Source organism: Sorghum bicolor, chromosome 8 (genome assembly GCF_000003195.3).
Source record: "Sorghum bicolor cultivar BTx623 chromosome 8, Sorghum_bicolor_NCBIv3, whole genome shotgun sequence".
Taxonomy (NCBI): domain Eukaryota; kingdom Viridiplantae; phylum Streptophyta; class Magnoliopsida; order Poales; family Poaceae; genus Sorghum; species Sorghum bicolor.
This window is the reverse complement of record NC_012877.2, coordinates 58,696,240-58,827,426: the sequence shown is the minus strand read 5'-3', so window position 1 is coordinate 58,827,426 and position 131,187 is coordinate 58,696,240. Positions and strand designations below refer to the sequence as shown.

General features: G+C 42.3%; 12 protein-coding genes, 1 long non-coding RNA gene and 2 pseudogenes across 16 annotated transcripts; 5 read left to right on the top strand and 10 right to left on the bottom strand.

Moving 5' to 3' along the window:
- LOC110429922 (kinase D-interacting substrate of 220 kDa-like) lies at positions 1,960–6,318 on the bottom strand. Its single transcript, XM_021446686.1, has 11 exons — positions 6,249–6,318; positions 5,994–6,140; positions 5,748–5,879; positions 5,490–5,632; positions 5,168–5,254; positions 4,605–4,733; positions 3,322–3,495; positions 3,119–3,202; positions 2,374–2,544; positions 2,189–2,268; positions 1,960–2,011 (listed from the first exon to the last, which is right to left on the bottom strand). Exons 1-11 carry the CDS (start codon positions 6,316–6,318, stop codon positions 1,960–1,962), a joined length of 1,269 nt encoding a protein of 422 aa, XP_021302361.1.
- On the bottom strand, positions 16,707–20,591 carry LOC8070100 (serine/threonine-protein phosphatase 6 regulatory ankyrin repeat subunit A). The gene is made up of 10 exons (XM_021466124.1): positions 20,447–20,591; positions 20,216–20,350; positions 19,689–19,828; positions 19,389–19,475; positions 19,128–19,256; positions 18,452–18,604; positions 18,246–18,347; positions 17,124–17,294; positions 16,969–17,048; positions 16,707–16,764 (listed from the first exon to the last, which is right to left on the bottom strand). The coding sequence occupies exons 1-10, from the start codon at positions 20,589–20,591 to the stop codon at positions 16,707–16,709; spliced, it is 1,200 nt and encodes a 399-aa protein (XP_021321799.1).
- LOC8076643 (ankyrin-1) lies at positions 37,632–63,829 on the bottom strand. 2 transcript variants are annotated; one of them, XM_021445592.1, is made up of 10 exons: positions 63,600–63,829; positions 63,298–63,432; positions 62,454–62,596; positions 61,729–61,815; positions 40,524–40,652; positions 39,683–39,835; positions 39,433–39,531; positions 38,266–38,436; positions 38,098–38,177; positions 37,632–37,931 (listed from the first exon to the last, which is right to left on the bottom strand). In XM_021445592.1, exons 1-10 carry the CDS (start codon positions 63,742–63,744, stop codon positions 37,892–37,894), a joined length of 1,182 nt encoding a protein of 393 aa, XP_021301267.1. In that variant the 5' UTR covers positions 63,745–63,829; the 3' UTR covers positions 37,632–37,891. The 2 variants fall into 2 exon arrangements, with proteins under 2 accessions (XP_021301267.1, XP_002442467.1); XM_002442422.2 differs by lacking the exons at positions 37,632–37,931; positions 38,098–38,177; positions 38,266–38,436; ... (1 more) ...; positions 39,683–39,835; positions 40,524–40,652 and adding exons at positions 59,733–60,146; positions 60,239–60,318; positions 60,396–60,566; ... (1 more) ...; positions 60,922–61,056; positions 61,497–61,622.
- LOC8069760 (26S proteasome non-ATPase regulatory subunit 10) lies at positions 44,376–52,912 on the bottom strand. The gene is made up of 9 exons (XM_021445593.1): positions 52,631–52,912; positions 52,332–52,517; positions 48,204–48,338; positions 47,281–47,423; positions 46,880–46,990; positions 45,916–46,068; positions 45,282–45,404; positions 45,117–45,193; positions 44,376–44,753 (listed from the first exon to the last, which is right to left on the bottom strand). Exons 1-9 carry the CDS (start codon positions 52,800–52,802, stop codon positions 44,681–44,683), a joined length of 1,173 nt encoding a protein of 390 aa, XP_021301268.1. The 5' UTR covers positions 52,803–52,912; the 3' UTR covers positions 44,376–44,680.
- LOC110437630 lies at positions 66,178–66,606 on the bottom strand (annotated as a pseudogene).
- LOC8076642 lies at positions 70,211–78,411 on the top strand (annotated as a pseudogene).
- LOC8069759 (ankyrin-1) lies at positions 79,823–84,067 on the top strand. The gene is made up of 10 exons (XM_002443443.2): positions 79,823–80,039; positions 80,151–80,240; positions 80,980–81,122; positions 81,767–81,853; positions 81,960–82,085; positions 82,803–82,937; positions 83,105–83,197; positions 83,293–83,463; positions 83,540–83,628; positions 83,721–84,067. The coding sequence occupies exons 1-10, from the start codon at positions 79,889–79,891 to the stop codon at positions 83,734–83,736; spliced, it is 1,101 nt and encodes a 366-aa protein (XP_002443488.1). The 5' UTR covers positions 79,823–79,888; the 3' UTR covers positions 83,737–84,067.
- Positions 87,991–88,838, bottom strand: LOC8069758 (pectinesterase inhibitor 28). The gene has a single exon (XM_002442421.2). The coding sequence runs from the start codon at positions 88,708–88,710 to the stop codon at positions 88,135–88,137; it is 576 nt and encodes a 191-aa protein (XP_002442466.1). The 5' UTR covers positions 88,711–88,838; the 3' UTR covers positions 87,991–88,134.
- On the bottom strand, positions 89,444–90,731 carry LOC8069757. The gene has a single exon (XM_021445906.1). The coding sequence runs from the start codon at positions 90,312–90,314 to the stop codon at positions 89,739–89,741; it is 576 nt and encodes a 191-aa protein (XP_021301581.1). The 5' UTR covers positions 90,315–90,731; the 3' UTR covers positions 89,444–89,738.
- On the bottom strand, positions 90,851–92,065 carry LOC8076639. The gene has a single exon (XM_002442419.2). It carries the CDS (start codon positions 91,610–91,612, stop codon positions 91,022–91,024), a length of 591 nt encoding a protein of 196 aa, XP_002442464.1. The 5' UTR covers positions 91,613–92,065; the 3' UTR covers positions 90,851–91,021.
- Positions 93,029–97,995, top strand: LOC8076638. Its single transcript, XM_002443442.2, has 2 exons — positions 93,029–93,154; positions 97,325–97,995. The coding sequence occupies exons 1-2, from the start codon at positions 93,029–93,031 to the stop codon at positions 97,910–97,912; spliced, it is 714 nt and encodes a 237-aa protein (XP_002443487.2). The 3' UTR covers positions 97,913–97,995.
- LOC8069756 lies at positions 100,432–100,974 on the top strand. Its single transcript, XM_002443441.1, has one exon. It carries the CDS (start codon positions 100,432–100,434, stop codon positions 100,972–100,974), a length of 543 nt encoding a protein of 180 aa, XP_002443486.1.
- LOC8069755 (cytochrome P450 76M5) lies at positions 106,797–108,494 on the top strand. The gene has a single exon (XM_021446492.1). The coding sequence runs from the start codon at positions 106,822–106,824 to the stop codon at positions 108,391–108,393; it is 1,572 nt and encodes a 523-aa protein (XP_021302167.1). The 5' UTR covers positions 106,797–106,821; the 3' UTR covers positions 108,394–108,494.
- LOC8069754 lies at positions 115,435–117,394 on the bottom strand. 3 transcript variants are annotated; one of them, XR_002446971.1, is made up of 5 exons: positions 117,044–117,394; positions 116,346–116,402; positions 116,172–116,255; positions 115,986–116,074; positions 115,435–115,671 (listed from the first exon to the last, which is right to left on the bottom strand). It is a non-coding gene; the product is annotated as an uncharacterized LOC8069754 (long non-coding RNA). The 3 variants fall into 3 exon arrangements; XR_002446973.1 differs by having other exon boundaries at positions 117,166–117,394; XR_002446972.1 differs by having other exon boundaries at positions 116,021–116,074; positions 117,044–117,389.
- LOC8069753 (indole-3-pyruvate monooxygenase YUCCA2) lies at positions 124,344–127,403 on the bottom strand. The gene is made up of 4 exons (XM_002442416.2): positions 126,439–127,403; positions 125,117–125,365; positions 124,904–125,026; positions 124,344–124,808 (listed from the first exon to the last, which is right to left on the bottom strand). The coding sequence occupies exons 1-4, from the start codon at positions 127,252–127,254 to the stop codon at positions 124,641–124,643; spliced, it is 1,356 nt and encodes a 451-aa protein (XP_002442461.2). The 5' UTR covers positions 127,255–127,403; the 3' UTR covers positions 124,344–124,640.

Sequence of the window (131,187 nt, the reverse complement as noted above, 5' to 3'; positions counted from 1 at the left end):
TATACTATAGTATTAAAAAATTCATTTTACAAACTAAACAAGACATTGGGCCAACCGGAACTTGTTGGCTTCCGTGGAGGCGCAAACGGAAGGTTGTGCATTCGTTACACGGTTTTGGCTTTTGAATAACGGCTAAGCTATTTAGAGTTTTTTTAGAAAGTTATAAAAAGCTACAAACTCAATTCTAAATTTAAGACAAATCAATTTTCTCAAGCTTAATCAAGTTTATAAAAATAGTGTCAGAAAGTTATAAAAAGCTACGACCTCAATTCTAAATTTAAGACAAATCAATTTTCTTAAGCTTGATCAAGTTAATAAAAATAGTGTCAACTTTTATATCTCTAAATAGATTTACAATAAAAATATACTAATGATACCAATTTCGTAGAAAAATATTAGTGTTTTTTTAGCTTTGGCCGTAGAGATGTCGTCTGGCAACTACCTTAGAGCAACTCCAACAGATATGCTATCCATATTAGCTAGGCTATTTTTACATTTTAAACCAAAAATTAAAGTCCAACAGATGTGCTATCTGGTTTGCTAAAATAGCAAGTTTGCTATTCCTAAACTTTCGTTTGTCATATATAACATGTCGTTCTCACTAGCTATCCTATACAAAAGTTGTTGTGGAACTCTATGCTTTGAGTGAGTTTTTTTATTTTAGACAATGGCTAAATCTTGTAGTTTAGAATATAATTTTACCTCGTCTCTTGTAAATACTCTTAGACACCACAGAGCATCCTCCTCGGATCTCACTTGATTCGGAGCGTAGGGAGCTCCTGGTGACGTGGTGCCATTGGGAAATAAGATGAGCTCTTACCAAATTTAAGTTTTTTAAGGTTTAGCTAAAACTTAAATCCTGGCTCAGTTTTTTAAGTTTACGTATGTGTGGCTTCTCTCTTCACATATTAAGTGCATTGTCATGTCCCTAGGCTGGAAATCTCAGTTTTGATGGACAAATAGAAATAGTACATAAATTTTAAGTATATATTTTGTTAGAGCATCTCCAACAGTTTGCTAAAAATTATTTGCCATATTTTGAGTTTTGGCAACTTGGTAAAAGATTTGGCAAGTGAAAAAAATGACTATCTCCAATAATTTGTCATTTAGACTTGCCAAATTAAAAAAAAAAGAAGGCTCACACCCCAACTACCAAAGCCCATCTATCTGTGGCCCGTGCCTGACGCCTGGACGTCGGCTCCATGTGTGCGTGATCAGCAGCAGATTTTATTTAGCTTTCGAACACTTTGGACACTCTTTGAATCAAGAAAACTTGACCACAGTGAAGGTAGGATGGCCCCTGGCATTCTGCGGCTTAGGATAGAAGGTAATATTCGGGTGTTGAGAAAACCCCCGAATATGTGCTTCACTTTTACACAACAGCAATGTTGTCCATGTGAAAATCTGAGCCATATTAAAAAAAATCAAGCCAGTCCCGGATTCATGTAAAATTTCTGCGTTTCAACAAAAAATAATAAAAAAGAAGCTTAGTGATTGAATTCACTCCCGGATTCTTCACAAGAGGCTCGCACAGATTTCTGAAGAAACAAAATCAAGAGATCGATCACACCCATGGGTGTCCACTTCTAGATTAACGTGCATCTGAATATTCACCCACTGCTCAACCGCACTTGGTAAGTCCCAGAAAATAACGCCACTGCAAGCTGGACAGCAGCTTGGGGTGGCAAATTCTGAAATGATGAAAGAATGAGATGAAACCAGCAACAACTAAGAGCAAGCACTAGTACAAAGCAGTACAATTAAAAGCTAAAATTCATCACATATCGAGCTTAAATGAATCCTCAAGCCTGCAACACAATAGCATGCCACAAAACATTTGAATGTTCATTGCAAAAGAAAAACAGTGAAGCATAGCTCCTCAACTAGTCTTAACAGCAGTACGTTGTCACTACATATATAGGATTTTAATCTGAGATATCAGACGGACGATGCAGCTGCTCAAGGGTTCTGTTCTTCAGAGCAAGCAGCACTCAAAGCCTCAGTGGCCTCCCTGCAGGTTGAAAGAATCCAAATAAAGACCTAAGAATATCGTTTCGAGAAAACAAAGTTGTATGGAAAGAGTTGGAATTTATACTATACATTCATACTCCAACGAATAATATTATCAGTTTTAGGGAGATAACTAAAAAGTAGCATTAGATAGAAACAATCAAAACAAGAGCATTGCCTTAACGCTGTCTTTATCTCATCATTTGCAGGATCAAGCATCAGTGCATCCAGGAAAGCATTAACTGCCCCTTTGTAGTCCTGAGCATAGAGATATAATAAGTGTGACTGTGTGAGATACAAATGGAGAGAGTAGATTAAATTGTGAGGCTCAATATGACGCAATGCGTACACTGCCTAGCATACCTTCAGCAAGCTGAGAGCTGCACCCTCACGGTACCATGCCTTCGGCCACCGAGGGCGCATGGCTTTGCATTGTTGAGCATCTAACAGAGCAAGCTTTCCATCTCCCAGCCGCAACCAGCACAAGCTTCTGTTGGAAAACAAGGTAGCATCAAGTGGATCTTCGAGCAATGCCTGCATTAGTAATCAGAAATGTGTGGGGCCTTAGTTTCTCAGGATTTGCAGACACAGGATAAGTCAACATAAGGCCCCGTTTGGTTTGCCGTGTTAAAGTTTACCGTCCGTCACATCGAATGTTTGGGCACATACATGCAGTACTAAATATAGACTATTTACGAAACTAAAAACACAGCTAGAGAGTAATTTGAGAGACGAATCTTTTAAGCCTAAAATTAGTCTATGATTGGATAATGATTATCAAATAAAACAAAACTGCTACAATACCTGTTAAACTTTACCACCCAAACCAAACACCACCTAAGATGCTAACGTGAGCAAAGCACAAAGAATTAAGCTTGTCATCTCAATTTACCCAATCCAAGTTCACTCAAATATAAACTGACAGTCAATGATATTTATGAAATGGAGAGTAATTGTACTGCAACTTATGAAAGGGATACAGAGATGCGAACATATATAAGCCATGGGCTAGCCAATCTTATCAAAGATATATCCAGAAAATAATCTATCATGCAACATTTTTATTGTTTCAAACAAGTATATATTTCAGATTGGGTTGAGTACTCACCATATCATAGCAGAGGGTTGCTGCGAGGTAGTCCCCTTTCGCAAATGCTTCATTTCCTCGTGGTTTTGCACCAGCTATGATATGCTCTTTATCCTAAATATAATATCCAAATTCAAAAATATGAAAACAAAATGTTAATGCCCTGCAATACATGTTACGCTGAAAAAAAAAATCAATAAACACCAATTAAATAAATACCAGACTTTTTTTGTGACAGAAAATACCATAGACTTGAAGGACGTAGATGTCATAGTATCAATTATCCCATCAATACTCCAATTGGGCAGAGATGTAATTGGTTTTGTGTGAGGAAAAAGAATTTGAACAAGGTCACGTAGTCTCTTATTTGCTGCATACATGATTGCAATTTTCCCATTCTGCGTTGTAAAGACAAAAAAAGGAGGTAACTCCACTATGAAACATTAAATTTTTTACTATTACTAATCAAAGTCATTAATTCTCATGTGATGTGCTAGAAAACCGATAAATCTTAGAAATTCAGCAAAAACAAAAAAAGATAAATATATTTTACGAACAAGCCTGTATCCTAGTGGTCATAGGAGCCTTGGTAGCACCTCAGGTCTAGGTTTGACTACCCTTAGGAGCAAATTTAAATAGGCCTGGGTTAAAAAAACACCCCTCATCGGTTGTGACATGCAAGGGACAAAACTATGAATATGGATTGAAAGGCATACACAATAATTGGTAATAGAAGTTTATCACAACCAGATTGAGATTACAGAGTATATATATGGCTATTTTGTTAGAAAATGAAAGAGATAAAAATATAAGCAATTTTGATTAGATGTGGGCCCTAACTTTATCCACAAACTTCCAATTTTGATTAGATGTGTGCCAAAAGATTCTATCACGTGTAGCCGTGTAGGTGAGCACAGTTGATGGACCAGTAGTATAAAGTATTCAAGAAGTTTTTCTTTGATCAAAGTTCAAACAGAAACGAATGCATGAAAGTGAGACATCTCTAAATATATTGTATATGCATGAAAGTGAGGCAAGTACATACATATGGTAGTAGTATACCTAGTTGGATTTGTAAGAAAGATAGAAAAAACACTCCCTCTTGTTTGTAGTTAGAGACCAAGTGCTGCAAATCATACTAGGTACTTACCTAAACTAACACTTCAATAGTAGAACATCAAATATCTACTCTGTACACGATTCTCGATAATATGCAAAATCTAAACAATCTATGAACATCTTACTTCTTACCAGATGACTGCAGTTTGAATGAGCGATTACTGAAACAAATCCCCAAAAGCACTATGTGTAATCACGATACTCTAAGTCGATTGACACATCAACAATCTATATAGTGCACTCTTGATCTCAAGCTAGAAACCTTGGTTTTATATTGTTACCTAGCTACCAGTTATATAACTATACAGGAGGGTGCAGTGCAAGCAATCAAACCTTACACAGCAATATAAAAAGAAAAGGGCAAAAGCAGAGTTAAGCCCACAGTTACCGCATCAGAAATGTTAGGGTCAGCTCCAGCCTCTAGCAAGAACCTGACAATGTCAGCAAAGCCACCTTGAACTGCAATTATTAAAGCAGTTGTTCCATAGTGATTTTTTAGATTCACATCAGCACCAGCCTGTAGAATCACAATGCAGCATTGAGTTAACTCTAGAGCGGTTTCCAACGTGTAACCAAGTTTAGGCATAGTTAGGCCTTGTTTAGTTTCCAAAAAGTAGCCAAAAATTTTCAAGATTTCTCGTCACATCGAATCTTACGGTAACTGCATGAAGCATTAAATATAAACAAAAAAAAAACTAATTACACAGTTTGCCTGTAATTTACGAGACGAATCTTTTAAACCTAGTTAGTTCATGATTGGACATTTTTTATCAAATACAAACGAAAGTGCTACAGTATCCGAAAACAAAAAAATTTGGCAACTGAACAAGGCCTTAATTATAAGCATCGCCCTCCAACCAACAAGTTTTCATTGAGAAATCAAGTAAATACAAGCAGAGGAACCGAACATAAGAGAGACAGAAAAAAGTATAAATGAATTGGTAATTGTACCTCAACTAATAGCCTCATGCATTTCAAGGAGCCTCCAATGCATGCCATTATGAGTGGTGAAAACCTATTATGAGCAACTATATTGGGCTGCAAAGGGACAGGAAACAAGATCACAGTTACAGACTTACGGTACTAGTCAGAACGCATTCCAGGTCATGAAAACTTTAATTAAAAATAAGAGCTGTCCACTGTCCACGAAGTATTCATCTGAACATCATAAAGTGCAAAGATGAAATCCTTGGATGGTTATATATGAACCTATCCAATTCCAATTTTATCGTGGCCACTGCAACAAGGCCACAGTAAAGGAAGTATAACTTACATCAGCGCCATGCTCTAGCAGGACATTCACAGCCTGATCATGGCCTTTCCCTACAGCGAACAGCAGTGGCGATAAACGACGGCAGTGGAGGGCATCCACATCAACACCCTTGGACAACAGCAGCCTTAGAGCTTCGCAGTGCCCTGAAGGAAAACGTAAGGCACGTACACTAAGTCACTAACACTGCTACTCATAACTCAAACACAGTAAAGTATCCATGAGAGAGAGAGAGAGAGAGAGAGAGAGAGAGAGACGCACCCTGCTCAGCCGCAAAGTGCAGCGGCGTGGTGTCCCTAGCGTCGGGCATTTCTGGGTCGCCGCCGTGGTCGAGAAGGTACCTTAGGACGCCCACCTCTCCCGTGGCCGCGGCGTATTTTACCGGCGTCACGCCTAGAAGATAGAAGGAAAATAGGCAATCTCTCTCATCAGTGACAGCGCACAACACTTTCCCACCGACAAGTCGACGAGCAGGATTAATTCTTCAGCAAGGCGGCCGGCGCTCACCATCTGTGTTGGTGCAGTTGACATCGATGCCCAATTCCTCCACCAAGAAGCTACAGACCTCGAGGTGGCCCTTCATCGCGGCGAAGTGCAACGCGTTCCGCCCCACGTTGTCCTTGGCTTCCCGCAGGTCCGTCTGACTCGCCATTTCTAACAGAAGAGGGAGGTTTACTTAATTATTGACCACAAGCTAGGGTTGCGTGTGGTGTTGTTAGCACAGAGATAATATAATGGTGGCGGCGGGCAGTAATAGCTTACGCTTGAGGACGCCGAGGTTGCCGTCTAGGGCCGCGTTGATGATGGCAAGGACGGAGAGACTAAGGGCCATGGCGCCGGCGTTGCAGTTTGCAGCAAAGGGCCTTCAGGCTTCCGCAAGGCTCGTGAAGTGAAGGGGTCGAGTGCCCGACGCACAGTGCACACAGTGTTCTGGAGAGGAGAGGGATAAGACGAATCGACGGTGTGTGTGATTAATTTATGGTGATGGAGAGACTCGAGGAGGAGACGAGGAGTCCATCCCATTTGGTGGAAGAAAGAGTAAAGGAACATTCAAAGCCTAGTCACACACACAACTTGGTTACGACTTTCACACCAGATAATGGAGAATGGAAACCAGGTTTTACTTTGATTGATAAGTACCGGCGGACGGCGGTACACTAAGGGCAGTCCCAATAGATAGTTTCTTGAAGCATTTTCTAAGAGAAAAAAAAAGCAATTAATATGCTGTAGAAACTATCCTTCTCAATGCATAGTTTCTATAATAATTTCTATACAAGAGATAACTTAAATGCAACATAAAAAAGACATGGATCAACTCTAACAAGCAACCATATAGTCTGATTGCTTTCTGCAGATCAGATTAAACATCTCGGAGCAAAAAAAACAACACAGGAAACTAGTATTTGCTCAAGTCTTCTTCACGTAACAATGCTTGTCTACACGTATGTGCACTCTAGAAAGAAGCAAATCAATATTGTCCTTTTTGCAGTAGGCATGCATGCATACAACTGATAAAAAACGATCATGCTACGCAAGTTCTGCTAGTTTATCCGATGGAGTTGGACGAGAACATGAGCATAGCCTCCTGTAGTCACACATATTACGGCCGTATGGCCAAACCGAAGTCTGTTGAGCAAGAACGACACAAACATGGTCAGTTCAGCATCGGCGACTCGGCGAGCACCGAGCAGCCAACCTAGCTCGAGCCTCGAGGACACCCTTCATCATTACCTCGTCCAGCACTCCAGCGCCTTCTGCCACGGCCAGGCGAGACCAGCGGCCACGGGAAGATACAGGGGAGGAGGCGCCAAAGCACGACCAGACGAGGAATCACGGGAGCTCGCATGGGGTGGCAACATGGGTGCATGCTTGCACTTCGGTGCGGCGGTGGTGGAGCACTCGATCTGGAAAGAATGAGATAGAAACGACTCGAGTCTCCCCAACGCCGAACGACCGGTTTCTTCATTCGCGAGTAGACTCGATTTTTTGAGGAAGAAACGATGTCTTCGTTTTCTAATCTCTCTCCTCATTAATTCTATTGCCATGTCAGCAAATTGCTTAGTTGGCAGAATAATTAAAGCACATAGAAACTACCATTAATACTCCATTGGGAGTGCCCTAAGAGCACTCACAATGCAGACTCTATCATAGAGTCTAAAGTTATTTATTACCTCGAACAGTGTGGACTTAGAGTCTAAATAAGACTTGGAGTCTTATTTTTTCTACCTCTTTCTTCAATAAATATGCTGCCACATCAGCAAAATACCATAAATAATATGTAGTTAATTGTCTTGGACTCTGTGATAGAGTCTTGCATTGTGAGTACCCTAAGAGACGGTGTTATTTACGTATTAATTTTTTATTTTTTGATTTTTGATTCATAAAAATCGTTTTCTGTATTTTTGTACTATGTCCAACAACTTTTCTATATCTAAGTCATTCTTTTTAGAGGGTCATTCTTGTTTTCTATATTTTGCTAGTGAGAAATTTAGAATAGAAGATAACTTTGAATAGCACCAAAAAAGCTATTGGAGAATATTTTTCCACTAGATCTCTATTACACTACTATATAAAATATTTTCCATGACCTCTCTAAAATAACCTCGGAGGCGGGCAGCTTTTTAAGGGCATTAATCGAGGTGGTCATAAACAATTGCCTCGCATAATTAATTTACTGAGAGTCATCTTGAGACAACTACCTTCAAAAATAGTTTACTTTTGGAGGTGATCGCCTTATAACAACTGCCTTCGTAAAATCCATTAACCGAGGGGGCACACTATAACGCTCACCTTAGGAAATAGTGGCCCAATAGGCTGCCCTTGTCAGTATCACTCATCATATATAAACGGAGAGCTAGGGTTTCTTCTCCCGATCTCTCACTCCCGCCCTAAAAGCCCAAGTTTGGTTTTGGATAATTGATTAAACCCTAGTACTAACCTCTATGCTAAGTGTGTGTAGACTAGATGAAGTTGGTACATGCCAAGTGATGGAGCAAGAGATGATCATGGTGATGACCACAAGATGATCAAGTGTTCAACATGGAAAAGAAAAAACAAAATACTATGGAGATCAAGGCAAAGATATTGCTTAAGGTTTTGGTTTTGGTTATCAAGACACCACAGAGAGTGTGATCACGTTTAGGAATTAGGATAGATAGCCATACTATAAAGAGGGGAATTCTTCGGCTAAGCGATTATCAAGTGCTACTAGGTGTCATTGTTCATGTACATACATTTAGAACCTACTGAGCTAACTTAACCCTTGAAAATATTTGTGAAAAATATGCTAACACACGTGCACAAGGTGGAACACTTGGTGGTTAGCACATTTGTGAAAAGGTTGAAGCGAAGGCGAAGTCACGAACACTCACCGGACGCTGGCTACGGTGGTATCGGACGCCTGAGCAGCGTCCAGCGAGTTATGCCAGTGAGACGCGGTTTGGAATAGAGCGTCGGAGCCTCCGATGGGTGAGCGTCGGATGCAGCTCCGACACTATTCCTGTGTCCAGTGACTGTGTGATGTCAGTAAAGGCGCAAACTAGGGTTTCTGAGTTGTACGCGTCAGACGCTAACAGCGTCCGATGGCCATCCGTTAGACGCGTCGGACACTCGTGGAATTTGCAGAGCTCCTGAGTAGCGTCTGATGCTGAGGGGTGCGTCCGGTGCATTGCACCTGATGCGTCCAACGCTTTGTGTCTGTGAACTTGAACGTTTAAGTGACCGTTGGAGATCAACAGGTCACGTTTAACTAAGGACACGTGACAGCAATCCAGAGTGCCTATCAGGGAGCGTCGGACGCTAAGGGCGCGTCCGATGCCCTACGTCGGCGCGTCCGACGCCCCTGACAGGGTACCTCAAATTGAGTAACGGCTCTATTCTTCGGGGTGGCTTATAAATACTAGTTGGCTGGCTCAAGGAGGTCCTCTCTTGGCATTTTGACATCCTTGACATTCTTGTGAGCCTAAGCAAACAACTCCCATTCATCTTCTTCATAGATTGACCATCTTTGTGATATTGGGAGTAATTTCAAGTGCATTTTCTTGAGTGATTGCATCTAGTAGCACTCGAGGATCAATTTAGCTATGGTTTTCTTATTACTCTTGGTGGTTGTCACGACCTAGATGGCTTTGGAGCAGCGGAGGAGCATTGGCACGAGTTGGTGATTGTTCGTGGCCATCTCTCGGTGATTATGAGGGTTTTTATGCCTTCTCCGGCGGAGCGCTAAAGGCAACTCTAGTGGATTGCGCGTGTTATGGGTAGGTTCTTGCGGTGTCCTAGTGAGGATGAGGTTCGTGCAACACCTCTTAGTCACTGAACCATCAAGTGTTGGTTGACACAACAGGGACTAGCGTGTCGGTAAGCACGTGAACCTCGGGAGAAAAATTGGTGTCTCAATTGTGTTTGATTGATTTTCTCTCGATGCTTGACTGTCTATATTGGTGATTGGTTCATCCCCTACATGGTGTGTATAAATATCTCATCATCTCCTTTTACTTACCGCAAAGTAGTGTAACTAGTTTAGTTGCTAGTTTAGTTTTGTGTAGTTAGGCTCACTAGTGTAGCTTGTAGAGACATAGTTTTTGTGTGCCTAGTGACAATAGCAACTAGAATTGTTGGATAGGTGGCTTGCAAACACCTCATTAGAGCTAGAGCAAAAAAGCTTCGCTTCTTTATTTACTAACCTCTTACTTTAGCGAGTTTGTAGAAATTTCAAATGGGCTATTCACCCCCCTCTAGGTAGACTTTTCACGCCCTCAGAGCCCGACGCGGCTCCCATCCACCCGGCACTCGTCACCCTCCTCTCCCCAACCTGTCGCCACCTCCCCTCTCCTCCTATCTCATGATCTGGTTGTGACCCCTTCCTCCCCTCCTCTACCTCCGTCCAGGTTGCGCGAGGCGACGCACATGCGCGACCACAAGCCCGGGGCCACGCGTGGGGTGGCCCTTCAAGCTAGTGCATATGGTGGCCATGGCATGGGGGGCCTTCTCGGGCAAGTGCGGGGTGGCATAGCCCCTCTCGACGGCGGCGTAGGGTGGCTTGGCCCTCCCGATGGCATGGAGCAGCAGCAGCGGGTGGCGGGTGGCGGCCGTGGCTCGGCTCATCGCTTGGCGCTCTGTCCCTCACTCTCTCTCCCTCATAAGCGGCCTCACACGCTTCGGTGATCCCTCCACCTCTAGACCCGGAGAACTCCACCATCTCCATCACCTCTAGGTCTAGATTCGGTCTCTTGGGGCTCGTGGATCTGATGAATCTGACCTCGGGGCTCACGAATCTGATGAGCTTGCCAAAAACAGTGAGCGACGGTGGCAACCCGTGGATGGGCTCGGCAGGCCGTTGGGTGGGCTAGGCGGGTCTGTCCATGGGGTTTTTAATTTTTTTTGTTTTTTATTTGATTAATCGAGGCGGACACATTAACTGTCTTGGAAAAGGTTTCATTTACTGTAACCTTTCACCCAAGGCGGTTATAATGCCCGTCTCAGTTAATCACTTTTGCCCATATTGATTAATTGTTTTAGTAGTGTTAGTTTCTAACAATTAGAAAGAATGTAGGGAGTCTCTTAGAGTCGCTCTTAGTTCAAACAGATTTTGACCCACTCTATATACATATGTGTCATGTTGAAATACTAATATAATCAATGCTAACATGGATTTAACTTACTTCGTACCAAACCATGCACCTAATTTTGAGGTTGTTGGAACTAAATGAGCCGAGACTTGAGAAGAGTTTCATCCCAAGTGAGAATCACTACAGGAAAATCATACTTTGCTGAGCGCCGACCTTTCTGTCGAATGCCATGGAAGAGACACTCGGCAAAGATGGCCCTTTGCCGAGCGTCATGTCAGACGCTCGGCAAAGACCTCTTTGCCGAGTGCCAAACACAGGCGGCAAAGGCGCGCATTCGGCAAAGTTCCAGTCCACCTAACGTCGGGGGACGCCGTCCCCTCTGCCGAGAACCTTCCATTTGGCACTCGGCAAAGGCAGGTTATTTGTCGAGTGTTTGTCGTGGCACTCGGCAAAGAATTTTTTGTTTTTGTTTTTTTGAGTTGAGTTTTTTTGTGATGCTTTGTGTCACTATTTGAAACTCTATTTTAAAGTTTGGGGCCATTTTGACTTTTTTGCTATATTTAACTAATTTGTTTTGTTTCTTTGTGTTTTTCCGGATAATTCAAATTTGAACTGCAGGTACATGAAATATCGCAACGCCGTGATTAAAAAATTAATAGTCATGGTATTATGTGTATTTTGAGTCCGTATCCAGGACCTCACATGAAATCTCGACCATCTCGCTGAGGTAACATGTCAAGTTACATGCACAAAAAGTGGATTAAAATTATATAAAAATCCATATGGACGACGCGATAACACAAAAAAAGTGTGGAAATAAAGCCAAAATTGAGGCTTAAGTGGCAGAGGCATTTAGGGTGGAGGAGGTGTCGAACTTCACAACAACATCCTATACTGAGAACCTTCCCCCAACGTGCACAAGTCATTCCCTCGTTACAACGACGACGAGAGCTCATCGACACTGAGCCTTCTCAAACGGCAATTCGGAAAAGGAAGCACAGGTACACCCAAGAACTTATGAGATCATGAGTGGTGCACTATCACACTATACATGTTGTTGAACCTTAAAGAAGTGACTCCTTATCGAGAGTAAGTTCTCAATGAGCTTTTTACGTACATCGTCAATATCCTCCACTTATCGATCCAACCCTCTCACAATCTTGTTTTTACAGGGAGTTTATAAAACAACATTGGGATCAGAGAAGGGCTCCTACCATCCAAGAAGAAGACGATCTTGTCAAAAATGCTGATTTTATTTCCTGGTTCCGTACAAAGGCCCATATGGATAGGGAAATGAGTGGTGAACTTAAATAGGTTGCAAGGGGCTTCTCCAGTAAGGTCAAGTCCTTCAACATTTATGATGTGAATGTCTATCGCTTTCACACGAGAAGGTACGAAGAGTGTCGGCCCAACCGGAAGACCACGTGCATAGGAGTTCGTACGCCTGGCACCAATGATCGCGACAATTAGGACATAGTCGAAGAAATATACGAGCTCCACTTTGAGGGCCCCAAACCTCTTAACCCAAGGATATTCAAATGCCATTGGTTCGATCCTAACATCATGAGAAGAGTCGATGACATTGGGCAACTCGAAATTCGACTAGATTCTGTCTATAAAGGAGAAGATGTCTACATTGTGGCTCAGCAGGCCACACAAGTTTATTATCTCCCATGGGCGTGCCAAAAAGACAAGGACCTTAAGGGTTGGTACCTTGTGCACTTGGTATCGCCACGCGGCAAAGCGCCTGTCCCAAACGAGGATGATTACAACTTTGACCCAATGGCAGATACTGGAGAGTTCTACCAACCTGAGGGGCTACAAGGGCATTTGGAGATAGACCTTGATTCACTGATGGGCATGGAAGTAGACAATGACATCGATGAGGACAAGGGTGAAGTGGTGCAAGATGCTAAGGACTTAATGATGCTTGAACGATGGCGGGCTGAGCGCGATAGACTTGTTAGTGATGATGACAATAGTGTCGGCGTCTAGACTCGGGGTCTAGACACTAACGAGTAATGAGTCTGCGTGTCTCCCTAAGCTCGAATGGTGATACAAGGGAACACAGGAGGTTTATACTGGTTCGGGCTATGAATGCCCTACGTCCAGTGTGGCGATCGAGGTCTATATTTCCTTGCACCCAAGAGTGCTTGTAGTAGGGGTGTACAAGCTGGTTGCGAGAGAGGGCTAAACCCCAAGTCTCGGCTTTGAGAAGTAGACAGAGTGATGTTCACTACTCAGGTGAGGAGTACTATCTGTGGTTTGAGTGTGTCGGTCCCTTTGATATGTGCCCTGCCTCCCCTTTTATAGCCGCAAGGGGTGGCAGGGTCTTTACATGTGTTAGCTTGTAAATTATCTCTAGTAGATGGTGGTGTAGCAGTGCCGACCCTGTGTAAATTAGTCACAAGTTCGGCCATTTTTCTAAAGCTCACAATCTAAATTATCATATGGAGACTCATTCGTATAATAATTGTTTTCTATCTCTTCATACTCTAGCATTTTTTCTACTATATCTTGTATGAGCATCTCTAACAAAATACCTAAACACATAACTCTCCCACCTCCCTAGACACGCAGGCGCACGACCATCCGGGAGGCGATGGCTATAAATAAATATATACAGTCAGACCATTGGTTGCTATAAGTTTACAATAGGTGTCAAACTATGCATCGGTATATCTACAATATTGTCTAATGGTCGGTCGATATAAGTGGTCAGTCGGTATAAGTTTATAGTGACACCACTTCAGCGACACATAGGGTGGGTCGGTATAGACTTATACCTACCATGCGTAGGTCACTATAACGACTTATAACTACCGACCGTAGGACGATGCTATAGATGGACTATAGTCCCGCCACTATCAGAGACAAAGGAATTTATTCTAAGTTTTAGCAAAAACCGCAAAGGAGTGTGGAAGGCTAAACTAATTAGTTTGTTACTAGATTGTTTCTTTTTGGAGCAGTCTAATATGTTGTTTCTCCTTATTCACGATTGCAAGTAATTTATTATGGATCAATTATTGTATTGGTTGTCATAAAAAATCCAGTAATTGGTAACATTTGTCAGTAGCAATCCCATGTAAATAACCTTAATTTGAATATTTTGTTGTCAGAATCATAAGTTATCTAATATGGTGGAAATTTCTATGCTATAGCTCGCAAATGTGGTACATATCATGGTAACATATATCATGCAGTGCTACATTTTTGCTTAATTTATATTCTTATATCACCCCTATTCATGGTATGAATACCTAGCACTCATTACAGTGAGGTAGACATCTTAGCAGTGCAAAATTTAAATATTTATAATGTCGTTCATTGTATGCAGAAAGGAGACATTGATCCTGCCCTCATTCCTACGCCTGGAGTGTTATTCAGGGACCAAAATGAGGCCAAGGAAATCGATAGAGTGTATGACAAGGATGGTTTCGGTGTGAGATTCGAAAACACGAAAACATATTCGAACACTTAAGTGCTCAAATCAAGGGCCTTACTTACTATAAGATGAGGCTAGCTAAGTGTATAGGGAACAATACCTCCAAGAAGACAAAATGCATGTTGAGCATCATGCTCTTTGTTTTGGCAGCTGGTAATCTGGATCTAGTGGGCCTCTTTTCTTGGAATTCCCCGGATGAAAGGCTCAGTGGAGGATAGGTTTTAGTTTGTCAAGTTTCTTGGTCTTCAAATGTTGCTCTTGTATTTTGAGCTGTGGGCTTGTTGCTTCAACCAGTTGCCAGCGGTTGTGCTGACCTTTTTTTAAAAGTTTGTTTAGTGTCCGTGTATTGGAGCTGGGTCTAAGAATCCTTGTAATTTTGAACCGTAAACATTCAACTATGGATGTGGAGGCTGGAATGGTTATTCCGTTATCTAAAAAAAATATCAAGCTAAATAGGATTTGTCATGAAAATGGGGAGGAATAATTAGTGATCGAGCAAGTGAATCTAGTTCATGACCATCAATTTCTTCCGTCGCCAACAAAAATAATAAACATGAGAACACACAAGGAAAGGGATCTGGTCTTTCTTGGGTTTGTTGATGACCTGCGAGTGGCAGATGTCCCTTGTCATAGTATAATGAAATTGTTAGAGACATGCATGGGGACATGACAATATTCTGATTACAATGCGTGATCTTGAGATTCGATCAGTGTATGGTAAATCTTATTTCATTTAATAATTTAATCAATAGGTAGTGTTTGGATTTACATGTAAGAGTAACAAAATTTGTAGCAAGGAGACAAATGTGATGACAAAGCATGCTAATGACATTGACAAGCTTTTAGATTCCTTTGAGACTGCAAAGCTCAGAACCTACAATTTCGTTGGTGTGTCAAGCTTGATAAAGAGGGTGTGATTCAAAACTTGTTTTGGAGTCATGCTAGCATTGCAGGGTGATTATGTTGATTTTGGGGGGAGTTATGACATTCGACACCATGCATAGGACAAACATATATGATAAGTCATTTGGTCTGTTTGTGGGTGGCAATGGTCACCTCTAAAACATATATTTTTTATGTGTGCTTTGAGGCGATGAGAACATAGAAATCTTTCAGTGGTTCTTTCAATTTTTGAAGAAATGCATGGGAAGGACATAAGACCAGATGATGTATTATTACAGGTATAGTTAATTTTTCATTAGAAAAAAAGATATAGTTAATCGATCTTTTAAAAAGTGGCAAACATCATTTGCACCTAAAAGGTGCTTGCCAGTTTTTAAAAGATTTACTATACCTGTAATAATACAACTGTTCTATGTCCCTCCCATGCATTTCTTGAAAGCTTGAAAGACCCACCGGGAGGTTCCTGTGGTCTCATCGCCTAAAAGCACAAAAAAGAATGTGTTTTGGAGGTGATGATTTCCACCCACAAACAGAGCAAGTGACTTATCGTATATGTTCGTCCAAAGCATGATGACAAATGTCATAACTTTACCAAAATCAACATAATCACCCTGCATGCTAGCGTGACTCTAGAACAGGTGTGAACCACACCCTCTTTATCAAGCTTGACATACCTACGGAACTAAGGGTCCTGAGCTTTGCAATCTTCAAAGAAATCTAAAGTTTGCCAATGTCATTATTAGCATGCCCCATAGTCACATTTGTCACCTTCCAACAAAAATTGTTACTCTTACATGTTCGTCCCAACACTACCTATTTGTTGAATGAAATAAGATTTGTTAGAGTAAAGTACATTGACGGTCCTCAAACTTCTTTGAAGAGAAGACTCAATAGTACATCATTATAACAGTGAAAAACGATGACCTTCACGTATCGAAACTCAACATATCCTTATAACAGTGAAAAATGATTTGACCTGCTTCACGCACAGAAACTCAACAAGTAAAAGTTGCCAGCAAACCAGTTTGAATTCCCGAGGCCCAGAGACAAGAGCCATATTCTGTTCGTTCTCCAGGAAAAACAAAGAGCAGGAGAAAGCATTACACTGTACATATCTACAGACTACAGTACTAGTTCAATCGAGTGCGCTGCTATGCCTACTGCGTAAATGTACAAGCAGCCATAAAACACCTTTTAGATTTCATCATCACAAAAAAGAGCTGGCCCTCGAGCTACAGACGTCTCTGACAATGCAACAGTATGCTCGGGCTACATATTCTACGAAGTCCAATTGAGTGCAGCAGCTCAAGGATTCTGTTGTTCCGTGCGAGCAGCTGCGCTCTTCATAGCATCAGTGGCCTCCCTGCATGTTTCAAGAACCGATCGAAAGCGTAAGGATACAATCCAATTCCATAGTCCATAGATTATAAAGGTTCTCATCAAAAATAGATTATAAAGGTGCACGGGAGAGTGATCTAGAATTTTATAGATGTTCATGTTCAATGGATAGTAGAATCAGCTTGGGTATTAACCGAAGGTTTTAACAGAAGATAACAAGAGGATTTGCCTTAACGCTTTCTTGATCTCGTCACTCGCAGGGTCAAGTTTCAGTGCTCGCTCGAATGCAACCACCGCTCTTTTGTAGTCCTGTGCATATAGGGGTAGGGATTGGATTAGGCTGCAAAGACTAAATTTATTGTGGCTTCCGACTGCCAAACATACCTTCAGAAAGGCGAGAGCTGCACCCTCACGGTACCATCCCTTCGACCAATCAGGACGCATCATTGTGCACTGTTGAGCATCTAACAGAGCTCGGTCCCCTTCTCTCTGCCGCAACCAGCATATGCTCCGGTTGGCAAACAATGTGGCATCAAATGGATCTCTGTTCATTGCCTACATTAAACAGTCAGAAAGAGTGATGTTTCTCCGTGTTTGTTGCGGTTCATCTAACTGCTTCGGTGGAGCATAGCACTGCTCCCATGCATAATGTGTTTGGTGCCTGTAACGGTTATTTTAACACCATTCTCTCAAAACCAGCATAAATGAGGTCTAAACCCTACCTAACAAAAATTAGTGTAGTTTAACATTTTCAGGACTACTGAATTCATCTCTGTTTAATATGAAACAGAAGTGGTGTCCCAATCTATAATCATTTCTTAGATACACCAGAGGATATGCTTAAATGAGGTAACCTTGTTGGCAAGTCCCACCCAAGTTTTAGTTTCACCAAAACTTTCTAATAAGTTAAATTCTTTTTACTCTTGCTATTACAAATTCCAAAAAAAAGGTTTTATGAAAAAAAAACTTCAACCGCCTTCTAAAGTTTTAAATATCTTCAGGACTGGGAGAGGAGGATGGTGCCACTCTTGCTAGGATTTTGAGGGTATGCACTAGGGAAGCATATCATAGAGAGAACCTTTAGCCCCCCCCCCCCCCCCCACCCACACACACACCACCCCCAATATCTTCAGGAGCAAACCAAATTTTCTACATTTTTGTAAACATCGTTTGCTATTTTTATTTTTATCACTTAATGATGAATTCAGCTTTCCAAGTTGGTTTTTATGTAGATCTGGTTTTAATAAATACTGTCCCAGGGCGAGTTTCAACTATATTTGAATCAACATTGAAAGTGCAGGCTCAATCAAAATAACCAGCTTTGAAGTACACAAGGGAGAAAAACAAGAGCAACTCGTAAAGTATACAGAATGCAGTGTACTGGACTATGGAGAAACCGACATAAACTATTGCCTGTATCATTGAGGAAACAACTTAACGGATACCCATGCTACCTTTCATATTGTACCAATCAAACATATAGTTTAGATGGGCACAAACATTTACCTGGCAATAGAAGTAAATTGCTGTAAGGTACTCTCCTTTTGCAAAAGCCTCCTTTCCTTGTAACTTGACATCAGCTATCTGTTCTTCCAGCAGGGCTTCATCCTAAACACAATAGCATGTACAGTTACAGAAATGACATGGCACTCAAGGAGCTGCTGCAAGCTTGGCTTGCTGAGAGAGCAGCACCAGTAAGAAACTACTCATACCCTAGTCTTGAAACACAGAGAGTCTATACTTCTTATTATCCCATCAATACTCCAATCTGGCACAGATGGAATTGGTCTTGTCTTAGGAAACAGCATTTCAATTAGCTCACGTTGCGCATGACCTGCTGCGCACATGATTGGTATTTTCCCATCCTGTGTCGTAAAGAAAAAAAAAACTAGAAGCAGTAATACAATCTGGCATGAAATACAGAAAAGATATCAACAATACAAGTTTTTTGGGGGAGAAAAAGAGAATGAGATATTCAACTAATTTGTCATGATGGAAGTAATATCTCTAGATATTGCTAAATAATAAAGCAGAATCTGAATGGAAAGTAGAAAAATTACACCCTGAAAATTCTAATTAGCGTTCAAGCTCTGGAGATCATAATAGGTGCCCCTAGATCCCTAGACTAATATGTCAACAGTGGAGTTCCATTGGTCTGCTCTAAACAATCTGGTACCATGGTTCTCAGATGCAGAACCTGATGAAAATGAATTACAAAAAATATTCATAAGTGCTCACACAGGTAGCTTATCAGTAGGCAACAAATCACAGAATAAAGACCAGATCACTGCAGTCTGAAACTGAACAAAAAAAAAATATGGTAGAACACACACTAAGTCTACCAAGATATGAACAATCTAAATTCAATACAATGCATCCCTGATGTACCTCATCGGCAATGTTAGGATCAGCTCCAGCCTCTAGCAAGAACTTGACAATCTCAGTTAAGCCATCGTCAACTGCCTCTGTTAAGATAGTTTGTCCATAGGGAGTTATCAAGTTGACATCAGCACCGCCCTATAGAGTGACAACACAAAGTTCAGATAGATCCAGAGAGAATCGTCACTTGTAATCGTGACAGCATATTCAATGGAAAAGCAAAGGTCACTGAGTCAAGACACATAAAGTTACACCAACAAATAACTGTACCTCAACCAGTAGCTTCATGCACTTCAAGGAATGCGCACAACATGCCACCATGAGTGGTGAGAAGACATGATTGACAACTTTGTTGGGCTGCAGAACAAAACAAATGACAGTTTTGGTAACTGGTCAACATCATTGCAGAATAAATTTGAAAAGTACGGCCATTCAGTACTGTGTGCAATGGCACCTCCACAGCACAGACAACTGCTCAGTCAATCAAATGAAGCGAGGTTTGACATGGATGCCAGTCCAATTCATGAACGATGGTGTGACGAGGAAACAATGGAACTAATAACAGCTTACATCAGCACCATGCTCCAGCAGGATCTTGACAACCTGATCCTGGTCTTTAGAGACAGCCAAGTGCAGGGGTGTCCCACGGTAATTGACTGGATCCACATCAATGCCTTTGGACAGCAGAAGCCTCACAGCCTCACAGCGGCCTGGGGACAGATAGCTATATTAGCATAAACTCCAATACAAACACAACAAGGGCTTCTGCAAATCACAGACAATTTGTGGATGGTGGCTAGAATTTGCCACTCCACAACACGGCACAATTTCTTAGGCTAGTGTTTGGTTTCCAACACAATATATTGCGGCTTGCCATACATTTTCAACTACAAATCCCACTTGTCATAGATTCATCCCTTCACCAAACATTGCTTAAGTTGTGGCAAACAATAAACAAATGGTTAGCCACACCTCAGTCAAGAGTTCGACATGTGTGTCTAGCAATGTATATATGGATGAAACCCAAACACGCTCAAATTAAATGTCCCCTAGCTAGGCCTAGGCCACCACCCTCGCCAAAAGTGAAGAGAGAACACCTTCCTCTGCCGCACAATGCAGCGGCGTGCAGCCTCTGGAGGAGTCAGGCATTGCAGGGTCAACACCGCACTCCAGAAGGTACTTCAAGACGCACATGCTCCCAGCGGTGGCGGCGAAGTGCACCGGCGACATTCCTACAAGGGGGATCAACGTCAATGCTGATCGGAAGCGTGTCTCGGTGCCTCCCAAGGGCACAAGTGTTCATCAGGAACTAATTAAGGTGCGCGCACCTTCCTCGGTGGTGTAGTTGACGTTGAGGCCCAGTTCCTCCACCAGGAACCTGCAGACATCGAGGTGGTCCCCGGCCGCAGCGGCGTGCAGCGCGTTCCGGCCCTTGTCGCCCTTGGCTTCCCGCAGGTTCACCTTCCTCGCCATCACTGGTTAACCAGGAGAAATTGGGGAAATAACAATCAAGATCAGGAACCGAGAAACGACAGCCCGGTGTTATAATTCGTATTAAATAAGGCCTTGTTTAGTTCAAAAATTTTTTTTTTTGCAAAATGGACACCGTAGCACTTTCATTTGTATTTGACAAATATTATCCAACCATAGATTAACTAGGTAAACTGTGCAATTAATTAATTATTTTATCTATATTTAATGCTTCATATGCCGCAAGATTCGATACCTAAACATAAATGAACAATAAATCGAAGGAAATCAACACGCAAGGAGGCTAGCTACGACGGTTCATCCGAAACGAACGACAGGAGAGAGAGAGGGGGGGAGGGAGGGAGAGAGAGGGAGGGAGGGAGAAGAGGGATGGGGGCGGTTACTTACTCTTGAGGAGCCTGAGGTTGCCATCGAGGGCGGCCTGGAGCACGACATACGAATCCGAGGGTTTGGAGGCCGGTGCCATCGCGACGGCGGGCGGACGCGAGAGGTTCACACAGGGCGCGTGCGTGCCGTGGGTTAGGGTTTTGGCTGCCCTTTTTGGGCGTCGCGTTGGAGAGGAGAGAGCTAGGGGATTGAAGCGGCTTCGGAAGGAAAGAGGGAGAGGAGAGGCGAACGGAGTTATGGCGGGAAACGCGAGGTGCGGAGTGCGGACGGGGCGTCGTCATCGTGACGACGGTAGCCGCGTGGCACAGTGCCCGCCACCACGCCGGAGTTGCTGTATGGATTTTCTCTCTTATTTAAGGCCTTGTTTAGTTCCAAAATTTTTTACGAAATGGGTATCGTAGCACTTTCGTTTGTATATGACAAATATTGTCCAATTATAGATTAACTAGGTTTAAAAGATTCGTCTCATAAATTATAGATAAACTGTGTAATTAGTTTTTATTTTTATCTATATTTAATGCTCCATGTATGTATCTAAAAATTCGATGTCACAAAAAATCTTAAAAAAAATTGGGTTTTGGAAAGAAACTAAACATGGCCTAAAAAGTCAAGGCCGTCTCAACAACTTCTATGTCCTTGGCCAAGAAAGATAATCTAATCGACTTGTTGGTTTGGCTAATAAATCATGACAGAAAGTATTATTAACTAATTTATCGTGAGAGAAACACTGCTGAATGACTCCCAAACAAATAAGGCGACTAAAGCCAGTCTCAATGAAAGTTTCGTTTAAGTTTCATTCATATTAAATAGATTGCCAAATAGGTATTTTGGATGACATGGTACTATATTTAAGAAGAGAGAGAAGAAATAGGTTTCATCTAGATAAAAATCTCTTGACATGATTATCAACCCTCTATGAGTCTTGAAATTAAGGCCTTGTTTAGTTCACCCAAAAACCCAAAAAGTTTTCAAGATTTTCCGTCACATCGAATCTTGCGACACATGCATAGAGTATTAAATATAAATAAAAATAATAACTAATTACACAGTTTGCCTGTAATTTGTGAGACGAATCTTTTTAGTCTAGTTAGTTCATAATTGGACAATATTTGCCACAAACAAACGACAATGTTACTGTATCCAAAAAGTTTCCTTTTTGGCAACTAAAATGAAACTCTCCATTGAGAGTGGGTGTTTCGTCCAAGTTTTATTTCATTTCACATGACAACCTTGGAAACAACGCTATGAAACTCTCCACTGAGAGTGGCCTAAGGCTTTGTTTAGTTTCCAAAAATTTTTACAAAATTTCTCTTTATCACATCGAATCTTGCGGCACATGTACAGAGCATTAAATGTAGATAAAATGAATAACTAATTGCACATTTTATCTGTAATTTGCGAGACGAATCTTTTGAGCCTAGTTAATCCATAATTGGACAATATTTGTCAAAAGTTTATGAAAAAATTATTTTCATTTGTATTTGATAAATATTGTTCAATTATAGACTAACTAGGCTCAAAAGATTCGTTTCGTAAATTACAGATAAACTGTGCAATTAGCTTTTCTTTTGTCTATATTTAATGCTTTATGCATACGTCCAAAGATTTAATGTGACAGATAATTTTAAAAAAAATTGAGTTTTGGGAAGGAACTAAACAAGGCCTCAGATAATACCGAGCATATGCTTATGAAGTAAATCTTTGTTGGCACATCTCACATTTTTATTTCTAAACTTTCAAACAACATGCTAATTTCCTATTGTGCTGTTGCTACTACAAATTATAAAATCAAACAGGTGTTGTTGGCCAAAAAACTTTTAGTTACCTTTTAAATATTCAGAAGCATACCAATTTTCCACAATTTTAAATATCGATGCTATTTTTATCACTTATAAAGTGGATTGAGCATGTTGCAATCTGGTTTTAAAGTTTAACCGGTTTTATTGCACACTGCTCTCAGGGTGTGGACTTCAAGCTTATCTGAAATTGTACTGAAATTGCAGCCTAACAATAACTGGTTTTGAAGTATGTGGTGCAAATAGAACAAACTCAACAGTACAGGTACTGAAAGTGGATCCTTTTAGTTAGTTTTACACCATTCTGAGCTAATTAAAAAAACATAGAACCATATTTACAAAAACATGGTAACTGTGAATTCTCGGTAGACTATACTAAGGTCGTGTTTAGTTCCCGTTGCTAAATTTTAGCTAGCTAAAATTATTTTAGCTACTCTTGGATGACTAATGGAACTAAACTATTTTAGCTCATTTTAGTCAATGTGTTTGGAACTTTAGCTACTAAAGTGACTAAAGTTTAGCTAGCTAAAATTTAATAGGGGGAACCAAACAGGACCTAAATGCAGTGTAAAAGCACTACGGAGAAACCGATATAAAAACTATCACCCTCCATCATTCAGGAAAACAACTTATTAACAGTTACCGATCCTACATTGTGTATAGTTCCAAACAAGAATATAGTTTAGTTAGGCTTAGGAATTTACCAGGCCATAGAAGTAAACTGCCGTAGGGTACTCTCCTTTTGCAAAAGCTTCCTTTCCTTGTGACAGCATCAGCTATCCTTTTTTCCACCACAGCTGCATCCTAAACATGACAGCGCGCAGTTAACCCAAAATGACACGCATTAAAGGGATCCCAACATCATAAATGCTACAGTTAATAAGAGTGAGCCACTAGTACACAGAGGTTCTAAGCCGGCGGGGGTAAAACATTTGCACAGGCGGTTTTAATTATAATGCGCCTGTGTTGTAAATTTGTATGACCAGAATTGAAAACCGCCTGTATAAAAGGCTCAGTACAGGCGGTTATCGTAAGAAAACCGCATGTGTAAATGGTTCATTTACACAGGCGGTTCAGTTATGTGAATATGCATATGACGATGTTGCAACTAATAAATATCTACTTTTTCGTCATACATCAGTGCCATAAACAACCAGTCGGATCGGTCCACTGTGGATTCTACGTCTGCGAGTTCATGAGAGAGACCGGAAGATATGTAACTAACCCTTCTAAGATAATGCTCTAATAGTCGTTTATATAATTGTGTCATTTTTTGTTGCTAAGCATGTGTTATGAACTATAAATTTATGATGTTTCTATCATCCTCCGCAGCAACATGAGTTGGAAAAGGCGAAGAGCGTGACTCAAGTTGTTCTATACAACATAGTTGAGGAATCCTAAGGGTTCTATAAATTATTTTATTCTTACTATTCTAACACTTGACGTGATATCTCCATGTGATACTCAAGATGACACCCTTAAACTTTACTCCCTGAATCTAAACACCCAATCAAATTCATTCCAAACCAACTTTTATTAATGTTTTGAATACATTTTCTACGAGAGAATATTTAAAATGGACCAAACCCCATGTTTTTGTTTAATTAATTCCTTGTTAGGAAATTAAGTGATTTTTATTTAATTTTTATAATGCCTAAATATGCCAACATAAAAAATGGTTGTACAAGTACCATATTTTAAGGTACAGTTGATCTAAGTCAATGTTTTGCTTTGCAACATATGAATTTGAAGCTCCAAGTTTGAATATGAGTTTAAGGGGAGTGTTAAAAGATTTTCTAAAAGCATCTTCGGTGCTCTTACAGTACTCAGGGCCTCTACTTTCCTATGCAATATATAATGCACCATTGATTTAAATATTTTACGAATTATGCAATCTATAATGACAAGTTTGTCATCATTCATATGATTCATATATAGTTCAATTGATAAGTTCATGCTTCAAGACAATATTATTTATAAATAGAATTTAATTGAATTAATACATTGCACGTGCAAAGATTTCAAAAACCATAATTTACAAAAAAAAATATTTCTAAGAAATTTGTATTCATAGCAACCCATTGCAATAAGAATGGACATGGATAGCCTATTATTCAAAGGATAGCCTATTATTCACAAATAACACAAAGCCAACAATTCTTCTCATGTAGGAGTTTTTTTTGGATTCACTCGTCACATATCATTATGCACTTCTTTCACATAATTATATCAATTCGTTTATGGCATCCACTCCCCTTGTACCTGCACGAATTATGTGAACCACCCAAGCAAATATTAAAATGCTAAAAGGAGGTCCTTAGCAGCATTAGGACCCTCAATATCAGCAAAAACATGTTTGGTGAGATCAAAATTAGTCACAAGTCACAGAGCAATGCCTGCATCAATTTCGACGTGTATGTACTTATCGATATACATAAGAAGAGTTCAGTGACTTTGCATTGCTGAGAATACATGTGACAACAGCGAAACGCAAATCAATGTTTCACAACTTTGCGTCGCAGTCAAGATCGTGTGTCATTAACCAAGCTTTCATCAACATCCCGTCAAGAAGCTTTGTCGTAGGTGACATTGACTATGACTTGGCACCAAAATAATCTAAAAAGCGCAGAGGGGCTCCTTTCATCTCTCTTTGCCCCATTGCCTTAAAGTCATAGGAGTTGGCGATGAAACAATCTAAAAGCGCCGATGGACTACTTTCGCCATCCTTGGCGCCTTTCCCAAAAAGGAGTGAGGTGTTGGCATTAAACTAAACTAAAAGCTAATACCGAGAGGCTCATTTTGTGACCTTTTGCCCCTCACCCAAAAAGGTATGAGGGGTTGGTGCCAAACTAATCTAGAAGCTAGCACCGAGGGGCCTATTTCATGACCTTTCTCCACTCGCCGGAAAGGTGCGGGTGTTAGTGTCAAACCAATCTAAAAGTCAGCATCAAGGTGCTCATTTTGCAACTTTTCACCTCTCGCTTGAAAGGGTATGACGGTCGCCACTGAAATAATCCAAAAGCACCACTTTCACCCCAGTCGAATCGGGAGGACCTCTATTCACAACATTTCCAACACCTACCATGCCTGCAACATTGAACTCAAATACATGAAAGAATTTCTATCAAAACAAACACTTTGGCGAGGAGTGCATAGCGTCACCTCCATCATCAACTACTGATAGACCAGAATCCTAAGGGTTCCCTATAAGGCCGACTACCCAGCAACAAAAATGATTTCCGCTAACATCTTCAAGAGAGGTTTGACCATCAACTCTAGTCATTCTGACAAGGGCTTCAGCAACAACTTCGGTGACAATGTCTTTGCCACCTTTCTAACAAGGGGTTTTGCCACTAATTCTTGCACCATCGACCATGCCCTCGCCAACATTTCAGCAAGGGATCACGCCAACAGCTTCGCCTCCATTAATAATAACTTCGTCAATAGTTCACCAAGGTGTCCCCATTGACATCTTTGACTTCACCTTCGCCAATTTTTTTGAAGTGGGACGATCACCACCAACATCTTCGAGAGAACTTCGCACAAGTACCGGCCAAGAGGGAATGGCGAGGAGCACATTGGACAAGCAATCCACCTGAAGACAAGCTTTGCCTAGTGCCTATGAGTGAAAGCGTGAAGACATGTTTGCTCATCTACAAATTACTTCGCCTGCTTCAGCTACATCAATGTCTTCAACAAAAGCTAAATCACAAAAATAGGGTACCAAGGACTCAAGGTAAAAGTTGTGAGCTGCTAAGGATATGATCTTTGAGGTTAGAATAAAATTTTTATGTGAAGTCCAAGTTGTAATTAGGCCACACTTTGTTGTTTTCAGCTATTAGGACGTGTACTTTCGATAAAAAATGAATAGCTAAGAGGCTACTGTTAGGGGTACGTCATATATTGGGGACCTCCATTATCATGTTCAGGGCTGATATATTACATAGCCTAGGGCTGACAAAACAATATTTGGGGGATATTTGTAGCTGTTAGTGGCATTTCTATAAAATCCAAATCCCACCTTGGGACATAAATAGAATCTCTTCTCCCACCTCACCTATAAAAGCGGTAGAGGGGGAGGTGGGAAGAGACCTAGGGAAGATGATGGAATGGCAAAACAAGTAGCAGTATGTATAAATACCTATGATTTTTCTAATATGTTAAAATTAAATTGTGCTTGGTGGATATGGTGTGAGGAACTTACCATAAGAGATTAAAAATTATTAGGATGACATGGTTATTAGTGGGACATGTTGTGGATAAGTAGTGAGATCAAATCATTTTCTTCCCCTTCACCATTCAATTCTTCACAAATGGACCTAGCATACGCTTTCAACCAAACTTGAATGTTGACAACAAAAACACAAGTAATTAGGAAAAACTAATGACAAACATTTTTCTAAAAGATTAAGTATGGTTACACAATTTAGACATTAGTTATTATATAAATGAAAGAAAGTAGTACAATGAATTGTTGTTCAAATTAGGTTCTAATATGATATAACAAATATAATCAGAAATAAATTCATCAAACACTTCTCCAACCAATAAATCAAGTTGAACAGAACATGACAGCGTTGGAGTGTTGAGGATACTTGTGACACCGCTTGTTTTAGTTTTGTAATTTATCGAAACCAATTTGTACTATGCAGAAGTGATTTTCTTGCTGATATTTAGATTCAATGATGTTTACACATTGGACAAAATGTTTAATATTTTTCTTCGATAATTTATATCTACAAAAGGAATCAGTAAAAAAGTATTGCTACTATGCAGCTTTTACCAGTTATTTTCAATCCTGTCGTACAACTTAACAAATACAGAGATGAGCTAAACGAGTAGTATGTCATATAAAAGATGTATAGTAATATAATGTATAAAGATAAAGCTGAACAAAAAATTACCCTTGGGTGTTGACATCAAGTGACTGAACTAACAAGTGAAATCTTAGAACCGAGAGTGACACAAAGACATAGAACCATATATAACATGCAAAGACCAAAGAGGGTTGACATCAAAGGAGCAAAGACTCACCAAATTTCTCGGTTCCATGTTCCGGTGTCTAAAAAATAAAGTTATCCTTAGGTTTTGCTTCAAAGTGTGCCCGAGAGACAATTTCCTTGTTCACATTTGGCCAGAATGCATCTTTTAGGAATGGAACATTATGCATCTTATCTCTCTAATCTCCACGTTCACTAGGAGGACCCGACCCTTTAGACATACATGACACTAATCATTTTGTCCTACTTGAAAAAAGGGCACCCAAAGTTCCTCTATAGTCAAATTGAAACCACATCAAATACCAACTACAGGTCAACAGGGAATTGACCTTTCCAAATCCTAAATGGCATTATGCAAGGGGCAATCGTAAAACAGTTTTCCATAGCTCATCAGCTGCGAACATAAATCTTGGACCTCACGCTGTTGCCTAGAGCAAATGATGAGAGGAGTTGTCGATTAGGCGTCGAGCCACTCCCGTGCTGCGTTATGGAGGAGATTTAGAGAGAGAGCCACCAGGATGTGGAGAAAGGAGAACAACATGTGAAAGGATCTATAGGCCACTCATGCTCACATGTGTGTCACGTGCGGCTAGGCACCAACTCGGTCCACACTTGTCATGCCACGTCAACAAAACCAACATGCTAAAATGGGCCTGCAATGAACGAACCTATATAAAACATCGAGATAAGTTTATAGACACACCATGCATTTAATTTAATCATGTAAATATCTCACTTTTATAATATGAGCCTTTTGAAATGCTGAAATTTCACACGAATCAAATTTGTTTATTTTTCAAAAAAAACATAAGCAAATACAATAATGGGCTTATATATAGACAAGTTAATGCTAATGTGGATGAGAGAAAAGAGAAGAAAAATGATAGCTTGGCTCTCATACAAGCATCAAGCTGAGCATGAATGCGTAGGCAATGGTGGACCTAAATAGGAATCAATGGCGGAGCCAAGGGGGTTGGCAGGGGACATGGCCCCAATAACATGTGTCAACAAAATTTTTTACTAGTATAAATTTTTACTAGTACAAATATTAAGAGAGAAGTATAACAATTTTGTCATATATACTTATTAATATCCTTTAGATAATAAAATTGTACTCTCTTCATTCTAAATTATAAGTCATTCCAAGACAATGCTCCTGTTTCCCTCTACTTCTATTTTTCAATCATTTCCCTAACTGAAGCTATTATTGAACAGCATGCTATTTTTCAATTATTTGTCAGTGGAGCATGTGCATCTAAATTCCCAACTACGTACAAGTTTACTATCTATGAACATATTCTTAGGCATTTGATTCTTCAATTTGTAGGGAGGCCACTGATTCCCTGACAAATGCTGGCTACTCTGGAGAACAGAATCCATGAACTTCTGCATCCATGCCATAATCCTCTGTATATAACACTATGGTCGTGGCTCATCATAGCCTCATACTATTGATATATATGTAGCCATAAGGCACTGCTGGAAATACTAGTTTCGATCTGAGCTTGTTGTATCTTTTGCCTTTGCCCCCCTTGGGACTAAACCTGACAATGGTTTGGGTTAAAACCGGGTTTTTTTGTTTGGTTTTACTTTTGGCTGTATTGGTTTGGATTGAAACAGGCTAAAAAGGCTGTTGGGCCAGTTTGGTTTGGGCCTTATTAAAGTGTGCTGAACTGGTTTGGCTGTAAATAATAGAGTTTACAATGATTTTTTATTCTATCTATTTATTTTTTGCTTTTGTTTATGGCTAAATATAAACAATAGCATGAGGTGCCGGTGAAATGGTGGGTTGGAAATGTATTTTAATGGGTCTAGCGCATAAGTGGTGCGGTTTGGTGTGGATGATTGAAGTCATGGTCTAATTTGGTTTGGATTTGACTTTCACATATATATGTTTTGGATTGGTGTGGGTTTGTTTTGGATCTCAGCCCACTGTCAGGTTTACTTGGGACGAAGCCGACTATCTCTAACAATCGTCATCCAAAATACAAGACCTATTTGTCCTTTGGGTAGCGCTACAGGTAAAAGGTTCTATACCTATTTTTAGTCTTCTCCAACGACAAGACCTAAAAGACAACACTATCTGCAAATAGGTCTCGAGGAGAGAGGATACCTAAATTTGGGTTATGTCTCTCTTGATACTCAAAATGGGTCTTCTGTATGGTTACTCTGGTGGAGGCTATAGGTATTGTGTTGGAGATCTATTTTAGGTTTGGGTTCCCAAATGAGTCTCCTATTGGATACAGCCTTAAGATACCTATGGAACCTATGAGTTTGGGCAGGTAGCATATCAGTGAACGGTTTCAACTAGTAATATATGTATTCAGACGCCAAAGTGCACTTGTTTTTTTTAAGTACTAGTAAAGTTGCAGTGTTAACTTGCCAAATTCAATTGGTTGCACACTCAAGGCTTGCCGATTCATCTAAAGCTCTAATGTGATCGACCAGTTTCATCCATTATCATTTTCTCTGCTGTTTTACTTGTTCGGCAGTTGTGTATATTGTCATCTTAATTAGAATTTGCCTCCCCAGTAAGCAGAGGTACGATGGACGGTCTCAAGAGCCATGATTTACACGATCTTAACAAGCATGGCTCGGCCTGGCCTTCAGTTCCGGCCTGATCCCCTGCTGGGTTTTAGCCTGCCCACGGACCTTAGTAGACAGGGCCTAGGCACAGATCTCGCTGCCCAAACAAAAAAAAATTCAGTCCAAGCCTGGCCCGGAATATTTATTTTAGCTGCTTTACAATATATAATCTGCATGGGCAGCCCGCACTGGCCACAGCCTGAGCCCAACCCAAAATCACAGTGGACACCAAGCATGTTCTTGGACGAAAGGAATGAAACAAGCATCGACGCGATTAGGTTTCAGATCTTAGGCGTGCATACTAATGTCACCTGAAAAGAAATTCAGTGACAATTGTGGGAGGAATGAAAGCGCCGCTCTCGGGTATCGGCGTCGCGGGTGGCGACTCGCCACCCCCGGCCCCGCCGCTGACCTCTCCACCGGCCACCCCACCACCACCACTGTCCTCTCCTCCACCCCTCTCCCAGGCGGCTTCTGAAGGTCGTCTTCCGCCTGCGCCGTCGGCCTCGGGCGACCGCGACGACGCTGACCAGTTCGCCCGTCGCCGCTGCATCGTCGTTCCTCCTCCACCCTCCAGGTTTGAGCTTCAAAACCGCCTGCTCTCTGAAATCCACGACTGCATCGTCCCCAATCTCCTCTCCCCGTCGCCTTCTCCGGCCACGGTCTGGGTCACGCCGCCCTCTCGGCATCCTCGTTTCAACGTGTTTTTCGTCAGAAACTCTTCTGTGCCACTGCCTTGCGCCGCGTCCGAGTCGTCTAAACGTCGAGCGTGTCCACGATGCTGTGTTCGCGGTGACGGTGTCGAGTAAAAGATTTGCGAACGCTCTAGTGGTCTCCGGCGCGCTGTGCATCGCCGATGTCCGGCTGCTTTTCCACCCTTCTTTGGCTTCGGCCATGCTCGCGGTGTCCCGCCTCCCCTCGCCAGCGCCAACGTTTCTCCCTGGAGTTCAAACGGAAGGTGCGGCAGTTACTGCGGGTCGTACGGCCTCACCAAACGCCTTCATTACAGTTGACTCTCCCCTCGCTGAAATCCGGCTGGGAACTGTACCCCTAGATCTCTTGCGTGCCCCGCCCACGCCTCTGCAGCGTCTGTCGGGTACAGGGGGAGCGGCGCGACGTCTTGTCGCGCCCTCTGAAGCAGGCCGGTCTGACTTCAATGCGCATCGCCACCGCTCGTACCTGGAGGTCGCCCTAACCCCCCCGGCTCCTAAAACCTCTCCTGTCCTAACTCGAAAACCTCTGAACCCCGCCAAGGGCTGTTTCCGCTGTTTGGCTTCCGCCAACCTGGTTGCCGACTGCCGCGACCCTGTGCGCTGTCGTCGCTGCTGGGCGTCTGGCCACCGTAGCAACCGCTGCAAGATGAAGCTCGGAGGAATTCTTCGTGCCGCGGCGCGTAGGCTTCGCACACCGGCAGCCTCTCGTGCGGCCCGTGCGCGCCCCGCTGAACCTGTGCAACGTGACTCCCCGCCTTCACAAGTCCACGCTGAAGTTCCTCCTTCCGACTTCGAAGGCCCTCCGCTCGACGTCGCTCTCCTCGGTACTGCGGCCTACCTCCCAAGTAACATGGTGCCTTCCTCTTCCTCGGGCCCTCAAGAGCCGACGCCGCTGGAGTCCTTGTGCGTCGACAAGTTCATCGTGGACTCGCCGCGCCTAGCGCCGATGTGTGCCCCTGTGCCGGTTCTGGAGGCCTCCGGACGCGGTGCACTGGCCCTTGACGCTGCTGCCGCTAGTCAGGCGTTAGCCGGAGGAGACTTCGCCTTCGACGCCATCGGCCGAAGTGCCTCGGCCAGCGTCGGGGTTGATGCTGTCCCGACGCTCGACACCTCATCTGGTGAGGAGTACGCCAGTGGGGAGCTGGACTCCGGGTCCGACTCCTCCGGCTCGTCCTGGCAAGCGGGGCGCCCTAGCCATGCTGAGGCCTGGGTCTCCCCTGGCCGTGCCGAGCTGAATGAGCGCCTCCTCTTCGCCTTCATCGAGCCCCCGGTGCACATGCTCGACGTCAGCTCCTTCATCCGGAGCGCGCTGCGCTCGGTAGCGCCTCTTCAGCCGGTGGACCTGCTCCCGTCCTCCACGGGGGCCATGTTGCTGCGCTGTGAGTCCCTGGCAGCTCGTGAATGCCTCCATCGCCTTGCTCCGATCCACTTCGAGGGATCCCTGCTTCACCTGCAGAGGCCGGAGGAAACTTCAAACCGCTTCTTTCGCGTTCCAGTCTGGCTCGCCTTCGTCTTCGTCCTTGGCTTCCCGACTGAGCACTGGTACGCGGAAAAGATCAAAGATTGCTTTCGTGGGTTCGCGGAGGTGGCCGAGATCGACCCAGAATGCCTCTCTGGGGAGAACTTTGGCCCTCTCCGCCTACTTCTCGAGCTGAACGATCGCCTCGAGCTGCCCCTAGAGCTGCGTATCGCTAGCAGGTCGGGTGTCGGGAGATTCGGCGCTGTGGCAAAGATCGTCCCCATCCGCGTCTGGCCCAGGGAGTTCCAGCTCGACAGCCGGGGTAACCTCTCACCCTTCTTCGGGCCCCCGGCGCCTCCAAGCGCTGGACCTTCGCTTGGCCCCCCGGGACCCATGAGCACTACGCAGCAGTCTCGCCAGTCTCCGCACTTCTACAACCTGGCGTTCCCCCCGAACGCCAACCACGGGCACGGCAGCAGCAATCTGCAACGGTCCTTCGACCCTCTCGGGTTGGACTCCTCGGCGCTGTCCGGTGCGGTCCAGGATGCAGCCTCGACGATTCAACGTCTCGTGTTCGCCTTGGCTCTCGCTTGGGCGCTGCACACGTGCTCGGCTGCTGTGCGCAGGAACGCGCGCGCCCAGACCGAGCCTCAAGTCAGCTACGCTGGGGGCACTCCGCCTGCCCCGGCGTCGCTGGAATGCCTGTCGTCGCAAAGGGCCTCTAGCGGCGAGCGCGTCAAGCCCCTGATCACCTACCAGCGTCGTCGCCTTCGCTCGAAAGGATCTCGCCCTGCTACTAAGGCTGCCCCGGCTCGGCGCACCAGCTCTCGCCTCGCCGCCAAGGCGCCAGCAGGCTTCGTCGACATGACCACCCAGGCAATGCAGCGCAAGGCGCTGATCAATTCACTTTCAACCTGCTCCCTCTCGCTTAAGAGACTAGTCTCCAAACGCAACATTCTGTCCAGAAACAAGCTGCCCATCGGGGCTAGGGACCTGCGCTTGCTTGCAGCAGCCGCTGGGCTGCAGAGCAACGCTGAGGTGAACGGTCTCTCCGAATGATCGCCGTTACCTCTCACTTAACCGGTGGCGGCTTGCACCGTCGACCCAATGGCCGCTGGGGGGTTCGTCTCGTTGGTGCTTGTACCTTTTGTTTCATGTTTTTTCTTCCTCTTGGTAGCTCTCGGAAAGCTGCTAGGCTTCGGCCATGCACTTGGTGTTCCAACGGTTGTAACCTATGAGCTCCGTGAACTTCAACTCGTGTAACCGTTGTTTCCACATTGTGTCGTGGAATGTAAGAGGTCTAGGCGACTCGGACAAATGCAAGGTGGTGCGCACTGTGTTTTCTGACGCGAAACCTTCCTTTATTTGTATCCAGGAAACAAAAATGGCGCTGATAGATCTCTTCAAAGCTCAAACGTTCTTGCCGCCCCCTTTCTCCTCCTCGTTCGTCTTCTCTCCTGCCCATGGGACTAGGGGTGGCCTACTCACCGCTTGGGACCCGGCCCTCTTCTCCCTAACGTCGCAGCACTCTAGTTCTTATTGCCTCACTACGACCTTCGCTTGCAACGCCTCTGATTATGATCTCTCTATTACAAATGTCTACGGTCCGGCAGACCACGCCTTCTCCACTACTTTCCTTCAATCCCTAGAGGACCTTCGCCACCAGGTTAATGGTCCATGGATCCTGTTTGGGGACTTCAACCTTGTTCGCTGCGCCGCTGACAAGAGCAATGGACAGTTCAACGCTACCCTTGCTGATGCTTTTAACTCCACAATTCTGCAAATTCTTGTCACTGAAATCCCGCTTTCTGACCGGCGCTACACCTGGACAAATAAGCAGACTTTCCCAATCCTTGCTAAACTAGACCGGGCTTTCACTAATGTGGCGCTTGACCTAGCTTTCCCGTTAACTTCGCTCTCCTCACTGCCGAGGCCAACCTCTGACCACACTCCCTTACTGCTTACCCTTTCTTCCAACATCCCGAGGGGAAACTATTTCAAGCTTGATAACTTCCTCATAAAAAACAACAGCTTCCTTTCCTCTGTCCTTCAAGGTTGGCATCACTCGCCGCCTTGCAGTGATGCAGCGGGTAAACTGGTGGCGTGCGTCAAGGCAGCACGGGCTGCGGCAAAGGTTTGGAAGCGGCGTTTCAGGGCGCCCCCACAACTAAACCAAAACTGCCAATTCATTATTCAGTTGTTTGACTACTTCGAAGAAAACCGCTCTCTCTCTGTTCAAGAGTTTCAGGTCAGAAACAAGGCCAGGGACAAACTGCAAGAACAAATCAAGATCAGGGCCAGTTACTGGAGGCAGCGAAGCAAAGAAAGGAGTGTAAAAGAAATGGACTGCAACACGGCCTTTCACCATGCTAGAGCATCTATCAGGATGAGAAAAAAGTTCATCCGGATGGTGAAAGTGGATGGCCAAGAGATTGTCAGCCACTCCGGAAAGACAGAAGCTCTAACTGCCTTCTTCAGATCAATTATCGGCGTCCCCGGCCACTCAGCTTCGTTTGATCTGGAAGGGATTTACACTGACTCTCCGACCCCGGCAACCAACCTAACTAGAGAGTTCTCTGAACAAGAACTGAAGCAGGCAGTCATGGCCATGAACTGCATCAGCGCGCCTGGACCGGATGGATTCGGCCCCTTGTTCTTCAGGGTTGCCTGGCCGTCCATCAGATGCACCATATTGCAATTCGCTGAGGCCTTCCATGCAGGCGTCGCCGACCTGGAAAGAATAAATAGATCACACATGGTACTCCTGCCAAAGAAACCAGATGCCGTCGACGTCCATGCTTTCAGGCCAATCTGTCTTCAAAATTGTGCTCTTAAGATCATCTCCAAGGCCTTAACAGCCAGGCTTCAGGCAGAAATCCCGAAGCTCATCGATCTGCACCAGTCTGGGTTCGTCAAAGGAAGATCTATTTCTGAGAATTTCGTGTATGCTCTGGAGCTGGTCCAAACCTGCCACAAACGTAAAAAGGCTACAATCGTCTTGAAGCTCGACTTTGCCAAAGCTTTTGACACTGTCAATTGGGATGGCCTGCACAGCGTTCTGCACGCGAGAGGCTTCAACCACACTTGGATTGAGTGGATGATGAGTCTGCTGTCTACTTCCAAGTCAGCTGTGCTAGTAAACGGTTCTCCAGGGCCATGGATAAACTGTAAGCGGGGTCTGAGGCAAGGAGACCCGCTATCCCCCTATCTTTTCATTCTGGTTGCTGAAACTCTCCAACGCATGATCAGAGCTGCAGTACAAATTAGGCATCCAACCGATGACGAGCTGCCATGCGCGGTACTGCAATATGCTGACGACACTCTGGTGATCTTCAGGGCCGACCCCGAGGCGGCATCACTTCTAAAGCACATTTTAGATCAGTTTGCAACGTTCAGCGGGCTACAAATAAACTTTGACAAGAGCACTCTGGTACCTATTCATGTCCCAGATCATGTGGTTGGCCAGTGCGTTCAATCTCTTGGATGCAGCCAGGGTTCCTTCCCCCAGCAGTACCTGGGGCTACCTCTATCTGCAACCAAGCTGCCGGTTTCCAGCTTCCAGATTTACATTCACAAAGTAGACAGGTTCCTCAGCTCTTGGCAGGCCGATCTTTTAAACCCCATGGGCAGAGTGGTCTTGGTCAACTCGGTCTTGGACTCCCTTCTCGTATATCTGATGAGCTCCCTACAGTTACCTCAAGCGACGGTTCAAGCTATGGACAGCAAGAGAAGAGCCTTCTTATGGTCTGCAGACAAAAGCGGACACACCTCACCGGGCACCTGCCTCGTTGCCTGGGAAAGTCTGTGCCGCCCTAGAGACTTTGGGGGACTGGGAATTCGTGATCTGGGAACCCATAATGTTTGCCTTCTAGTCAAGCTGATCCATCGCCTTCACTGCCCTCAGTCGTCTGCTTGGGCACAGTGGGTTCAAGGTAGAGCTTCTGTCACCTCCTTGCAGGGTGACCTTCATGGGGATCATTGGCACACTCTGAGGTCCATCTTGCCACTTTACCAAGCGATCACGTCCGTCTCCTTTGGGAATGGCAAAACCTTTGGGAATGGCAAAACCTGCTCCTTCTGGCACGATGTCTGGATTGGTGATGAACCCCTGGCCGATCGGTTCCCTTCTCTGTTGTCTCACTGCACCAACAAAACAGCCACTTTGCTTGAAGTAAAAACCTCTGGTATCCAGGCCTCATTGGTACACAGGCTCTCCGAAGCGGCACAACTAGAACTGCAAGGGGTAGAGGACATTCTGCACAACACTGACCTACGTGAGGAACCTGACAAAAGATGCTCACCGTTCTTACGACCTGACAACTCTCTAGACAGTGGCCAGCTTTACAGGTTGATCAAGGCCAGAGGACAGGGCAACGAACCAAGAGCAGCCTTCATCTGGAAGACCTTTGTTCCTCCAAGGGTTCAGTTGTTCATGTGGCTTCTGACACAACGGAGGATTAAGTCTCGCTCGCTACTGGTAAAGAAGCACATTGTAGATTCTGCAACTTGCGAAATCTGCAACTACGGCGACGAAACTCCGGAGCATATTATTCACGGTTGCACAATCAGCAAGGAGGTTTGGCGCTGCTTAGGCCTGCAGTCCATAATCTCCATGGATATGAGACAGCTGCACACTGTCTCCAGCACGTCGGCCCCAGTTCCTGAATTCCCCTCCTTCATTGCTCTAATCTGCTGGCACATCTGGAAAGCCAGAAATGCAAAAATCTTCAGCAGTGAGGCACTCTCAGCACATCGTACGCTCAGCGATTGCAAAGCTGCAGCGCAACTTTGGCAATTCAGACTTCCAAGCAGAAGGCGGGCTGTAATTAGCCAATGGTGCTCCTTTCTTGATTCGGCTAGGGCCTCTCCCTCTTAGTTGGTAGTCTCTATTTCTTTCTTTTCCATCGCCGGGTTTCACTCGGCTTCAACTGCTCTGCAGTTCGGTATTGTAATTTGCTAACTGTAATTGCGAGCCGATTTGGGCTAAAATAAAGTTTTTACAGGTGGGGAACGCCGCCCCCCCGTTGACCCTAAAAAAAAAAAAAACAAGCATCGACGCACAGCAAATTAAAGACAATGGATCGGTTGAGACTATTGACACATCACATTGAGATTATGTACAATGCCATTGCCAGTTCAATCCAGTGCTACCATTCGGCCCAAGCTTACGGACAACCACAAAACAACCCACAGTTTATATCACAAAAGAACCAATAGTCCAGCTACATTCTCCTTTTTAGTCTCTGCAACAGTACGTTGTGGCCATACATTATATGAAGCCCTGCCTGGCTGCCCTCATAGAGTTACGGAGAATTATAGCAGACGAAGCAGCTCACGAGTTTCACGAGCGCGTAGTGTTCCTCATAGCATCTGTGGCCTCCCTGTAAGTTTTCAGGAATCAAAAAAGACCTAAGAACACAATTCATGTATCATAGCAATATGTGTGTAAAGAATGAGATTTACATGTTCATGTTCCCATGGATAATGGTCATATATAATTATGGTAACAACTGCATGTAGCAAGTATTAGGGAACAATGAGAATTACCCCAACGCGTTCTTGATTTCATTACTTGCAGGGTCAAGTTTCAGTGCTTGCTTGAATGCATCGACTGCTCCTCTGTAGTGCTGTGCACATAGAGAAATTCTACAGGAGTGAGATACATAGGGGAGGCATTAGATTTGGTTATATGACTAATTGACGTAGCCAATGTACCTTCAGGAACCTGAGAGCTGCGCCCTCACGATACCATGCCTTAGACCACCTAGGACACATCATCCTGCATTTTTGAGCAAATGAAAGAGCTTGCTTCCCATCTCTCACCCGCAACCAACATAAGCTTATGTTGGCAAGCAAGGTGGCATCAAGTGGATCTCTGTCCAATGCCTGCATTAACAATCAGTGAGAACTCGTTTTTTTGGATTTTCTGGTGCCAATCTAACACAGGTTATGTGGAGCATAAAACTGGCTTCCCACATTGATTTAAGTAAAAACAAAGAATAACTTCCTTTACTTCTTTACAAGAGTGAGGTGGTCGTGTTGGTTGGTCTACACAAGGAGATTTTCTGTGAAATGAATTGCTTATGCATGTGTGTATGGAGTATATCCTCTATGGAGAGTTGTACTCATTTGGTTGTACATGCCTTACCAATTGTAAATTTATGAACAATGGCTCCTGATTCAAATTTATACTTGAATTTTCTTTTATTGAAGGAAAGTTGCAATGCAGGCACATAGCTAGTACATATACTATCAAGTTCATCGAGTTTACCCAGACTTCAAAACCTTATATATCAGTACCAGTTCAAATCTGATCCAGAAGGTTGGTCTTAGTCAACATGGCATGGAGTTATCGGCTTATCGCAGCTTAATATTTTCAAAATTTTAGAGGCATTCCATGTTTTCATACTGTTTAAATGTTGTTTGCTATTTTTAATACTATAAAAAGTGAATTCAGCACTTTCCAAAAATATTAAGCTGGAGTAAATCCATTCCAGATCGCCCACCTAATGTGAACCAGTGTTGGAGTATGAGCCTATGAGGTAAGGCTCAAAACAACTGCTTTTACAGTACAGTAAGTAAATCAAAAGTACAGGTACCAAAATGTGAACTGTTCCCTTAGTACGACACTGGTGTGTGAGCAAACCATAAATAGCTAGCATCTGATGTATGAAAACAGAATTAATCCAAGATAACATATTTGTCAATTATATCAATTATAATTTATAAAGAATGCAGTGTAATTGCTCCACCGCCTGATTTCTAAGAGACTATAGATATGTCAACATAATCTTCTAGCCTCCGTTATTCAGAGAACAACTTGAAAGCTGTTCATGTTACATTATTATATTATACCAAACAAGTACAGGTTCAAGCATTTACCCGACCATAGAAGTAAACTGCTGCGAAGTACTCCCCCTTTGCAAAAGCTTCCTTTCCTGATGACTTCGCATCAGCTATATGTTCTTCCAGAACTGCACCCTATATGCAACAGCATGTGCAATTACACAAACGGCATGCACATAATTGCCGTTCAAAGAGGTTCCCCAACATGATAAATGTTACAGTTAATAGAATGAGCTAATGCAGTCTTGTCGGAGAAGGTGGTGCCCATAGGGAACCACTTAAATACCTGAGCCTCAAAACGCAGATATCTCATGCCTCTAATTATTCCATCAACACTCCATTCCGGCATAGATGGAATTGGTTTTGTCCAAGGAAATAAAATTTCCACAAGCTCACGTTTCCCATGAGCTCCTGCACACATTATTGGGATTCTCCCATCCTGCATTGTAAAGAAAAACACAGCAGTAATACATCAGAGTCTGAGAGATGGAGCTAGAACTAGAAACAGCAAAGTAAATTCATGTAGTTCTCCATGATAATTGGGACCAAATACCAGAATTTGCAACAAAATTCAACTCAATTTCAAAGGATTTATAGCAAACAAAAATTGGAACATGAGGGGCAGGGGGTGGCCCCTGCCAGTCTACCAACTAGCTCTGTTACTGCCAAATTAAAAGGGGGTCGACAATAGAAGTAATAGTGCCAGATATTATCAAATAAATAAAACAGAATTTGATGGAAACCTAGGGAAATAACTCCTAGATAGCATTTAATTGCCAGTAATCTTAGGTTTATCTAGAATCTGTCAACAGCAGAATTTCAGTAGTCTGCCCTAGACGATCTGGTACCATGATTCTGAGATGCAGAACCTGATCCAAATGAATTTTCAAAATATTCATAATTTTAGACACAGGCTACTTATCACTAGAGCCAAAGTTCATGATATATTTGACCAAATCACTTCAGTCTGAAGGAAATTTGTAACAATAAACTTAAACATGGATCTACAATACCAAACGTATTGGTATTTAAATGATCCAAATTCCATAAAATGCTAACAAACCTTAAATTTGCATTAACGCCTAATCATCTGATATGCAAGAGACCCTGAAATATGAACTAATTACCTCGTCTGCAATATTAGGGTCAGCTCCAGCCTCTAACAAGAACTTTACAATCTCAGTGAAGCCATCATCAACTGCCTCCATCAAAATGACTGGTCCAGAGGGACTTCTAAAGTTCACATCAGCACCAGCCTACAGAGTTGGCAATACAAAGTTTTGATAGCTCAAGACACAACAGTTAAATCGAATCATGATGACAAATTCAATGGAAATAGCAAGGCTATTTAGTTAGCCAAGATTCTACCCTAAACAAATTTGTTTGAATAATAAGGACGTGTTAAGTCAAGAAATAACTGACCTCAACCAGTAGCTTTGCGCACTTTAAGGAAGGCCCATTGCAAGCCATCAAGAGTGGTGTAAAGACATAATTAACTACTCTTTTGGGCTGCAAAGGGAATCAAATCACAGTGTTGATAACTAGTTATTCATGGAAAACAATCCAGAAAAATGAGGCTAGTATCAAGTATTCTGCCACACCTCCAAAACAGAAACTGTTTCACAATCAAGTGAACTAGTGAAGCAAAAGTTGCCAGAGATGCAACTCAAATTCATAAGCACCAGCATAACGTGGAACCGATGAAACTAACAACTTACATCAGCACCATGCTCCAGCAGGATCTTCATAACTTGATCTTGGCCCTGGGAGGCAGCCAAGTGCAACGGTGTCCCCATAAAATTGACTGGCTCCACATCAACACCCTTGGATAACAGTAGTCTTACAGCCTCGCAATTCCCTGGAGGCACAATAAAATAATCAGCACTCCAAATCAAAGTATCAAACTCAGGATGCACAAGTCATTTCTATATATAAGCCCAGAAGCAGAACACACCTTCCTCCGCCGCAAAGTGCAGTGGCGTCGTGCCCCTTAAGTCTGGCCTCACTGGGTCGCCGCCACGGTCCAGAAGGTACCTCAGGACACTCTCCCTTCTCCCAGAAGCAGCGCTGTGGACCGGCGACTGGCCTACAAAAGGAAATAATCGCACTGACAGGCCATAGCCCTCTAACTCTTCCAACGGTGGGAGAATCATATCTCAGCTAGTCACACACACCTGATTCGGAGTCGGAGTTAACATCGAGCCCCGACCCCGATTCCTCTACCAGGAAGGAACCTGCAGACCTCCAGGTGGCCGTTCACCGCGGCCCAGTGGAGCGCATTCCGCCCCTTGGCGTCCTTGGTTTCGCGAAGGTTCACCTTGCCCGCCATTTCTGACATGAGAAATTTGCACAAAAACAAAAATTAAACCTTTTTTTTTGCTTTGCACCGAAAAACAACAATCAAGACCGATAATTGGTGCGATTGTATAATCATGGCAAACCCTGTTGAGCCGATGGCCCCGAAATGGACATCTCTACCTAAATTAGCCAACAAATCGAAGGAAAATAACATCGAGCTTCCCAGGAAAACTTGCGCCGCGGACCAAATCAAACGGAAGATGCAGAGGTGGATCGTCAGAAAACGAGAGCGAGGGAGATGGAGGGTAGTTAAACCTTTGAGGAGGCAGAGGTCTCCGTCCTTGGCGGCCACGAGCGCTTCGGGAAAATCCGAGGACGTGGTGATCCAAAATGCCATGACCGCGGCGTAGGCGGCGCCTGCACACGGGGCGAGAGGGTTTAGGCGCGTGGTGAGAGGGTTAGGGTTTTGGCCTTTTTGGAGGAGGGAGAGGGGAATGGACGAATGGTTGAATAAAATGGACAGCAAAATTTTAAGTTTTCGTATCGCCATTGCATTAACCATTTATTTATATTAAGCAGGGTCCACCCAAATGTATGGGCTAACGGCATAGGCTAAAGCCACCATTTTGTCACATTTAACCTTATGTAAGTATTAATTTTTCGTGTTGAAAAATGTAAATATAAAATTTAAAGCCACACTTTACCATATGTAAGAGAATCTATCATGTACTCCTTTAATGCCAATTATAAGTCATTCTAATAATTTTTGAGAGTCAAAGCATCTCAAGTTTGACCATATTATAGAAAAAATTAGAAAGATTTGACATCAAATAGATATTGCTATGAAAATATATCTAATAAAGAACATAATGATACTTAGTATCATAAATATTACTCCCTCCATCCCAAATTGTAAGTCATTCCAAGAATCTTAGAGAGTTAAAGAATTTTTCACGTTTGACCAAAATTATATAGAGAGATACTAAAATTTGTAACGTAAAGTGAGTATACTATGAAAATATAATTAAGGAAGAATCAAAATGATACTTAGTTGGTATCATAATAATAATTATTTTATCATATAAGTTTGGTCAAACTTAGAAAAGTTTAACTCTCCAAGATTCTTGGAATGACTTACAATTTGGGACGAGGGAGTAGTATATTATCATATGAATTTGGTCAAACTTGAGATGTTTTGACTCTCCAAGATTCTTAGAATGACTTATAATTTGGGATGGAGAGAGTATTTTTTTATTTAGGCCTTGTTTAGTTCCACCTAAAACCAAAATTTTTTCAAGATTCCTCGTCACATCAAATCTTGCGGCACATGGATGAAGCATTAAATATAGATAAAAAATAACTAATTGTACAGTTTGTCTGTAATTCGCAAGACGAATCTTTTGAGTCTAGTTAGTACATGGTTGAACAATAATTTGTGAGACGATGGTTGTACATGGTTGAACAACAATTTGCGAGATGAATCTTTTAAGTCTAGTTAGTCTCGCAAATTATAGACAAACTAACAGTGATACTCAAGCCAACAATGTCGATTTTATGGCATGAACCGACTTGTAACACGAGTCGACGATGACGCTGAAGCCAACAATGTTTGCTGGTGGCTTAAGCCACAGTAATGTTCAAGACAGCACTGCTGGCTTGTGACTTGAGCCGACATTAATGGCTACAATAACATTACCGGCTTGTGGCTTGAGCCAGCGGTGATGCTCAAGTCATCACTGCCGACTTTTTGTTCAAGCCGGTAGTGATAGATTCAACAACACTATCGGCTAGAAGCTCAAGCTGGCAATGTTGTTGTAGTCATTGTCAACTCAGTACTAGTTGGCAATGACCTATTTTTTTATTTTTTATATAATTTATTATATATTTTTTGGTAAAATTGGATTTCACATTTAGACATTGTTTACTTCCTAAAATTTTTTTGCAAAACTCTTTTAGGCCTTGTTTAGTTTCCAAAAAATTTTGCAAAATTTTTCAGATTCCTCGTCACATCGAATCTTTAGACGCATGTATAGAGTATTAAATATAGATAAAAATAAAAACTAATTGCACAGTTTGGTCGAAATTGACGAGACGAATCTTTTGAGCCTAGTTAGTCCATGATTGGATAATTTTTGTCAAATACAAACGAAAGTACTACAGTGTCGATTTTGCAAAAAAAAATGAAACTAAACAAGGCCTTAGATTTCCATCAAATCGAATCTTGCGACACATGTATAGAGCATTAAATATAAATTAAAAAAACTAATTGTGCAGTTTATCTGTAATTTACAAGACAAATCTTTTGAGTCTAGTTAGTTTATAATTAGACAATATTTGTCAAATATAAATAAAAGTGCTACGGTGTCCATTTTGTAAATTTTTTTGCAACCAAACAAGGCCTTATATTACAAATGAAACATTATAAATCCATCAAATTCGTCAACATTAAACAATGCAAATCCAACGCGATTTATATTACAAATGACATGTTATAACAAAAAAAAGTACTAATAAAAGACGACGACACGATCACAAGTCCATCAAGATTCCCTATTACAGAATCTATCGGCAACAGCTCTTGTATAAACGGCAAGCGCACCTGTAAATCAAAACTAAGGAAAAGACCACGAAGGAAGGCAGCAATCATCAAGAAGTTGGGCATTACTCGTATCAACTCATGCTGACCGTCAAACCAAATATAGCAGCTTTCATTAAACCTCACAGGCTCACAACGTTAATGTTTCAGACTTCCAGCACGGCCTGTTCGATTGGCAGATTCAGCACATAAGCTCAAGCGAACAGGGCTAATCTGATCCAAACAACCAAGTTTTGGGCCACGATTGGGCATTTTCGTAGTTCATTTGTGTAGTTCAGTATCTCTATCTATAGTATATTATTACTAGCATATCCAGAACTTTGCTTTTTTTTTCTTTATACCATGAGAACGTGGACACTGGACAGGTTCCAGGGAAGATGCATTCTCCGTCTACCTAGCCCATTCAGGTCCACTGATCCGGACATTGGGCTGCCTCACTCTGGTCGACCTGCGCAGCAGTGGCCTGCAAGGAAGCATGTAACAAAAGCTGCATTAGCATCGTAGTGTCACAGACCACCATTCACAGAAAGTTCAGTAGTCTGAAGACTGGTGTGCAAATAAGCATATCCAAAATGGGAAAGCAGAAAGCAAAAGTAACCAGAAGCAACATCAAGGTGCAACAATGTCAAATACTGTACATGGTGTGAAATAACGACAGACATATGATGCCGTTCCATACATACAAGTAATTCTATCTTAAGAATGTCGAGAAGACATAAAACCAACCATGCCAAGATTTTGTGGTCTATCAAAATAGCTAGCTACGAGGCTATCCTAGTAGACATCTGCAACCAGTAACCAAAGAAATAGACAGGAGCCAACGTACATCGATGCTTTGTCAGACGGATCTTCAGGACCCAAGTTCAAACCAGACATGAGTGTTTCAATTCCTCCTCCGTTCTCCTGAAGATGAAAGTGTGAACACATGAGCTGGGAACCTGGCACCTTGTACTAATGCTCTTGCAAGTTGCAACACGCTAGCACAACTCACCTCCACCGTTGTCAAAGCTTTTCCTTTCTCAGAGCATGACTTTGATTGATGTGGCTGTGTATCCTTGTTGGTGTCATCATCAGAAACAGCATTCTCTTTATCATCCGAATTCGAAACCTGCAGCTGTCAGATGCAAACAATATCGGTATGATAGATAAGTAATTCTGGGCATCAGGGAATGCACAGGTAAATGTAGTCTCTTCTATAACAAAGTTGGAATAGGAAAGTGGTAACCCCAAAAGTTCATCAAATAGGCCACTGATAAGGAAATTATTGTGTAACATAACCCAGCTCATCAGGAACTCAGGATGAACCAATATGCTTTCCCAGTCAGAAAACACAGCATGAAAAGCTAATTGATATCACGAGATATCACAATTCGAGTATACTAAGATGATGCAAGAAGATTATATTTTTCCTCAATTTAGCATATTGCAGAAAAACTATAGTGCCAATTTTCATACACTTTGTGCAGGCATGCAAAAAATCACGAACAGAGTGAAAATCAAATAGAACATAAATTGCATTATCTACAATGCACATAAATAGCAATAGAATATTTTAGCAATCTGCATAACTACCAACATCAATACAACTGCCATTCACTAGAAAAAGAGAAATATTTAATTCTTACTTGTGGTTCTGAACTCGCAGTTTTCTCATGCTGAATTATTCCATCAATGCTCCAGGTTGCATATTCAGCCAAAGGAGTTGTGACAGGGAAAAGAATCTCAACACATTCCTTCCATCCTTGGCATGCAGCTATTTGAACTGGTAGCTTACCATCCTGTTAAGAAGCAATATCAAGGATAATTAAAAATTAAACATGAGAGAGCTCAAGGAATAACCAAAATTAAAGGGAGAGCTCAAGGAATAACCAAAATTAAAGAGAGAGCTCAAGGAATAACCAATATACAAAGTAAAAAGAGAATATGGGAAATCATTATACAACACTGAGGTCACATATGAGAATAACAATTATATATGCAATTGGCAGAGTCTAGACAGCGCACATGTGCTCACAACTCCCATTATCCCTGGCAAGTCATGTGAAAAAAGCGAACAGGTACATAAACACTCCGGCCAGCCCATTTTCAATTCCTTGCAAGGTGGATCATGTCAACCTAAGTATTAGCAAGATATGGAATGTTTTTATTATTCAGGTAAGATGTTGGACTTCAGATTTTAAGACGAGCAGTATTTTACTCTAAAATTGCTCCTACTATGAAATAAGTACACTAAATAAACTAGTGTCACAACACTTTCAAAGAAAACAATATTTGGTCTGTATAGCACCTAAACAGGCTACCACAAATAGGGCGGGCTTCAGAAAGCAATGACAATAAACACCAAACACCAACAAATTGCATCACTGAGAAAACTCTGCTAGTTACCCTAGATTCACTTGTGTTGTTGGGTGGTGTTCTAAACTGTACTCACAAAAATATTGAGATCTTGGCATGCTTCAATAACAAATTAACTCTAGAGAATTCCTGAAGGTAGTGCTGCATTGGTGCTAGTATAACGGACAGAGGTCCCAGAAGCAAGAGAACAGTTACAGCTAGCTATAACAAGCTAAAAAGAAAAATAAAACTCACTTCATCAGGAATATTTGCATCAGCACCAGCTTTCAACAAACACTTGATACAGTCAGTTAAGCCTTTCCCAGCAGCTATGACCAACGCAGTTACAGGATCGCCAGCATTGTACTGGAGAAAAGCAAAATAACATGTCACAGTACTGAATAAAACAGCATTTAAAGGTGTAATATGCCATTGGGATGAGCAGTTAAGTAAGAGTCCTTGAGTTTGCCAGTAAAGCAAGCAAAAATAGCATTCTAGTGACCACGGCTGGTCTAAGTATAAGTGAAAAAAACATCAAGGGAAGAAACTACCAAGACGAGCAACTTTTAGTCAGAAATTAGGATAAAATACTAAACTCCACAACATATGTATCGATGAAAAAGGATTGAACAACAGCTGGGCCATGAAGTTATTACGTCTGCTTCATGCTGCAACAATAGCTTCAGAAATTTAGCATGTCCATTTTCAGCAGCAATATGTATTGGCGCCCCACCATTTTCACACATAAGGTCAACCTCAGCTTCCCTGGACAATAATAGCTCTGCTACTTCATACAAACCTGGATGAAATTCATGGAAATGAATCAATGATTATGCCACAGAAACATATAATATTCAGAAAAATGAACTTTGCAACTAAAAGGCAATCATCACCGTGAGCCATAATTTCTATGAACCTACAAGTAAAACCTACAATATGAAAACATAATGTAAGTGTGCAGTGAAGTAAGACCTGTAGGTGCCCTTTTGACCAATGCTTAAGCCTACGAAAAAGACTTAATTTTATTTTAATGACAATATTCTATCCAACCTAAAAAACTGCATGTTCCCACTCAAGGAGCCCCCTTAGTACAGGATTCAGATTTCAATTATTGTATCTCCTATAGTGAACTGGTGGTCTAGTGTCCATTTAAGGTAATGCCAGGTTGAAGCAATTAAGACATGCTTTGGCCTTTTCAGGTCCAATCCAGTCCAAGTATATGTATATATCAAGTTATGTCTATATTGTGCTTATGCAGTTGTAAGTTGTTCATGGTACTATCCAACATGGAATCTGATGAATCAACACAATGTGAGTGTAAACGATGGTTTCAATCGGCTCTTGATGAGCTGCAGTGCTGGATACTAGTTCCAATTAAAGTGTTTCCGCAACCCATATAGCCCAAAAAAAAATACAATGTTGCGGGAAAAAAAACATATTCTGACCAAATACCACAAACTGTTTAGAACAAAGAAAAGATATATATGACAACACACAGATATGGATAGATAGATCTAAAAGAGAGCTGAAATAACAGCTAAACAAAAAAATGCACAACACAAATGCATGGGCAAAGAACCTCTTTCTGCAGCGATATGGAGCGGAGCAACCCCACTGTTATCTGCTTTGTTTAGATTGGCTCCATTGTTGAGTAGAAGCCTTACAACTGTAGTGGATCCCAGACCTTGTATCGCAAAAATTAGAGGCGTCGCACCTAAAAGAGATAAGAAAGAGTAAACACTTCATTACCTCACTGATGATTCTACTTCTGACTAAATAAAGTAGTACGTAACAAATAATCTTATCTGCCAGAGAAATGCATATCCAAACATTGTTCAAGCAAATTTACAAATTACTCCCTCCGTCCCAAATTATAAGGGCCTGTTTGGTAGAGCTCCAAACAGCTCCAGATTCAAAAAAACAGCTCTGCTCCTATTTTTTCTAGCCAAACACCTCAGCTCCAGGAACTCCAGATCCAAAAAAAACATGGAGCTAGCTCCCAACTCCACCAAATCCACGGAGTGGCTGAGGGGGTGCTCTGCAATTGTTGGTTTTGTAATCTGGCATGGAGTTGAAGAGAATTACGCACCTTTGCCATCCATTACACAACAATTGGAGAAGTCATGACTCATGTCATTGCATGTGGGGCTGCTGAGGGGAGTGATGAGCACTATGTGGCAACTGAGTTATTTGTGAAGAAAGAACATAGGGAAATGTTCATGACTTTTTCCACCGACGAGGCTAGGTTCAATTGGCTAAAGAGAAAGTTCGACATGCTGTTTTCAAAGTGATAATTATAGAAACTACAATCTAGTGTTTCAGTCTAGTGCTATGTGAACTTATTCATATTTTTAATTGTTGTGAACTTATTTATTGTGCTGTGAACTTATATATTGTGCTGTGAACTTATATTGCTATGTTATTGCTGGCAAGTTATACCTCTCTTGGGCAATATTTGTGGAATCTGTGATGATCCAGTGAATCTGCAAGTGAACACGTTTATGCTGAAAGAAGTGGACAACAAGTTCTATTTTCTTGTATATTTGATTGGGAAATTTGAGTTACTTGAAAAGCAACTGTGATATTGCTGTGAATTTTTTTATGTGTCATGGACAACAAATTATGATTGGATAAATACATGTTGACATGCTGGCAAGTTATGTAGATTTTTTCTGATTTTTTGCAGATGTCTAGCGATGATTCTAGTGAGGAGAATGAGGTATTTTTTAAAATGGTCTTAGGAGGTGCTATGATTGGACAAATATATGTTGACATGTTTCTTACTAAAAACCCTACAAGGACATCTACAACTAGTGGAATGGGGTATATGTTGGAGCTTTTCCGCACTCCAGGAGAATGTCATAGCCAATTGCGCATGAGCCCAGAAATTTTCGACGACCTCCACAAGTTATTGGTTGAGAGGTATGGGCTCAAACCATCAGTGCACATGTCAACTGAAGAGAGTCTAGGCATTTTGTTGTTCATTTGTTCGGGAAATGAGTCCAACAGAAAATGTCAAAATAGATTCAAGCACTCAGGTGAAACTATTAGTAGGAAATTTGAAAATGTTCTTTTCTGTTTGATGGACATGGCAAAGGATTTCATTAGGCCAAAAGATCCAAATTTTCATACGATGCATAGGAGGATAAGGGATGAGAAGCGAGCGTATCCATATTTTAAAGATTGCATTGGAGCACTTGATGGCACACATATCCGTGTTTCACTTTCACCAGAGGAGCAAGTGAGGTATATTGGGAAGTCAGGGGTACCCACCCAAAATGTTTTAGCAGTTTGTGATTTTGACATGCGATTCACATATGTATCAACGGGCCAACCGGGATCTATGCACGACACAAGTGTCTTGTACAATGCATTGAGTGTGGATAAGGAAATATTTCCACATCCTCCAAAAGGTAAATATTTTTTATAAGTTAGTTTACTTGCATTGACCATCGAAGTGTGTTAATATTTTTTATTTCATGTATAGGTAAATATTATGTTGTCGATGCGGGGTATCCTAATCGCCCTGGTTATCTAGCTCCATACAAGGGTGAGAGGTATCATATGCCCGAGTGGCATAGAGGTATGGAACCTAGAACTCCAAAGGAAAAATTCAATCGTAAACATTCATCTATTCGCAATGTGATTGAGAGATCTTTTGGGTTATTGAAAATGAAGTGGCAAATTCTATACAAGATGGGGAACTACCCCATGTGGAAGCAAAAAATGATAGTTGTTGCTTGTATGGTCCTCCACAATTTCATTCGTGAGCATAACAGTGAGGATGCGGACTTTGCTCGGTTTGATCGTGATCCTAATTTTATGCCTACAATACCGACCCGGTACAAACGATATGCCGTTCCAGCTAACGCATCAGATACATCTACTGCGGAAGCCAGTGCCACTTGTATGGATACTTTTCGGGATGAACTTGCCACATCTCTCGCTCTTGGTTGGAACTAGCTTGTAATGGATTAGTGATGTTGGGTTAGCGTTTGAACAATTCATGTGTGTTAACATGTTGGAATGATCAAAGTTTTTTAATTAGTTTCTATTGGATGGCATCATCAAATGCATGGCATGTTCGTCTGATTAATAAAAAAACAAAGCAGCCCAACGCCATGCACGAGCATGCACGAGTGGCGTTAGCAGCACATCACAGAAAAAAAAAACAAAAAGAAAAAACCAAGGGCAAAAGAGGGAAATCCAACCAAATTAGCTGTTTGCGGAGCTGGAGCTGTTATCTTTGCCAAACACATTTCTTCGGCACCAAATTAGAACACAGCCCCACGCTAGAGCTGCTCTGTGGTGAAGCAACAGCTCCAGAGCTGGTTTGGCAAAACTGGAGCTCTAACAAACAGGCCCTAAGTCATTCCAAGAATCTTGGAGAGTCAAAGTTTATCAAGTTTGACCAAATTTATATAGCAAAATAATAACATTTTTTGTACCAACCAAGTATCATTAGATTCTTTGTTAGTTATATTTTCATAGTGTACCTATTTTATGACATAATCTTTATATTTCTCTCTATATTTTTGGTCAAACTTGAAAATACTTTGACTCTCCAAGATTCTTGGAATGACTTATAATTTGGAATGGAGGGAGTAGTCATGACAAAGGATTACAAAAAATAGGGAGGAATTCGCAACAGAATTAAATCATTTATCTCGTGCAACTCCAGAAAACTATACTTAGAATGTCCATAACTCAACAAAAATTTTAACAAAAACAAGAAAGAGAACTATTTGTACAGGTCCGAAATACAACATAATACATATATGAAGGATTTCAGAAGGTCATACAGCTGAGAACAAAACAGAGCACATAATCACAGACCCAACATAAGCCGTCTATGAACACCACCAATATTTAAACTGCTATTTTTCAAAGAAACAAGGGTGTGTTCTACTTCAGCATCACAATGTGCAGAATCGTACAGGTATATAGAAATATGACCAATCCCACTCAAAAACAAGGCAGGAGCATCTGTCATGTGACCACAGCCAGCTAGCTTCCATCGATATTGCATAGGCAAATAAAATCCTTGCACAATACACTGGAGGAGCATTCACGAGTTCACGACTTACTAATGTCATAGAAAGAAAAACACACCCTACTGCGAAATATAGCACAAGCCTACCAGAGAGAAATAATTCACATGAAGAGAGGAATTTGGGAGGCCTGGGGCAAACTTTGTTGGCAAGGATGTAAGGAAACCAATAGGCTAGGTAGTACTCAGCAAAATTAATCATCAAAATAAGTTAAACCTGCCTCTTGTAGCATTACTTATTCCAACTACCCTTTTGATTTCAGTGTGATCCAGATAAGGAAAAAGCATTCTGAAAACACAATTGCTACATTATTTAGAGATAACAGAAATGAAAATACTTCTAAGTTCTAACCCAACCCAAAGCCCAATTAGTGAATAACTGGGCCCATATATATTTGGGGTCTCAGCCTCAATTACTAAGCCCAGTAATTGATGGAACATGAATTAGAAAGCACATAATAATCTACAGCTTAATGTTCCTCTTACTCGTCACTAATAAAACACGGGCACTGGCACACATCTCCCTGACTCCCTCTCGAGTCTCGACTCTCGACCCTGAGCAGCACCCAACCCAAAACCTCGCGGAAACAGCACGACTCAACAGCACATCGCACCCAATCTAACGAAAGACAGCGAAACAGAAACAGTAACAATTACCATCAGAATCGGCCGCATCGACATCGACATCGCCAACCTTGATCAGGAACCGGCACATCTCCGCGTTCCCGTTCGCAGCGGCCAGATGGAGAGGCCCGCGGCGCTTGGTGCCCGTCACGCCGACGGCTGCGGCCGTCACCACCTCGTCCACGCCCTTCCCCTCCTCGTTCAGCTCCTCCACCAGCTCTGCACGTCACCACAAAACCCCACCAAAAACACAGACGGACCAAAACCCGCGTCAGATTCGAGACCAAAACCCTAGAGAATCGACGAGCGTTGGAAACGATCGAGCGCCTTACCCTTAACGCGGGAGAGGTCGCCCTCCAGTGCCGCGTTGAGGAGCTCCGCGACCGCCCGATCGTCGTCGCCGTCGTCGTCCTCTGGCAGGACCGCGGGCTGGAGGTCGAGTGGCGGCCGCAAGGAGGAGGACCACACGGAGCGCGCGTCGGAGGTGGAGCGGGTGGGGGCCATGGCGGGCTCGACCTCGCGGGGCTCTGGAAATCGAGAAGGCTAGGGTTTGGAGAGTTGTTGGAGGCGATGCGGGAGGAGGGAAGAATGGGAAATGAGCGGGAAACCGGGGAGTGCCGAAGTGCCTGGGAAATGCCGTGCTTCTGCCTCCGTACTTATATATCCAGTGGAGTGGATCAGCACGCCAGGTTGGATGGGCAGCTGAGGCGGCGCAATTTTTGGGCCTACCGTGGGCTTCACACAGATGGGCTTCTCGATTACGGCCTTGTTCGCGAAAAATTTTGGATTTCGCTATAGTAGCAGTCTTGGTTTTATTTGACAATTAGTATTTAATTATAGACTAACTAGGCTTAAAAGATTCATTTCGTAAATTACAGGTGAACTGTGTAATTAGTTATCTTTTTTATCTATATTTTTAATGTTTCATGTATGTACCACAAGATTTACACACTGATGGGAATCTTGAAAAAATTTGGAAACTAAATAAGGCCTACATATAGCTCCCCGAAGTTCCCATTTTACACACTGAGGTCTCGTTTAGTTTAGTTTGTAAAAAAGAAAAGTTTTTGATAGTATAGTATATTTATAATTATAGTAACTAGTATTCAATTAATGGCTAATTAGAATTAAAATATTTATCTCATAAAATACGTGCAAACTATACAATTAGTTATTTTTAAATTTATATTTAATGTTCCATACATGTGTCTAAACATTCGATGTAATAGGCCGAAAAGTTTTTGAGTGAGAACTAAACAGAGCTTAATATACACCATGAGGCCCATATATTACGCCTTAAAGTTATATTTAGAGTAAAGTCTATCACTGGTCCTAAACTTGTATTATCGTGTCATCCCGGTTCCTAAACTCGTAAATCGATCGTTTAGGTTCGTTCGTATATGTCATCTCGGTCCCTAAACTTGTTCAGTTATGTCATCCCGGTCCCTAAACTTAGAAATCACCCGTTTAAGTCCTCAACTTTGTTTAGTAGTATCATCCTCGTCCCTAAACTTGATTTTGAGTCTCATCTGGGTCAAAACAAAACGATCTAAAAATTTTATATCAAAAAATAATTCATAACTTTTTCATATGAACTCAAATGAAGACAAACTTTATATCATTTCAAAAAAAAAAGAAGACAAACTTTATATCAAAGTTGTAGCCCTTAATGTCTTCTACAACTTTGTAGTTGAAATGGTTTTTATTTAAAGTCGTTTAATATCACAAAATTTAATTTTAAATTTTAAATTTCTAAATCTAAAAACTTTCAAAAAAAAAATTTGGGACCCCAAAAGATTTTAATTTAAAAACTTTTCAACTACAAAGTTGTAAATCGCATTGCTGACTACAAATTTTATATAAAGTTTTTCTTCATTTGAGTTCATATAAAAAATTTATGAATTACTTTTCTATATAGAGTTTTTAGATTCGCTTTGCTTTGATCTAGATGAGACTTAAAAAAAGTTTAGGGACCAGGATGACACAACTGAACAAGTTTAAGGATCTATATGGGAGATTTCTAAGTTTAGGGATTAGGATGGCACAGCCGAACATGTTTAGGTACCTAAACGAACGTTTTACAAGTTTAGGGACTGTGATGACACACTCGAACAAGTTTAGGAACCAGTGATGGACATTACTCTTATATTTATATATACTTTCACCATTCCAATCTATGGTTTTGTTTTGGATTTGTCCTAAATAAAAAAAATCCTTGCTCATGATCATAGAAAAATCACTAATACGTAGGTTGTAGCATCAAATGAGTTTTTATTAAATTTTCCATGAAATAACTTGATAGTATATATGTTGAACATATAGATGTTAATTCGTTCATCTAAAAGTATTATAAAAAATTAGAATTATCTTTTATAGAAAATCGTGATAAGTGCCTTCCTACAATGGGTACATGGTCTACAACTGAAAGTATAGTGTAGCTAAATTTTATAATGAATATCAATACAAACATCAGTGTTAAACCGAGAATTTGAATTCAAATAAAATTTTCCACAAAAAAAAACTAACCAAGTAACCAACTCAACTACGCTCGGTTTACAAACTTAAACGATCTACTATTTGGAGGGGAATCAATACCGTCCAAATTGCACTCCTTGATGATTTTGATGATAATTTCATATGAATGTGTTCCCATGTGCCATCGGCGGATCGGCCCCTACTTGGCCACATGCCACAACCGCTAAAATGAAGGGAGAAAAGGAAAATGGTAAAGGGCCACAAATAGATATGCTTTCCCGCTCTTTTTTCTTGCTCCCTTTTTCGGTTGTTTCCTGAAGTCTGGACTTTGTTTTGTAATCGCCTTGGTTACTGTTTTATTTTTATTTTTTTTTTCCAATAACGGTTCTTCTGTCCCTCCTGTTCTCTAAAAAAATATGCTTTCCCGATTTTTCCGACCAAATCTTCAATCTTCTATAGAACTATAGCATATTTTACTTATCTTCGTGTTCAGAATTTGAAGGTCTAGAGCAAAACTTTAGACATGCACCTCTTAATATAACCCTCCATTTTTCAAATTATATCGTTTTGGCTTTTTTAGATGCATACCTTTTGTTATGCATCAACATATACACTATGTCTACTTGTCTAAATATATATAGTAAAACTTATAAATCTAAAAAAGCCAAAATAACTTATAATTTAGAACGGAGGAAATAGTGGAATAATTACGTGTTCTTTAGAGAAATCTTTTAGTTGATGATTTTTTAGTGGATCCTTTAGCAATGTTTTTAGAGTGGCTTTTGTGGTTTTCATGTTTTGGTGAAAGTGTTTGCAGGTGTCTCTTTTCTCTGTTGTCTCTTTAGTGCGATATTCAAACTCTTTAGATGCTAGACGATCAAAGAAAGAAGACGACCGATTTGGTCTTTGATGCACTCGTATTCTAGAGATGGTTTTGTGTCTTGCTGTCCATCTTTTATATTAGCATTCGTTTCTTAAGATATATTAGATGTGAGGAGTGTCTTTATGAAAAAAGTTGTTGTTATTATTATTATTGTAGATACTCCTTTATATATTTGTATTGTCACATGTAAACGCTTAAATCCAACCCTTTTTAAATATTGTTCTCGTTTTCAGATAAATAACTTTGACTAAGTTTATATTAAAAAATAATATTTATGGTACATAATTAATATCATTAGATATATCGTTTAATTCATTTTTGATAATAGATTTATTTGGAGATAGCTGCTAGTATACCCCATAGTGGCAGAGAGGAGTAGTCTGTTGAGCAACCGTTGAGAGGTGCCTTCCTTTCTGAATTCTGATGGGAGTTGCCACCACCACAGCAGCCGGCCGTCGAGAAGAAGCACACGGAACGAAACGGACACAGAACGTGCGAGTACGGCGGATCGATCGGCCAGAGCCAGAAAACCAGCATGCACGCTCCGGCACTCAGGCGTGGTGCGTTTTAATGCAATGTTTTCAAAATAAATCCGCTGATAGAGCATCAATGAAACGAATAATGAAACAACCTCCACAATGCATGAGTTTCCACTTGATGTTTCCTAGGCTGGGCAAAGTATTTAATTACTACAAAATGATTGGATCACATGCAAGATGGTGAAACGATTTAGCCCTCAGTGGGGATTTCATCCCGTTTCACCGCGTGGGAAACAACGCCCGCGGGATTTCACCATGGTGAAACTACTTCCTTCTCTCTCCTCTTCGTTATGCAAAAAGTACAGTTTTACTGACATAGCGCTCTAATAAATATGCATGACATCTTGGTGAAACCCCCACTGAGACTGACATGGCGCTCTAATAAATAATTATTTTACAGTAATTAAATGCTTTGGTCAGCCTAGGAAACGCTAAGGTGAAACTCATGCATTGTGGAGGTTGTTTCATTATTCGTTTCATTGATACCCTGTCAGCGGATTTGTTTTGAAAACAGTGCATTGAAACGGGCCACTAAAACTGGCCTAATGCATGCACGGGGGCACCATCACTCTCCAAGAACATTCGCTGACTGTGACTCTGTCTGTCTGTGCCTACACCAGCTACTCCATCCGTTCCAAATTATAAGTTATTTCAAGAATTTTGAAGAGTCAAAACATTTTCAAGTTTGATAAAAAATATAGATAAAAAATATAAAGATTTATGTCATAAAATAGATATACTATGACAATGTAACTAACAAAGAATCTAATAATACTTGGTTGGTACCAAAATATTATTATTTTGCTATATAAATCTGGTCAAATTTGAAAAATTTTGACTTTATAAAATTATTAGAATCACTTATAATTTGGGATGGACGGAGCAGCTGTCAGTACACCACCAAGCCCGAGACGAGCAGCAGCAATGGCGGCCGGGTCGTCCTCCTGCTCTCCGGTCCTCCTCATCCTCCCTACTCTCCCTCGCCTCGGCCAGCGCCGGCGCCAGCGCTGGCGACGCTTCGACGACGTCGACGTCGACATCAGCACCGGCGACGTCCCCTGCCCCGGCGCTGGACCAGGTGTACGGGAGGCTGGGCAGCTACTACGTGATGACGTCCCTCTGTCGCGCGAGAACGGCGGATTCGCCGACATGTCAGCTGGCTTGCCCAAAAACTTCTCGATCGCCATTTTCGTGCCGAATATCGATGAAGCCTATATATATATAACCTCTGAATTTCAAAAGGAAAAAATAAAAATAAAACTTTGCTCTGTTCGTCTTCTTCAGTTGGGCCTTGTTTAGTTCATTCTGAAAACCAAAAAGTTTTCAAGATTCCCTGTCATATCGAATCTTGTGGCACATGCATGAAACATTAAATATAGACGAAAACTAATTACACAGTTTAACTGTAAATCACGAGACGAATCTTTTGATCCTAGTTAGTCTATAATTAGATAATATTTGTCACAAACAAACAAAAGTGCTACAGTACCAAAAAATTTTCACTTTTCGGAACTAAATAAGGCCTTGCTCTGCAGATTGATCTTGACAAACCAGATGATCCATCTCCAATCTAAAATAAAACTTTGCTCTGTTCGTCTTCTAAGGACTGGCGACAAGATTTTTTTTATTTAAAAAAATGTTTATTATACATAAGGAGAAGGTTGAGATTTGCAGGCGGTGCAGTACCATCACGGGCTTGTTGATGTGTTCCATGAACCCATTTATATTTCCATGGAAACTTTTACTCAATACATCACGTTTGACTTTTTTGACATCAAGTTTGACCACTTATTTTATTAAAAAATTTATGCAAAATATCATTTTTTTTATCGTGGCTTGATTATTGATAAAAGTTTTTTAAGAGTGACTTGAATTTGACTATGTTGGCATAAAATTTTTAATAAAATAAGTGGTTAAACTTGGGGTTAAAAAGGTCATACGTCTTATAATTTGGGATGAATGAAGTAGTTAGCAGAATCTTTTGTGTGATCTTGTCAAAAGGAAAATAAACAAAAAGTTGAATTCGAAAAAAGCTGAATCCATCTTCACTTTAGAGCATCCATAATGGAGCAATCCTCCCACCCCACCTAGACCCATCAAAAACATGAGAGCAACTAGCACGAATGCAACATACTCCCTCCGTCTCTAAATATCTGTCGCTGTTGGTGTGCGTGCCATAAATTTGACTTGATTTATAGAAAATACGTGAACATTTATATCTCTAAATAAATTTATTAAAAAACTAGATTCAAAGACCTTTCCAATGATATTAATTATATACCATAAGTATTAATATTTTAATATATATATTTAGTCAAAGTTATTTCTCAAAAGCGCAAATGATAGATATTTAGGGACAGAGGGAATAGTGATTCAAGTTGCATCCGTGGTAGTTTCATCTCATATTTTTGTTGTGAAAAGTTTTCAAAATATGTTTGGACATTGATTTTGAATGGTATTGAAATTTTCTAAATTCTCTATATACATTTTTTTTTAAATTCTCTCAACAAGCTTTATTCATTCAACAAAATAGTTACATTGTTTACAAGTAGCTGCCAAATTGAGGCAGGGGGTTCATCTATTCAAACAAAAGAGTTTTCTCCTGCCAAAGCTTGCCTAGCTATCTCATGAGCCACAACATTACATTCTGACACAATTCTAATTTTTGAAAGGGTTCCAAGATAATATGATGAACTCAAATATTTTGTTGGGTGTATATCTTATAAAATTTATCTATACTTTTATCAAAAAAAGGCTTAAAGATATTTTTAATGTTTTAAAAATATCATTTATTACTTTATACAACTGTTTTTTTAGCTAAAACAGGATGTTGTGACTGAAAACCCAATCTATAGCACGAACCGAATCGTATTATAGTAGTCATATCAGCTGCAGCCACAACCACAGCCAAACAACATTATTAGGGGCTTGTTTAGTTCCAAAAAATTTTGCAAAAAAATTTAGATTTCCCGTTACATTGAATCTTGCGGTGTATGTATACAACATTAAATATAGATAAAAATAATAACTAATTATATAGTTTACCTGTAATTTGCGAGATGAATCTTTTGAGTCTAATTAGTCCATGATTGGACAATATACTTATCAAATATAAACGAAAGTGTTATATTATCCATTTTGTAAAAAAGTTTGGAACTAAACAAGGCCAAGGCCGGGGCTACAAAGATTGACATCTTGTTTAGTTCTATTTTTTTTTTGTTTTTAGTATTGAAGCAATTTCGTTTTTATTTAGCAATTATTGTCCAACATGAACTAAGCTCAAAAGATTCATCTCGTGATTTACTGACAAACCGTGTAACTTTTTTTTTATTTTCAACTATATTTAATACTTCATGCATATGCCATAAGATTCGATATGTCGGGAAATTTTAAAAAGTTTTTGGTTTTTTGATAAACAAGGCCCCACAAGTGACAGACCAGCCTCGCCACAGGAATCATGGGAGCGGCACAGCAGTTCCAGTTCGCGAGTACTGACAAGCTCAGAATGTCGTTATATAATATCAGAGCTCAGAGGAATTACTAGAAACCATAACCATCATATGCCAGAAAATCTCACCACGCGTATTTGCTCTGTCTATAATATCAGAGCTCAGAGGAATATCCACAAACCATAACTGGCATATGCCATAAAATCTCAGACACACCAACGCATATTTGCAAGCGCTAGGGTTACAGAATCCTCTAGCAGCCGATCGAGCTACACCTGTTTGACTGTTTCTAATCGAATGCAAAACCGACCTCAGAAAACAGAGCCGAAAAAGTGTGAAATGAAGAGAACTGAATTCAATACGTTTCGCCTCCAAAAACAGAGGATGCCAAGCCTGGACCATTTATTCCTAACATATGTCTGATCTCCTAACGGTAGCACTTATCAACACCACGCAGGTTCTGTGGACGCCCAGCATGCTACCACTTCACTGATGCTCCTCACTGGATCAAAGAAAAAGGCATCCAACCTCAAATTATCTGACAAATTCTACCAATCAGAACAAAAGCAACTATATATAGCAGAGGCTACAAACCTTGTTGTTTTGTCAGTCGGGCTACTTCCAGAACCCGGCGTCGAAGCAAACCCCGATTCTTTCCAGGTTCTACCAAAATCCTAAAAAAAGGAACCGTCAACATATCAACAGTGAATATGACACATTGTGTCGCCGTTAATTGCTAGTACCAACTCACCAGCACCATTCTCTTAGCATCAGATTCAGGGTCAAGTGTCGATAAATTTGGCTGCACCATATTCATGTAGTTAATTGCTTCCTCAGTATATTTTGCTGGAACACGCAGATATAGATGACAAAGACTCCTCTTTGCATACAATGTTGGATCCTGGTGACCAACCTGAGCTGCCTGCAAATCATCCAATGATACGGAGGCTAAAGAGCTATATTGGCATCTATAAATTAATGTAACTTGAATATCATTTGGATAACACAATAATTTACTTCTGTGTAGAATCTCAATGCAATATCATATTCTTTCCTCCGATATGCAGCATCCCCCTGTTCAATAGCCCTACTGCTTCTGACAAAGCGATCCTACAGTACATGTACAACCAAAAAGTCAAATAGAAACCATATTCCAAATCAGTGGTGCAAAGAAATCTGCATTGGAGTATTCATAAAAGCTACTAACATCAATCCAACCATCATGCTACAAAGGAAAAATGGAAATATTTTGTTCCAAATTGTGGGTCTGAACTCACAGTTTTTTCCCACTGGACTATTTCAGAAGTGGTCAGGCCTTCATACTGTGCCAAATGGGGCGCGTAAGGGAGAAGAATCTCCACGCATCTCTCCCATCCTTTGAACGCAGCAAATTGGATTGGAATGTTATTATCCTGTTATAAGAAGCCACAAAAAGCTTCAGAAATAAACACGTGAGAGCTTAAGGAATAACAAAATTAGGCCTTGCAAATTAGTTGCAAAGAACATGGCAAAGACATTGTAATCCCAAGATACATGTAATTATGCAGCACAAATTAACAGTTGTACTTGTGTATACTGTATGGTAGAACGAGAATATAGACTGTGCAAGTGGATTCAAAGTCCCGTTGCTCACTGGGGCATGTGAAAGAGTGAGCAAGTATATTTTAAAAAAACTGACACCCCCCCCCCCCCCCAAAAAAAAATTGTTGGAGTATCAAACAGAGTCATAATAAGTACTCTAACAATTGTAAAGATCCTAGCGTGGTATGGAACATTTGTACAGGAAGATTGGCACAAAGCCCAGAAGCTGACAAATAATACTGAAATTGAGAAATAGCAAGGTACAACTCACTTCATCAGGAACATTGGGATTAGCACCGTTTCTCAACAAACACTGGATGCAGCCATGTAAGCCTTTATAAGCAGCTAGAGCTATTGGTGGTACAGAACAGCCAGCCCCATTCACATCAGCACCAGCCTGCAATTGTGTTCATCTCAGGAATCGCACAATCAAATTTGTTGAACCCCATTGGCAAGAAATAGTTTGGGGCAAGCAGCATCTCTAAAGTGACAAAATACTGCACCTCAATTAGTATCTCCAAGCAACTCAACGAAGAACAATGGAGGGATGCGAGCAGCGGTGTTATCATTTTCTTTGACATTCTGTTATACTGGGGAAAAAACAGAAAAGAATAATGATACTGTCGAAAAAAGAAGGGTTCAAGCAGTGTAATATGCAAGTCACCAGAAGAAGATAGAAAAGTTACACATGGCAGCACCTGATCAGTTTATTCAACTTTACCTACAAAATAAAACTAAAGGTGCAAATGGGACACCACAATGACCCATCATCTCTTTTTTACTGTACCACTGAATATAAAACTAAGCCTAAACATTTTTAAGATGAAGATTCCAGCTTTCATAAACATTGTTCCCCATGACAGTCCAGAAAACAAATAAATGCCGCATGATAGACGAAATAGAACAAAAGTGAGAAGACATTCGATAGAACTGGTCAATAAAACAAAAGTTCCAGCTCGGTCCAGTCAAGCAAACAAAATTAGTATTCAACCAACCCGGGCTACTGAGATTGCAGTGTTGGGAATGGTAAGAGCCTAAAGGCAAAAAAAAAAAAAAAAAACAAAGTCAACCAATCTGAGTTCACCCATAAACAATTGTTTGCTCGGTTCTCACAGGTATTGTATTGAACTCAACACATATAATATTGTCAAAAAAGAGCAAAGGAGAGCAACACATATACTATTGTCGGAAAAGTGCAAAGGAGAGCAGGAAAGCAAGAAGATATTACATCTGCGTTATGCTTCAAAAGGAGTGTCACTATTCTTTCATTTCCCTGGAGAGCAGCACATAATAGCGGTGATTGGCCATCTTGACATAAGGGGTCAACATTTGCTCCTTTTGACAACAAGTACTCAGCAATTTCATAGCAGCCTGGAAAAAATATATAGAAAAAAGCACATCAAATTGACTTTTTAGGACCTATTAATAACATGTGTTTCATAACGAAAGGATAGTCAACACCAGGAGTTCAATATTTTAAGAATGGATCGTTTTAGCATTTCCATAGGGCTATAAGCTAAATTGAAAATGATATGAAGCACAGAGCCCTAGGATGGTCAATACACATCAGGTGTTCTTTTGACCTTCTACACAGGCTCCATTTTGCAACTTTCAGCCTAAATAATACAGGTAGGTGACTAATCAGAAGGTGGCCGAATAATCAATTTTTACTAAGTAACAAGCACCTTGGGTTATATATTTCACTGGCCATATTCCAACCAACCTCCCAAGCACTGGGCTTCAATGCAGGATGCAGACTTTGTTTCTCTACCAAAGCTAGCTTAGTGTCTAAGTTCAGGTAATGATAGTTGATCCAATCAAAATTGGGATTACGCCTTTTTTAGCCATGACAAAGTGTGAGTATTGTTCAATTCTGCTTATGTATCTGATTCAAACGAAAAACAAAATGTTTGGTTTAAGCACATGGGCATCTGTAATACTATCTGAAAAGATACATGAAGACTGAACCCACTGTGTGAAGATAACATAGATAAGCCGTGTTAAAACTAAGAAATTCAAAAAAAAAAACACCTAAAATTTACATAACAGACATATGCAAGGGCAGAAAAAACCTTGTCTTGCCGCAATGTGGAGTGGAGTAATTCCAGAATTGTCTGCTTTGTTTGGATCAGCTTGATTGCTGATAAGGTATTTGACAATGGCTTCATTTCCCACATGATGTGATGCAAACATTAGGGGGGTCATACCTAGCAAAAGCATAAAAACAGTACATATTGATTAAGAATGATCGATACTTCTCACTCTGACCAAATAAATCGAGCCGAATTGGCACTAAAAAGGTCAGCCCCACCCCTTTCTAAACAAACCTCAGCCCCACCCCCTTCTAAACATAACAAACCTCAGCCCCACCCACCTTCGGCCCTATTTGGCTGCTCGCCACGCGAGCGGCCCGCGCGGCGACGACCGCTGCCGCGCCGCCTTTCCTCCCCTTCCCCGCGCATGCCGTCTGGGCGGCCAGGACCGCTGCCGCGCCGCCTTCCCTCACCTTCCCCGCTCATCGCGTCTAGCCGCCGACGTAGTCGCCCACCACGCGCCGCCGCTATACCTCTCTCTCCCCCCCTTTGTCTCGTGGCACATACAAACATTTTATAGACCTAACAGATTTAGCCCAAGCCCAGCTACAAGCCCAAAATCAAATAGATGGCCTAGGGCCTCAAATTGAACTCTATCTCCTCCAACATATATACACAAATCGCAAGGGAAAAAAAAAACAATCGCGGGCGAAATCAAAATACAATAGGCGCACAACCAAATTGATAGGCAATTACCATCAATCGTCACAGCATTGACATCACATTTGCATTGCGTGAGGATCAGCTTGCACATAGGCTTGTAGCCGCTCTGGGCGGCGTGGTGAAGCGGTCCGGCAAGCTTTGAGGCCTCGGGGTTCTTCGATGCGTCGACTTGTGCCAGGACCTCGCCCCACAATTGGTCCACATCGATATCCTCCAGCCTTTTTGCTAACTCTGCACCAAATTCCATAATCAGTTTATCACAATCCCCATTATTCCCAGTTTATCGCAATTCACATCGCTTGTGTAGAACCCAATTGAGATCGTAACTATCTCCACCGATTCGAGTAGGAAGGGAGGGGAGAGAGAGAGAGAGAGAGAGAGAGAGAGAGAGAGAGAGAGAGAGAGGCTACTTACTCTTAGCCCGTACGATGTCCTTGTGAAGCACTGCGACAGAGAGGTCGATGAGGTTGCGCTGATCCGCGGTGAAGCTCTCGCTGCTTTGCTGTAGAAGGAAGCTGAATCTCGACAACTCCTGCTCCTGCTGGGACCCTTGCGACTCCGATGAGGAGCCCGCCTCGTGGCCGCGATCCCGCCGGTCCTCGAGCTCGCGGGCCAGAGAGGTCGGGGACGATCTGGAGGAGGCGAGTCGCGATCGCGATCCCGGTGTGCGGTCGCGGTCCCTGTTGCGGCTTCGCTGATCATCCGCCTCCATAGCGCAGGCGAGCTCTCGAGCGCTCTCGGTTCTAGACGCGGCGGAGAGAAGCAGGAGGCGAGAGCATGCGCTCTGTTCGAGGCGAGACGGAGATGAGGTGGACGAGAGGAGAGCGGTTTGTTTCGATTCGAGACGAGAAGCAGAGGAGGAGGAGGAGGAGGAGGAGGAGGAGGAGAGCCGGCGAATGAAACGAGCGGGAAGGCTCAATTGGGGCGCTCCGTATTTATAATGCTAGGCGGCCTCAGCCCTCAGGTGTTCGCTCGATCAGGAGTAGAGAACATCCGGCGAAATTTGAATTGAACCAACATGTGTCGTGTGTAGAAGAATCCTATTGGCTGGGCTGGCTATATATGCATTTATTTCTTGCAACGTAAGCAAGAGAGTCAGAGAGACGACACAGGGGGTGGGGTGGTCGCCCCTGGGCAGGAGAGGGGGCAATGACGGCGTGCTCGTCGGTGGCCATTGTGCCAAAGCCGTACGTCCTTCTCTGACTCCGAGGGAAGCAGCGGCATGACGCCGTCGGCGCCGCCGCCTGCATCACCTCTCTTTGCGCCCACGACCGCGCGGCCTCGAGGCTGTCTATGGCTGCGCGCGGTGGCGTTCCTGGCCGCGAGCGCGTCGCGCTCAAGCGCGGCGGGGCACCGCGACGACGGGTCTCCGGGCAAAGCACGCCGATGGAGCTCCGGTGTCACGTAGTAGCCGTCCATACCGCCGCTCACGTCGTCTAGCGCCGTGCTCGACCCGACGGAGCCGGAGCTGCCGGTGTCCGGTGATGACAGGCACGAAGAGGAGTACAGCAGATAGCATGGGAGTGGAGGCAGACATGGTGGCACCCCCCCTCTTCCTGTATCGTCTACGAATCTTTGTGTGTGATGGATGGATGCTATATATATCGACCAGCAGCCGGCCAAGAAAATCTGGTTTCATTTTGGTGTTGATCTAGAATCGCAAGATCGCACTCAAAATGGAATTCTGTAGTAATTTATTAAAGCTTGCCAGTTGTGAATTAAATGGAGAGATGTGGGTGGAAAGATTCAGTTTCTGGATCGGTTCAAGATTTGCTGAGCTCAAGATACGTGTACTTCAGATCCAGATTATTTCCATAATTCCATGGAAGATGGAATCTGACATTTGGGGTGCCTCACACTCCAGTCATATATACCCAAACTCCAAAGGTGGTCTGCCAACCTCTCCGTTGCCTGATCAAGTGGGTTGGGCTCTGGAAAAACATAGAATGTGTTCAACCAAATCAGTGTACCGAGCAATATAATTGCATTTACACAGTGACTAGCCTCGAACGTCAAGCAGCAACTGAGTTCATAGCTATTATATATATATATATATATATATATATATATATATATATATATATACAGTACATAGCGCCATCGGTCCCATGCATTGCGAGCCGCCGAGCCCAAACAACGGCACTGTGGATTGTACAGGCTACTTATTCGACACAAGAAGCAGCAGTTTCCACGTGATCACAACTCACCGACGACGAGCTCGTCGACGAGCGCAGTGGCCATGGTGGAGAGCTGGTCGAACTCGCGGTTGGCGGCGGCCATATCCGGGTCTCGGCCGGCGCGGAACCTGCGAGCGCGGCGTCGCACCCGATCCCGGCCTGGCCCGTGAGCGGCAGCAGCGCGCGCCGCCGCGCATGAGCCGCAGCGCGGGCACGGACGCTGTCCCGTACAGGATGCCACACGCCTCCAGCGCGTCCCGCGCGGCCTCGCCATCCCCGCCCTGCATCAGCCAGGTCCGCCGCCATCAGGAGGTGGCAGTGCCGGCGCGGAAGCCGCGCCCGTCACGGACCCCACGTCAACGAAGTCGCGGATCCCGCCGCGCCGCCGTAGAAGCAGGAGAAGCGCAGAGCGCGGCGGCGCCCACGGCGAGGAACCGGTCCTGTTCATGGCTTGCTTGTTGTTATAGGTTCAGGACATCTGATTGATGAGACTCAAACTTAATTTACACAGGGGAACACACACGAGCTCTGCAGGTAATCGACGGACATGGCAAGACGACACGAGCAGCGCTTTTGATTATTATATTACAGTACAACGCTGGTGCGGATTGGCATGATCGTGTACTCTGTCTTATAAGAGTCCGGTCCGAAAGTTGGTCAGCGCGAGTGAAGATAGCGAGTGAAGATCAACGGCTGTGGTTCAAAGAGAGGGACGAGTGGCAGCATCCTGTGGACCAAACTCGGTCCGCGCCGGATTCAATGGGTCCGGTTAGCGAGTCCGATCGCCAGCCCAATGACTCTTGGCTCTATAAATAGACTTAGTCGGCTCTAGCTCGCTCTCTTGCATATTTTCATCCTTGTGAACGGGAGCAAACACCTTTTACTTATCTCCTTTATTAATGCATCGTCATAGTGATATTTGGAGAGATACTTAGTGCATTTACTTGAGTTATTGCATATAGTGACACTTGGGATCATCATTTGAGCTACGATTTTCTTGTTACTTTTGGTGGTTGCCACCGCCTAGACGGCTTGAACCAGTGGATGAGCATTAACACGACTACACGAGTTGGTGATTGTTTGCTGGCATCTCCCTGTAACTCTAATAAATTACTCGTGTCATTGGGTTACCTACACTTGTGGGTACTGGGTAGGCTATTGTGGCGCCCATTTGTTAGGCTAGGCTTGTGATCGCTTATTAGCTCACCGAACCACCAAATGAATGGTCGACACAACATGGACTAGTGTGTCGATAAGACGGTAAGCACGTAAATCTTAAGAGAAAAATTATATGTATATTGTCTATTTAGCATTCTCCCAGTATTCATTTGATATCGATTGGTTCATTGTCTCTTTCCACGTATCTCTCTTTGCATATCTCTCTCTGCACTCGAGGATTACATCCTTTAATACTTGCCTAGTGTAGTAGTAGTTTGGTAGTGTAATTAGTTGAGTAGCTAGTTCTTTTAGTTGCTTAGTTGTTTAGCTAGCTCAACTAGTTTAAAACTAGAGACGTAGTCACATGTGTGCCTTAGTGATCATAATATATTAGGTTTAGGTCTTTTGAAGTACAGCTAGTGCAAATAAAACTTCGCTTATTTAATTACTAACACTTGCTCTAGTGATTGGTAGAAACAAATTTTAGGCTATTCATCCCATCTGTAGCTATTAGAACCTTTTGTGACAATGATGACGTCTACCCTAGAACCATCAACAAGGACCTCGTCGCGTGGGGCCTCACCCCGACAATGATGATGGCATGCGTGACGATGCTGTTTGGAGACGCCGAGCTCTGGTAAGCATTCTAGATCCGCTGTGTGGAATGATTTTGATGAGATGCTCGAGATCGTGAATGGTGAGAAAGTTAAATGTGTTGCTAAATGTAAGTTTTGTAAGGCTTAATTGTCTACTCGTTCAAATGTTGGTACTGGGCACTTGCTTAGACACCAGTACAAACATTTGAATTTGAGCAGGTATTGTACTCACTTTTTTTCATTCTAGAGTTTCTCATAGTGAATTTTATCTAGATAGATTTTTAATGATACAACATTGCATATCGACTCAATAAATTTGGTTGTTCATATCTTTCCATCTTGATCTCTTACTGTTTTCAATTTCGTAACTTAGATTCTGTTGTCTCTCAACCTACTTTGATTTAAAATTTGAAATGTGCATACTGAAACTGAATTGAGTTGGTTGAGATTTTTGGGGATAGCGGGCTCTGGGTTGGCCCGCCCCACTAACCTGGTCGTGCTTTCTAGGCTATGAAAAATAGCCCCACAGACTATACCTAGACCATTGGTCAAGCTTGGCGCCCAATTAGGCATAGCCCAGTGGCTCAGAGTGTCGTGCGTGGCATAGGCTCATGCCGTGTCAGGCGAGGTAGCCCGAAGAGCCTTCTATAGTTCTAAACCCAATTTCTGAAAGCTTCTAAACATAATTTCATAAGCTCAAAAATATTTAGTCCTAATATATATCTAGGATTTTTTGGAGACATAGATATTTTTTGGTTTAAAAATCTAATGTAGTGTTTACCTGATTTGCTTTTGAACAAAAAAGGAGACTCAAAACAATAAGTCACTTTTAACTGCAGTTGAGGCTAATTATCCCGTTTTGAAAGTTAGGAGATACTAGCTGGTTTCTGGTTTTTTAGTTGAGGAGTTTTTCAAACTCGGTGACAGTTGAAGGGGTCAAATAGACTCGTCCTTGGCAGAGCCGGAATTTTATGGGTATTCCATGTAAACAAAATACTATACTAATATACAATACATTGAACCATAGGTCCATAACAATAATTAAAATAAAACACACAGTATACTACAGTAACAATAATCAATTAATTCATCAACATGAGCTCCTCTTAGAATTGTCATCTTTTTACAAGAATTGCCAAGAATATTTTATCAAACACATAGCGTTTCGCTCCAAATTTTATTAATCAAGATTGTGAATCGTTCTAAATTAGAGCAGAAAATTGAATCAAATCTGGTGCGGTGGTGACTAAAGTCCTAAAAATCCAGGGAATGGATCTCGAGTGAACCTTCGACGGCCAAGCCATGCACTTCTGGTGCTGGCCACTGGCTGCCGCCATCGCGGCGCAGCACGTTGGCTGCTTGGGCTGTTTCTTGTGGGCTACTAGGCTGCTAGTTGAATTGTTTGTTTGTAGGCTTTGTTTAGATCACTCTAAAATCCAAATTTTATTTTAAAATATTCCATCACATTAAATCTTACGGCACATGCATAAAATATTAAATATAGATAAAAAAATAACTAATAACTAATTATATAGTATGTCTCTGAATCTTTTGAGTCTAGTTAGTCTGTGGTTGAATATAATTACCAAATACAAACGAAAATGCTACATTATCAAAATCTAAAAAAATTCGGATCTAAACAAATCCTTAGTCCAATTAAACAATAGGTTGTACATGTATGTACTGTTATATTTATTGTTCTCATCAAAAAATCGTGGATATAAAGGAGTGGGCGATGTATTCGCCGCATAAAGTTCTGCATCCCATTTTGCAGAAGGTGGTCAAGCGACAACAATGCAAGACCAATTGCATAACTGATCTTAAGGCCTTGTTTACTTCTCAAAGATTTTTTAATTTTTTTTAGATTTTCAGTCACATTAAATTTTACGGCAAATATATAGAGTACTAAATATAAATAAAAAAATAACTAATTACATAATTTGCTTGTAATTTGTGAGATGAATCTTCTAAGTCTAGTTAGTCTATAATTGAATAATATTTATTAAATATAAACAAAATGCTACAGTATCCATTTTGTAAAATTTTTTGCAACTAAAACAAGGCACAAGATAATGCATGTTTCGTGTTTTTTGAGTGACGGTGTGACACTCCAAGGTCACGGCGCCCAGTAGCGTCCGCTCCTCACTGGGACATGTGGCAGCAGTCCCGTGCTCTCCCGCGCAGCAATCGCCTTTCCCGCCAAAAACACCGCCCGCCCGGCTTCCTTCCACGGTACGGTTCCATTCCCCAGTCCCCGGTTCCCCACTCCACTCAAAACCCTAGCGCCTAACCCTTCTCGAACCTTCCGGAAACCTATGTGCGTTCAGGAACAGCCGACGCCATGGCCCCCAGCACCGCCGACCTCGCCATCCAGGTCACCAGTGATGGCAACCTCTGCCTCCTCAATCGTAAGCGCTGCCACCACCCTAGGCCGCCACTACTCTCTCTCTCTCTCTCTCTCTCTCTCTCGTGTAATTCACCCGCATGATTTGATTCCTGCAATTATCTCTGTTGATTAGAAATCTCGAAAGAGTTGGAATTGCGAGGAGTGAAGGGCTTCAAGGAGCGGAGCTTGCTCCACTTCGCGGCGGGCAGCGGGCAACTTGAGGCCTGCAAGTTCCTGGTGGAGGATTGAAACACCACGCTGAATCTCGAGCTCCTACTGGTGGATGAATCACTTAACTGTCCACTTTTTATTCAAAAGATTATTTATCATTTATAGTGCTCCCTCCCCCTCGCAGGCGAGACGCCAATCCTCGTTGCCGCAAAGGCTGAGGGGGACGGGAACCTCCCCGTTCTGAGGTACCTCTTGGATCGCGGCGGGGACCCGGCCATGCCCGATGCCAGGGGATTGACGCTGCTGCACAATGCGGCGGGGAATGGTTTGTTACTTTCCTTGCTCTTCCATAGTTTGATTCGCCCTCTGAAATATTATGGAAGGGGCACTTAATTAGATTGAGGACCTTGCTTACAAATTGTTTGTCGTACCTATGCTCTCCAGAGGTTTGGTTGTGTTTGATCTGAAAATTTTGCCATCCTTTCGCGTGCCTATCCCAGGGCACTGCGAGGCTGTGAGGCTGCTGCTGTCCAAGGGCGTTCCTGTTGATCCTCTCTATTATCGTGGCACTTTGTTGATTGTTGCTGCAGCAATGGGCTAGGACCAGGTTGTGAAGGTCCTCCTGGATCATGGTGCTGATGTAAGTTTCAGTATTGATGTCATGTTACTCCTGTTGTGTTGGCAATTGATACGGTACAGAAAAGCACCGCAGCACACCACACCGCCTAAAATTTTTGTTTTTGCTGTACTTGATGATGGCATCGTTAGCTGTGGAGATTTAGAGAACACAACGGTCGGTGGATTTTCTGAATCTTCTTTTTCCGGTGACCTCACTACTAATCATAACCTTGATCTATTTTCACTTTGCAACACAACAAAGTTGTCCATGATGACCTTTCACCACTAACAATGGCATGCTGTGCGCATTCCTTGAAATGTTTGAAGCTACTAACTCAGGTCCTGGTACTTGCTGACTTCCTTAAAGTATCTCCTGAGCGAGGCTTGTAACACTTTGTAACTTTTGTTTAAATATTTCAATAAATCCAGTAGGGGGTAAAACCCCTCCTGTTTCCTCAAAACTTCCTTAAAGTATGCTATATGGTCATTTTTATGCCTGAAAATATAAAGGATAGAATGTAGGCTAACTAATTGATCTTGCTATATCTATTGACCTTGTCTTCCTCATCACACATGGCAATCCACTCTAAAACTATCTGACATATTTTTCATTCTATAGGCTGGTGCTGATGTGAACTCTAAAAGTCCGCATGACGCACCTATTTTAATGTTAGTAGTTAATGAGGACTTAATTGATATTTTCAAGTTATTGCTGGAGGTTGGAGCTGAGCCTAACATTCCTGACAGGGTAATCTCGTTCATGACTATCTTTGTCCCTGCTGTTTCATTGTTCACTTTGATGCTGTGTGGTTTACCATCTCATGATCATCTGCATAAACCAAGGTTTCAGAAGCTCTGAAGTTAGTTCAGTCCCCTATTGAGACCTTTTAAGTTGCTCATTTATATTAGCAGTCATAGCTTTTGCCTCTTGTTTTGTAGCTAACTGTTTCTTAGACTTTTTTTTGAAGAATGGACCAGTGGTACGCCAGGAAATTTTTAGCTAGTAGGTCAAATGACCAGCAACCGACCCTAGAAATACAACGTGATTACTTGCTGCTAGTTAAACGATAAAGGAAAAAGGGGATTGTCATCACAAGAGACTAACCACTTGGCCCTACTCCAGCCCCAGACAAGAGCATGTCTCGGTGTTTGTTTCCTGCCTGCACCCACAAACGAGACTCATATTATATCGTTGACATGATCTGTGGAACTGTCAGTTTCTTTCTCTGGAAAACACGTCGGTTCCTCCTTCCAAATTGTCCAGTTATCAGGATAGCAAGCGCAAGGTTCGTCCCAAGAGCAGCGGCAGGTGCTGCACCTGCCAAGTTGCCCTTGAACCAGTCAAAGAGACTGCTCATACCTGACCAATTACAATGATGTAGACTTGTTTGTTTTGCCCAAATTGTTGTGCCCTCCCAGACCTTCAGAGCGATTGGGCATTCACAGAAAAGGTGTTGTGAAATTTCAAGATTCCTGTAACATAATTGGCAAAAGTAAGAGTTTGGCCAGCCACATTGTTGCAGTTGAGCGGCAGTCCACAGTCTGTCTTGAAGCAATAGCCACATAAAAAACTTACAGCGTGGGACGACTTTGGCATTCCAAACATATGATCCCATATCCGAACACATTGCACCTTCAAACCGCAGTATGTAGGTATGCCAGCCGTGAGGAGTATTCACCATTTGCATTGTGGGGCTGTTTAGTTGGTGAAATTTTTTGGCTTTGGTTACTGTAGCACTTTCGTTTGTATTTGACAATTATTGTCCAATCATGGACTAACTAGGCTCAAAAGATTCATCACAAATTAGAGACGAACTATGCAATTAGTTATTTTTTATTTATATTTAATGCTCCATGCATGTGCCGCAAGATTCGATGTGACGAGGAATCTTGAAAACTTTGCAAATTTTTTCAGGAAGTAAACAGCCCCTGTATCTCCAAGTTATGGAGTCTAGGTCTTCAGTGTTCAAGTTGAGCTCTGCCTCTCGCCTGGTTAACAAATTTACAAAATCATCAATAAGAAGGGCTGTCAGGTTGTGATCAATGTCGGCAATCCAGTGGTCACCCTCCATTGCCACAGCCACTGTTTGATTCTTGCGTTTGCTATGAGAGTATAGCAGCGGGAATAGGAAGGACAAAGTTGTGCCTTTCATCCAGATAGAATTCCAGAAAAAGCCTTCCTGCTATTCTTAACCAGGACACAAGTTGAAGCATTGAACAATGATATATTCATCTCATCAACTGGTAGCACTCTGTGGGGAAATCTAGTCAAACTCAAACCATAGCCATCGTAGCCGAAGGGTCCTGCTAAAGCACTCCAAATTCAGAATTCCAAGTCCCCAAAATTGTGTAGGTGTGTTGCAGATGAGCCAGCTTACTTTACATTTAGCGCCTGTTAAATCCTGTTACTAGGGCCCAAGGAAAGCACCTGTGCATTTTGTCCTGGTCCTTGATGATCTGCTTAGGTTGCACAGGTAATGGGTTGTGAGGACAACACTGATGGTACCAACTCACGCCGTCCTACTGGGTTCAGCAGCTTTCCTTACCAGCCGGCAAGCTGGGCCTTTGCTTTGTCCTGTATAGGCTGTAGGTGCACCATCCTTAGTCGGCCAAGTGTTAGGCTAGCCCAAATAGTTTATCAGAAAATTTACCCTGTTTCCCAGGAAAGGCCCGCATGATCTCTTCTAAGTCCAAATCAGCATAACAGATAGTGGCAACCGACTCTTAGCAAGGTTTATAGTCAGACCAGTAGCTTTACCAAAAAGGTTAATAATGTCCATAACCATGGAAATGTCATGCTTGTCTGGATTGGTGAACACAACCGTGTCATCATCATATAGCGATAGGCACAATGTTGTGCAGCGTCGTCCCCTTAGTGATGACAACGTCCCAACTGAATCAGCTAGCTCAAATACTTGCTGTAAGGTATCAATTACCAAAATGCACAAGTATGGGGAGAGAGGGTCTCCTTGATGGAGACCCCTTTGGTAATGAATCCATTGTCCTGGAGCACCATTCAGAAACCGAGTTCACCAATCATTACTAAAACCTCGGTGTTGTAACAGTTCTAGCAGATAATCCCAAGAAACAGTGTCAAAAGCTTTTGAGATATCCAATTTAAAGAGACAGGTTGGTATCCGCTTCCTGTGGTATGCTCATGCTAAGTTCTTCATGTATAGGAAGTTATCTTGGATATACCTCTTCTTGATGAAAGCACTTTCGGAGATAGACATCAAGTTGTTGATACGTTTGTAGTCTGATGGACAGGACTTTGGAGACCAATTTTGCCAAAGGAGTGTATTAAGCTTATTGGTCCAAAAATCCTTGGGTTCATAAGTTGCCTCCATTTTTGGGATGAGGGTGATGCTCCATTAGTCTGAGCCTCTGAGGCAATGCGCTCTTGTATAGATGGTGGAAACTAGAGGAAGCATTCAACACTTCCCTTAATGTTATTCTAGCAGCAGTAATAGAAGACACCAGTGAAACTGTCTGGTCCTGGCGCCTTTTCAGAAGGTAATTGTTGTGTGGCCTGCCGCACTTCCAGCTCGAGAAGGGCCTATCCATAAGCTCTGCCACGACATTTGTTAAACATGTCAGGTTTAATAAGTCCCAATTGAAAGAGTTGGTCCTGGGCTCCTTCTGCCCTATAATGTGAAGTAATCAGCGATAACGGTTTCCTTCCTTTCCCACCTGTGTATATAATATACCAGGGACTGGTCTAGTTTGCGTAAAGTAGGGATGTAGTTTCTCCGCCGCCTTGCATTTGCAGAGGTGAAAGAAACGGGTGCACGCCCGTCCTTGAGCCAAGCTATCCTAGAGGATTGTCTTCACCATGCCCGCTCCACAGCAGAGCAAGGTCGAGAATTCTAGCCTTCAGGAGTACCTTATCTGCAATTCCTGTGCACATGTCCATTGCCCTTTGCCTGTCTACCTCGGCAATCGAAAGCATCGACAAGCTTTGCCGCGGTTTCATCTGGTCAGGAATGGCTTGTCTCCGGGGGGCGTTGCAAGGTCGCTTGGCCGATTTGCTGCAGACCGCGGGCCTTGGGGGGGCTTGGGGTTACTGATCTACGCCGGACCGGGATGGCGCTGAGACTACGTTGGCCATGGATGCGTCGGGTCGATCAGGGACGGCCATGGTCCTATTTGCCTGATCAAGAAAATGGGGACGTCCTGGCTTTCTTCAATGCAGCAACTGCCGCTGTTCTGGGTAACGGCGAATCAATTCTTTTCTGGACAGACAGTTGGATTCGAGGGTCAAGCATCAGGATCATTGCCCCGGCTGTCTTTGAAGCAGTGCCCAAGCGAAAGTGGGGCGTCACCGTCGCTGAGGCGCTGAATAATCACAACTGGGTGCATCATATAACCGGCAGTCGCACTGTGAGTTTGCTCACTGACTTCATCAGCCTGTGTCGTACACTAGAACAGGTCCACCTCTCCCCTGGGACGCCGGACACTTTCGTCTGAAGGTTTGCTGCATCCCAGCAATACTCTGCTGCATCCGCATATGGCGCAATGTTCTTGGGATGTTCCACACCTCTGGGAGCTCGCCACATCTGGAAAACTTCAGCACCTCCAAAGGTCAAGCTTTTCTTCTGGTTGGTTTTGCACAAGAGGTGTTGGACAGCGGATAGAAGGTGGCACCATGGGCTTCAAGAGGACAACCTCTGCATCTTCTGCGATCAGTCGCCTGAGACTTTAGATCATATTGTTTTGGGCTGTGTATTCAGCCGCCAGGTTTGGTCCTCTTGCCTAAGAAGGTTCCAGCTGCAGCACATAATCTTAGTCCAAGAACAAGACATTATGGCGTGGTGGACCGATTCAAGAAAAAGGCTTCCCAAGCAAATCCGTCGAGGTTTTGACTCTCTTTTCTTCAATGTCGGATGGAACCTCTGGAAGGAGCGCAATGCGAGAACCTTCGACAGATCTTCTCGACAGCCAGCTGATCTTCTGCAAGCTATCCTTGATGAAGCGGCACTCTGGGTGGCTGCTAGTTTCAGGGCGATTGGGGCGTTGCTGGCCTCTGGCCAGTAATTCAGTAGTCTCTTCTTTGTTTAGTGCTGTTTAACCTGTTTTGGTCTGGCTGTATTTTGTGACGGTAATCTATGGATTACTGTCATGGGCTTTTGTTGTAAAACTCTTATCCCTTGCTTAATGAAATACATGCAGCGCATGTTCTCGAAAAAGAATTCTAGCCTTCTGGTCCTTTCCCTGCTGAATTCTAGCCTTCAGGCTCCTGCCTAGCTATTGCTTAGACTGGGGTCAAGTGTGTTCCCATTTAGTAACCTCTTGTATTCATGATACAGCACAGGTAAAAAAAAATTAAGAGCATACTGTGCATGTATGAAACACCTGTTGTTCATGTGTCAAGCAAGTTTTGTACAGTGTGTGTATTCTATGCAGATTTTTTGGGTTACTTTGTTTTGGTCTGCATGATCTGATCAGATATTGTGAGATTTGCAGCTTTAGTTATAAATACCTGCAAAGAAATCATGAATGATTTTGTAGAGTGTATTATTATAAATCAAAATTGCTTATAAGAAATTCACTGTTGAAAATGTTAGTCTAGGTACAGGTACTACTATTTCCAGCACTTGATGACTAACCAGAATTTAAGAGGGACTGATTTTGCATGGTTTCCTCTAAATTCTTCTCGGTCTATTTAACATTATATATATAGGACCATCAATACGATTGTTATGTTACATATTCTTAGAATTCTTTGTTGTTGGTCTTTTCTCCTTTCATGACAGACTATGTTACCTTCCACTTTTGTCTTTGCATTGCAGCGTGGGAAATTCCCAATCATGTTAGCAGCAGGTCGTGAACATCGTGATCTGGTTGAAATTCTATTTCCTCAGACAAAGCCAATTTCACTTTTTCCAGATTGGAGTGTTGATGGGATTATTAGAGCTATGAAATACCTAAGCTTCGGGCCTCAGGTATGTTAGTGGTTTCTTACTGGACACTTTAGCTGCCAGGCTTTCAAAGTTAATAGAGCGAGAAAATGATTATGATTAAACTCATTCAGGAGCAAAATTTTGCTGACTACTACATTTTAATTTATATGTTGGAGCCCCTTGAACGCTATGGACTTGTAACTGAACATGCTTCTTCCATGTTTAGGAGTCGGTGGAAGAACAGATTGCTGTTGCGAAGTCTAAAGGAAAAGCAGCATTTGTAAAGGGGGACTACGTTGATGCAACCTACTTCTATATGCTGATAAATGCCTGAACCAATGCTGTTGGAATAATACAAAGTATTGCATGATATAGGCACTTAGTTCTGAAACATCAAGCTCAGGACACATGAAGGGCCTTCATCTTTTTCTTGTAGCCACTAGCCACTGCTCATAGAGGCTCTGAGGCCACGTGCTGCTAACTGTTACTGCAGGCAATGACAAAACCCACATGATGCCCACCATATTCGCCAACCGGAGCCTATGCTGGCTGCGGCTGAGAGAAGGCGAGAGGGCTCTGTCAGATGCTCAGCGTTGCAAAACATTGGACCCACATTGGGCAAAGGCATGGTACCGTGAGGACATGGCTCTCAGCTTCCTCAAGGTATAGCATACATCAAATTTAACCTTGAATCTAGCTAGTTTCTGCTCCTGAATCATCACTCTTGTGGTTGATATTATCCGTTATATGGGAGCACAAAGGAGCAGTGGATGACATCAAGAAAGCATTTAGGCACTGCTCTTGTTTCCTTCTATATACGCTACTTTCAGCTATTGCCCTAGCTGAGTCTATTGGCATTGGATGGAAGCATGAATGTTCCAAATCATACTTTCTCCCTGTAGCACCTTTAATTAAATCTATGAATGACATTCTTAGGTCTCTGATTCCTGAAACTTGCAGGGAGGCCATGGAATCTACGAAGAATGCTGCTTGCCTTGGAGAACAGGACCCTCGAGTTGCTGCATGTGTTCGATCAGACTAATAATCAATCCTCTATAATATCTATGGGGATTAGCATCAGCGCACTCTACTACTAAGATCATTTTAACATGTTCTTGACTCGATCTTTTGGAAATATCATTTCTGCCTGGAGTTAACTGGTGCCGTACGTTGGGTCTCTTCCAAGGAGAATTGTGAGTTATTTTTCCTTGTAAAGTACTACTACCATCCATTTGGGTAGCACACTTGTGGACCAACTGATGACCTGCCAAGGGGGACTCAACCGATGATTTTTCTGTCAGATGGAGATCATCTTTCGAACAAGTTGGTACAACCTGCTTCTGATCAAGAGGCTTGCATAGCTGTTATAGCTGAATTGTTATTGTGCTTCCTGATCATTTTGTTTTTAGGAACCAAATGGGTTGATAACGTTGTGCATGCATATGCTGTGGATATATATGTTTTGTTATCCCCTGAGCTACTGGATCTAAATGGGATGTGCCTAATGCCACAAGAATCTGTGGCGAGGCCGCGCTGGAGGCGTGCGGCATGCCGTACGGGGCCGCGTCCGTGCCCGCGCTTCGCACTCATGCGCGGGCAGCGCCGCCGCCGCGTCGCGCGCTGCTGCCGCTCACGGGCCAGGCCGGGATCGGGTGCGACGCCGCGCTCGCGCCGCGCGGCCTCCGCCTCGACGACGGCCAAGGCACGGATGGCCGCCGCCAACCGCGAGTTCGACCAGCTCTCCATACCATGGCCACCGCGCTCTTCAACAAGCTCTCACCTAGCTAGGCCCGGCACTCCGGGCCTCCGGCTCCGGCGGCGCGCGCATGTGGCTGACCGTGCCGCGCCGTCCCTGCGTGGAGTGGCACTGCGGTGACGGTGAGATGTATGTGATCACGTACGTGGAAACTGCTGCTTCTCGTGTCGAATCAGTAGGGCAATCAACCACCGATTTCCTGTGTTTTTTTGGTTGCGTCGTACAGTACAATCTACAATGCCGTTGTTTGGGCTCGGCGGCTCTCTTTGATGGTACTTCCTCCGTCACAAATTATAAATCATCATTCTATTAATCTCGAAGAGTCAAACCAAACCATCTCAAAGTTGAGATACTTTGACTCTTCAATATTTTTAGAATGACTTGTAATTTTAGATGGAGGGAGTAATTGCCTAGTATCTATTTGCATCGCGCATTTGTGTGCCTATTGTTTTTTATTCATTTGTGTGTGCCTATTTTGATTTCGCCTGCTATTCCTTGTTTTTTTTTTCCCTGCGATTTGTATATGTCGGACAGTCGGAGGAGATAGAAGAGTTGGATTTGAGGTCGGAGGCCATCTAAATTTAGGGGGTGTTTGGGATGCTTTATGTTTTCCAGCTCCGCTCCACGTTTTTTAGCTAAACGGTTTCAGCTCCACGCACTCAGTTCGAGGAAAAATAGTGGAGTTGTGAGAGCACCTAAGAGAGTGTTTGGGACTGCTCCACAAACTCTGCTCCATAAACTTCACCATGGAGTAGCTCCATAAAAAACTGGAGTTTATAGAGTACCTCTTTAGGTGCTCTCATAACTTCACCCTTTTTTCTCGAACTGAGTGCGTGGAGCTGAAACCGTTTGGCTAAAAATCGTGGAGCGGAGCTGAAAAAACGTGGAGCAGAGCAGTCCCAAACACCCCCTAAAGAGATACTCCACAAACTCCAGTTTTTTATAGAGCTACTTCATGGTGGAGTTTGTATAGCAGTCCCAAACACCCTCTTAGTTTTGGGCTATGGGCTTGGGCTAAATTAGGTCTATAAATAATAAAATGTTGTGTGTGAGCCACGAGACACTGCACAGAGGGGGAGAGAGAGAGCGGTATAGCGGCGGCGCGTGGTGGGCGACTACCGAGTCGTAGGCGGGCAGACGTCGCGATGCGCGGGGAAGGTGAGGGAAGGCGGCGCGGCGGCGGTCCTGGCCGCCCAGACGGCATGCGCGGGGAAGGCGAGGAAAGGCGGCGCGGCAGCGGTCGCCGCCGCGCGGGCCGCTCGCGTGGCGAGCAGACAATCATCAGGGGCCAACCGGGTGGGTCTGAGGGTTTTTGGTGCCAATTAGGCTCGATTTAATTTTATTTGGTCAGAGGGAGAAGCATCGATCATTCTTAATCAATATACACTGTTTTTATTCTGTTACTAGGCACGACGATTGCATTAGATCTTGAGCATGCTGATCCAAACAAAGCAGACGATTCTGGAATTACTCCACTCCACATTGCGGCAACGCAAGGTTTTTTCTGCCCTTGCATATGTTTGTTATGCAGTAATTTTTAGTTGTTCTTTGATTTATTTGTTTTTTTGTTTAGTTTTTAACGCGGCTTATCTATGTTATTTTCACACAGTGGGTTCATTCTTTATGTATCTTTTTAGATAGTATTACAGATGCCCCATGTGCTTAAACCAAACATTTTGTTTTTCGTTTGAATCAGATACGTAAGCAGAATTGAACAATACTCAGTACTCACACTTTGTCATGGCTGAAAAAGGTGTAATCCCATTTTGATTGGATCAACTGTCATTACGTGAATCTAGACACTAAGCTAGCTTTGGTAGAGAAACAAAGTCTGGATCCTGCATTGAAGCCCAGTGCTTGGGAGGTTGGTTGGAGTACGGCCAGTGAAATAACCTTGTGCTTGTTACTTAGTAAAAAAAAATGATTATTCGACCACCTTCTGATTAGTCACCTACCTGTATTATTTAGGCTGAATGTTGCAAAAAGGAGCTTGTGTAGAAGGTCAAAAGGACACCTGCTGTGTATTAAACATCCCAGGGCTTATACTGCAATGCAAAACTGCCTCTGTTCTTCATATCATTTTAAATTTAGCTTATAGGTCTTTGAAAATGCTAAAACGATCCATTCTTAAAATATTGAGCTCTTGGTGTTGACTATCCTTTGGTTATGAAACACATGTTATTAATAGGTCCTAAAAGTCAATTTGATGTCATTTTTCCATATATTTTTTTTCCAGGCTACTATGAAATTGCAGAGTACTTGTTGTCAAAAGGAGCTAATGTTGACCCCTTATGCCAAGATGGTGAATCACCGCTATTATGTGCTGCTCTCCAGGGAAATGAAAGAATAGTGACACTCCTTTTGAAGCATAACGCAGATGTAATATCTTCTTGCTTTCCTGCTCTTCTTTGCTCTTTTCCAACAATATTATATGTGTCGTTCTCCTTTGCTCTTTTTCGACAATATTATATGTTTTGAGTTCAATACACTACCTATGAGAACCGAGCAAACATTTGTTTATGGGTGAACTCAGATTGGTTGCCTTTGTTTGTTTTTCCCCCATTTAGGCTCTTACCATAGTCCCAACACTGCAATCTCAGTAGCCTGGGTGGGTTGAATACTTTTTTTGTTTGCTTGACTGGACTGAGCTGGAACTTTCGTTTTATTGACCAGTTCTATCGAATGTCTTCTCACTTTTCTTCTATTTCTTCTATCATGCGGCTTTGTTTTTTTTACAAAGATATCATGCGGCATTTGTTTGTTCTCTGGACTTTCATGGGGAACATTGTTGATGAAAGCTGGAATTTTCATCTTAAAAATGTTTAGGCTTAGTTTTATATTCAGTGGTGCAGTAAAAAAAGAGACGATGGATCATTGTGGTTTCCCATTTGCATTTCTAGGTTGAATAAACTGATCAGGTGCTCCCATGCGTGTAACTTTTCTATCTCCTTTTGGTGATTTGCATACTGCTTGAACCCTTCTTTTTTCGACAGTATTTTTAATCTTTTTTCTTTCTTCCCCAGTATAACAGACTGTCAAAGAAAATGTTAACACCGCTGCTCGCGTCCCTCCATGGTTCTTCATTGAATTGCTTGGAGATACTAATTGAGGTGCAGTATTTTGTCACTTTAGAGATGCTGCTTGCCCCAAACTATTTCTTGCCAATGGGGTTCAACAAATTTGATTGTGCGATTCCTGAGATGAACACAATTGCAGGCTGGTGCTGATGTGAATGGGGCTGGCTGTTCTGTACCACCAATAGCTCTAGCTGCTTATAAAGGCTTACATGGCTGCATCAAGTGTTTGTTGAGAAACGGTGCTAATCCCAATGTTCCTGATGAAGTGAGTTCTACCTTGCTATTTCTCAATTTCAGTATGAGTTGTAAGGAGCTTTATGCCTATTTTAATTGTAACAAATATTTCATACCACACTAGGATTTTTACAGTTTTTAGAGTAGTCATTATGACTCTGTTTGATACTCCAACAAATTTAGGGTAATTAGCAAAGGTCCTTAAATGAGGCAATTTGTTGTTTGAGATTTAATGTTGTGATTTCAAAAAATACATTTGTGCTTACTAGCCTGTTTAGGTCTTGATATCCAGATATTGATTGAATTATTTCATAACTAGACTAGAAGTTTAGGATAAAATACCCACATTAGGATTTTATTCCGACGAACTTATCTTGGGAATGTTCCATAGCTTGCTAGTGCTGAAGTTAACATGATGACTCCCTGCCATTGCGCGCACGCGGGGAGTTCAGTTTTTTAGAATACTTGTTCAGTACTCTTTTCACATGCCCCAGTGAGCAGCGGGAGTTTGAATCCACTTGCACAGTCTATATTTTTTTGACAGAAACCTTGCACAGTCTATATTCTCGTTCTACCATACAGTATACACAAGTACAACTGTTAATTTGTGCTGCATAATTACATGTATCTTGGGATTACAATGTCTTTGCCATGTTCTTTGCAACTAATTTGCAAGGCCTAATTTTGTTATTCCTTAAGCTCTCACGTTTTTATTTCTAAAGTTCATTTTTGTGGCTTCTTATAACAGGATAATAACATCCCAATACAAATTGCTGCGGTCAAAGGATGGGAGAGATGCGTGGAGATTCTTCTCCCTCACGCGCCCCATTTGGCACAGTATGAAGGCCTGACCACTTCTGAAATAGTCCAGTGGGAAAAAACTGTGAGTTCAGACCCACAATTTGGAACAAAATATTTCCATTTTTCCTTTGTAGCATGATGGTTGGATTGATGTTAGTAGCTTTTATGAATACTCCAATGCAGATTTCTTTGCACCACTGATTTGGAATATGGTTTCTATTTGACTTTTTGGTTGTACATGTACTGTAGGATCGCTTTGTCAGAAGCAGTAGGGCTATTGAACAGGGGGATGCTGCATACCGGAGGAAAGAATATGATATTGCATTGAGATTCTACACAGAAGTAAATTATTGTGTTATCCAAATGATATTCAAGTTACATTAATTTATAGATGCCAATATAGCTCTTTAGCCTCCGTATCATTGGATGATTTGCAGGCAGCTCAGGTTGGTCACCAGGATCCAACATTGTATGCAAAGAGGAGTCTTTGTCATCTATATCTGCGTGTTCCAGCAAAATATACTGAGGAAGCAATTAACTACATGAATATGGTGCAGCCAAATTTATCGACACTTGACCCTGAATCTGATGCTAAGAGAATGGTGCTGGTGAGTTGGTACTAGCAATTAACGGCGACACAATGTGTCATATTCACTGTTGATATGTTGACGGTTCCTTTTTTAGGATTTTGGTAGAACCTGGAAAGAATCGGGGTTTGCTTCGACGCCGGGTTCTGGAAGTAGCCCGACTGACAAAACTGATAAAACATCAAGGTTTGTAGCCTCTGCTATATGTAGTTGCTTTTGTTCTGATTTGGAGAATTTGTCAGATAATTTGAGGTTGGATGCCTTTTTCTTTGATCCAGTGGGGAGCATCAGTGAAGTGGTAGCATGCTAGGCGTCCATGGAATCTGATAAGTGCTACAGTGCTACGGTTAGGAGACTAGCACATATGTTAGGAGGAGATTAGCACATATGTTAGGAGTAGAAACAGGTGTAGCACATCCTCTGTTTTTGGAGGCGAAACATATTGAATTTAGTTCTCTTCATTTCACACTTTTTGGCTTTGTTTTTTTAGATCGGCTTTGCATTCAAGTAGAAACAGGTGTAGCTCGATCGGCTGCTAGAGGATTCTGTGACCCTAGCGCTTGCAAATATGTGTGGGTATGTCTGAGATTTTCTGGCATATGCCGGTTATGGTTTGGTAACATAATGTGGATATTCCTCTGAGCAGCTCAAATACTATAGACAGGGTAGCTTGTGAGCACTTGCGAACTGGAATTGCTGTGCCGCTCCCATGAGGCCATGACTCCTCTGGCGAGACTGGTCTGCCACTTGTGCCCCTCCAACCCAATCCCTGTACAGCTTGATCATGTTATTTGGCTGTGGCTGCAGCTGCAGCTGCAGCTGCTATGACTACTATAATACGATTTGGTTTGTGCTATAGATTCGGTTTTCAGTCACAACATTCTGTTTTAGCTAAAAAAACAGTTGTATAAAGTACTAAATATATTTTTAAAACATGAAAAATATCTTTTATCCTAATTTTTTTAGAAGAATTGTATAGAAAATTTTATAAGATACACTTAAATAAAATATTTGGACTTCATGAAATTATCTTGGGACCCTTTCAAAAATTAGATTCAGTTATAGGAAAATGGGGAAAATATATAGAGAATTTAGAAAATTTCAATATCATTCTAATCAACGTCCAAACATATTTTGAAAACTTTTCACAACAAAAATTTGAGATGAAACCGGAATGATTACAACTAGAATCACTATGTTGCATTTGATTCTAGTTGCATTCATGCTAGTAGTTGTATCTCGTGTTTATGCTGTCAAAAGTTTTCAAATTGTGTTCAGTCCAATTCTTTGAAGCTTTCATTGATAATTTCAGGATCTTAAAAAATTTTATTTAGATGACTCTTGTTCTAATATAGATCTAGGATTTTTCTTGGACTTTTTAGACCTTAGACATTTCTGTGGTTTATTAAAAAAAATGTTTACCCGATTTGTTTTTGAATGAACTAAAAAAGAACGACGGACTCAAAACCACTTTTAAGTTTTTACTGTCGTCGAAGGTAGTTGCCAAAGAGGCTCCACTCTTTTTTCTTAATTTGAGAGACAAAATTGTATTGAAACAATAAAAAGGAGTTTAACAATAAGGCCTTGTTTAGTTCACCCCGAAATCCAAAAACTTTTCAAGATTCTCCGTCACATCGAATCTTGTGACATATGCATGAAGTATTAGATATAGATGAAAACAAAAACTAATTACACAGTTTGTCTGTAAATCATGAGATGAATCTTTTGAGTCTAGTTAGTCTATGATTGGATAATATTTGCCACAAACAAACGAAAGTGCTACAGTACCAAAATCCGAAATCTTTTCGGAACTAAACAAGGCCTGATTGAATGCACGACAGCACGACAGAAGGTTCGTCGAAGCAACAATGCGCCTTTTCTAAGGCCGGGTTTAGTTCCGAAAATTTTTAAGATTTTTCATCACATCAAATCTTTGAACGCATATGAGACATTAAATATGGATAAAAATAAAAATTAATTGTATAGTTTGTCTAAAATTTGCAAGACGAATCTTTTGAACCTAGTTAGTCCATGATTAGACAATAACTATCAAATACAAGTAAAAGTGCTACATTACCTAAAGCCAAAAATTTTCGAAAAATAAACAAGGCCTAAAAAAGCAACAATGCAAGAAAAGTTGCAAAACTAGTCTTGAGAATAAAGAGGGAGAATGGTCTTATCCTAATAGAAAGCATATCCAAGATACAATCATCAGGTTGCTATAAAAAATAAGCCGGGACCAAGTTAGACACAACTCGGTCTTGGACCAGTAAAACTAGCTTCGACGGCTCAAGAAACTGGTCTGAAACTCTCTTTTCTTTGTTTGGAGTCCAAATTTGTTGTTCCAAATATATTTCTTAACATCTTGATGCGAGAACCTTGATGGTGGAGTCTATTACTCTTGTTGGCATATTTTTGTCATGAACAAACATTTTATAAACTTAAGAATTAAGTTTCATATTATTTTCTCCATCTCTTATTCTTTTTTGTAATTGCTTACCAAACATCTGGTTCTTCCATAGTACCCTTCGTTAATTAATTGTAATTAGTGCTTTTCTTGTTTGCTCCCTCGAAATGATCTTCAATGACATCTATATTATTTAGGAAGAGTTTTATTGCGATCCTTAGCTCCCCTATTGCTATTGCTATTGCTATTGCTATTGCTATTGTGATTCTTTATTAGTGGCCTACTCCCTGAGTCATGTAATATGGAGCATTCTAGCCTTTAAAATTTACCCTCAAATTTAAGACATTCTAGAAGACAGAAAGTCATTATGCATTAAATACTTCACCACTAATTATATTGATGATAGCATCTTATTAGTAAATAATGTAAGGGCACATACGTCTTTTATGTTCTCTCTTAATTTGTCCTGAAATTTCTAAAATACACTCTATTATAGGACAGAGGGAGTATGGATTAGATTGATTAGGTGAAGGTTAGAGACCTAGGGCTAACTACTTTCTCTTTTTATAATATTCAATGGTTTTTTAGTTTTTAGTTTTTAGTTTTTTGTAACACAAATGTTTTTTTGGTTGTTATGTACAAGTTTTTTAATCTTTTATGAGTACTCTATAATAGGTAATTTTTGCTATGGACTACTCTATTGACAGGTATAATTAATGTTTCAGCTAGCTAGGAAAAAAGGACTGCTCTTATTGCTCCATTATGGATGCTCTAAGGCCCTGTTTAGTTTCCCACGCAAAATTTTTTCATCGATCCCATCGAATCTTTGGACACATGTATGGAACATTAAATGTATATAAAAAATAAACTAATTACACAGTTTAGTTGAAAATCGCGAGACGAATCTTTTAAGCCTAGTTATTCCATGATTAGCCTTAAGTGCTACAGTAACCCACATGTGCTAATAATAGATTAATTATACTTAATAGATTTGTCTTACAGTTTCCTAACGAGCTATGTAATTTGTTTTTTTATTAGTTTCTAAAACCCCTCCCGATATCCTTCCTATACATCCGATGTGACACCAAAAAAATTTCCATCTCTAATCTAAACAGGGCCTAAGGTAACATGGAAAGCCTTTCTTTCGAATTCAAATTTTCTTTTTTTTTCTTCTTTTCTTTTCCTTTTGTCAAATCACGCAGAAGATACTGCTAACCAGTTCGTTTGTGCTTAGAAATCAAGCAAAAATCAATAAAAATGGGTTCTTGGGACACAGTGGCGGAGCCAGGATTTTACGGCTAGGTATTCCGAGTATATAAAATTTTTTGATGCAAATATGCAATAGTAACAAGGCTTTGTTTAGTTCCACCCAAAAACTAAAAACATTTTAACATTTTTTATCACATCGAATTTTGCAGCACATGCATAAAGTATTAAATATAGATAGAAAATAACTAATTGCACAATTTATCTGTAATTTATGAGATGAATTTTTTAAGTCTAGTTAGTCTATGGTTAGACAATAATTATCAAATACAAACGAAAACATCGCCAAAACAAAATTCGTGTAGAGAACTAAACAAGGCTTAAGCAACGTACAAGATCTGAACATAGTGTCATAGTATCATTTTCTCTAATAATGTCGATGCAAATGTGCTAGTGTATGTGCTCACCTTGCCTCAAGCAGCAAGCCCGAGGCCAGAACCGAAACCGTGGACATCGCCTGTTGCCGGAGCCCCGGGCTTGCCAATCGTCACTGCCCACCGGTCGCCGAAGCCAGGACGCTAGGGTCGAGAGTTGGTGCGACGCAGAGCTGTGCGATGCGATGTGAGTTGGGAGACTAGGAGCGGCAGCCAGGAAACGTTGCCATCTTTTTTTTCTTTACTTTGTTGATTGAGCTGAAAATCACTGCTTTCTGTTGGACTTTGGGCCAGATTTGCAACATGTAGCAACTATATACGTTATACCTATACGTATACATATATGTATTTGTATTTGTTTTCAAAATCTTAGGTATTCTATGGCATTAACGGGGAATACCCCTGGCGCCGCCTATGTTGGGACACATCAACAATCCCCGTGATCGTTAATGCATCTCAACTCTCCAGTAAAAAATGGCTGTTATGTACCTGTGTGTGCCATTGATCTATGAACACGACGTCGTGCAGAGCTGTTGTATATATTGTTTTTTTTAAAGAAATGTTGTATATATTGTTATAACGGCAACGCCTTATTACAGTTACAACGCCGGCGAGGGAGACAGAGGTAGTGTCCATCGTGGTCGATCAGTAGCCATTGGACAGGGTGGCGAGAACGGCGTGCGCGACGAAGGCCATGGTGGCGAAGCCTTCGTTCTCCGAGGGCAGCGCCACGCCGCCGCCCACCATGCCGTCGCACCCGGCAGGCACGTACTGCGCCGCCTGCATCACCTCCCTCGCGCCGGGGAACCGCCCCGCGGCCACGGACCCCGCCGCCCACTGCAGCGCCTGCACGACGCCGCCGTAGAGCTGCAGGCACGACCGCAAGGCCGCCTTCTTCCCCGCCGCCGCGTCGTCGTCCCCCGCGGCGGCGGCATAGAACGAGAGCGCGGCCTGGACGCTGTCCCTGGCCGCGGTGGCGTTGGCCGCCGCGAGCCTGGCCGCCACCGCCGCCACCGCGGGCGCGTCGCGCGCGGCGCGGCACGGCGACGACGGCGACGGGTCCGGGCAGAGCGCGGACACGCAGAGCTCCGGCGTCACGTAGTAGCCGCCCAGGCCGCCACACACTTGGTCCAGCGCCGTGGTCGCCCCGACGGCGATGACGACGGACACGAAGACGACGAGGGTAGCAGAGAGCGTGGGAGTTGAGGCTGAGGCGGCCATGGTGGTGGTCTGTGTGAGTGTGTCTTGCTTCCCCTGTCTCCGCGAGTCATTTGTGTGTGATAGATGGATGCTTTATCGACCGGCCGGCCTCGGCCAAGAAGATCTGGTTTCATTTGGTATGATCTAGAATCACAAGATCACAATTTGGCCTTGTTTAGTTTCCAAAAATTTTTCGGTCCATGTACTATATTTATGTTTTTATTTGACAAATATTATTCAATCATAGACTAACTAGTCTTGAAAAATTCATCTCACGATTTACAGACAAACTGTTCAATTAGTTTTTATTTTTTATTCATATTTAATGTTTCATGCATGTAGCGTAAGATTTAATGTGACGAGAAATCTTGCAATTTTTTTTAGGCTGAACTAAACAAGGCCTTTGTATGGATGGGAGCGAATGATTTTGGAGGTGGATCGGACGGGATGCCATGCGTTTGGTGTGCATGCATGCATGGAATATGATATTGGCAAGCGTTGGTTCACAATTGGCTGTTGTTCACTGAAAATGGAATCAAGTACTACTAGTAATTGTTAAAGCTTGCCAGATGTGAATTAAAATGAAGAGATTTGGTGGAAAGAGTTCCCAAATCGGTTCAAGAGTTGTCGAGCTCAAGATATTTGATATCCAGATTATTTCGATGGAAGATGAATAAACTCTACGGAATGTTTTGGCTCCTCTATAGCACAAAAAATGGCGATCGAGAAGTTTTTGGGCAAGGCAGCTGACATGTGGAAAATCTTTTGTTTTTGACAAGAAAGAGCTGCTGCTGAACGGAAAACAGCAACTGGAGTTCACAGTAATACGTATATGCCAACATGACTTTAACAACGGCATTGTAGATTGTACAGGCTACTTACTGCAACAAAGAAACACACAGAAATCAGTGGTTCATTGCACTACTGATTGTCTGATCGATTCGACCCAAGAAGCAGCCGCTTCCGCATCACTGTCACCGCAGCACGCATGGCACGCCCACGCAGGGTACGTCACGGCGGCACGAGTGGCATGGCGCGCCGCCGGAGGCCTAGGTGACTAAGGTGAGCTTGTTGAGGAACGCGGTGGCCATGGTGGAGAGCTGGTCGAACTCGCGGTTAGCGGCGGCCATCCGCGCCTTGGCCGTCGCAGAGCCCTCGAGCGCGGCGTCGCACCCGATCCCGGCCTGTCCCGTGAGCGGCAGCAGCGCGCGCGCGGCGCCCCAGGCGCGCGCCGCCGCGTAGCCGCGCATGAGCCGCAGCGCGGGCACCGACGCGGCCCCGTACAGGATGCCGCACGCCTCCAGCGCGTCCGTGTCGCCCTCGCCCTCGCCCTCGCCGTCGCGGCGCCGGCGCGCCATCCCCGCCGCGGCGTCGCGCGCCGAGGCCCCGCTCGCGGCCGCCAGGTCCGCCGCCATCAGGAGGTGGCCGTGCCGGTCCGCGGAGGCGGCGCCCGGCACGGACCCCAGCCGCGACGCGCAGAAGGACACGTCCACGAAGTCGCGGATCGCGTCGCACGACTCGGCCACCGTGTCCCCCGCCGCCGCGCCGCCGTAGAAGCAGCATGAGAAGAAGCAGAGCGCGGCGCCGGCCACGGCGAGGAGCGTGGTGGCGGTGGTCCTGCCCATGGCTCTTGCTTGTTGGTGGACGTTTGCTGTGCGACCTGCAGCTGCAAGCCTGGTTTTGTTATCAATATGCACGCAGAGGAGGAGGTAGGCGAGACAGGGGTAGGTGAGCTAATCAATGCACGCACGCGACGCCTGCGTGCATCACCGGAGTTGCGTTCTCGTCGCAATAACGGTGGCCGTTTGGAGGTTGAACTAACAATGAATGCATCATCGTCGTCTTCCTCAGGCCTCAGCTGTGAACTTTACCTTCGTCGTGAGATCTACTGGTGGTAAAAACACATCCATGAGGATTTCAGCAAAATCTAGGATTGTCTGACTGAAGCTTGCTGCAAAATTAACGTATTAGCAGCGCGTTATTGCATTGCAATGCAAGTACGTTACGTACTAGGAGTAGTTTTTACTGTACTTCCATAGTTCCATTCCATGCATGCTAAATTTGGAACAAAGATGATGGATCACGAATTCACGATTGTAGTGTCTCTCTGGAAGATCCCATCCACTGCTTTGGTTTTGGTGCAGGGAGATGAGATCGATCAAGCGCAAACTGAATTTATTTACACCGGAGAACACACAAAAACACCATGAGTTGTGCAGTTAATCGAAAGACATGGCAGGACGAAACGAGCGGCGGATTGAGTATTACAACAAGCTTCGTTCTACAGTACGTGGTAGCTAAGCCGAGCAGCGGTGGTGGGGTGGATGAGTCATCAGTCGGCGGACATGGAGGCGACGACGGCGTGCGCGACGAAGGCCATGTCGGCGAACCCGTCGTTCTCGCGAGGCAGCGCGGCGGCGGCGTCGCCCGCGATGCCCTCGCATCCCGCGGCGACGTACTGCGTCGCCTGCAGCACCTCCCGCGCGCCGCGGTACCGCCCGGCGGCCACGGCACGCGCCGCCCACCGCAGCGCCGGCACCGCGCCCGCGTACAGCTGCAGGCACGACCGCGCGGCCGCCGCTGCCGCGGTGGCGGAGGACGAGGACGAGGACGACGGGGAGAAGACGGCGGCCTGGATGCTGTCCCTGGCCGCCGTGGCGTTGTCGGCCGCCAGCCTGGCCGCGAGCGCCGCCACGGCGGGCGCGTCCCGCGCGGCGCGGCACGTCGACGTCGACGTCGACGCGTCGGCGCAGAGCGCGGAGATGCAGAGGGATGGCGTCACGTAGTAGCTGCCCAGCCTCCCGCACACCTGGTCCAGCGCCGGCGCCGAAGCCTCGCCTGCGCCTGCGCCTGCGCCGGCCGAGACGGCGAGGAGTAGGGCGAGGAGGAGGACCGGAGAGCAGGAGGACGACCCGGCCGCCATTACAGCTGTTGGTCGTCTCCGGTAAGGTGTTGTTGGTAGCGCTAGCGCAGAGGCACGGTCTCACAGGGTCCGGATGTTCATGGAGAGTGATGGTGGCGCCGCCGTTGCCGTGCATGCATTTAGTGCGGGAGCATGCGCGCGGGGGCCGCGGGCGGCGCTGGTTTTTCTGGTTCTGCTGGACGATCAGATCATCATGATGACCCGCCGCACGCGCACGGTGTGTGTCCGTTCCGTTCCGTGCTGCTTCTCAACGGCCGGCGGCTGGCTGCGGTGGTGGGGGCGGCGGAGCAACTCCCATCAGAAAGGGCACCACAAGTCCACAACTTCTTTTTTGCGTTTCTGTCAACGGTCGCTCAACTCCACGCATAGTTAATTTGGGCCGGTCTGAACTCGACCACCTCGAAGCATCGTCCACCTCGTTTGGTCTTTGTTTAGTTCATTCTAAAAATCTAATTTCTTTTTATGAATTCTTTGTCATGTTGAATTTTACTTTTTATGATTATGATTCTTCGTCATGTCGAATTGTACGGCTCATATATAGAGCATTTCAGTATAGACAAAAAAATAACGAATTGTATAGTTTATTTATAATTTACGAGACAACTCTTTTGAACCTAGTTAGTCTATAATTATACAATAATTATCAAATACAAACAAAAGTCCTACAATATCAAAAAAAATTTTTACCACAGAACTAAACAAAGGCCATAGTCTACGTATTTTGTATATCTTCTAGGAAAAAAGAATATGATTCTTCCTTCTCAAGAAGTCACCTGCTACTATATAAAACTAATGTTTATGAGATAAATTAAGTATTATTAGATTATTAAAACTAATGTTTGAGACATAACATAATGTTTGATGTTATTTCTTATAATTTTTTTTAACAAAAACTGACTTGTTCTAATAAAACTAGGACTAGAGGAATACATAGGCCAGCCAAAGAGTGTAACTAACACCCGGGCCGCTCCAGACCTTGGACCCTACTTATCGTTAGAATTCGGAGGCCCATATGGCCCGGGTCACCAACGGGCCGGCGGCAAACGAGGCATCCCCCGATCGAAGTCATTCTCGTCGGCTGCACGCGGCGCAATATAAGAAACATATATCGCTTTGGGATAATGAGAAATAATCTCAGGTTTATGGAATCCAAGATAATTATTCAAACAGATTGAGTAGCACGATCATATTTATCATAATAACAATGTGATAACAAAATCACTATAGGAGATTGACTATGGACGACATGATTTCAGATTTCCACAAACAAACCGAACAGATTAGAGTTTGCACGGAAGATGGGTTTGCACTAGATCCGTTGCCTTCGAACCTTAATGGCTTAATCCAATTTTGCATGCCAAAATCAATTGGACACTACTGGTAGCTAGGTGATGAATAGAGGGAAAGGCTAAACCGATGGTGTTGGTGAACTTGTCGCTGACGACCACCTGGTCCGCCGACATGCCAACATTTTCACGGGCCAGGCACGCCAGCGGCCAGCGTGTGGTGGAGGCGTCCGGGCGCGTGTCGCATGTCCAGGAGGTTGCCGCGATGAGCGGGAGAGGCCTTGTCTTGATCAGGTCGTGCGCGCGCGCGCGGCATATATATAGCCGTGTGTGTCGATGTAGCTAGCTACTAGAGATGGCAACGGGGAATTCCCCCGTCGGATTTTGCCTCCCCATCCCCGTCCCCGCGAGGTCCAGATTTCCCCGTCTCCGTCCCCGTGAAGACTCGCGGGGAACATTTTCTTTCCATCCTCGTCCCCGCGGGGAATACATACCCGACGGAGATCCCTGTTCCCGCAATGAGATTAGAAAAAAAATCAACAATCCAAAACTGAAGGATGGATGTATGAATGCGGCGGCTGTGGGAGGGGTGGCCGAGTGGGGATACTGGGAACTAGGGTTAGGAAATTGCTTATATACTCCATGTGTTTGATGGGCTTGCGCCGATTTTGGGCTAAATTTCAACTTGTTATGGCTCACATACAGAGTATGCTCCTTAACGGGTCGGGGATGCGGGGATCGGGTACGGGGGATGGTGAACCATCCCCGTCCCCGCTAGACCCGATGGGGATTGATTTCCCCCGTTTTCTTCCCCATGGGGAATAAAATCTCCCCATCCCCGTCCCCTAATAGGGGAATTCCCCACGGGGAATCGGGTCCCCGTTGCCATCTGGACTAGATGGAGAGGGCGCCGCTTGTGCGTATCCATTGTCGCTGCTTTGATGGGCCGTTTAGATTTAAAAATTTTTTAGATTTTGATATTATAATATTTTTATTTTTATTTGATAACATTGTCTAATTATGACGTAACTTGGTTTAAAAGATTCATCTCGTAATTTGCAGGCAAACTATGCAATTAGTTTTTATTTTTATCTATATTTAATGTTCGATGCATGTGTCGCAAGATTTGAGGTGACGGAAACTCTTGAAAAGCCCCCACTCGGCTCCTGTTAGCCACAGACTGACAGTGAAGACACCGTGATGTGCTGTTACTGTCAGTTAGATTAGTATTCCCTACTATCTGGATTGTACATGGTCAGTTAGTGGAGTACACTACTTACGTGATAACTCGTGCTGTGAATGAAACAGCAACACATGCAGCTGCTAGTAGAGTACAGCAAAACGACCTTGTTTCCATAATAATTCACCACCACAAAAGCGTGTTCGTGACTCAATTGTACTTTTTCTTCCGTCTAGAATGGATACAATCATCTATAACAACTTTATCGTATATACAGTCTCATCTTCAATAAACCATACATATGCATGCATACTTAGAGCATGCTTGATATAGCACTACTTCACTTGTGAAATGACTTTTCTTAACTTCGGCTCAGGAAGCAGCTCCACTGGTAGTAGAGCTGAGGCTGTTTTTTTTAATAAATATTTGGTAGACAGTTTCTTATAGTAGAATAAACCGATGAAATGTCTACAGTAACTTTTACCTTCGTTCCTTTATTTTATTTATTTATTTATTTATTTATTTTCTGTCCTTATTTTTCTTCATTCTCTTCGCTGGACCACCATCCATTTCTCCGATCAGGCACACCCGTATGTGCCTCTACGTCCATCTCTCTCTTTGACTCTGCTTCTCCTTGTCCTCTAAAATTTCCTCCACTCGTGTCGCCGCTCCCATTTACCTCTCTCCAACTTTTGCACATTTGTTTCTTCTTGCTGCTTGTTCTGCCGCCCACCCGCTAGGACTCGGACTCGCCTTGACAATCCGATCCCCCATGACCCTTCGGGATTTTGACTCTGCCTCGACATTGCTACTTTGCACTCAATGACTCTTCTCCTTGTCCTATACGACTTCGACCCTTTTTCGACGTTCCTTCCTCTGCTCGTGTCGCCGCTCCCACTCACCTCTCTTCGACTCTAGCACATTTGTTTCTTCTTGTTGCTCGTTCTGCCGCCCCAACCGCTAGGACTCTGACTCACCTTGACAATCCGATCCCCCATGACCTCTTAGGATTTTGACTCCGCCTTAACATGGTTACTTTGCACTCAACGACTCTCATTCCTGCTTGCCGCATCTCGCGCACCTAGATGAAGGATAGTTCAGGGAGGGCCCACATGTCTGAATGGAGCGAGGCAAATCCACTTTTTTTTGGACTCCCTCAAAGATTTATGCTCTGAAGAGCACAATTCATGGAAGGAGCGGACACTTCATACACCCTTTGTTAGGCGAAGTAGTGAAACTGTTTTTGGAGTGGCTTCGGGAGCGCTACCAAACAGTGCCTTATTTATCGGTTGAGTATACTCATGTTTTATAACACACACCGTAAAATTTTACTCATTACTGGTTTGAGCGCCCATATATATACCATCATATTAGTATATAAAATACGTATAACCATGTACTCTATATATAATTGACATATACATATTGTTCTAAATGATCAAATACGATCACATACTCTAGCATATACTTCGTCAAGCCATATATATTTTAAGCCTTAAAATTAAGATATGGGAGTAGCTAAATATTAGAAAAGGAAAAGAAATTTCTGACCGCAATTTCTTTTTCCGTCTTGTGTCTCTGTCACTTTTTCTACTGCCCGCCCTAGCCTGCCACTCACTGTCCATGCTGTGATGTCTACACGGTGAGTAGAGTTGATGCGTGCGATACGGAAGCACTTGGATACGGAATCCAGGTACCGAATCACACATTGAAGTTGACGCGCGACATGAACGAAGGGGGCAAAAAAAAAAAAAGCAAAGAGGAGAAATGGAAGCAGAATCGGCCAAACAAAAAGAAGCGTGTGGCTGAATCCAAAGTCGAATTGCTCGTCAAACTTGCTCGATCACAGAGTGGTGGCGTGATCGGCCTCTTTCGTCAGTGTGGTTCTTCATGGCATGCATATGTCGCCCAGTTGTTTACTTTGCACGGAGTGCTACTGACGGTTCGACAAATGTCCCTGGCTCCCCCTACCGCAGTTCAACGACATACTCTGCACACGGCTCTTAGTCTTATCTGCACTACTTCAGCCGTACTTTTTAGCGAACGTTACATTCACAGTGTCCTTCTTGTCAAAGCCATACCGCTATATGATCTTGCCGTGAAGGACGAGATTGAGAAACAGCAAAAGCAGCACTCATCCTGCCGACCATAATTAAATTCCTTTTCTTTCATGTTCTACTCATTCGAGAAAGAAGACAGCTCTTGATGCTTTTGTGTGGACTGCCGGTTGCGGTTGCTGAATGCTCTCACCATCAACTCGATCAAGTTCCCAATACCAATTCAAACTATAAGTGTTTTGTTTTTTTATAAATATATATAACTTCTGTTATGTACTTAGATTTATAATATAATATATAGGTCTAGACCATAGGTCAAATGAACCAAATAAAGCTTATAAAAATAATACAAAAATATTAAATAAACAAAGCAAAACAAAAAAGCAAGATTATTTCTACGAAACCAAATTGGAAGATTTCAATGGGAACCAAACAAAACATATCGAGAATAAAAAAACAAAAAGAAATCATATAATTGAGTGACTATTCTCATTTACGAACAATTATATTAGGCCTTGTTTAGTTCCTAAAAAAATTTGCAAAATTTTTCAGATTCCCCGTCACATCGAATCTTTAGACGCATACATGAAGTATTAAATATAGATGAAAATAAAAACTAATTGCACAGTTTGGTCGGAATTGACGAGACAAATCTTTTAAGCCTAGTTAGTCTATGATTGGATAATATTTGTCAAATACAAACGAAAATGCTACAGTGTCCATTTTCCAATTTTTTTTGAAACTAAACAAGGCCTTATACCAATTAAAGACAAAACTTATACCTAAATAATAAAACATGGTCCAATACGATATACTCCTCGTGGTGCACGCATGGGTCTATGGTGGGGCCCAACAGGTACTGTTTGAGAGAGAGAGAAACTTTACCTGTCAACTCCTGCATGCCGTCCTTTCTTTGCATGCATTTTGCTGAAGTACTATCTGTGATGATGTTTTTGTTACCAAAGAATATATATAAGTGATGTATATAGTTTATAATAGGATACTATAAAAAAGGATCTTAATAATTCCCCTCCCTATTTGGAATTTTGACATCAAAACGCACCAAATATTTGAGGCGGCCGGGATGATACGATCTTATTCCACTTCCTAAAAAGAGACAACATGCACTTCTCGAATGCCTGCTTCTCATGCATACTGTGTCTATATATCACCACAATCGATGTGTCAGCTAGCTACCCACCGGATAGACCTCAAGGGCATCATGAGGACCTTGCTTGTCGCCGCCGCCGCCGCGGCCCTCATCCTGTCCGCCGCCGCCGGCGCGCTCGGCGTCGCGCCGGCCGACACCGTGGCCGACTCGTGCCACGCGATCAGCGACTTCGTGGACATGGACTTCTGCACGTCCCGGCTGCGGTCCGTGCCGGGGGCGGCCGCCGCGGACCGGTTCGGCCACCTCCTGATGGCCACGGACCTCGCCGTGGCGAGCGGCGCCAAGGCGCAGGACCTCGCGGCGGCGGCGGCGCGCGACGATGGCAGCGTCGTCGTCGACCCGGGCGAGCGGGACGCGATGCAGGCGTGCGCGTTCCTGTACGGCGCGGCGTCCGTGCCGGGGCTGCGGCTCCTCCGCCAGTACGCGGCGGCGCGGAACTGGGCCCCCGCCCACGCGCTGGTGATGCTCACCATGGACGCCGGCGACGGGTGCGACGCCGCCGTCGGGGGATCTAATGGCAGGATGGCCGGGCCGAACCACGAGTTCGACCAGCTTAGCGCCATGGTCACCGCGCTGCTCAACAGCATCAACTTGTACGATGAGTAGCCGGCCGGCCGGCCGGCGGCGGGCCATTCCCATGTATTCATGCATGCTGCATGCGCGCGCACGGTGGTGAGGGGGAGGCCGGATTTAATGTCTGGTGGCGCCTCCTGTGATGACATGATGGCTGGATACTGTGTAGTGGATCAATAATGTAATCTACAACTGATTTACCTTGTTTTTTTGTTGCATCTCATAGGTTTCATGTCTGAAACATATATCAGAGAATATCAGATCATGATCATCATCATCTATACATCTAAGGGCCTGTTTAGATCCTAAATCTTTAGATCCAAAACTTTTGGCTGTAAACTTTACATTCAAATAGGTGTTTAGATGCTTCCCAATTTTTTGGTCTGCAACACACAAGACACGGATCCCTAAGCAAGTTTACACAGTTTTAAATCTCCAAGGTCCCAAATTCTAAATCTTTACAACCAGTTTTACAAGCCCTTGTTTAGATCAATTCTTTCAAAAAGTGCTCATTTCTCCAAAAGTTTTGGCTGTTTGGCTGCATCTAAACATGGCCTAATATAAATAATGCATATACTGAGGATATTAACATCTTGTACTAATAAATTGTAAAGCATGAACTAGAATAGCGTGACGGCAGCATACCAATAATTAAACAGAGCAAACACAAACAACGTGGTGTGCCAGCACAGTGCACAGAATGACAGAAGTACTTGAATCGCGGTGTGACTTGAAGCCACGGTTGAAAAAAGTTGACAGAAAATTATCTGAACGCAGTTAATCCATTGGAAGTGTATATGTCATGGAAAACGATTTCAGGCCTTCTCACGTGAAGGTTAAGTGTATGCAGCTGAACAAGCTCTTCTTTTCACTGTATTCAGTTGAACAAAGAATGTACTGCATAGTTGGAAAAAAGATCTAGCAGTTTAGGAGAGGTGGGATTTTTGTTGCAGATTTCAATTGGGAACTCTGGCTTCATGGACTCATTGGTTGTGTGTTGTGTACATTTGAATTATGATGAAACTTTGGTTCTTGGAAAATGTTACTGAGTAATTCTTCAATTTTTTTAGTTTTAATTAGTGAAATATATATACTCTTTGTCCCTATTTAGATGTCGTTATGGAATGCGTATCGGTCAAACTTTCTTAATTTTAACTAGGTCTGTTAAAAAATTTAGCAACATTTATATCTTAAAATAAGTTTATTGATTCAATGATCTACCCAATCAATGATACTAATTATGTACTATAAATATTAATATTTTTATTTTTATGTATTTGACCAAAATTAAGTAGTTTGACTTTTTGGTAGGAATACTGAGATTTAATGTCATATAAAAAGCCAACTAGTAATAAAGGAAAGTAACAACTTAATTACTCTCTCTATCCTAATTAGTAGGGGCAATGTGGTGTTTTGCCAAGTTTCCTATTTTGTCTAGAAATCGCTTGGATTTCTTATATTTTAGGATGGAGGGGTATCAAATAGCAACACACAATGATATACTGAAATGTCATTCATGATTGGTCATGATACATACGAGCATTAAACAACTTACAGTCTACTCTCTCTATGGTTTGTACATGCCCTAATAAACACCTCCCTATCCCAAGAACTCGATGTTTTAGAAGTTTTAGTATATAATGATCCACATAAATTACACATACACCCTTATTTAAAATCATGCTAATTAAGGAATAAGCTCCTTATTAAAAGGAATGCATTGAGGCTGTAGACCGCAATCTCAACCTAATTTTTTGTCCAAAAAGAGCTAAAAGATCAAGTATTTTATGGCATTTTTTAAATTCCTAGAGCATAAGTTTTGTGGGATTCAGTCAGTATGCTCGACCCTTATTGACGTGGGCCCTATTGGTCCATGCTCGCCTGACGGCCATAAGCAGCACGAGCCGATATCCTAAGTAGTATTTGGTTACTCTAAAGGACACTAGAATCACAATTTTTGGAATTTGCCATCTGTTTTACAATTTTTTTAATAAGAAAATTGCCCATGATCTGAATCGCCCCACGAACAAACTTTATTTGTTTCTTCACCTTCAGCGAAAATTCCCTTATGTGCACGTGAAAAACGTAAGATTTTGAAAGCAGCTGATTGCACATTTGGCCTTGTGCTACCCAAAGTGTCCTTGTGGTCTGAATGTTACATTCCATCTTTCCAAAGAAATAATCAGAAACTGAAGCACTGGACGACGTACCACAACAAAATCATGAACAGAATTGGAAAGCAATAAACAATCTTAATCAGGAATATCTTTACTCGAGTTTGGAAGAATGGCCATCGTTAATTGCCCATTATCAGAGTCATTACTTTCTTTTTTGGTAAAGAAAAGATCAGAGATACTCTGCTATACTTCTACCTTCCTTGCTATGTATATGGAGGGGAGTAAAGAAAAAATAATTCATGGCAAGATGCATTCGAAAGATGATCATCAGGCTATAGGTTACCAATTGAACGGAGTCATATATATATTTAAGCTCCACAAAAACACATTGCGAAATTTTTTTGTGATTGGAGACGAGACCACAACAAAAAAATCATGGCTTTCTCAAGTGCCACGCTCATCGTCCTCTTCATGGCCGTCGTCTGCGGCGGCTCCAGCGCCGCCGTCGGGGCGGCGAACTCGGCGCTGGACCAAGTCTGCGAGTCCGTTGGTGGTTCCTACGTCACGCCGGAGCTCTGCGCCTCCGCGCTCTGCTACGACGCGGCGTCGCCGTGCCGCGACGCGCGCGACTACGCGGCGGTGGCGACGCTCGCCGCCGGGCTCCTGGTGCGCAACGGCACCGCGACCAGGGACACCGTGGCCGTGGCCGCGGCGGCGGCCAACGCCACCGCGGGCCTCAAGTCGTGCCTGCAGCTGTACGACGGCCTCTTGCCGGCGCTGGAGTGGGCGGCGGGGTCCGTGGCCGCGGGGCGCGCGTACGGCGCCGCGCGGGAGCTGATGCAGGCGACGCAGTTCGCGCAACGGGCGTGCGCTGGCATGGTCGCCGGCGCGGAGATGCCCAGGGAGAACGGCGGCTTCGTCACGATGGCCAGAGTCGCGCACGCCGTCCTCTCCACCTCCGTTCCAAAGACTGACTGATCGAGTTGCTAGGGTTTTGTTTACGAAGGATATGTAACTTGTGGAAGAATGGGGAAGGAGAATCTAAACACAACTTTTGTGGTTAGGAGGAAACAATTTGGCACCTCTTTTTCATTGTCACGTTGCAAGGTGTATGTGGAATTCGTTAAAACACCTTCAATTTTCATCCACCAAAAGATATTAATATACTGTAGTCTAGTTGTTTGATCTTTGGCTAAGGATTTTTTCCTCTCCCAACAAGGATAAAAAACCAAGTAATTACAGGTGTACGGTTGTGTAGAAACGATATTATGTTTAACAGAATAACAACTAATTTCTTTGTACAGGTAACTTTTAGGGTATTGGATTAGGTATCGGTAACTCTTAACTAGAGAGAGAGAGAGTGAAAACGAAGGAAGGAAGTCATGGTGATGAAGTCTTCGAAAAAATTGGATGGAGACAACAGTATCCGACTGAAGCTTAAGTTATTTTCTAGTAAGTTGTGTCGGTCGCGCTTTGTTTCAGTGTGTTTTTTTTTTCGTTTATAACGGGATTGATCTTAGTGCCTGAAACTTGTATTAAACAGGTATATTCATTTACTTGTTGGATTTTAGAGGCTGGAATATTTTATTGGTTGATAAATGAAAGGTATATATTTAACGTAAAATTAGTTTTTATTCTCTAGAATGCATTGTATTTGAGGACAAATTTTGAATACTAAAATACACTATATCACAAGACAGAGTATCTCCGAGAGATTACCCAAAAAAACTAACCAAATTTACTAATTTAGTTACTCTCTAAAATAGATTTGACCAAAAAAACCAGGATACTCCAACAAACTCTATAAAACCAAGATACCTAAATTTAGAAAATGATTTAGCTTTATCTTTTGCAAATGCTTAAAAAAGCTAGTCATGCCGTGCTTCAATTATTTGTATTTGATTTCCTTGTATGTGGTGTCCATTGGGCTGGCTAGGTCAAAGGCCTACATTATGTAATTCTTTGGAAAAAAATCTATTTTATATCTCTCAACTATCACGGCCGGTTATAAATTTTAAAATAAAAAACACTATCACGGTTGTATGATTTTTCTTCTTGATATGCAAAGCTAGTTTTTGACCACTCTCAACTCTTAAAAACCATTTGTTTTGTAGTTTGAGCGGTTTTGATGGTGGTTTTGCTGATATGACGCTACGTTATAACAAAAACTTAAATTTCATAGGAATAGGAATGAATTATAGGCACTCCTTAAAGTTTATTTGATTGAAGCCGGCCCACAAGTCCAAGCAAAGAAAACGAACACACTTGTGCCAAATCATCAATCTAACAGCTCATCGGCAGTTTGATGGTGAGAGCATTGAGCAACCAGCGGTCCATATAAAAGCGTCAGGAGCCGTCTTTCGTCTTAGACGACAGCAAATCAGGCGAAGATCGTCTGGATGAGTACGGCTTTGCTGTTTCTCAATCTTGTCGAACTGCTAAAATGGCACTCTATGCTGGAAAGTGAAACAACTGGACGACGACGACGACACAGCGCAGGCGGAACATGCCATGACCATGAGGAGCAAACCGTGACGAAAGAGGACACGCCACCACCTCATCTTTGCTACGACGCCAGCAACTTTTGCACCAAAATCAACAGTATATCTTCGACTATAGCACGTCACCTCTGTCATTCTGTCAACCAAAGTGCAAGAAGAAAAAGGCATCAAACCATTTTGGTTGACAGTTATTAGGCCTAGTTTAGATTCATTTTTTTTAGATTTTGACACTGTATCACTTTCTTTTGTATTTGATAATTATTATCCAATCGTGGACTAACTAGGCTCAAAAATTTCGTCTTACAAATTACAAGTAAATTGTGTAATTAGTTATTTTTATTTATGTTTAATGCTTCATACTTGTGCAGCAAGATTCGATACATGAGAAATCTTTAAAAAATTAGATTTTAGATGAACTAAACAAGACCTCAATTCAATGGGAACTCATCGCAAGAACGTAACTTATCAGCCAAAATCAGTCAATAAAGAATAATACTTTTCTCACACAACAAATCAATATCAGCATTAGAAAAAAAATGCCAACCAATTATTATTTTTCCTCCTTTTTTTTTTTCTTGTGTCAACTTCAACGTGTCGTACCTGGACTACTGGTGGATTCCGTATCGAAGCGCTTTCCGTTCCGTATGACAAGCACCAACTCCACTCCACCGGTACACCCGTATACATGATTATATGATACATCACACCATGGAGGGGGGGCTACTACAGTGGCAGCAGACTCGACCGCACGTACGGTGGGAGACAGGCTACTAGGCCCAAGATGGGAAACAAAAAAAATGATATTACTCAATATATATAGATATATAGAAATATATATAAAGTTATTATATTATGTCGGAAAGTCTAGTTTATGAGCGCACAAGCGATGGAGTTTCGGCACGCACACCCCCATAGCCGTTTGACTTGAGTGCAAAAGGAGTCCGTCTTGGATTCTCACCCACCACGTCTGTCCCTGTCGTCTTTTTCCTCGCTCACGGCAACTGCATCACCACCGCCCTAACCTTAACTTCATGGCCTTAGAAGGAAGGTATTTGAGGGAGAAAGGCTAGCCATACGATAGAGACGGCAGCCTAATGTCTTTTGGGGCCTTGGCGGTGGCGGAGGTGGTTGAGCCAAGTCGGGGCGATGACATGCCATGGTTAAAGTTCGCCATAGCTCGTTACAGAAAGAAGGAAGTTCAACTCAGAGCTCGCGACGGCATGTGGGAGGACGGTGAAGGAGAACAGGGCTGTGGCTGCGGCACATTAGAGCTTTGCCAGAGCGACCAAAGAGCTCGGACGAAGCCCTAGCATGCCACAGCGAGATGGTGAGAGGTGGTGAAGGTGTGGCACTAGCGCGGCCAACAGTAAGACAGTCGTGGCGGGGGAGGGGAGGAGACGTCAGCGAGGGAGCGAAGAGAAAGACAGGAGAGAAGAAGAAGAAAAATAGTACTCCCTCCGTCTCCAATTATAAGTCATTCCAATAATCTTAGAGAGTCAAAGTTTTTTAAGTTTGACTAAATTTATATTTTTTTTAGATTACGGAATAAAAGCATTCCGGCCTTCACATTCACAATTGAATGCTTATAGCCAAACGGTACAGAAACGGTACTTAGACCAATGTTTCACAACACAGACAACAAAACTCTCCTAGCTAACTCCAGACTAGTGGCTGCAGCAACACAGATAACCCACTGCTCAAAACCTCTAAACAAAATTAGCGACATTACAGCAACAACGCATTACACTTCTATTCTTCCCTGGCTCTTCCACACCTGGCCACCAAAAAGCTGAAGCGCCACTCCTTCCAGATGCCTGCACCCATCAATCAAGTTCTTTCTCTCTTCCTCTTTAGACAACATGGACCATTGCCTGATCCAGTATGCCCCCCTGAAAATTACCTGCAGATAAGAGTTAGCCATTGATCCTTGAAACACCGCATCATTTCTATTCAACCACAATGCCCAACACAAAGCCGCTATTCCCACTATTATTTGATTTCTTAGCCCTGGAGCACAACTCCTTATCCAAGATCCAAACATGTGAGTTGTGCTTCTTGGTGTTATAAAGTTAAAGGCGATAATCACCAAATTCCAAACAAACCGGGCCACCCGGCAATCGAAAAAAAGGTGTTGAATGGTTTCTTCTAAACCACAAAACTTGCATTTAGAATCCCCCTTCCACCTTCTCTTTAATAAATTATCCTTTGTTAAAATCACCCCTCTCTTTAAGTACCATAAGAAAAATCTTAATTTTCAAAGGTAACTTTGTTTTCCAGAATATCCCATTCCCCCCAACTTTCTCCTCCTTCATTATTTCTTTATAAAGGGACTGAGTTGTGAAGACACCATCTTTCTTTATTAGCCAGATGAACCTGTCTTTGTCATTGTTTAAAATGACCGGCATTACTAGAGCAACCAGCCTAAGCCATTCATCCAGCCTCTGACCCACTATCGCCCGCCTGAACGAAACATTCAGTGGAGTTGAGCTCAGTACCATTGCTACCGAGACATTCCTTCTCCTAACTAAACTGTACAGGCTAGGAAACCTCTGTTTAAGCGGTTGATGACCCACCCAAACATCTTCCCAGAATCTGGTTTGGCAACCATTATTCACCTTGAATCTTCCATACTTAAGCAAGGTATGCTTTGCTTCCATCAAACCTGACCAGAAGTGTGAATCCCCTGGCCACTTCCCTATTTGAGTTAGGCACTTATCTTTTACGTATTTTCTTTTAAGCAGATTTTGCCATATTCCATCCTCATTCATAAGCTTGACTAACCATTTACTAAGTAAGCAAGTGTTCTGTGTTTCCAAATTTAGAATCCCCAGCCCTCCTATACACCTTGGCTTGCAAAGAATACTCCATTTTGCCAGCCTGTACTTTTTACAATGTTCCTCACACTGCCAAAAAAATCTGGATCTATAATAGTCCAGTCTTTTCAACACCCCCTTAGGAACCGCGAAAAAGGACATCATGTACAATGGTAAGCTAGAGAGCACTGGATTAATCAAAACTAATCTACCTCCTGATGAAAGAAGTTTCCCTTTCCAATTGCTAAGTTTTTTCTGAAAACGTTCTTCAACTGCACTCCAGTGTCTATTAGATAGCCTCCGGAAGTGCATCGGAATCCCTAGGTATTTAAAGGGAAAACTTCCCTGTACACACCCAAAAATTTCCATGTACTCATTCCCTCGGTGCCTGGCCGCGCCAAAACAAAACAATTCACTTTTATGATAATTAATTTTCAGCCCCGAAAGCTTCTCAAAAGCCCCCAACACAAGTTTTAGGTTTCTAGCCTCCTCTAGATTATCCTCCAGACACAAAACCGTATCGTCCGCATACTGAAGGATGGAAAGCCCATCATCTATCAGGTTCCGAACCAGCCCCCTAAATTGTCCATTGTTTTTTGCTCTTGAGACAAGAATGGCTAACATATCAGCTACCAGATTGAAAAGGATAGGCGAGAGGGGATCCCCCTGTCTAAGTCCTTTTCTGGTCTGAAAATTACTACCGATCTCCTCATTTACCTTAATCCCCACACTTCCTCGACTAACTACCTCCTCAATCCACTTGCACTAAGTCTGTGAGAATCCTTTCATCCTCAGCGTTTGCTGCACAAAAGACCAATTAACTTTATCGTAGGCCTTTTCAAAATCTAGTTTAAGAATTACTCTGTCCTTCTTCTTCCTATGCAGTTCGTGAAGCAAAATAATAACATTTTTGGTATCAACCAAGTATCATTAGATTCTTTGTTAGTTATATTTTTATAGTGTACCTATTTTATGACATAAATCTTTATATTTCTCTCTATATTTTTAGTTAAACTTGAAAATGCTTTGTCTCTTCAAGATTTTTAAAATGATTTATAATTTGAAACGGAGGGAGTATTCAGTAACACAGAGAAGAGATGGCGTGCGGGCGGATAAGAATCCAGCGTGGGATAGTAAGGCCCGTTATGGTACAATTATTATTATACATAAATATATGGTAAAATTATTTATTGTATATGGCTGTATTATTTTTAGACTGAAGATGAGGTACAACTAACTGAGTAACGAAAACGTCAGGTTTATTGTATTTATACTACTATGTAGCATCTCTGTCGCCATTTCATCGACCTATCACGTATGCGTACACTAATAAATGACCCTAATCGACAAAGATGTCTCAATAACACAAGCTTGCGAACCAAGTGGGAGACTGCAACGTCATCTTCTATACGACTTTTGTTCCAATCAAAGCGGCAGCGATCGGATGCAATGCATACCCAAGCGCTATATAATGTCGCGTGCGCAGGACACGAGCCAAAGATCTCCTGGACATGGCGGCGCCCGAGCTCTGGTGCGTATGGCCATGGGTGACGCTCGCCGTCTCGACGCTCATCTGCTACCTGACCCACCGCCGCCGCCGCCGTGATTGGGGCTCGACGCCGCGGCCGCCCGGCCCGAGGCCTCTGCCGCTCATCGGCAACCTCCTGGACCTCCGAGACGCGCGGGGCAACCTGCACCACACCCTGGCGCGCCTGGCGCGCGCGCACGGCGCCCCCGTCATGCGCCTGGACCTGGGCCTGGTCCCGGCGGTGGTGGTCTCCTCCCGCGACGCCGCCGCGGAGGCGTTCGCGGCGCACGACCGGCGCATCGCGGCGCGCCCCGCCCGGGACAGCAAGCGCGCGCTGGGCCTCTGCGACCGCTCCGTCCTCTCGCTGCCCAGCTCCGACCCGCTCTGGAGGCACCTGCGCGGCGTCTTGGCCGCGCACGTCCTGTCGCCGCGCAGCCTCGCCGCGTCGCGCGCGCCGCGGGAGCGGAAGGTCGCCGACCTGGTCGCGTACCTCCGGGCGCGGGCCGGCACGGTGGTCGACGTCAAGGAGGCCGTCTATGGTGGCGTCGCGAACCTCGTCTCGACCGCGATGTTCTCCATCGAGGTCGTCGTCTTCGACGTGGGCGCTGCTGCCGAGTCGCCGCCGCCGCCGTCGGCGGGCCACGGGTTGCTGGAGCTCCTGGAGGAACTCATGGAGTGTTTGGGCAAGCCTAACGTCTCCGACTTCTTCCCCTTCCTCAGGGCGTTCGACCTCCAAGGATGTCGTCGCCGGGTGGCCAGGCACCTTCCCAAAGTCCTCCAGGTCTTGGGTGACATCGTTGATCGCCGGTTGTCCGAGAAGGAGGCTTCGTCCTCCTCCACGGCCGGATCCAACAACAAGGGCGGCGATTTCCTCGACGTCCTCTTGGAGCTCGAGTCGACGGGCAAGATCACTCGCGACAACCTGACTCTGATCCTGTTCGACATCTTCGCCGCCGGGAGCGACACCATGGCGATCACCGTGGTGTGGGCGATGGCCGAGCTGTTCCGCAACCCGGGCGTCATGGCCAAGCTACGCGCGGAGATCAAGGACGCCGTCGGCGACAGGGAAGCTCTGGAGGAGGCCGACGCGGCGGGGCTGCCGTACCTCGAGGCCGTGGTGAAGGAGGCCATGCGGCTGCACCCGGCGGCGCCCGTGCTGCTGCCGCACAAGGCCGTGGAGGACGGGGTGGAGATCGGCGGCTACGCGGTGCCCCGGGGCTGCACGGTCATCTTCAACTCGTGGGCGATCATGCGCGACCCGGCGGCGTGGGAGAGACCCGACGAGTTCGTGCCGGAGCGGTTCCTGGGCAGGGAGGTCGACTTCCGCGGGAAGCAGCTGGAGTTCGTCCCGTTCGGCTCCGGCCGCAGGCTGTGCCCCGGCCTGCCCATGGTGGAGCGGGTGGTGCCGCTGGTCCTGGCGTCGCTGGTGCACGCGTTCGAGTGGCAGCTGCCGGCCGGCATGTCGGCGGACCAGGTGGACGTCAGCGACAAGTTCACCGACACCAGTGTTTTAGCCTTCCCTCCTATCAAAGCTGTGCCTCTAATCATCACCTAGCTTAGCTACGTAGTAAACCATAGTGTGGATCTTTTGTACATGATTCAGACATGAACAGATCACTGGTGTGATGCAACAATAACAAGGGTAAATCAGTTGCTGATTGCAGTTACATTATTTTTCCATTACTGACAATCGAGCCATGTCGCCGGAGGCGCCATTGCGCCAACAGCTGCGCCATCACCGCGACACCGAGCGCGCCGGCGGCGGACAGGATGAGTGCCGCAACGGCGACAAGTCTCATGATGCCTTGGCTAATTTTGCCAGATTGATGGGCCTATGCTGTGGTGGGTGTAGTACAACTTGAAGGCCAGTTCACCCCAAAACCAAAAAGTTTTCAAGATTCCACGTTAAATCGAATCTTGCGGCACATGCATGAAGCTTTATATATAGACGAAAACAAAAACTAATTACACATTTCACTTGTAAATTGCGAGACAAATCTTTTTATCCTAATTAGTCTATAATTAGACAATATTTACCATAAACAAACGAAATTGCTACAGTACCGAAATCTTTTCAGAACTAAACAAGGCCAAGCCGAAATAAGACGTATCCCGGTCCCGGCCTCAAATATTTGGTGCGTGTCCAGGCCGAGATTTAATTTCCAAATCGAGGGATTTATTAACAACCTTCTATTAGTTATTATAGTAACATCAATCAATTATATGTTAATATCTTGTAACTATTATCTTCGTCTCTTTGGAATTGTCTTAAATCCTTTTTTTATACTCTTTCTATTCCAAAAATAGAGTTTCTATGAAAACATGTTGATAAAACATTTTCAACTTTAACTAAATTTGTAAAAAAATACATGTAGCATTTATATCTCCAAATAAGTTTATTATGAAAGTATGCTCAATGATCTACCTTATGGCACTAATTATATACCATAAATATTTGTTTGGTCAACGTTTAAAGTTGTTGACTTTTTTGGAAAACGAGGATGACCCTTTTTGGGAGAGAGAGAGTATGTTTTGACCAAATTTATTAAAAAATCACAATTTTTTTTAACAAAAAGTGACATATTACTAAACATACTTTATGGTGTCTCTAATGATGCTAATTTGATATCATAAATCTTGTTGCTCTCTTCTAGAAATCCTATCAAACTTACAAAATATTTGACTTAAGTTAACTATAATAATTAATTTATTCGAGGATGAAGGGTGCAATAAAAACACCAAATTGCAAATGCTTGATCAACAAAATTAAATGCATGAAAAGAAGACGGCCTAGTTGTAAGCCGATAAAATATAATCCAATTCTCTCTCTCTATATACACCTAGGTTGTAGAATAGCGCTGTATATATATATATATAGGGTGTAGAATAGCACTTTTATATATATATATATATATATATATATATATATATATATATATATCCCATGTTGCATCGGCTTTGGTTTGGTTATCAAGCATGTATTCCTCTGATTTAACGTCTCCGAACGAATAGTAAGCATGCTTCAAGTTTCATTAAACTTTCTAATTTTGACAAAATTTTCAAACATAAATACTAAATAGCAAATATGTCCGTGCGTTGCAACGGGAGAAAAACATCAAATAGCCATAGAAAGTGATGACATAAGGTTACATATCTATTTATATTTATCCTTTTTATAAAATTTAATTTCTATAATTTATTTTATTGATAACCATGACATCTATGGTATTAGATAGTTAATATTTACAATAATATATAGCTTAGAGACATATTTATTTAATAATAAAAATAGAAATTAGGCAAATCTTATCTTACTTTAGTATTATCTCTTAATATACTTTAGTATTATATTAAAACATGAGAAGTTTGTTGCTAGCTTTAGTTTTTTATTTAGATTATGATTCCTATAAAATATGATATATCAGTTAAATGTATGTATATTATGAACATATAGGCTTATGAAGTGTCCATATGACGTAACAACACATCATACAAAGGTAGTGGAAACATCTTTTTTATATTTTTACATACTTAAATTGATTGTAAACTATTTAGCAAGCATAAATTTAGGTAAATTAGTAAATCAGTGAGATTTGCAGGAATGGTGCTAAAACTTTTACCACAAATCAAGCATCACATTAAATAGGCTACCATAAAATTTTTATAATAATTAGAGCAAGATAACTACAATTTCAATTTTACACTAAAAAGCTTAGGCAAGCATCTCCAACAAAAAATTTACTAAAATTTGTGATATTTTTTATTTACTATATGGATCTACATATGTGGAGCTGAACAAAATTTGTTTTGTAATTTTTAGATTTTTCTATGATTTTTTACGCATTTACCAATTTTCAACCGAATTAAAGAATAAAAGAAAAACAAATTAATAGGACATACATTTTGCATCTATTTTTTGTTTACTACATGGATCTACATATGTGGAGTTGAACAAAATTTGTTTTGTAATTTTTAGATTTTTCTATGAATTATTATGTATTTATTAATTTTCAGCCGAATTAAACTAATAGGATATAGGAGATTTTATATTGGGAATCTTGAAAAAAAATTTTATTTTCTTTTTCTTTTCTACAAGCGGACGGCAGATGCTAGCCATTCTTCCGGGGACACACAAGGCTAGCGATCCTTCCGGCGACAGTAATAGGAGATTTTGCATTGGGAATCCTAGAAAGCATTCTATTTTCCTTTTCTCTCTTACCCGCGTTAAACGGACGGAGGTTTCCTGGCAACGGAAGATGGACAGGGCACAGACGGAGGTTTCCGGGCAACGGAAGACGGGCAGGCAGAAAGATATTGGTAGACTGAAATTTTCTCAAAGATAGGTATAGATAATGACAAAAGTTAGTTTCATTATACATCATTAAATATGTTTGTCCAGCGTACATTTATCTGATACAAAGATCGAACTCGGGAAGTACTAAATAGTGTATTAACTAGGAATCTGAAACCTTTAAAAGTACTCCCTCAATATTTTTCTAAGATTTAAAAGTTATCCTAATCTTTGTGTGAGACGTCTGAATGAATCATGCCGTTCTTCACTGCTTTGCATTCGATTTCCTTTGTATGTGGTGTCCATTGGGCCGACTATGTCGAAGGCCCACATTCTGTGATTCTCCGTACCTTCAGCTTCCTGTTATTGGGCCGGTCCGGGCCCACAGTTACAGAGATGCCCAAATGAAACTGCAGAGCGACATATGCAACGGTCTGGGGTATTGTGATCCACGTGGGATGTGTACCTCTCTAGGTATCGTAGAGTAGTGTACCATGGCTGCAGATAAGGTTGATCTTGTCTCTCGGCAGCGGCGGATCCAGAAATAATATTTAGGGGGGGCTGGGCCAAAGAGAGCTAGAGCAATTGGACTCAATTATATCCCATACGAAGCTAAACTATAGCAGTTTTGAACCTTTTACATGATAACTATAATAAATAATCGAAAGCGTATTATAAAACGCATAAGTATAAAAATAAAAGATACAGTTTTTCATAACTAACCAACAAAGATCGACGTTCCGCACTTTTGCACTGCTGCATTCTTCATGAATCATTAGAAGCAATCTATATACAGAAAAAAATTAGTGACACAAATTTCAAGTATACAACTTCAAAGTTTTGGAGGTACAAGAGAACACATATCATACCACTAAATTGTTCCGAGGCACTAACATACGCCGTGTTTTCATGTCTTCAAATCTTTTTATGATTTTGTCATTCTTGATGTTTCTAAATATCTCCTTCTCAGTGTAGCATATCATTTGGTCATTGAGCCATTCATCACCCATTCTGTTACGTAAATTTGTCTTTATAATAGACATAGCAGAAAATATCCTTTCAACTGTAGCTGTTGCCACTGGAAGAATTAATGTTAATTCAATGAGCCGATAAACCAATCCATAAGATGTTTTCATATTGGTCTTCACCATAATTTCAGCAACCTTTCCAAGCTCTGTACATCCAAGAAAGTCTGGACTTTTTCTAGCAATCCATAACAATCTGCAATTTATAAAATCTTATAATAGAATTTGAAACAATTAAAAATTACAAAGTTGAAGTTAAAAGGAAAATTCTAAAGAAAACGAACATGTATATTAGTATATACCTGCCGCTAGGTGCTTGGTTGCTTGCTGTCGCTTGCTTGCCGGCGGCGGCTTGCGTCTTGGCGTCTTGCAAATTGCAATACACCTCAGCGCCTTGCCTGCTCGGCTGCTCGCCGCGCGTGCAGTCCCTGCTCGCGTGGGCGTCCGCCGTCCGGCCAGTGGCCGCTGCCGCCTACCGACGGCGTGCTGGGCTGCCGGCTGCCGCGTCGCCCGTCCGCTGCCGGCCTGCCGCTGCCCGTTGCCGTTGGGATCCCGTCCGCCGCGTCGCTGGGATCCCGTCCGCCGTGCTGCTGGCCGCGCAGCTGTCGCCGTCGCCGCCGGCCGCCGCAACGCCGCGCCGCGCGCCCGCGTGCAGGAAAACCTAGGTGCTCTGCTCGACCTCGACTGGCCTCCCCTCCTCCCTCACGATGGACAGGAAAACAATGAAAAAAAGGCCTGCTTCTTAATGGGCTCCGAACAGCTTCTCTATTTTATATACTGGGCCACTCAATGACTCAAATACAAGAAAAAAAAGCCCAGGAACAAGACTAGCGCCAGCACTCGTCTTCAACCTCTGTCCTCGCCGTCGAGAATACATCCAGCCCCTCCTTCCCTATAGAAAATGGCTCAAACTTGTATGGGGGGCTAAGGGGGGGCTCCACTGGCTCGGACAGGGTAGGGGGGGCTATAGCCCCGGCAGCCCCCCCTTTAGATCCGCCCCTGTCTCTCGGAGTCCCCTCGTCAGGTATACATGACCCTAAGGCCGTATTTAATGATCTACTCAATCCATACCAAATGATAAAGATATTTGACTCTTTTAACATTAAGTTTGACTATTTGTTTTATTCAAAAATTTATATAAAATATCACTTCTTTTACTCTGGTTTAGTTATTAATAAAAATTCTTCTAGAATGACTTAAATCTGACTACACGTTTGCACAACTTTTTTTTAAATTAGACAAATGTAGTCAAACTTAGTGTAAAAGGAAAAGTCAAACATCTTATGATTTAGGATGGAGGGAGTAGTATTTTAGCTTATAGCTGGATACAACTTTTTTTAATTAATCACTAAATAGCTGAAAAGCTATGGTTGCAATCACTGTTCGCTGATTTTTTTTGTGAGAGAAAAAAATACTGTTGAATGACTGACATATTTGATAACAAGGCTAACATGGACTCAAGAAATAGTTATCCCCACACATTTCAGAAAAAAATCATTTATCTCTCACAGCACGATGTTTAAGGTTGTTTACTTCGGTCTTTCTCTTAGGCTCCTTTGGAAAATAGGATTTTTTTTCTTTTCTATGTTTTTTTTCTGTGAAAATCTTGTACAATTCATGTATTTCAAAGGGACCTTATAAGTTTACATTAAAGTTTAGGTCATATTGTTAAGAGACGCTCTAAAGCATGCAAACAATTTCAAAGCATATCTTGGCTCACTATGAAGATGCCTCGTATATATGACCCCACAACATATGCCTGATCTTCCACCCTTTGGCTCACTATACACAATGAAATGCATGCAGAACCAAGGTGAAGAAGCATTTTTCGGACTTGTACATGAATGTATCCATGTGAGTTTGTTTTTTTGTAGGAGCGATGAGATAGATTCATTCTAGTTTTTTTTTGGACGTGATGGTCCATGCTCTATGCGTCTATGGGGAAAGAGGAAGCACACTAACGGAAGACAGCGATGTCGTGAGGGGATGAGCTTGTACCTTAGAGTTCTTTAAAGGGACGCTTAGAAACAACAATTTAGAAGAATATACAAAGTACTTTGTTCTCGTGATCCTGCCCTTAACCGAACACTTCCTTAGAGTCTGTTCGTTGAGGCTAAATTTCGGACAGAATGCTTCCTGCCGATGGTTTTCTATATAAGGGCTCGTTCGTTTAGCCCTTCTTTGCGATGGAATTATTCCTGATGAGCAAAAATAGCATAAATTTGCACAGCATTTCTGGTTGGAATCATTTTAGGGCTCCGTTCCGTAAGAAACGAACAGGGCCTAAAATAGAATAATGTTCCTGGCTGGATCGATTCCGGCGGTCGATTCCGTGCCAACTGAACGTGGCCTTAGTGTGTACTTAGGTTGTGAGAATGCAAATCAAATAAAGGGCACCGATAGATCATTCATCAAGTCCAAACAATGAAAACCGTGAGTAAAGTTGTATATATAGATAGGATGAATTAGTTATATGAAAGGCTAAAGGAAAAATATATGGATAGGATTCTCAATAAATTTAAAGCACCAGACTTGGCAATCCTAATGGTTGAATCTATGCATGGTTTTGATGGTGGCCACATTAGCAAAAAAATCATCTACAGAAACTATCCCTCACACAAGTGTCTTGGCATTTTTTTTCTCTATCTCTTCCTTTGCTCTCTGCCAACCCAAGCACAGGATTCCGATGCTCTCTCCCTCCTCTCGTTCTCTCTATGAACTCGATCCGCAGTGGGCGTGTGTGGGCGGTGGCTGGCCGGCCGGTGCACGAGCACACGACTGCAGCAGCGCGGCCAAGGGCACACTGGAGGCATCTCTGGAGCTATGGCCGAGTGCGGACGGCATGGAGTAGTGCAGCGGCGCGGGCGAGCATGGCTGTCATGGTCTAGCGCGTCTGTCAAAGGGAGCATGCTTTGGCGGCGCGGATGAATGCGGCCGGCATCACGGGCGAGTGTGTCTAGCAAGGGAGTGCGGCGGCATAGACGAACTCGGCAGCACGGACAACCATCGCTACAAGAAATTCCTTTATACATGACGGTTTGATTCTGTCATGGACAAGCAAAAATCCGTCACGGTTAACTATCTATGACGGTCCATAGGAACGTCATCTATTCCTCGTTATACATTGTTTGGACCAAAATAGAACGTCACGGGTTGGTTTTTTGGATCGTCATGGACGAACCAGATGGCAACTATAGGAAGAGACTATGGTGATGAACTGAATCGTCATGGTTTTATAACACACTCATTAAACAGACATAAATTGGAAGAACTCTCACAATTGACAAAAATATTGCTCATCTTTTCATTGAAACCATCAACATTTGTACTTGTACAATTTTTCATAGGAGATACATAGGCAATAAGCAAGCTACACGCAAGTACCTACAAAACTAAGAGGGTAGCTTGCACAACACAACTCATATGATTTGCTTGCATAACAAAATCTTTCGAAAATAGCCACCATGAGCATTTTGATCCTCTTGCTACACCACTCTGCATCTAAGCTCATTCTCACCTGAAAACCAAAGGTTCCATTTATCACTAAAGCAGTCTAAACAAAGTTATATGAAAAGGTGCCATAGGTAAAAAGCTGCAAATACATTGCACAACCTAAAAGAACTTTTAGATGTGTACCTATTGCACGTTCTTTCCTAGTGTTTACTGTTGTAATGAAGAACCAAACAGAAAGGCCATCAGCTAATTTTCACAAGTAATTTGTCTACAACTTTACATCTAATTTCTCTGTAATTTTCATACATCGTGCATGGACATTGTTCAATTATAAAGAAGTGACAACTAATTTCAACAAAAATGAGAGCAATAGCTAACCATGTTGAAGAGGTACAAATATGAGCGGAATTAACCTTTCCAGCTGAGATTGCATCGAGGCAAACATTGCTTACAAGCTGTGAATTAACCTGTAAAGTAGTTACCACACAAAATGACATTAGTGACAGATCGACAGTGGTATGATCGACACATTATGCAAAATGTCTACTAGACTATGTGTTTTACCTTGCACACTGTATCAAATCCAACTGTTGTTTCAACGAACTGGTTCTTGAGGTCACCATTCAATGAAACTGGCACACCAACGACCTGTTTAATGGGTTTTGCATTCTTAGAGATTTTTGGTGTGCTTGAAGAATATGATCATTTAAAAACAGTTTAGACTAATAATAGTTATACCTTGGTCTTACAGTTATTCTGTATAAGGGTCTCTGCAAGCTATGCAGCATCTGAATTCTGCATTTAATCCACCAGTCATAAATTTAGTGATAAATTTACGTACAACACCTCTGGAACAATTTTAGAATAAAAATAGTCAAATTGTGAATTGCGATCAGGTAACTGAACTTGCTTGCATAATCTAAATCCATACACAAAGCTCACTGGTGATTAACCACACTACTACAAATCTGACAGCTTACTATTTTTCAGCTAGAAAGCGACGTCTGAATAATTATTTAGCATCTAATATAATAACTAAATGTAAATTACTATTCCACCTAGAATTGTATAATGTCAATCAAATCAGCAAGCTTTATGGGAACTAAGCCATGTAGCATAGAATGAAGAGTAATAGGTGAGAAGACCCTGTATCATATGACAGTAGAGGATACATAGTTTCCTACAAGGTTGAATCAGGTTGTGAGGTTGTCTTCACATAGGTACAGTTACGGTAACCTAAGCAGTAAATTTACAAAGCAGATTTTAAAACAGTGTGTTACATGTCAAGGCAACACAAAGTTCACTGGTGATTAACCACACTACGACAAATCTGACAGCCATAACATACTTGAAATCATTTCAATGTTATGAAGCTAAGTTAGTCGTGGCATCCTAGGGTTTGGACAACAAGCAGAGAAGAGAAGGGGTTGGCGCACCTAGGGTTCGGTCGCGCCGTTCCGTCGCCGGCGACAGCCACCGCTACGGAGCACGCCAGCGCTGCGCTCGACTCTGGAGCCGGTGAAGTAAGGAGAGGAGAAGGAAGGGAGAGAGGCCGCACCTGGGGCCAGGGCGCACTCGCCTGTGGGGCGCCGCCGCGCCACCGCACCGGGAAAGGGGAGGCGCTCGCCCTGCGCCGCTGCTAGGGGGCGTGCTCGCCCCAGCGCCGCCGCACTGGCTCCACACCGCCGCATCGGGGGAGGGGCGTTCGTCCCGCGCCGCCATGGCTGGCGGCCTGCATCGCCTCCTCGGGAGAGAGGCGGAGAGAGATAGCAGACGGGGGTGAGAAGGGATAGGGGCGCGGGCGCCGCCAGGCTGAGCGCGGAAGGGACTGGAGAGTGGAGGGAGTTAGGTTAGGGTTGTGTCATTGGGCTGGGCTGGGCCTTAGATGGGAACAAAAGAAAAAACAAGTCAACATTATGCATATTATAATTGATGACGTTAGCTTTGTGCAGTTGGGAACGGTGCAAACGGCCACGGTTCGAATCCCAACTTTCCAATGGTAAACAAGAAACTTTCCATCGGTATACAAGAAACTTTCTATTAGCGTACAAGAGGTTTTCCACCGGTCTATAGAAAACTTTCTACTAGCGCACAGGAAACTTTCCTTTCCACCGGTATACAAGAAACTTTCTATTAGCACACAAGAGGGTTTGACTTGCCATTCTTTTTATCAACTTGCCAAAAGTAAAGATTTGTCAAACAGTTTTTGCCAAACTGTTGGAGATGCTCTTAGATGACTAAATTGATCCGTAAAATGATCCGGACATTAATTCAACCAATCGTAATGCATCATCACCTGGGATTTGGACCGTCATGGATGACTACATTCTGTGATGATTTGTTAGAAGATCACAATCAAACCGTCACGTATAAGGGAATTTCTTGTAGTGCATATGGCCATCGCAAGGGAGCGCAGAAGCGTGGACAAGGACAACCATGGCAGCACGAGCGAGCATGGCGGTCGCAGGCGAGCGCAGCCAACAAGTGAGCGCGGTGGCGCGGGTGAGCGCACGCAGTACATAGAAATGGCTGGTTTCACTACTGGAATTGCACGCTTTGCCTAGTGTCTGGGCACTCGGCACACGGAAAAAAAACACTCGGCAAACCGTTTATCGAGTGCCACACTCGACAAAGCGAAGACAGCAAAAATAAATAAATAAATAAATAACGGCAAAGCAGGCTTTGCCGAAGTGTCGTTTTTCAGGCACTCAATAAAGCCTTTGCCGAATGCTCGTTTGACACTCGGCAAACAAAAGTAGCCGTCACCGTGTGCATGCGTTTGCCGAGGGCGACACTCGACAAAATACTCCTTTGCCGAGTGCTCCATAAATTATACTAGACAAAGTGTGCGACACTAGACAAAGAACGCCGGTAGTGTTTTCTTCCAACGCCAAAATCATAAATGGAAGAAAAATGATTTTCTCTATTTTTCTCTCTTTCCTCGTTAGTTAAGTTTTTCTATGTCATCATCTTTTACTTAGCTGACAAGTCATTTTAATAGAAAACACATAGTGTGACAAGGTGCAGTCACTGCTAGTTGGCGCCTTGAACCGACAATATAAGGCCTTGTTTAGTTTTATTTTTTTAAAAGATTTTCTTTTACATCAAATCTTACAGTATATACATGGAGCATTAAATATAGATAAAAAATAACAGCATAGTTTAGCTATAATTTACGAGATAAATTTTTTAAGCTAGTTAGTTCATAATTGAATAATAATTATAATACAAACGAAACTACTATAATAACCAAAATAAAAGATTTTGCCAACTAAATAAGGCCTAAGACAGGTGCTGTTGCTAGGGGTTGGTGCCACAAACCAGTAATGAAATAGGTGTCGTTGCTACTTGTTGGTACCCCAAACCGGCAATGAGACAGGTGCTGTCGCTGGTAGCGATCTCAAACCGCCAAACCAATCCACGGGCAGACACAGGGCCTGACGATCCTGGCCCAATATATTCTTTTTTTTGAGCGTCAATGCAGGAAACAAAGGGACCCTCAGCCTAGTTTGCATCATCAGGCCCCATTAAATATTTAGACATATATATAAAAATATTAAATATAAATAAAAATTAATTAATTATACAGTTTATATATATTTTATGAGATACATCTTTTAAGTCTAATTAATTCATGATTAAACATTAACTGTAGTTACAAATACTGTAATATCAATTTTTCATGAGCTAAGTCCAAGACACTTAATTACATATTATTTATAGTACTTTGCTAATGTGGCAGTATATTTATTGAAGAAAGAGGTAGAAAAAATAAGACTCCAAGTCTTATTTAGACTCCAAGTCCACATTGTTCGAGGTAATAAATAACTTTAGACTCTATGATAGAGTATGCATTGTGAGTGTCCTAAGAGGGCAGCGTTGCACCACTACACCAAGTCGCAACCTGTCCCGGAGCGTCGGCCGCCACTGGGTATGTCATAGCACCAATGTCAACAAGCAGTCAGAGACAGCAATGTAGCAAACCAGTTAAATTTGGGCATGATTTGATAGCTGGTGATTTGGTTAATTGGTCCAGTGGTTGCTTAAATCTTGGAGTAATTCACAAATTTGATTCAGGGAAACTAGCATATGTGATCTTTTTTTTTGTTAAGTTTTGGTCTCCATATTCATATGATGATTCGAATTTGTGTTACAACATGATTCTAGTTAGAACTAACGCCACTGTCATATTTTACTTGTACTATATGATCTATGTTTCTAAGCACTTGTTATTATTACACTTTGTTCCTTGCTTGGTCTGGCCAAATTTCCTAAGTCCACCACTGTTGGTATCCCGCGACACCTCTGGTTTGAGATCCAACAATGAAAATATAATAGGGACTACCATTGCCTCTTATGGCAGTTTAAATGCTAGAAACTGTATATAGTTTATATATCTATTAATTTCTACAAACACTTAGAAACATGGTCTCAACGGATAGTTTCTACCGAATAATTTTTATCTAATCACATAAATTCTCTCTTCATTCTCTATCAATCACATCTGTTTATGTCTTGATTCTCGTATAGACATAGCTTTTAACTTAGACCCGGTTCTCGTATAAACATTGCCGGGACTAATTAATTCCGATAGTACTAGGCTGTTTGGAACTAGTAGCACTTGCTTGTATCAAATATTGACCATACAAAGCATCCTCGGGTTAGACATTGACTAATCAGGCAGTAGACTTGATGGTTGACCGGGCAATTGATTCTCGATAGTACCAACTATCAATGAATAGATAGCAAATGGTTGTAGTACCCATGGTTTATACAATTTCCACCTCCTTGTAAGTGCAACCGACTAAATATGCAGTGAACCATAGCCAACTCACTTACATTGACCATTGGCCTTTTTGCGAATGGCCATACTCCAATCTATTTTTATAATATAATGTAACACCTAATGATTAGTATGATGCGGCCAATGTGTGTGTGTATCACAAATTAAATTAGGGACCTCTTGTTCATAAAAGAGGCCCGACACTACTAGAGCTCTCTCAGTGACAGCTATCAGATATAGCCATTGAGCCGAGTTCTAAGCTCCGGTGATGATAACTCCTGTGTGCAACCAGAGAATTCCGGTGCTCCCCAACTCTTTGCGGAAGATTTGTCAATAAACTTCTATGGCCATGCAAGCTCACCACCAAGCTTCCTATTGCCCTCGGGAACCTTATATAGAAGGTTTTAAACCTCACCTTTAGAGCCTGTTTGGTTTTTCTTACTAAATTTTAGTCAATTAAAACTATTTTAGCTACTCTTAGGTGACTAGGGACTAAACTATTTTGTTTTTTTTATAGTTAGTGTATTTAGAAGTTTAGCTACTAAAATGACTAAAGTTTAGCTGACTAAAATTTAGCAAGAGGAACTAAACAGACTCTAAATTTTAGTCAGCTGAAACTATTTTAGCTACTCTACACTTTGATGACACCCATCTGTTTGAAAACTCCCACGTACTGCCTCCTAGCATATAGAACATCACCACGGGTAACAACTAAACTCTAGTGCCCTTCCCTCTAGTGGCCATCAAATGCATATATATAGGTTACCACTACTAAACTCACCGGTGACCACCGAACAGATCTAATGCCTCTAGTGACGATCAGACCAAACTATAGTGTGAGGATCAGACCGACCCATAAGGGTCCACCTAAGCTCCGATGGCACATCTTCGTTGACCACTAGAGAGGTATGGTGAGTATAAAAGTACTCCACAAGCTCTTGACTGAAACCTTTTTCATATGTGCTAACTCCTCAAGTGTCCCATGAGATAGAGCAACAACTTTAGCACCGAGTTAGCATTTTCAAAACATAATGAAAAGTTTCCATTCCACTCCATCTGAATGCATAAGCAAAGTTAGATAGCTTATGTGGCACTAGATAACTCATATGCAAAACACATATTCCACTCTTAATAGTATGCTTATCTAAACCTGACCATTGCACTTCTATAAACACCTTAGGCCCACGAAAAGAAATGCCCTATATTTTATACCTTTGCCTTGTGTAATTCTGCTTTAACTCAGAGTTGATTCTCGCAAGCAATCACTCCCATATCATTCTCTCCATATTGATACCAAAGTTCAAAATAGCAGGCTATTTGAAAATAGCGGCAACTTTTTTTAGGAGCTATGCAGCTATAGAGGCGTTATGACAGATAGCGTTTTTATAAAAAATATATATAAAAAACATGAGATGGAAAAGACATGGTAAATATGAATTTGATGAATAAAAATACGTTTTTATAAGTCTAGGTAACATTACAAAATACCAATATGACATTACAACATGATTAATAAAAGCTTCATTGTCCAAAATACTAATTTAGTTGCAAATAATAAATGATAATCTAGTCTAAGATGGAGTTTTAAGAGTCAAACTGAGAAGATTTATCATAGCGATGCTATAGCGCGTAATAGCAGTAAAATTTGTTGTAACAAATGCAACTTAGCGGCACTATAGCGCGTAATAGCGGTGAAAGTTGTGATAGTGAAAAAACTACAAATAGCTTAGCGGCAAGCCTGACCAGCAGCTATAGCACCGCTACAGCCCGCTATTTTTTTTTCTTTGACTGATACCCAACATTCATCAACATATGAAGCTCAACATTGAACATTCACTTGACCATTGTCAATAACTGATGATCCTTTCTCTTTCACTTTATCAAGCTATTTGATATCCTTTTGTGACATCAAATTCTTGTGTGTTCTTCACCAGTGATACAAATCACTCATAACTTTATATGGCCTTTATAGTCCATCGACCCAAGCCTTACGTGCTCTCAATCGTTGCCCTGGTCCATCAGTCCAAGTTCCTACTCGCACTTCAATTGTGCCTAAGTTTTTTGCATGCCCTTCACCCTTGCATGATCCTGCCATACAAGACTACTTGTCCTGCATATTCTCAATATCTTCATTTCTCCACTTTGATTATTACTTTGATCTTCAACTCTTCACTAGTTGAACCTTTCATCACATGTCCATGCCATTATCGTCCATGGCCTTCATGTCTAGCTCAACTAGTTTGTGGACTAAGTTTCCTATTAATCTCACATGAAAAGAATTAGTCTGCTAATGTTTGTCACTCAATTACCAAAACCAAATAAGGACTTTTACCTATAGGAAAAAATAATAATGTTTTAACTGCAAATATCAAGAGTAGGTACTCACAATATGAATTTGAAGGATAATTTGCAACTTTTGTCTAAAATAACATGTTAACAACTCAACTAAACATCATTATACAAAAAATATCATAAGTTTTAATTTTTATTAGATTATGGTGCTATATGCTAATAGATAGTAAATAATACCATACTAAGAAAAATACCAAATATTTTTTTATCCATATAAAGCACTAGCTAAGATAAATAGTGCCAAAACTAATGAGCTAGCCCATGGATGATCAAGCGTGTAGTTTGATTCAATTTTTATTGATAAAAAAAGCACTACTAGGATAGAGTTCTAGTAAAGCTTAAAATGTATTTTTGAATGCTACATGTAAAGATATGAAATTAAAGCAAACATTGTTTATTAACTTATTCTAGTTTATAGTATTTCATTTGTAGACTTTGAATATCTATTCTTTAGTTTTAAACTATCATTATCTTTGTGGTTGCATGACTAGTTACATATTGACATAAGATCAACAAAAAAGATCATTTGGATCTACAATTCACCATGTGTCTCACTAGGACCAAGTTGTTCATCTAGCGTAGTGTCTGATTGCTGAACATGTAACTCTAGATACTTTGTTCCATTGTCTATTCGATACAAATAAGATACAAATATGACTGATACGATACAAGTAAGACCAATATGTCAACTTGTAAATGTTGGACATTCACAGTGTCCTCGACTCCCCATTGGTGGTTATAGTTCCTTATCGGCAGAGGTACATTAACTTGTTGGCCATTCACGGTCTCCCCAACTAACCATTATACTTCTATACTAGCATAGATTGTGTATCTAATATAATGTAAATAATAGGTTTAGATTATAATAATATTAAACATCTAATATTCTAATTGCAAAGTTTGAGGACTTATTAACACCTCAGCCTCATGGAGGAAGTAAATATAAATAAGCATCTCCTTCTCCTATAAATAGTGACCTAAGGCTTGGAGGGAAATGACCCTTTGGCCATCTTTACTTTCTTTTTTCACCCTCCCTCCCCTCTCTTTGGAAACATCTCTCTTAACCTCCATCCCATCTCATAATGGAAATCTCGTCTACCAACGACTTTTAGTGACCCAAAAAGATCTAAGAATCATGTAACTTAACTAATTTAGCTAAATTATTACCATCTCTCTTTGCTCTCTCCTCCTCTCTCGCTTAATGTGAACCTCCCCACCCAACCTCTCTCTCCTCTCTTTATGTGAACCTCCCCTCCCAACCTCTCTCCCCTCTCTCTTTATGCGAACCTCCCCTCCCAACAACCTCTCATGTGTGAACCTCCCCTCCCAATGATTTGAAGTAGTCTAAGAATTATGTAATTTAGCTCATTTAGGTAAATTATTATTATAGTCTAACATGTTTGTTGATAGAGAAAGATTATCAATTTTGGTTGTAATATAATTCCTATAAATGATCTTTAAACAATAAGGGATGTAACTAAAATATGCTTACATTTAATGTGTACTCTAACTATATTCTGTATTGAGATTTAACCATCTATATACTCATAATTTTGCAATAAAAATGTAATATCACTATAAGAACCAATAAGGAGTGTCCATAAATATAATGATAAATATTACCATTATAATTGATTAATAGTAACAAAAACAACTTACAATGTTTGCCAAAAAATAGAAAGAAAAAATTAATTCTATCGACTATTTTTATTGAGCCTCAAAAATGCAACATGTACTAGCCTATGTGAACTATATGATGAGTGCATTGATAGATAAGCTAGTCTAATATTTGTTCTCTAGCATATCCACCTGTTGTAATTTATGTACATAGACCAGTACATATATTTACAAAAGTCTCAAATGATGATGACTAAATTTATCAATAAAATAATCAGATATCATATGTTATTGTAAGACTGCACAATATCGTCTGCAATTTTGGTGGCATCCATTGATACACCAAGTAGACCACGTCTTGAGAACCCAACAGCATAAAGGCCATTCTTTCCTTTCCATTCATTTCGCCTGCGTGGAAATCCATCTTTCTGTGAAAAAAACTCGTTTTCCTACACATAAATAAAAATATAATTAGATAAATATTTTTTTAATAAATAATAAATAATTAGGATATATAACATAAGAAAAATAAAAGTGATACTACCTTTAACCAAAAAGGAACATTGCTTTTGTAACCTGTGGCAAGAATCACAACATCAAATGATTCGATCCTACCATCAATAAACTCTACACCATGCTCTTGGAAACTTTGAATTGCCGGAAATACCTAAAAATATGCAATAAGTACAATAGTATGAGCTCTGCAATTAAGATAATTATATAATGACAACATAAATTCAAAAAATTAAATAATTACTTTGATGTCTCCAGACTTAATCTTTGCTATTGTACCAACGTCAAGCACCGGCGTCTTCCCACACACTTGTTTTAGCTCCATTGGGCCCCGACTAGGCCGAGGAATACCAAGGCGCGCAGTGTTGCCTAAAACAAACCAAGCAAGCAGTAGAAGGATTCGATCTACTATCTGGACATGTAGAAACATAAGAAGCCACACGGACAAAGTAAAAGTTGAGAGTCCCATAATCTCTCTTGGAAGGACGTGCCCCTGTGAAAAATCACAAAACATACAATCGGTTTTATAGTTCACATTAAGTTGATAGTGCACTAATCACAGTTAAAAATAGTTGAAGAAAAAATGGAAAAAATGAAAGAGACAACAAATTTAAGTGGCTCTTGTTTTGATTTGCTTCTACAGTATGGCTACAAATTTAAAATACATTTATTAAAAATGAAAAAAAAAGATAAGCTTAAGGGGCAAACATTTGGAGCTAACACCTTGTTTTTGTTTCGTTTTATAACAAGGATACAAATCAAAAAGACATTTAGGAAAAAGAGAAAGAAATAGTAAGTTTGAGGGACTTTAGAAAACTTGTCGTGACAATAACACTTAGTGCAACTTCTACATATGCTTATAAATATTGAACTAATTTTAATATTGTTCTGTACAACACATTCCAATATAGAAAAATAAAAAGATAACAAAATTACATAGGTAGCATGGTATAACGTGTTGGTGACCATTCAATCATTAGTGCTAATATGTAGCACTCATGTTTATTTGGCTAACTAAACTAAAGTTAGAAAATTTTTTTTTATGTGTTATTATTACATGAAAAAGGATAAATTATGAATCATCACGGGCTATTTATTATCACACCATAGGCTCTATAAGTTATTTATATTTTTTTACTCTAAAAAAGCAATATTAACATATTTTGTGAGGATAAGAATTAGGTTGCCACAAAACACTTGACATAAGTGTTGCAGACTAATATAAAGTACTTGTAGATAATATAGTGAGTGTTATGCCTTATTATTTCACATTGTTATGAGATAATTTTTAAAGAAAAAATAAGAGTAAAAGTTGCACACATGAAAAACACTTTTCAATAATATTACTATCATCAAAATAATATCTCCCAAAATTACCATGTTATTTTATATTGATCAAAATGATAACTTAAATCCTTGTTCAATATATTTGAATCAAATATAACAAAATAATTATATATATGGACATAAAGACAATTAATACATAATCAAATGACAAACAAAATATTAATAATCTATCTGATAATAAAAATGCATGATAATAAAAATACACAATTAATTTCTCACCGAATCACGCACAACCATGGAGGTGTGCACATTATGGTTGGCGAGGTCGAGAGACACCTCCATGCCTGAGTTGCCACAGCCGACCACAAGCACCTTCTTGCCTTGGAAGGCCTCGCCGCTGCGGTAGTGGCTGGAGTGCATGAGCTGGCCCTTGAAGCTATGCATTCCCTCAATCTCAGGTACAACAGGCTCGGCGTTCTCCCCGGTGGCCACTATGAGCCATTTGGAGCGGTACTCCCTTGTGGAGGAGACGATGGATTCTTCGCCACCACCATTGATGGGGCCGGTGATGGAATCCTTTGTGCGCACGCACCAGTACTCGCCGTCGTGCTCGGCGGCGATGACTTCCTGGCGGAAGAAGGGGCGGATGCCGAAGTTGCGCATGTACTCGTCGATATAGGCGAGGAACTGCTTCCGGGTCGGGTATGTGGGGTAGCTGCGCGGGAAGGGCATGAGTGGCAGCTCGCAGTAGCGCTTGGGCAGGTGCAGGCACAGCCTGCGGTACGTGCGGCGGTGCCACATGGAAGCGACGCACACGTCGCGCTCCAGGAGCGCGTAGGGCACGGATCCCATGGTGAGCCTAGCTGCGCACGCCAGTCCCGCAGGCCCCGCGCCCACGATCAGCGGCCCTGGTAGCACGGCCACGCCTTCGTCGCCGACGACGGGGATGCCGGTTGCTGTGGCCCTCGCGGCGCTGCGCGGGCTGTACATCAACGGGTCCTGCTCCATCTTGCCCTCGGTCTCTTCGGCGAAGCTTGGGGCGTAGGACAGCGGGTCGTGTGCCATCTTTCCCTCCGTCTCGGTAAAGCGATCCATCCCTTGGCCGGCCGGCGATCGAACGCGATGAACAGGTACGGAAGACGCTAGGCGCGCGTGACCAGCACACAGGCCAACCTACCTCAGCTCGCTCTAACAGCTCTCGGAGGGATATACACTGGATATGGATCGATCTGGTTGCAGATGGTGATAGCTATCTCGTAACTGAAGGAAGACGCGGTTATATATACACATATATACATACATGGCCGGCGGATCCGTGGCCTCGTTATCCGCTGTTCCTCTATCGTCGCCAACGCTCACACTGGTGGTTAGCCGAGAAGAAGGGAGTAGGGGAGCGGTGGTTAATATTCGAACTGATTTTGGAATCTGATTATTCCGGCCGGATAGAAAAGATGCCGGATCCGATGCTCCGAGGAAGCAGGAGGCAAGTGACATGCGTGCACACACCATTATGCCAAGAATACACTAGACAGACATATGTCGTGCGGATTCTCGATCCATTCTTACTGGACTCACCGTGCCGCGCGCGCTAGGTCAGCCTGGAGGCAACGAACGGTACCCCGAGTCCTAGGACCATGCATTGTGCTTATTTAGGATGTGAAGCTGATAGGACTTATCCACAATTAATTATCACTCGGGAAAATCTAATACACCGTTATTCTATATATAAGAAGATGCGCATGCACTGATATAGACTTATTATAATTTCAATTAACAAAGAAGCTATATATATAAAATAACATGTTATATAACACGACACGTGTTTCATGCCAAGTGCTATATATACTTTTAGCTTACTTTTTAATTTGTGAGTGCCGTGTCTAATCATTTGTTGCATTGCGCAATATCTTCTTTTTTTTTCAAAACATTAGTTTAATTTAACAGAAACTCTCAATGAAGGACGATTCATTAAACTATGTATACATTTAATTAACTTAACAACATACACTTAGATTATTACCCCCTCCGGTCGTAATAACAACATAACATGATCTTGACAAAATTTAGTCAAATCTTAAAAAAAATTATTGAAACTTGCAAGTATCATTAACTCTTAAAGTATTTAGTTTGGAAATGAGATATATGTCCAAATTTTGTATTAAAAACCTACTTTCTCTATTTCAAATGATAAGACATTTTGATTTTCTAGATACACATATACTTAGATGTACACTATATATATATAGAGTAAAAGTAATGTATCTAGAAAAACCAAAATGTCTTATACTTTAGAATGGAGGGAGTACTTATGGCTTACAAAATCTCATAAATTTGGAAGATATTAAAAATACATTTTAGAAGGTATCAGTGATTACAGATATGCGTGGAAGATCATACAAAATCAAATATGGAGCCTCATCTACTTGGCTTGTGCAACCGACTAAACCTTGAGCCATTACAATGGATGGCAGCCAGGCACAAACGTGCAAGAATGGTGCATGTGGAAAAGGAATGCAACATGCATTTCAAGTCTGATCTCGATCGATCTAACTTGTTTGAGATCTTTGACTTGAAACAACTTTGATGTAGCCACTTACCATCATGATCTTAACTAAGAGTTAATCTCTAGTGCATCAAAATGCTCTCACTTGAACTCCTTCAAGATGAATGTCTTGGATCCCCTAAATAGTATAACAAAAGAAAAACAAAGCTTCAACACCCAAGCATCAAGCCTACATTGGCTCTATAGTGTCCTTATTTGCTCTACAATATCCTTATTGGCTCTATATTGTCATTATTCTTTGGGAATATCCTCTACGCCATACCCCAATCATCAAGTCTATGGGGCCAAGACATCTGTGACCAATCAACTTGTGACTAACTCAAATGTGATTACCGTCACAAAACACAAAATAGTTATAACACGTATTCATCAATCGCCAAAACACCAAATCACCAAATTGGCCTAGGATACATTCACGAGTACGCAGTGAGAGCCTAGAGGTAAGGAGACAAGCAACATTGTCGTTCGAGGAAGAAGTGTTGTAATGGAGACAAACACCAAGGAAACATTAGAGGTAGTCTGGTGAGGTTGGCGATGAAGCAGTGGTAGGACATGGGGCTCTGGCTTGGATTGGCTTGGAGAGCGAGCACATAGGAAGGAAAAGAGGTTGGCGAAGCTTGATGTGCTCCAGTAGCTCGGTTTTGGGTGGGAAAGTGGAGTCAAAAAGTTCTTAAGCTTTTTATATAACTTGCCTTCTCTATTTACTTAATAATGAAAAAGTGCAATAGATTAAGGATATATAGGAATGAGCTGAAATTTGGCCCAACAATGAGAGGTGGTGTGGGCCGAGGGAAAGGAAAAGGAGAAAATGAGAGAAAGGGTTAGCCTCAGAGAAATGAAAAGGAAAAAAGGAGAGAAAGAGAATCAACTTACTAGATGTTTGATGGTTTATCACTTTTTGGAATATTTGACCATCCAACTATTAATACCATTCATTTTGGCCATTCGACTATTTTGATGGGTGATTTTGGTGACGTGGACATTATATGGCAGTTAGACCCACATGTGTGAACTTCAAAAATAATTTTGGAACTGTAAATAATAATTATTAAAAAAGTCATCAACTACATAGTTTTATATCTCTTCAACATCTACAACTTTTATTTTAGTTATTTCTCTATCCAAATTTTCAAATGAGAAATGAATTCAACATCAACACTAGTCATTTGTCTCCTATAGTTGGATAAGGCTTAGATTCAAGCAAACATCTTGCCGAGAAATTTTTGATATTGTTTCAATTATGTATTCTATTTATGTGCCATCATGATGTAACAATGCATCCCACTGAGTGGTTCCACATAATCCATGGAACTATCGAAAGAATCTTTATATTTTTTTATCTTTATCCTGCATGCATAAATAGTGCATCTAATCGGTGTAGCCTCTTAGTTTCCGCTTAACTCGAAAAAGTTGAGTGAAAAGTCTTCAAGTCTTGAAGAACTAACTTTTATCGATCTTGATTATTTTGTAGGGTCTTAATGTGAGTTTATTTAATAAATCAGGTTCTATTTCATACATTCATTACTTGTTGGTGGCATTTAAATTATTAATAACAACTAGATAGGACCATGTTGCCCCACGTGTCTTGTGCATGATATGGTGGATCTTGTTTTTTGCATACCTTTTTAGTGATTTTTTTGATACTTTTCACATCCTCACATCCACACTAGCACGCCTATGTGCCGTGTTATCTCAGTAAAATAGCATAAAGTTAGGTAAGTTTCACTCTCTCCGATGATAAATATGGATGTCATTCAAAAACTAACATTTGATGGAGCGCCATTAGTAACGATGGCAAAATGTTAAATACCCATGGTTCAAGCTAGGTTGAGTCTCTCTTCAAGGACATTTTCTTTCATCTCTCTTTTATCTAAGGAAAGCAACAAAGGAACAGACTGGAGGAAAAACTCTCAGGTTCAAGCAAGTGTTGGGAAAATGGTTACTGAAATGATTTAGGAGAGGAGAGTGAAAATATATGGCTAGGGTGTTCCAACTAAAGTTGGAACAGAGGAGAGGAGAGTGAAAATATATGGCTAGGGTATTCCAACTAAAGTTGGAACAGAGAGCCCATGTTGCCCTCATGGTCTTGGTATTTATATAGGCAAGAGGAAATTTACCCTACCCTATGAGCACGTCTTGGTATTTATATAGGCAAGAGGAAATTTACCCTACCCCTATGAGCACCTTTGAAGAACTGAGTTGGACTCGCAAATTTCGAAATAAAATCACCATAAGTGCCTCGATGTCAACGGGCACGTCGCCTACCATTGAAAGCATATCGCCGTTAAATCCCGAATAAATACAAAAAATACGAGCACCCGTGTCAAGTTGGTGACTTGAACCCCACCCGTGTCAAGTTGGAGACTTGAACCCAGGTGGACAGGTTCTACCACAAGGAACCCAACCAACTGATCTATGACCCTCAGTGGAGGTGAAATTGACAAGTCATTACACTAGCCCCTATT

Coding starts and splice junctions, on each gene's coding strand:
- LOC110429922 (XM_021446686.1), bottom strand. CDS start 6,318: ATGGCCCTTAGTCTCTCCGTCCTTGCCATCATCAACGCGGCCCTAGAC. Junction 6,141..6,248: donor CAACCTCGGCGTCCTCAAGC/GTAAGCTATTAC, acceptor CTCTTCTGTTAG/AAATGGCGAGTCAGACGGAC. Junction 4,734..5,167: donor GCATGAGGCTATTAGTTGAG/GTACAATTACCA, acceptor GTGATTCTACAG/GCTGGTGCTGATGTGAATCT.
- LOC8070100 (XM_021466124.1), bottom strand. CDS start 20,591: ATGGCGAGGAAGGTGAACCTGCGGGAAGCCAAGGGCGACAAGGGCCGG. Junction 19,829..20,215: donor GCATTGTGCGGCAGAGGAAG/GTGTTCTCTCTT, acceptor ATCTGTCCCCAG/GCCGCTGTGAGGCTGTGAGG. Junction 16,765..16,968: donor GAGATCAAGAAAGCGTTAAG/GCAAATCCTCTT, acceptor TGAAACATGCAG/GGAGGCCACTGATGCTATGA.
- LOC8069760 (XM_021445593.1), bottom strand. CDS start 52,802: ATGGCCCCCACCCGCTCCACCTCCGACGCGCGCTCCGTGTGGTCCTCC. Junction 48,339..52,331: donor CGATGCGGCCGATTCTGATG/GTAATTGTTACT, acceptor TATCTCTTTTAG/GTGCGACGCCTCTAATTTTT. Junction 47,424..48,203: donor CCATATCGCTGCAGAAAGAG/GTTCTTTGCCCA, acceptor AATTTCATCCAG/GTTTGTATGAAGTAGCAGAG.
- LOC8076643 (XM_021445592.1), bottom strand. CDS start 63,744: ATGAGCGGGGAAGGTGAGGGAAGGCGGCGCGGCAGCGGTCCTGGCCGC. Junction 62,597..63,297: donor CCACATTGCGGCAAGACAAG/GTTTTTTCTGCC, acceptor TATTTTTTCCAG/GCTGCTATGAAATTGCTGAG. Junction 37,932..38,097: donor GAAATCAAGAACGCGTTGGG/GTAATTCTCATT, acceptor GAAAACTTACAG/GGAGGCCACAGATGCTATGA.
- LOC8069759 (XM_002443443.2), top strand. CDS start 79,889: ATGCGCGGGGAAGGTGAGGGAAGGCGGCGCGGCGGCGGTCCTGGCCGC. Junction 80,241..80,979: donor CCACATTGCGGCAACGCAAG/GTTTTTTCTGCC, acceptor TTTTTTTTCCAG/GCTACTATGAAATTGCAGAG. Junction 82,938..83,104: donor TAGTCCAGTGGGAAAAAACT/GTGAGTTCAGAC, acceptor CATGTACTGTAG/GATCGCTTTGTCAGAAGCAG.
- LOC8069758 (XM_002442421.2), bottom strand. CDS start 88,710: ATGGCCGCCTCAGCCTCAACTCCCACGCTCTCTGCTACCCTCGTCGTC.
- LOC8069757 (XM_021445906.1), bottom strand. CDS start 90,314: ATGGGCAGGACCACCGCCACCACGCTCCTCGCCGTGGCCGGCGCCGCG.
- LOC8076639 (XM_002442419.2), bottom strand. CDS start 91,612: ATGGCGGCCGGGTCGTCCTCCTGCTCTCCGGTCCTCCTCCTCGCCCTA.
- LOC8076638 (XM_002443442.2), top strand. CDS start 93,029: ATGGTGTTGGTGAACTTGTCGCTGACGACCACCTGGTCCGCCGACATG. Junction 93,155..97,324: donor GCGTGTCGCATGTCCAGGAG/GTTGCCGCGATG, acceptor TCGATGTGTCAG/CTAGCTACCCACCGGATAGA.
- LOC8069756 (XM_002443441.1), top strand. CDS start 100,432: ATGGCTTTCTCAAGTGCCACGCTCATCGTCCTCTTCATGGCCGTCGTC.
- LOC8069755 (XM_021446492.1), top strand. CDS start 106,822: ATGGCGGCGCCCGAGCTCTGGTGCGTATGGCCATGGGTGACGCTCGCC.
- LOC8069753 (XM_002442416.2), bottom strand. CDS start 127,254: ATGGATCGCTTTACCGAGACGGAGGGAAAGATGGCACACGACCCGCTG. Junction 125,027..125,116: donor TTAAGTCTGGAGACATCAAA/GTAATTATTTAA, acceptor GCATATTTTTAG/GTATTTCCGGCAATTCAAAG. Junction 124,809..124,903: donor ATGTTCCTTTTTGGTTAAAG/GTAGTATCACTT, acceptor ATTTATGTGTAG/GAAAACGAGTTTTTTTCACA.